The sequence below is a fragment of the Bubalus bubalis genome, chromosome 9 (assembly GCF_019923935.1).
Source record: "Bubalus bubalis isolate 160015118507 breed Murrah chromosome 9, NDDB_SH_1, whole genome shotgun sequence".
NCBI classification, from domain to species: Eukaryota; Metazoa; Chordata; class Mammalia; order Artiodactyla; family Bovidae; genus Bubalus; species Bubalus bubalis.
In genome coordinates this window covers 22,785,914-22,930,092 of record NC_059165.1, presented here as the reverse complement: position 1 = coordinate 22,930,092, position 144,179 = coordinate 22,785,914, and the positions used below count along the sequence as shown (strand labels likewise).

General features: G+C 38.4%; 1 protein-coding gene across 9 annotated transcripts; it reads right to left on the bottom strand.

Moving 5' to 3' along the window:
* Positions 1-46,170: 46,170 nt before the first annotated feature.
* On the bottom strand, positions 46,171-122,307 carry TMEM161B (transmembrane protein 161B). Of its 9 annotated transcripts, none has more exons than XM_006080229.4 (12): positions 122,179-122,304; positions 97,719-97,822; positions 83,451-83,534; positions 81,254-81,351; positions 77,649-77,805; positions 57,257-57,408; positions 56,776-56,836; positions 56,133-56,273; positions 53,363-53,476; positions 49,974-50,148; positions 48,637-48,733; positions 46,171-47,460 (listed from the first exon to the last, which is right to left on the bottom strand). In XM_006080229.4, exons 1-12 carry the CDS (start codon positions 122,179-122,181, stop codon positions 47,183-47,185), a joined length of 1,464 nt encoding a protein of 487 aa, XP_006080291.4. In that variant the 5' UTR covers positions 122,182-122,304; the 3' UTR covers positions 46,171-47,182. The 9 variants fall into 9 exon arrangements, with proteins under 9 accessions (XP_006080291.4, XP_006080292.4, XP_025148026.3 ...); XM_006080230.4 differs by lacking the exon at positions 122,179-122,304 and adding an exon at positions 111,930-112,076; XM_025292241.3 differs by lacking the exon at positions 53,363-53,476.
* Positions 122,308-144,179: the final 21,872 nt, after the last annotated feature.

Here is a 144,179-nt window from a genome sequence, read left to right as displayed (position 1 = left end):
TGGTAGCGATGAACTTACTTGCAGGGCAGCAATGGAGATGCAGACATAGCGAACAGATTTGTGGACATAGTGCCAGAAGGAGAGGGTGGGATGAATTGAGAGAGACATACATATTACCATATAGAAAACAGACAGCCAGTGGGAATTTGCTGTAAAATGAGTGCTCTGTGACAACCTAGAGGGCTGGGATGGGGTAAAGGGAAGGGACATATGTGTACCTACGGCTGATTCATGTTGAAGTATGGCAGAAAACAACACTATATTGTCAAGCAATTATCCTTCAGTTAAAAGTATTTGTTTAAGGAAAAAAAAAAGAGCAGCTCTCACTTATGGATAAGTTCTGGCATTTTTGTTTTTTAAACTGGGCGCCTCACTGAAGACTTAACTAACAGGAAGACCTGATGAAAATCTAAGTGGTGCTTTGCTGTCAGCCCTTTAGCAAGAAGATGCCGTGAGCTTCCCCTAATCTAAACAGACATTTGCATTTTTATGGTCTGGATCATTCTCTTAACAAGTAAGCTCTATTGTCAGAGAAAGGGGGGGAATTAATCTTTTGTCTGGAGTCAGGGAAAGGGAAGACAGCTGATCTCAGAAGTTGAATATAGGACAGTGGATTCTGAGATGGGGAATGCATTGGGGCAGTGGGATGGCGGGTAGTATACCTACAGGAAGTCCTTACATGATGCAGGAACTCCAAGGATGGGCACCAAGTTCAGATTCCTGGGGGAAAATCTCCTCATTCAAAGGCTTGGCATAGATATATATATATATATATATATATATATATATATATATATATATATCAACATATTAATATATTTTATAAATATATATGTTCAGTTCAGTTCAGTTCAGTCTCTCAGTCGTGTCCGACTCTTTGCGACCCCATGAACTGCAGCAAGCCAGGCCTCTCTGGCCATCACCAACTCCTGGAGTTTACCCAAAGTCATGTCCATCGAGTCGGTGATGCCATCCAGCCATATCATTCTCTGTCGTCCCCTTCTCCTCCTGCCCCCAATCCCTCCCAGCATCAGAGTCTTTTCCAATGAGTCACCTCTTCGCATGAGGTGGCCGAAGTACTAGAGTTTCAGCTTTAGCATCATTCCTTCCAAAGAACACCCAGCACTGATCTCCTTTAGGATGGACTGATTGGATCTCCTTGCAGTCCAAGGGACTCTCAAGAGTCTTCTCCAACACCATAGTTCAAAAGCATCAATTCTTTGGTGCTCAGCTTTCTTCACAGTCCAACTCTCGCATCCATACATGACCACTGGAAAAACCATAGTCTTGACTAGACGGACCTTTGTTGGCTAAGTTATGTCTCTGCTTTTGAATATGCTATCTAGGTTGGTCATAACTTTCCTTCCAAGGAGTAAGCGTCTTTTAATATATAAAATAAGGCTTCCCAGGTAGCACAGTTGGTAAAGAACCTGCCTGCCAATGCAGGAGATGCAAGAGACATGGGTTCAATCCCTGGGTCGGGAAGCTCCCCTAGAGAAGGAAATGGCAACCCACTCCAGGATTCTTGTCTGGATAAGCCCACGGACAAAGGAGCCTGGCAGTCCACAGTTCATGCGGTCACACAGAGTCGGCCACGACTGAAGCAACTGAGCACACACACATGTGTAAACTAGATAACCAATAAGGACCTACCACACAGCACAGGGAACTCCACTCAGCACTCGGTAATGACCTATATGGGAAAAGACTCTAAAAGAGTGGACACATGTATATGTGTAACAGCTTCACTTCGCTGTGCACCTGAAGCCAACAAACCATAATAAATCAACTATACCCCAATAATTTTTTTATTTTAAGAAACGGAGCATCCTCACTCAGAGCTCTGTGGAAGCCAGTGTGGTGACAGGAAGCAATGCTGCATTTGTCCCAGGGGTTCAGGGCCCAGAGTGGCCAGGGAACTTCCCTGGAGACTCTATAAACCCAAAGAACTCTTGAATAAACCAAAAGAGGGGAAAAGGTGCTCTAAGGATATAATATTGACTTTTTTTTGTTGTTCAGTTGATAAGTCATGTCCAAATCCTTGTGACCCCATGGACTGCAGCACACCAGGCTTCCCTGTCCTTCACCATCTCCTGGAGTTTGCCCAAACTTGTGTCCACTGAGTCAGTGATGCTATTATTGTCTTCATTACACTAAAGTATATATCAATAGAGTGATACATTAATTCTATCTGTAGGATCATGAAAGGCTTCATCAAGAAATACATTTGAATTTTATCCTTTAGGATGAGTATAATTCTACAGGTAAAAACAGAAGGGAACAAACAGCATTCCAGGTGGAGAGAACAAGTGGATAAAGTCACAAGAACGCTATGAGGTCCATCCAGGGTCAAAAGAGTGTTTAAAAATATAATCATAATACAAGGTCTTGGAGAGGAGGCAGAAATTATGATGAAAATGTAAAAGAAGGTTATAATGTACCAGGCCACATTAGCTGTAACTGAGGAAGAGAAGAACCAAATGCATATTTTAGGAAGACAATTGCGGTGCCATGCACAGACTGAACTGGAGGAGAAAACATCAGTAGGAGAGGCCATTTAAGATAGGAAATATCTGATGGAAATCAAATAAACATGCCAGAAAAAACTTTGGGAGTTGTTGGTGTGGGAGATAGGCTAAACAATCTCTAATATTTTCTCTTTTACATACATACATACATACCCACAGACACCTGCATTTATGGGTTGGTTACATAATCTCTGTGCCTCAGTCTTCTCATTCATTAAAAAAAAACTACAGATAATAATAGAATGTTCTGAGGATTAAATGGGATGACCCATGAAAAGTGTTCAGCATGTAGTTGCTGCTGCTGCTGCTAAGTCGCTTCAGCCGTGTCCGACTGTGTGCGACCCCATAGAACGGCAGCCCACCAGGCTCCTCTGTCCATGGGATTCTCCAGGCAAGAACACTGGAGTAGGTTGCCATTTCCTCCTCCAATGCATGCAAGTGAAAAGTGAAAGTGAAGTCGCTCAGTCGTGTCCGACTCTTAGCGACCCCATGGACTGCAGCCTACCAGGCTCCTCCGTCCATGGGATTTTCCAGGCAAGAATACTGGAGTGGGGTTAAGACTGTATAAACATTGCTATCTCATTTTTTTCCTATCATATCAATCCTTTTCCCCTGTTTTAATTACCGTCCCCTTCCCATTGTCAATTACTTTCAAGTCACCAAAATTCCACTTGCAAATTTGGGGCCTAAAATATTCAAGAAGCTCGATAACTTTGATTCAGTTCAATACATTTTAACTGACTCCCTCTTATCTTAGAAGAATTTCCAGACAAGGTGCCTGCATGCTCAGTTAGGTCCGATTCTTTGCAACCCCAGGGAGTGTATCCAGCCAGATTTCTCTGCCTGTGGAATTTTCTAGGCAGGAATACTGGAGTGGGTTGCTATTTCCTACTCCAGGGGACCTTCCATACCCAGAGACTGAACTTGTATCTCCTGCATTACAAGAGGATTATTTACCACTGAGCCACCTCCCAGACAAAGTAGGAAATAATAAAAGCAGTAATTTTCTTTTTCCTGCACAAGGAAGCTAACCTTCAAAGTCAGGAAAAATGAGAAATACATAAGCTAGTAAGTAAACTGCAATATGGAATAAAGTAAAGATAGTAAGAGAAGTTACAACCAAATGCAACATGGAAAAGCACTCTAATGGGAGTATGAAGACCCATGTAGGATCCAACAGTTAGTGGCCAAATTCCTGGGGCAAGTTGCTAAAGCTTGGCTAGGCAGAGAGGTATGATGGTTCAGCACTTTTGTCTAGACCTAGGTTAGGTGGATTCTTTTCTTTCAAGGGGCAGAAAAGAAAAGAACCCTTGGAAGAAAAGCTATGACCAACCTAGACAGCATATTAAAAAAGCAGAGACATTACTTTACCAACAAAGGTCCATCTAGTCAAAACTATGGTTTTTCCAGTAGTCATGTATGGATGTGAGAGTTGGACCATAAAGAAAGCTGAGCAAAGAAGAATTGATGCTTTTGGAGTGTGGTGTTGGAGAAGACTCTTGAGAGTCCCTTGGACTGCAAGGAGATCAAACCAGTCAATCCTAAAGGAGATGGGTCCTAGATATTCATTGGAAGGACTGAAGCTGAAGCTGAAACTCCAATACTTGGGCCACCTGCGAAGAACTGACTCATTGGAAAAGACCCTGATGCTGGGAAAGATTGAAGGCGGGAGGAGAAGGGGACAACAGAGGATGAGATGGTTGGATGGCCGCACCAACTCAATGGGCATGAATTTGAGCAAGCTCCGGGAGTTGGTGATGAACTGAGAAGCCTGGCATGCTACAGTCCATGGGGTCGCAAAGAATTGGACACAACTGAGCAACTGAACTGAACTGAACTGGTGGATTCTTGGGCTTCCCCGGTGGTTCAATATAAAGAATCCGCCCACAATGCAGGAGACGCAAGAGACATGGGTTCAATCTCTAGGTTAGGAAGATCCCCTGGAGGAGGAAATGGCAACACACTCCAGTATTTTTGCCGGGCACATGCACACACATGCAGGTGAATTCTCATCTGACTCCACTACTTGCTCACTGTGTGACCTTGGACAGGGTACTTGATCTCTCTGCACCTCTGTGGTTTTCCTGACAGTAATTTCCACGTCCTACAGTTGCTATGCAGATCAAATGAATTAAAATATGTGAAGTTCCTAGAAGATTGTCTCACACAAAGAAAGCACTCCATAAAAAGTGATCTGTTTTCAATATTTCTGAAATATCTCTTCCTATAAAATAAAGATAATTGTTATTGTCAACCGATCTTATTAAGTTGTGAAATAACTCAAATGAAATAAGATAATTTATAGGAAAATATTTTGTCAATTGTTGAGAATATAATATACAAATATATAATGTTACGTGTAATACAAAATGAATATTGTTAGCTAATTGTTACCTAATACTGTTAGGTAACAATTCCTTCTCAGAGGGTCCTTCAGTTACCTTGTAATAAGAACTCTATTTGGAGCCCTTCCTAAATGCATCAGGCCTGGAATGCAATCATTAGATCTACCTTGAATGCAATCGTTAGATCTACCTTGCTGAAATTCCAATCAATGAGAATTTGGGACAATATGGAAAAATGACAAAAAAGTGTTGTCGGATTTTTGTAAGAATCATTTGAATGGGTTGTCTTAACCAATGAACCTGTATGCATTGATGACCACATTTTTGAGATATTAGAGTAAATACAGGAAATTCAATCTTTTTTAAATGTTATCCACTTGGGATGTCTGTTGACATTTTGCAAAGCAAACCATAAATGTACTTAAACCGATGAGTAAAACATTAAAATTAAAAATCAGCCTATCTTTTCTCGGAGTTCCTTTTTCAAATGGCACAGAGAACTTTACACAAGCTCCAGGCACCTCTGCATTTAATTCCTAGGGGCAATGGTATTCATCAGTGCATTAAGCAGCCTGGTCAGGTACTGCTGAGTCAACCCCATTCTGGGACTTGCCTTCCTTGTGAAAGCAGCACAGGCCTTGAGATGTCATTATTCCCACGTTATGATAAGGCACTCACTTATGCTGCTTTACAGGAGAAAGAACCAAAGTTTAAAAAGCCAGAGCCACTGATTTATATTACACTACTGTAACACTCTTAAATAGAATCTCATTTTAAAAGACAGGACCTGGAAGAGAAAAAGCTTTACTGGCTTAATCCACGATCATGGAATTGATGGTCATTTAAAAATATTTCTTTTCTTTTCTCTTTTTACCATCAAGAGCTTCATTTTCATTAGAAATTGCAATCTTGGTACTGAGGCAGCACCAGTTTATTCCTGGCACAAAGCAGGAAGGTGATCTTTTCTTAATGGGAGAATGACTGGAAGTCGCTGGTATGATAATGTTCACAGGCCAGTACTTCGTAGCCCGACATGTTTACTAAACACAATTGCAGCAGTGATAACCAAAAGTATAAGTGCGTGCTTCTGAATTATCTTACTTGGATAAATGGCTGCAAATTAGCTTATTTGGGGGAAATGGACATTTTCTCAAAATCTTCAAAGTGCACTGGAAAACATGACTCTAAGGTATGTTTTAATTAACTTAAGCGGAAAATTGTAGTTTTGACAATTTGACATGACTAATGAAAGAAATCCGGAGAAGGCAATGGCACCCCACTCCAGTACTCTTGCCTGGAGAATCCCATGGATGGAGGAGCCTGGAAGGCTGCAGTCTTTGGGGTCGCTGAGGGTCGGACACAACTGAGCGACTTCACTTTCACTTTTCACTTTCATGCATTGGAGAAGGAAATGGCAACCCACTTCAGTGTTCTTGCCTGAAGAATCCCAGGGACGGGGGAGCCTGGTGGGCTGCCGTCTATGGGGTTACACACAGTCGGACACAACTGCGACTTAGCAGCAGCAGCAGCAGCAATGAAAGAAATATATAATAGCAAAGCTTAGGGCTTATAAAGGGCTTCTTGCTGGGGGAATCTTAAAATCATAAATAGTAACATGTTTACTTTTTTACTCTCTTATAAGAAAACTGGTACAAATAATGGAGACCTTTTCTCAAGGTCTCGGAGAGCTTTAACAAAGCTAAAATGTGCCATCCTCACTCCTTGATTTATAACCTCCATAACCTTTACTTAAGAATTTATCCAAAGTAAATTCTGAGTGTCTACTTTACTAAATATTTCTTTTGTTGACCAGGAAAATGGAACTTTTGTTTCTAGAGTCATTTGCCAGAGGTGATGCTGATTAATAGAACTGAAACTAAAGATGACATGCGAAGTCTCATGGGCAGCAACTGGATACAATTTTAAGTTAGAAAAACTGCTGGCTTTAGCAAGAGAATTAGGGTTAGAAACAGCACTCCTTCCATCGCAATGCTGTTATCACTTTTTACGACAAAGATCGTCCTCTCCTCTGCCCCAAACCACACCCAGAAAACACACCCAGGCAGTCTCTGAACATCTGTTCACCTCTCCCCTTCCTGTCTTGTTACTGGGATGGCCACCCTTGACAAGACAGCTTTCAAATAGCTGTGAGAGGCCAAGAAACTTTTTAAATACATAAATAAGCTTTCAGAAGTAATTCACAAATAATTGACATTTGACCGTGGAACTCTGAGGCATATATTAAGATATGCCCATATGTCCACGGGCTTCCCTGTTGGATCAGTGGTAAAGAGTCTGCCTACAGTGCAGGAGACACAGGAGACACGGGTTCGATCCCTGGGTCAGGGAGATCCCATGGAGAAGGAAATGGTAACCTGTTCCAGTATTCTTGCCTGGAGAGTCCCATGGACAGAGGAGCCTGGCAAGCTACAGTCCGTGAGGTCACAAAGAGTTGGACACAATGGAAGCAATTCAGCGCGCACACATATGCCCACAGGCTCAAACACTCTGTGCCTGAACTCAGCACCTACTCTGTAGAGTCCAGTTATCAGCTTTTCAGTATACACACAAGAGATGAACAAGAGGGAACCAAACAAGAGGAAATGAAACCCCTTGAGGGTTGACAGTATAGACCCGGATCTGGAATGACTGAATCTTCACAAGTGACACCCCTAGACCAGTGGTATCAAGTAGTCATTCTATATCCAGTACGTGGGAATTCAGCTCACCTGGACCTTGCATAGCTAAGGACAATCTTTCAAAAATGATGGAAGAAATATTTAGAAACAAGTCATGGTTCCATACTAGGAAGGACAGATGCTCCAATCGTCAGAAAGCTGGATAATCAACTGTACACATGTAAATTCACACATGCTAATTATCACCATCTCTAGTGAGTCTGGAGAATCCCAGGGACGGGGGAGCCTGGTGGGCTGCCGTCTATGGGGTCACACAGAGTCAGACACGACTGAAGTGACTTAGCAGTAGCAGCAGTAGCTAGTGAGTCTCTCCTATTGTATTCACTAAAACTAAATTAGTTGAAGGACAACTTCCAAAATGGGCTTCCCAGGTGGCACAGTGGTAAAGAATCCGCCTGCCAGTGCAGGAGACCAAGAGTTGTGAGTTCGATGCCTGGGTTGGGAAAATTCCCTGGAGTAGGAAATGGCAACTCACTCTAGTATTCTTTCCTGGAAAACTACGTGGACAGAGGAGTCTGGTAGGCTACAGTCCTACCAGAGCTACAAGAGGTTACAGGGTTACAAGAGCTACAGGGTTACAAGAGCCAGACACAACTGAGCACACACAAACGCAACTTCCAAATGACTGTGAAGGTGTGTTTTTCTATACATTTGGCTATGTAAATTTTACCTAGCTCAATGCCACAAAGTATTTAACATCAGGTTACACATTTAACCTCTGGAGGCAAATAACTGAACACAATTACCAGTATAATACAATAACCATTCACAAACAATCCACATTATGCAACACCCTGGGTAACCATGAATCCAGTCCCTGGAATCAAGAAACAATACACCAAAAATGATTCAAACAGCCTTCAGCTAGTAAAAGGACTGATAATGTGTAGAATGCTCACATGAATGTCATATGGCCAATGAGTGTAGTATGCCCAGTGAGATATTGCTTAGCAGTAAAAAGGAATAAACTACTGATACACCCAACAACATAACAAACATCAAGTTTACTATGCTAAGTGCAAAAAAAACCAGACACACACACACACACGAGCTACTTATGATTCCATTTATATGTCTGGAAAAAGCAAAACTGTAGGAATGAAAATAGACCAGTAGTTTCCGGAATTTAAGTTCATGAGGGAGTTGACTACAAAGGGCAAAGGGTGACTGCAAAAGATAGCACAAAAGAATTTGGGAAGCGGGATGATGAGAGTGCTCTGCTTCCTACTTGTAATGGTAAGTATAGGACTCCGTGCATTTGTAAGTCTCTTAGACATGTATAACCCCCCCAAAGTGATTTTATTGATTTTGGTCCCACTCCTTTTTTTGCTCGATGGGTCTGACTAATGGTTTATCAATTTTGTGTGTCTTTTCAAAGAACCGGGTTTAGTTTCATTGATCTTTTCTATTTTTTTTTTAGTCTATTTCATTTTTATTTTGCTCTAATCTTTATGATTTCTTTCTTTCTTCTAACTCTGGATTTTGTTTATTCTTTTTTCTCTGATTATTTAGGTGTAAGGTTATGGTGTTTATTTGATCTCTTTCTTATTTCCTGAGGTAAGCTTGTATCACTATAAACTTCCTTTTTAGAATTGCTTTTGCTGTGTCCCATCGATTCTGGATTGTCATGTTTTTATTGTCATATCTCTAGGTATTTTTAAATTTCATCTTGCTTTCTTCAGTGATCCATTGGTTGTTTGGTAGCATATTGTTTAGCCTTCACGTGTTTGTGTTTTTTGCAGTTTTTTTTCCTTGTAGCTGATTGAAAATTTCTAAGGAAACACAAAAGACCCTGCATAGCCAAAACAATCTTGACAAAGAAGAACAGAGATGAAGGAGTCATGCTCCCTGACTTCAGACTTACTACAGAGCCGCAGTAATCAAGTCAGCATGGTACTGCAACAAAAAGAGACACGCAGATCAATTGCTGTTGTTCAGTCACTCAGTCGTGTCTGACTCTTTGTGACCCCGGGGCCTGCCGCACACAAAGCTTCCCTGTCCTTCCCTATCTCCTGGGGTTTGCTCAAACTCATGTCCACTGAGTCAGTGATGTCATCCAACCATCTCATCCTCTGTCGCCCCCTTCTGCTCTGGGTCTCAATCTTCCCCAGCTTCAGGGTCTTTTCCAATGAGTTGGCTCTTCATATAAGGTGGCCAAAGCATTGGAGCTTCAGCTTCAGCATCAGCCCTTTCAATGAATATTCAGAACTGATTTCCTTTAGGATTGACTGGCTTGCTCTTCTTGCAGTCCAAAGGACTCTTAGGAGTCTTCTCCAGGACCACAATTCGAAGCATCAGTTCTTTGGGGCTCAGCCTTCTTTATGGCCCAACTCTCACATCTGTACATGACTATTGGAAAAATCATAACTTTAACTATACAGACCTTTGTCAGCAAAGTGATGTCTCTGCTTTCTAATATGCTGTCTAGGTTGGTCATAGCTTTCCTTCCAGGAAGCAAGTGTCCTTTAATTTTGTGGCTGCTGTCACCACCTGCAGTGATTTTGGAGCCCAAGAAAATAAAATCTGTTGCTGTTGCTACTTTTTCCCCATCTATTTGCAATGAAGTGATGGGATCAGATGTCATGATCCTAGTGTTCTGAATGTTGAATTTCAAGCCAGCTTTTTCACTCTCCTCTTTCACCCTCATCAAGAGGCTCTTTAGTTCCTTTTTGCTTTCTGCCATTAGAGTGGCATCACCTGAATATCAGAGGTTATTGATATTTCTCCCAGCAATCTGGATTCCAGCCTGTGATTCACCCAGCCAGAAATTTCAAATGATGTACTCTGGGAGTTGGTGATGGACAGGGAAGCCTGGCATGCTGCAGTCCATGGGGTCACAAAGAGTTGGACACGACTGAGCGACTGAACTAACTAAATCTGCATATAAGTTAAATAAGCTGGGTGACAATATATAGCCTTGATTGTACTCTTTCCCAATTTTTAACCAGTCCACTGTTTCTTGTCCAGTTCTAACCGTTGCTTCTTGACCTATTCTCAGGGTTTGATCCCTGGGTCAGGAAGATCCCCTGGAGAAGGGAATTGTTATCCACTCCAGTATTCTTGCCCAGAGAATTCCATGGACAGAGTAGCCTGGCTGACTACAGCCCATGGGGTCACAAACAGCCGGACATGACTGAGCGACTAACACTTTCACACAGATCAATGGAACAGGATATAAAGTCCAGAAGTAAACTCACACACTTATGGTCAATTAATCTATGACAAGGAAGGAAGAATGAACAATGGAGAAAGGACAGTCTGCTAAATAAGTGGTGCTGGGAAAACTGGACAGCTACATATAAAAGAATGAAATTAGAACATTCTCTAATATCATTTACAAAAATAAATTCAAAATGGATCAAAGACCTAAATATAAGAACAGATACTATAAAACTCCTGGAGGAACACATAGCAGAAATAAATCACAGCAATTTAAATTTAAACACAGAACAAAATAAATCACATATTTTTTTGGATTCATCTTCTAAAGTAAAGGAAATAAAAGAGAAAAATAAACAAACAGGACCTAATTAAACTTAAAAGTTTTTGGACAGCAAAGGAAACCATCAACAAGACAAAAAGACAACTTACTGAATGGGAGAAAACATCTGTAAATAATTTGGCCAATAAGGGATTAATATCCAACATATATAAACAGCTCATACGACTCAAGAAAACAAACAACTCCATTCAAAAAATGGGGAGAAGAAATGAATAGACATTTCTCCAAAGAGGAAATGCAGAAGTTCAACAGGCACATGAATAGATGCTCAACATCTGCTAATCATCAGGGAAATGTAAACCAAAACCACCATGAGATATCACCTCATGCCTGTCAAAATGCCTACCGTCAAAAAGAACACAAGTAACAAATGTTGGCAAGGATGTGGAGGAAAGGGAACCCTGTGCAATGTTGATGGGAATATAAATTCGTAGAGAAACTGTGGAAAATAGAAATGGAGGTTTCTCAAAAAACTTTAAATAGAATTACTATATGACCAAGCAATTCCATTTCTTGGTATAGGTCTGAAAAAAAAAAAAAAAACACCCCAATTTGAAAAGATACATGCACCCCAGTGTTAATGTTGGTGTTGTTCAGTTGCCCAGTCATGTCCGACTCTTTGTGAACCCTTGGACTGCAACACACCAGGCCTCCCTGTCCCTCACTCCCACCTCTGAAAAGCCATGAGCATCTCTAAGACGGAAACCTTCCAGAATTCCTATTCCTCTCCCTAACTTCTAGTATACTTGAGAATCATGGTGAACATAATGTGCTTTCCGTGTACGAGGATGCTATATACTTGGCGTGGAACAAGGACTCCATAAAAACGTGTTCTATAAATAGATGCTGACAGTTAGCGTTAGTTGTGTCTGACTCTTTGCGACCCCATGGACTGTAGCCCACCAGCCTCTTTTGTCCAGGCAAAAATACTGGAGTGGGTGCCATTTCCTTCTCCAGAGGATCTCCCTGAACCAGGGATCCAAGCTGGGTCTTCCACATTGCAGGCAGACTCCTTACCATCTGAGCCACCAGGGAAGCCCAAATGCTGACAAAACACTATTTCAAATCTTGTGCTCTCTACTTACCACCTCCAAAGTGTAAGATTTGAGGGGGAACTGAGTCAAGTTTCACTAGAAATTACTGTGTCAACGTAGACATCTATGAAACAAAGTCACATCACTATTTCCCTGCTTTCTCATTAGAGGATCTCAAAGCACTATACCAACCTCAATTTTCTTCAGTGACATTTTTCCCTTCAATGTACCTCACAGTACATTCCACATGTTCAGACCACATGCAAAGCCTGAATACCCTTTACTGGTGGCTGTAAAAGGCCGTTAAATCAGACTGGATATAAGTTCCAGTAACAACCTACTACTCCCGGGTCTTGTTTTTTCTTCGAGGATTTGGTTTTTCTTTCAGGATTTGGTTTTTCTTCTCCTGGGTCCTGTTCGTGCTCTCAGCGCTCTCCTGTGCCGCAGGAAGCCCTGACTTTAAATAGCACCCCTGAAATGCAGGAGACCCAGGTTCGACCCTGGGGTTCAGTAAGATCCCCTAGGGAAGGGAATGGCACACCATTCCAGTATTCTTGCCTAAAGAATCCCCATGGACAGAGAAACCTGGCGGGCTACAGTCCATAGGATCGCACACAATCGGACACGACTGAGCGACTAACACACACATACAGCAGGCAGTGCGCCCCCACACCCCCTCCTCCACGCCCCGTCTTCTCACCCCCCCACCCCCCGACCCCATGCTACTAAGTAGATCTAATGCTGTTTGATCTCATCTCCAATTCTTTGCGGTTTAGGGAGCTGTGCAGCCTTGATGTACAAGACAAATACACACTGTAGCTCTGGGCTTACAAAATCATCTATCATCACCCTGCCTTTGGACGTGACCAGTACATTGTGCGTTTCATAGAAATTAATCTGGTGTTTCGGAGGAGAAAGGCATTTCGGAATCGGTCTGCGTGCAGAACCCTTCCTGCAGACCCTGCAGACGCAGTTTCAACGCCTTTCGCCCCTGCTCAGCAAGTCTCAAACTTGACCTTCGAGAGGATTTCAAGGGTAATGCCTTCCTCCCTTTCCCCGGTAAGGCCTCCTTCTGGGAAGCAGCTGCCTGGTACCAGGGCTCTGAGAACTGCACATCCAGGCGCTCGGACAAGGCGGGGGAACCAGAGGAGGCGCGGGTGGGAGGTGAGGAGGGGACCGAATCATGGGGGGCGGGGGAGAAGGGGGAGAGCTGGAGAGGATGGAGGGAGGAGGAAGATTATCTGCATATGCATGAGGCGCCCGGCACTGCCCTCATCCCCCCGCAGCTGCCGGGGCGGGAGCGAAGGAGGGCGGGGGTGGAGAGCGGAAGAATGAGGCGGGGGCGGGGCGGCTAGAGTAGCGTCTGAGGCCGACGCCTGTTTGGAGAACGGAAGAGGCGATTTGCATGGCGCCCGGTGATTGGCTGAGGGCGGAGGCTGGGCCTGAGAGGCGACTCCTGAATGGCTCAACGGACAAATCGCAGGATTCGTTTGGCCGCGGAGAAGCCGTAGAGGACGAGGTCTGCGCAATATGAAGCCTGGCCGCGAGGGGGCGCGATGTCCCACCTTTGTTCTCGTGAAAGGCTCCTTTTCTCGCCGCCTCCCCCGCCCCCCGTCCGTGTCCCCACCCCCCACACACACAGACACGCAGAAAGTGCAGAGAAATCCTGTGATCCAGTCAACTGGCTCTGCCCCGTCTATTAAGAAAGATGAACACTCCTTTCTCTTCCATCTCCTTCATGGGAGACCACTTTTCATTTCAGATTATCACAGCAATAAATATTCTTCGAGGGATAAAAAAAGGCACTTTGCCAAAAGATAAGAGAATATATATGAAGTGGGTGGGTTATAGAGAAAGACAATGCATGTAGGCAGGGAAACAGGCACACGTATGTAAATATGCACATAATCAGCCTAAGAACACAAAACGTGAAGGGGGGTGCAGAGACATACAGGAGAGAATACACATCACTCACAAGATGCTCACAGGTTATACACACTCTCCCACACACCCACTAACCAACACACCACCACACACACGCACACACACACACACACGGACCTCAGAAAAGGCATCCCAGTGAATTCACATGCAGCGGAAAGACTGCCGATAAAATATGAGAAGAATTTAAATGGCTCATCCCCTCCCCCTCCTTAAAAAATACTCAAGCCGAATGGTTCTATTTGCATAATACTAATATACACAGGTCGCTGGCAGGGGCAAAAAAAAAAAAAAAGGCTCCATTTGAGGGACACAGTAGAGAATGCGTGTATACACGCGTGCGCGCGCACGCACACGCCCGCGCAACTGTGGGCGGGACACACCCACAGCCTGTGTCCTCCGCCCACGGGCATAAGAAGACAGATGCCATCAACAGCGCTCAGTACAGTTTTCCAGAAAACACTAAACGCGAGAAAAACGTAAAGAAACCACCCTGCTCAGCCACGGAAGCCCTATTAGTGAACCCACGTTTTCTAAATACGCATACACACACACACACACACGCTTGTCAGACAGAAGATTTGGGTTCAAAGAATAGGATGCACAATAGAGAACAGAGCTAGAGCACGTCATCAGGTTAAACAACACTTTGAAATTACTTCAGCCTGGGATGGCTGCCTGGGATGCTCCTGAAAAATCATATCCAAGAGAAACAAAACATTTTCATTTATTCTGCTTTTCCTTTTTTTCCCCTCCTGTCCTTGTTTTTAAGACAGTATAGAAGAATCTCCCTTCCCCAAAGGAGGATCGCCCTCCCCTCCAACCCCCACACCCCTCCCCCGACCCCCTGTCCCCCCGTTTTTGTTTTGCGAGCTTTTGAGCTGTCCTGTTGATTTGCCAGGGAGGAAGGTGCTAGGGAGCAGTCTCCCAGGCAGACAGCACCACAAAAGGCATTATTACACATTCCAAATAACAAGGGCTGTCTATATATTTACAAATCTGTTCAAATATTTAACCTCTTAACTTGCTAAATATCCCCCTCTTCTCCCTTTCTTTCTCTCTTGTGCTCTCCTCTCTCCCTTTTTCCTCCCTCTATCTGTTCCTTTTCCTTTCTCTTTCTAAATAGGTTAGAGGCAAGAAGTGCCCTTCTGGGGTCCAAAATGCAGCCAGGGGTGCTGGGCTTTACCTGACCCTCTTTGAATGCCAATTTCGTTTCCAGGAAATTGCTCCTTTGCCTGCCAAAAGACGGAGTTTGAACCACCAGATCTACCTTTTTTTCTAAAGGAGAAGCTTTCATGTTGCCTCTCAGGTTTTAAACTGCCTCCAAAAGCCATCTCCTAAACAGGAGGGATTTTCCTGACCCTTTAGGAGTGCCAGTGCCTCCAATCCGGAATGTTTTCTCTACGCTGTACCTCCAACTCATCCAGGAACTAGTTAGTAGAGGGAAAACTTGCATAACCGAGAACCTTCTAAAGACAGCCAGGGAGTTTGGACAGTATTTGATGACCCAACCAAGGCCAGGGTTTAGGCACATGCCTATTGCAGGAACCAAATCGGAATGCCACCGTTGAGAATGTCTTAGCGCCCTAATCTTTGCTCGCAGGACTAATAAACTCACTCTGAAGACCAATATAAAGTTGTATAGCAGTGGGCCTTTAAAGCATAATCCAGAACGGAAGGGTTCTCCTTTTGATGCATAAAGGGAAAAGGAAAGTTGTGCGTGAGCTCAGTGGGAAAGGAGGAGGCGACCCCCTGGGGCAGGGACTCTGCTCACGCCCACCCTCCAGGCAGGTGACCTGGGTAGACTTGCCTTTGAACGACCCACAAGCAACCTCACTCTAGAGTCTTCTGACTTCACCCAGAACCCTGCTGTGTGACGCAATTTAAGGTTCCCTAAGGAGGCTTCCCTGTGCCACTCTAGGGTTTCCTTTCCATCGAGAAGCAAAGAATTGCGAGGAAAATCGGATGCCTTTCAAGTTGACAGCGAAAGGGACACTTCCTCTAGGCACGTTTCCTCTGGCCTCAAATAACTTAATGCATTTTGTTTGTTTGGGGGGTAATGGCAAAAAGTGAAACTACAGTTTAGTGAGATAATGAGATATATGTCTCCATGTCAGATTTGCCCAGTTGACCACCTTCAGACGTCTATTCTCCTTTGGGCGCCCTACCCACCAGTATGGCCAGAGATCACCTTAGACAAAACAGCCTTCACCTCGGACCCAGGCCCTCTGCAGACTCAAGTTGGGGATATACGTCCGAGTGGTCCAAGAACTCCCCAAGTATCTCCTAGTCGCTGGCTCTCCCGAGAAGCTGAAACGCGCCCGCCCGCGCGGTAATGACCTTTGCTGGCTGCTGTCGGGGCTGGCACGAAGCGCCAGGAGCGCTCAGGGCCGCCCAAGCTTTGGGCAATGGGAAGGCGGAGGGAGGGAGAAACTCAGGTATACATATGTTTTTAAAGAGGTGCTAAAGAAGAGAAGGCTAAGTGAGTTGCTGTTTTTTTGTTTTTTTTTTTTCTTAAGTATGTTTACTCTTTGTGCCACGCCAAACCTAGAGGGAAACGTTGGCACTGGCTTCTTATGCTATGTATTCTGTAAGATGCCGTCTATTTGCATGATCATAAGATGGTCAGGACATTTCTACCCTATTGCACAAATCCCTTAAGAAAACTGTTTGAGTTTCCCACTTTTACGCTGATCTGAACTCATCCAGAGACATTATCTAAATCTGTGAAAGAATGAGGGCTGCTTGTCATGCGTCCTTCGTCTCCACTAACGTGTGCCACCCGATTAGAAGCAATTTAAGCAATCAAGGCCGTTATGAGAAGGGGATGTTAAAAATAGGTTTTCTATAGCCTCAGCACTCTAATTCTGAAGAAAATCTAAAATTACATATGTATCATTTCTTTATATGAAATATATAATCCCAGTGTCTCCTGTTCGCTCTTTTTTCCCTCCATGGTCCCTCCCCCATCTCTTGCCTTCCTTTAGGAAATTCGTAACAGAAGCGAAGTGTAAGGCTCCGATGGAGAGAAGGGACTAAGGTTCCTAAAAAGTCTTTCTGAGACCAAACGAGAGGGTTTGTGGGGTGCTTGGCCCAGCCTTTCCTGGGGCTCCTCGCTGTGGTGGCGCCAATAACTGTGGTTGCTCTCTGACTTTGAATCCGTGGTGGGAGAAAAAATCCCTCAACTGTCCTGCCCAGAGCGGAAGGACCCCACTCCTGGAATTGAGTTGTAGAACCCAAGGCTCTAGGGGTTCGAGGGCTGGCGGATCGAGGGGGTGGGCTCTGGTCACTCGAGGCAAATCTGGCTAACTGCTGACAAACGCGTCCACCTTGGGCGTCCGCAGTGCAGAGAAAGGGCAAAGAGGATGTGTTGAGGGAAAGAAAAACAGGTACATGCTTCCAAACGGAACGGGGAAAGTAGAAATTTTTTTTAAAAAAGTAAATGAAAACAAGAGATAGACCGCAAAGCAATGTCCTCTAGCGGAAGCAAGAATGCCTTCCCCCATTCCCCGGGTCCAACCGGGTCGGGGCGCGTGGATGGAGGCCCGGACCCGGGGCCGAGGGCGGTCGTGCCTGACGCCTGCGCCTCTTTCCCAGGCACCGGGTCGGGCCCTCCCAGCCCTGCGATCCGAGAGGCAACTTGACCCTCCCCTACTCTCCCCAGAGAGCTTTGGAGAGCGGCTCAGGACAGGGAGCGACGTGAAGCTGTCCCAACTTCCAGGAAGTGGAGGGCCGGTCCCCGCGCTTCCTGCGGGCGACGGTCCGGAGTCTTTGATCCCGTTGGTCGAGCTGGCCCGAGTTCTCCGCAGCGAGTTGTACTCAAAGCCAAACGCCTGGAGCCCCAACCCTGAGAGCCCTGGCAAGGGCGTGGAGGGCGGAGAGGGGTGGCACCCTGAGCCCAGCTCTGGGCCCACGGTGGCGGGGCGCGTGGGGCTGGGGGCGCCCAGGGCGTTGTCCCTGCACTTACAAGTGGACCCCAGCTTTCTGCAGGGCCTCCAGAGTGGGACTGCATCACCTGGCAGTAACACCCTCCCGCACCCAGACTTCTGGAAGAAACTTCAGGTCCAAACAACACCGCCTCTTCCCAACCGCTGAGGATAAACCATGAATGAAGTTAGGGACGACTCTTGTCAGAAGTGCCCCTGTTTTCCAAAACAATAGCAATTCTAGAGGAGGCAACGTTGTCCCCACGGGACAAGCTGAGAATCTACGTCTGGGTTTCTCGGAGTGTGAGCCCCAGACCAACAGCCGCACCCGCAGAGGCAGAGAGCCCCCTCCACCCACAGGCGACTCCGCACAGAAGGTTCTCACACACAGTTAGGAAATGTTGCAATATTAAAATATTTCCTAATAGCACCTAATTTATTTCCTATTTGTTCTGCTTGTTGGTGTCTGATTCATGGACTGGAAACCATTTGATTTTTAGCAAATTGATCGATTTAATAATTCAAAAATTATTTCTGTTTTCAAATAATCTTCCCTGGAAAGTGATGTCGAAATTGTTTCTTGAAGTTAAAGCTTCATGAAAATTGCTTTGAGAATTCCTTGAAAAAATAAATAGACTCTATTTTTACACTATTGAATTAGAAATTGATGACATTTAAAAATATATAGATATTAGGAATATTTATACTAATGAGGTTTTCTGATTTGACAAATATAGTTACAAGCATTTATTAATTTATTTCCTCATTTTACTACATAATGCCCTAATATGTTGGGGTAGAAATCAGAGTAGATGTTATTGACAGGGAATGGTGCCCTTTCAAGTTAAATTTGTCCTTTAAATCTACTCTTTCCATAAAGCAGTTTGAAAGCTCAGTACACACACACACATATGCATAAAATATAAAATTTTCTGCTGTAAATTAGCTGGATGAACTCAAGTCTTTCATTCTTACTGGGGTCTTGGTCTTGTTAATTTTGGAGATTGAACTAAATAATCTACAGTTAAAACATTGTAGAATTTATGAAATATTTTCAATGTAACTTGTGATTATATAATAGCAAAATATTAATATAAAATAAATATTTTACACAAATAGCCTATATTTAAACTGTCCACTCTATGCAATATTCTGTTTTAACAGTCTAAGAGAACTTTCTAACATGATCCATTACCCTTAACACTCTAAGGGACTATGAATGTACAGAAAGGATCATAAATAATTTTATATATTTATCAATATATCTGCTTCCCAGGTGGCACAGTGGTAGAGTCCACCTGCAATGTAGGAGACACAGGCTTGACCCCTGGGTCGGGAAGATCCCCTGGAATAGGAAATGGCAACCCACTCCAGCATTCTTGCTTGAAAAATTCTATGGACAGAGGAGCCTGGTGGGCTACAGTCCATGGGGTTGCAAAGAGTTGGACACAACTGAGGGTGTGCACACAAGCATATATCTATTCTTCTGTAAATGAGGCCGTATCTTCCCAAAGAGATTCATGATTGTAAAAAGTGTAAGAATAACCGATCTACCCTGGAAGAATTCATAAGCAAAAACACAGCTACCACCGTCATTGCATTTGAATTCCTTTGCATGTATGAAAGTGTTGCTTTTTATAGTCATTGAAGAGCACCAAATGTTATGTGAACTTCTAAAATAGCACTCCATCTCACTGTGGAAACCATCTTGGGAATGGTGTTATCTCTAAGACTTGTATGCCCCTAAAAAGAGCTTAAATCTTTCCTCCAGCTATTGAAGTTAGTGAATTAATACCTTTGATAACTTTACAGCAATATCTGGAAGACAGCTAGTTTATTACAGCAATTATGAGAATCACAAACTACACAGAAACTACAGTCTCTAGAAAGTTCTCAAAGTTGTCTTTTAATTTTTTCTCTTTTCTCTTCCTCCTCTTCCCCCATCTCTCCTCTATTCCCAACACCCAATCCACACTTGGGCCCATTCTTCCAGGCTGACATGAGCTCATTTAATCTGAGCCACATTTTCAGGACTCAGCAGCAGCAAATTACACCAAAGAAACTGTGAGTTTCTTTTTTTTTTTTTTTAATTTGACCCCAAGTCTATGAAATTAATTTCTATGCCAACCATTACAAGACTTCCTTTGGAAATATCAGTGACTTCACAAGCCATAGACAGATCAAGTGTAGGTGCTCCATATTCTGAATGGGGTTGGGTTATGTTTTCAATTGGAACAAGGTATTAAGTGATTAAACTGTGCCAGCAGACATAACACTTTTATCAAGCTCTTTTCTTTCCAAGCAGGCACAGAAATAGTCAATCTCTGGCCTTGAAAGTCTCTGAGGAAAACTTGGAATGCTTCAGGAAATCATGTTTGCAATTAAAGCACTGGCATTTTTGTCCTCATCACAGAATAAAGGCTGAATACCATTTTTGAAACTTTACCCCCTTTTTTTTATTTCAATAAGCTGCTTAAGATCCTCTTGCATTCATTGACAGGATTTTGGGCACCATTCTGCTACACTAGTTCACAACCATTTAATTGTTAAATGTTAACAGATTACAAGTGACTTAACAGAGGCACAGTCAGAAATTCCAGACACCATTATCTTAAATCCTACAAGACAGAAGATCAAATACCGACTTGGGCACCATGATTTGCCTGCCTTTTTGTTGACAGAGGTAGAACGCTGGTATGTCTTCACCTGATTCCCATCACCTTACCTGGCACATGGCTCAGAGAACAAGTGAAATTAGCAAATTTTAAGGAATAAATGTGCAGGCCAAGCTATCTAATGTCTATTTGACTACTTGGAACCATAGGAGAAGTGGCAGCTTTTTAGTGATTCCTATTATGGGTCCTTTATGGTAAGTGCTCTCAAATGAAAAATATAAAATGAACACAATAAAATACTAAATACATATCGTAAATCTGAAATAAAATTATCAAGCAGTTCATTACAAAATTCTTTCTAAAAGTCTTTCAACTGATGGAAATAGGGTAAGTAAAATCTAAACTTCCTTGGGAAGATCAGAAGGTGATAGTGTCTGGCATTGTTCTTAGCGCTTGTGTGGATTATCTCAATCTCCCGGGAAAACCCTCTGAGATATGGACTATTATGACCATTTTACAGGCGAGGAAATTGAAGCCGGTAAAGTCTAACTTACTGCTCAGCATCATATGATACAGATGATTGGTCTATGTTGGAGCTGAGATTCAAAATAGAGGCACTTTAATTCTAGAGACAGAGCTCTTAGCAATTAGACAATAGCTTGTTGAAAGAAATATACAAACATGAAAACTACAGAAATTCTCAAAAATAGCAGATACTTGCTTCCAAGAATCCAAGGATTACACTTATCCTACTAATGGCAAATAGGTAGGTAGGTTAAGTAGATAGATTGGCAGGAAGCATAACGTGGACCGGAGAGTCAGGGAGCTGAATCTACATCATTTTTTTTTTCTGCTCCACCATGCAGCCTGCAGAATCTTTGTTGCCGGATCAGGTTTTGAACTCTGGCCCTAGGCAGTGAAAATGCTGATTCTTAATCACTGGACTGCCAGGGAAATCCCATAATACTTTAAATTTTTAATCAAAGCATATACCTGTTTCTACAAAACAGTACAGAATGACTTAAAATGAAAAGCCACAAGTTTCCTGCCCTAACTTACTCTACTTCCATTATAGTCCCCCATCAAGAGTCTCTAAATGTTTTAAACTGTTCCCGGTTATTCTTTTTCTGATGATTACCACCATACTGTTAAACAATATGTTTATATATCTATCATGGGAAATGCAGATATGAGTTACCTATACCACTTCCCATACCTTTCCCCATTTGTTTCTACATTGCCTTTTAAATTCTAAATAATAAATTTTCACATATATTTCTTGATACAAGCACCTCAGATAATATCCTTTGTTTTCACACTTTAGCTCTCCTCCTGTCTTTTACTACCCCAAGAGAATTCTTTGTATTTTGCATTTCTCTTGCCAAAATGGATGACATTACCTTCTGCTTTTTTGTTGTTTACAAACCTTTTATAAGTTAAATATAAAATTCAAAATCAATAAAGTTTTTAAATCGTTGTGACAGTGTAAACATTAATTGTACAACCATAAGGATATTTCATCTTATTTTTATCTTGGAAGTTCTATTGTCTTTTTTTCTTCAATTATCTACTGCCTCCAAAAATTTTGCTGTATCTAAGATGGTATCATATCTTTAGAATCTACTCTGTCTAAAACCTCCCTCCCTAAGCCTCTCCATTTCTACTCCAATCTTGACAAAATTCTCTCCCAAGTTTTCTGCACAATTGCCAGGCTAAGGCTAAGCAATTCTTTCATTTGTGGGCTGTAGCCAATGTTTTCCACAAAGGATGTCAAGTCATTCTTTTTGTATCACTCCTTCTTTTTTCTCAAAGTAACCTCCTCATTTTACCCCTCATTTTGCTCAAGTAGCCTCCTAACCTCCTAAGAATGCAGAAGACAATTTTTCTGAGTCCTTTCCTGTCTGAAACTGTTTATTATTAATTAATGTATCAAATATGAGTTTGCATTTATTCATTGTTCTCAACATGGAGTAGATACTTTCATGGCCTTCTCATACTGTTCATGGGGTTCTCAAGGCAAGAATACTGAAGTAGTTTGTCATTCCCTTCTCCAGTGGACCACATTTTGTCAGAACTCTCCACCATGACCCATCCGTCTTGGGTGGCTCTACACAGCCTGGCTCACAGTTTCAGTGAGTTAGACAAGGCTGTGGTCCATGTAATTAGACTGAGGCATTGCTTTGCCAACAAAGGTCTAGTCAAGGCTATGGTTTTTCCAGTAGTTATGTGTGGATGTGAGAATTGGACTATGAAGAAAGCTGAGAGCCAAAGAACTGATGCTTTTGAACTGTGGTGTTGGAGAAGACTCTTTAGAGTCCCTTGGACTGCAAGGAGATCCAACCAGTCCATTCTAAAGGAAATCAGTCCTGAATATTCATTGGAAGGACTGATGTTGAAGCTGAGACTCCAATACTTTGGCCACCTGATGGGAAGAGCTGACTCAATGGAAAAGATCCTGATGCTGGGAAAGATTGAAGGTAGGTGGAGAAGGGGACAACAGAGGATGAGATGGCTGGATGGCATCATCGACTCAATGGACACGAGTTTGGGTAAACTGTGGGAGCTGGTGATGGACAGGGAGGCCTGGAGTGCTGCGGTTCATGGGGTTGCAAAGAGTCAGACACGACTGAGCGACTGAACTGAACTGACTCATGCCTTCAATTCTAGCTCCTGTCTTTTGTCTTTTTTCCTTTGTTTCTGAAATTCCTATTTTGGGGGGTTGGTTTTTGAGATTAATTCTTTCTTCCTTGCATTTCCATTGTATTTTCCTACTTGCTTTACTTTCCTTTAAATTCACTTAATCTTGGGACTTCCCTGGTGGTCCAATGGTTAAGACTGCAAGCTTTCACTGCAGAGATCATGGGTTTGATCCTGGTCAGGGAACTAAGATCCTATATACTGTGCAGCCAAAAAAAAAAAAAAAAATTCACTAATTATAATTCTCAACCAATTGATTTTTTTTAGTCTGAAAATCACATTTTTAAATAATGACAGCATTCAGTTGATGCATAATTTCTTTTTCATAGCATCCTATTCTTTCTTATAGCATCTTGTTCTTATTTTATGGATGTATTATGTTTTCTAATCTTTCTGTGGTATGAATTAGAATGTTTAAGTTTTTGTGGCTGTTCTTCCGAGTTACCTGTTTCCTTCATAACATTGCCATTTCCCTGCCCGTTTCCCTTTTTTTTAATGACTGGTTCTCTTGGCCTTTTTCACTCCTATTGCTGGCTTTTCTCAAGCAATTAGAGATACTTGTTTCTGTTTATAATTAGGAAACACTACAATGGCTCACTGGTAGCTCTCTGAACACTTGTAGGATCCTGTTCACTAGCAGTTCAATAAGTGAAATGTGATTGGAAAGCTGGCTACTCTGTGGAAACACTCACACCTGCCACAGTTGACAGGCCTTGTTCTGGGGTGTCACTGCCTTGGTCTGAGGTGTCACAAGCTTCCCTAGAGCCATACTGGCAATTGCTCTTGAGAATGTTCATCGTACGGCCTGAAAAGTGGGATAATTTCCTGTACTCTGTGCCCTGGGAATGGGGGCTTTGATTGTATCCTATGTAATCAGTCAGATGCCTGTTTTTAGTCATACATCTTACTCCCACCCTCCCTCATACCTGCAGGTTCTGAGTTCTGAGCCTGTTAGGGTTCCGCAGGGCAGACTGGCCCATCTTTGGCTGAGTCACTTCGGCATATATTCTAGGTAATGGAGGTTTCCTCCCTGGTGCATCAGGCCACTCCTGCATCTGTTTTTCAACTTCTAGAACATTTCAAAATCTCTCTTTTGCAGTTAAAACTCTTAGGTTCTTTACTTTATACCTTTAAAGATGGTTTTCTATAATCTACTAATGTTTTAGGAGGGTCAGATTGCCATATTGAGTTGGATGTTTATGTTTAAACATTTTGAAGCCTTTTCATATTGTTTATACTTATTTCGTACTACACCTGATTTATTGCTTTTTATTGGCAGAGTCCAATTTATCATGAACCTGAGTCTAATTTACAGTATAAATTGGAAAGAAAGTTCTAAGAAACAAGCTTTGATGATTTAAATGGCCAAACATAACTTTTTCAAATTTATGCTTTGTAATATAAAATGGATATGAATGTTTATTTCTAGGGGGTCCTATGTCAAGAGCCTAGAAAAGATAATGTTGGATTTATTGAAATCTATTTATACCACACATATTTTCAAAAGCTACTTAAAGAAACTAAAAATCCTACTTGTAGCAAAAGCATATACACCAACTGGCATACCATTACTAGACAGATGTAAATTTGCTTAGCAACACAAAATATTAAGATTCTTTCTCAAAAGTATCTAGTACCTTGACAATGATCACCGCATTTTACTTGATAATGCAAATGATACACATTCTTTGGCCCTCATTCATTTGTTCACTTTATAGACGAGCTCCGTAGAGGCTGTGGTCACATCTGGTTTTCACCACTGCTTCTCCAGTGCCTAGCACAGCTCTTGCACACTGTGGTCAGCTGATAAACATGCATCAAGTAAATGCTGAATGAACTATGTGTCCAGACTATGTGTCCAGAGGTTCTAAAACTGACAGGTTTGGGAAATTAGATGTATTAAGATGTATTAGGAATAAAAGTCTGCAGTGTGTGATAAATATCATAGGGGTCACCTGAGCAAATGCAATAATAGGCATTCAAAGGAAGGAAAGATTGCTCTAAGCCAGGATGATTGCAATATCAAGCAGAAAATGAGGGATGAGATTTTGATAGGTAGAAAGAAGAAAGGAAGAGCTTTACATGGAATAAAGGGTTTAAGTCAAAATAATAATCGAGCTTATAAAATGTTTGTACTCATTCAATATATTTAACTTAAAAAACAAAACCCTGACTTATAGAAATAGTTTCATAAAGAAGCACTGAATTCAGGCAGATCAGATTTTCTTCCTTAGATCAAAGTTACTGACTAGACACTTATACATAATCATTTTGGTATATTAAACCACATTCTTGAGGCAAGGGGAAAGAGCTTCACACCACATCTGCTTGGCTTTGGAGCTGAATTAAAATATACTGCTAATTCAATATTCAAATGTCCCTTACTTAGGCTTTTTTGTCTGCTTTTTGGAAATAAGAATATCTCTAAGTATTCATTATTTTACTAAGTTTTGGCAGTTTCAATTTACAACTCTTAAATTTTCTGAATAAAAACAGAATGCCAGGATGTTTTAATATTTGTTTACAAATATCTGGGTGCTTGCATTTTAATCAAATAAAACACAAACAGGGATCAGGCAGAGCTAAATGAAACTGGATGAAAATCCGCAGTAAACACTGCGAGCAACAAACTGGCATTCAGAGCAGGTGGGTACACACACCTGCCACAGTATGTATTATCTGCTGCCCCCACTGCAGTAGAGTTGAGAGTCATCATCAATTCAATTTTTCTGATAAGAGAAAGTCGCATGTCAAAAAGACAGGGATACACATGGCTGTTTGGGGGGAAAAAAACGTAAAGAAGGAAAGAAGAGGAGGAAATAAGAAAACAAATAATAGAATGCTAACAAGAGTCAAGCATTCTAAGTTCTTTACATGTATAAATTCATTTAAGGAAAGAAGGCAAGCAGAAAGAGGCAGAAAATAAACTTATTTTCCTAGAAAGCAAACTTATTTTCCTAGAAAGCAAACTTATTTTCCTAGAAAGCTCCGCTTTTCAAACTACATACAATCTTCCCACTCGTGTCCGTAAGACAGTATGAGGAACTGCGCCCTTCCTTACCTGTGTTGTCGTTCTGAAGTCTTGGAGCTTGTCAGAAATCAGTCCTGCTTCATATTTTACACGATAAAAGAGGCAGAGATATTCACTGGAAATTCCACCAAGATGGATGCGAAGAAATACTTAGTGTCTTTAAATTTGGGGGTCATGGGCCCTCAATTATATGAATAAATCCCAATGCAAATTCTATTTCTTACACATTAAAAACTAGAATAGCATGCTGCTTAAAAAAAATCTATTTATAAGCTATATTCTAACATGTTAAATCCTTTTCTGAAAGAGCTACCTCATGCTCTTAAATAGAATGAAGGATCAAGAGCATGATGGTAAAAAGCAGACTGGTGAGAGAAGAGTTGAAAATGTGGACTCTACCCTTAGCTTTGGTTAAGAATCACCTGTGTGAAGTTAGCACGTGGACAAAGGTTTTTTCAAACACTTAGTGTTGCCAAATATTTGCATACCAAAGAGCTATTTAAAGGCCACCCTCCCCCGACTCCACTGTTGAATTGGGTACGCTTTTAAATTGACTTCTCTGCATTTAGCTTCGTTCTGATGTAAGATTATGCTCTTAATGAAGTAGTTGAATTCTACAACTCTAGTTCTAAAGAAATTAAATGTTGTGCCATTTATAGCCATCACATGGAGAAAATGTACTAGGCAGGACATCTCAGCTGCCTAAACCCATGTTAAGGGGCAGAATTATCCGTGTGCTTTACTGGAACCCCACATTATAAGTCAATATCCAAACCACCTGGTCATTTTAAATTGCAAAGATGATGCCTTATCTTTCCTATGTTCACATAAACAGGGCTTACTGACACTCTAAACATGCAAATTAAAGTCCAGCAAAATAGTGCAAGTTAATGGCAAAGCAGAAAAATATGGTTCAAACCTGCTATTACAAAGTTACCGACTCTCTCAAAAGTACTAGCTGTTTAAACATGAGTCTCTATGTGTCTCAAAGGACTAAAAGGTTATCTTCTCATTTTTCAGTGTCTCAGCCACCTTGTCCACTCTTATCCCACTTGTTTTTCCACTCCTCATACACCTACACTCATTCAGACACCAGTACCCCGGTATTTTTTTACACCACCATTTTATAATTCTGGCAAAGCCAAACAACAGAAGCCTGGTTTGCAGCATTGCCAAAAGGACACCCATGTGTGAGCGCTTCTTTTGTGGTGTGCAAGTCTCCAGAACAGAAGCTGTTAGCAATACACTACCTCTGGGCAGAACACTCAGAGCCCCTGCGTGTAAAGGAGCTACACCTGGGAAGATTAAGAGCGCGTTTGGAGGCTGTGCGTAGGACTAAAAGCTCTGCCGCATCGTTCCACTGCAGCTGTAGTCAGTAACAAATTGAAGCCCTTTATAAAATTTGTCGCTCTTCAATAATTTTGAATCGCTTTAAAGTGCTCATGCTCCAAAACCATAAAGTCTTTCTTAACCATTGCAAACTTATAAAAGGCACATCATCAAAATGACAGTAATCAACTCCTTACATTTTAGGTGTGAAACTGTTCTGTGTTTTTTTCTCCTTGTTTTTGTTGTTCACCAAGTGGGGGGAAGAAAAAAGAGGTCATAAGGACACGATGTAAAAAAATTCTCCGTTTTTCAACAGCACCGAGTAATCAAAATTCTAAGATGTTCTCAGATTAAGAAAGACTTGATTTTTAGGTAAGATTCCCCTAAAGGGAGAGAGAGAGTGTGTGGGTGTGTGTGTTTCGTCTGTCCAGGAACCTAAATGAACAGAAAGAGGCCATTCACAGGTACAAAGAAGACCGTTGATGCAAGTTTTGGGGCATGATCCTGCAATAACATGCTCTGTGTTAGGGAAAGTAAGAGGTGAGATAGCTAAGGAAATGGGTTATGTACTTTACAGGGTATGAGTTTCTTTTTGAGTTAAAATTAATTCCCTATGGCTTAAACCACTAACTGAAGAGCATTAAAAGTGTCATGTCAACACAATTTTCTAGTTTACTTTTGTCTTTATATTCTGGAATGGATCCCATTCAGATTACATCCTTCAAGAATTATATCAGCCCCAGTTCAAAGTTGTTCACCTCCAAACCAGATAAATCTGCACATTACTTTCTAAGTGAGGACATTCACCAGACTAGTGTAATACTGTCTTCCATGTCCTGGGACGGCTGGAAATTATCTTAGTTCCCTGACCAGGGATTGAACTGGTACCCTCTGTGATCAGACCGTGGAATCTTAAGCACTGGACTGTCAGGGAAGTTCCCATCACTAATTTTCTAAATCACACCAAGTGTTCATATAGAACTAACTCTCGAGTCTAATATGATTTTTTTTCAAACATAACATGTGTTAAACCTTATTTTTCCTTCCTCTGCTTATGTAGTTGGTGGAACTAGAATTTTTTTCCCATCTAAACAAGAGCTCAAATTCATAAGGGCAAGACACAAGCAAGCTTTTACTCTTTTGAATCCCAATGTGCAATGGACTAAATATGTCCCCCAATTTATGCAGAAATCCTAACCACCAGTGATAGGAAGTGGGAACTTTGGGAGGTGGTAATTAGGTCCTGAGAGTGGAACCCTCATGAACGGGATTAATGCCCTTATAAAAAAGATCCCCATGAGCTCTCTCGTCCCTTTTCCCGCAAGCCAGTGATAGGACACAGCTCTAGATGGCTGTTTGAAATTCTGTGGAAGGGCCCTCATCAGAACCCGACCACATAGGTATCTGATCTCAAGCTACCAACCTCCAGAACCATAAGAAATAAATCAGTTGTTTATACATTGCCACCCACTCTGTGGCATTCTGTATAGCAGCCCAAACGAACTAAGACACAGCAGGAAAGATGGCTAGCTGAAGGGCCTAGCTTCTTTCTACTGCAGGTTGGCTACTGTTTACACCAGTGGTGAGGAAGGGGGATGAACTTGTTCCAGCCTGTGGAGCCTGAGAAAAACGTGACCCTTCCGTGTCTAGTCACAGATGGAGTACGGCCTTTAGCACCTCAGTAGGTATGACAGACTTGGGCCACCCAGGAAAGAACTTTCTCTACGGAAAAGTCTGTTAAGTGTAGCTCTGGCTCTTAACCAGAATTTGACTTGCCCAAACCCAAGTAATCTACCACTGCTCTGAAAACTATATAGCTAACAAGCCAATTGCTATTGCTAAGTCACTTCAGTCGTGTCCGACTCTGTGTGACCCCATAGACGGCAGCCCACCAGGCTCCCCCGTCCCTGGGATTCTCCAGGCAAGAACACTGGAGTGGGTTGTCATTTCCTTCTCCAATGCATGAAAGTAAAAAGTGAAAGTGAAGTCGCTCAGTCATGTTCCACCTTCAGCGACCCCATGGACTGCAGCCTTCCAGGCTCCTCCATCCATGGGATTTTCCAGGCAAGAGTACTGGAGTGGGGCGCCATTGCCTTCTCTGAACAAGCCAATAACACACATTTTATATATGGTGTTGTGCTGTGGGCTACTCAGGTGGTGCTAATGTTAGACATGAAAGTCACTCAGTCATATCCGACTCTTTGAGAACCCACCTCCAATGCAGGAGATATAAGAGACACAAGTTTGAAACCCGGGTTGGGAAGATCCCCTGGAGGACGGCATGGCCACCAACTCCATTATTCTTGCCTGGAGAATCCCATGGACAGAGGAGCCTGGCAGACTACAGTCCATGGGGTTGCAAAGAGTCGGACATGACTGACTTAGGAGCAGCTGTGCTATGCTCAGTCCTGTCTCATTCTCTGAGTCCATGGACTGTAGCCTAGCAGGCTCCTCTGTCCACGGGATTCTCCCGGCAAGAATACTGGAGTGGGTGGCCATGCCCTCCTCCAGGGGATCTTCCTGACTTGGGGACTGAACCCATGTCTCTTGCATCTCCTGCATTAGCAGGTGGATTCTTTACCACTGCAACACCTGGGAAGCCCCCTATATATGGTATTGCTGCCTTAATTTAAACATTGATAACCCAGGTGCTTCAGGCAGCTTTGTGTTTATGGCTTGGTATACTTCTTAAGAGACATTTCGATAACAGAAGAAAACCTCTTTTCAAAGCAGCATTTGGATTTGGGCCTCTGAAGCTCCCTCCAAAAATCAACAGAGGACATTTACCAACCCAAAAGCATGTAATTTTTCTTGATCAAAAAAGAACATTGATTTGGCAAGGCTAACACACTCAATGTAGAACCGATTGATGTAGTGGAACTGTTCCATGTGAGTTTCCATGTAAGTTAGTTGAGCTCTTTCAAATCCTGAAAAAGAAAGAATATAGCAGAAAACAGCTATTACACAAGTTGCAAAGAGCTCCAGGGGTTCTCAACTGTGGGAAGGGTGCCTTACTAGAAGGAAGCTGGAAATGTGTAGGAGTTCTTTGTTTTTGCTCTTTAATTATCCCAAGTTTTTTAGCAGGGGACCTTCAGTGGCAATAGTGAGTAGGGAGTCAGGGATACCAAATATCTTGCAGTGTGTGGGACAGTCCTACAGTAAAGCATTTCCTGCCAAAAATATTGAACTAAACACATGCAACAACTTAGGATAAAATAAATCAAGCAAGGACTCTTATTATATTCTTCTTCCAATGAAGCAGAACTCTCCCTATCACATATCCGGAGAAATGCACATTCGTCTAGAAAGAGATAAAACACATCAAGAGACTGGAGAAACTTGAGATAAAAGTTAATAACATCTTACGTTAGTTTTTAATTCAGACATTTAAAAAGTAATCTTTGATCCCTTCCTCTTCTCAAATGAAGGCACCAGGTGGGCAGAGCAAGGTAGGCATCCATGCTGGCAAGAGGGGGAGCCCTACCATCATCAGTATATATTGATATATATTGATGGATATGAAAATAAATGACTGCATATTGTGTATGTATGTATGTTTTCAAGTGTTAATGTCCTCATACTCCTATATTCATAGCTCTATCCCTTGTCCACTGAGAGCTTGGGAATGATGACAATCCAAAAGCTAATGGTTTCCAAATACCATTCTCCACTAAAAGAAACCAGGAAGATCCCATATGCCAGGGGACAACCAAGTCTATGAGCCCCAACTGTTGAGCATGTGCTCTAGAGGCTGGGGGCCACAATTACTGAAGCCCGCAAGCCTTCAAGCGGGGTCTCCGCAACAAGAGAAGCCGCTGCCATGAGAAGCCCATGTGGCAACAAACACCCAGCACAGGTGGGAAAAAAAAAACTAACAGTAATAATAATCTTTTTTTTAAAAAGGTTTGTTATAAACCAGGCTATTTGCTAAGTCCTAGGGAGATGGCAAATGCCACCCAACTCCAGTACTCTTGCCTGGAAAATCCCATGGATGGCGGAGCCTGGTAGGCTGCAGTCCATGGGGTCACGAAGAGTCGGACACAACTGAGCGACTTCACTTTCACTTCTCACTTTCATGTATTGGAGAAGGAAATGGCAACCCACTCCAGAGTTCTTGCCTGGAGAATCCTAGGGACAGGGGAGCCGAGTAGGCTGCCATCTACAGAGTTGGACATGACTGAAGTGACTTAGCAGCAGCAGCAGGGATGCAGTAGTAGGAAAAAAATCTGTTTCCTGCTATTTAATGTTTCTAGGCTGGCAGGGAAAATAAGAGTTGAACAAGTAATTATAAGTTCAAGAGAGGAAGCTGTTCAGCTGCAGAGGTTGAAGGAAGGTGACCCAAGAGGGTGATCTTTATGCTAAGGATGTAATGATGAGCAGGATTAGCCAGATGATGGGTGAATGAGTGTGTGTGTGTGCTGTGGGGCATGGAGATTTTTGGACTTTGGCAACAGGATATTGCTGATATGATAAAGCTGTGTAAAAACCACCAGACATGCAGCAAACCTGATTTTTTATGATATCTACCACTAATAGCACAGGACTTTAAAGTATAGATACCAATAATTTAAGCTTTTCAATAAACGATTAAAATGAATTTGAGATATTATTATTGTTTAACAATAATGTAAGTAAAGTGAAGAAATGAAGTGGCTCAGTCTTGTCTGACTCTGCGACCCCATGGACTGTAGCCCACCAGGCTCTTCTGTCCATGGGATTTTCCAGGCAAGAATACTGGAGTGGGTTGCCATTTCCTTCTCCAGGGAATCTTCCCAACCCAGGTATTGAACCAGGGTCTCCAACACTGCAGACAGTCTCCTTACCATCTGAGCCACCAGGGATTTAACGCATGTGTAAAGAGTAAATTAAATTTTAAAAGAAAAATGTTATGACATCTTGATCTTACGTAGCTCCTGCTGTCAAAGGAATTCAACATATTTTCACGAATTAGTCAAATTTTAAGCATTATTGTTAGGGAGCGGTTTATGTCTACTATTTTGCACTTGGGAACACTGAGGCAAATGACTTGCTCAATTTTCACATCATTTTTCAGTTGCAGGGCCAAGACTATGTCCTCAATTTTTAACCTCCCACTCCAATGCTTTTTAAAATTACTCATGTTGAAAATATATCAGCCATGTTATCACGGCAGGAAAAAGAGGAAATTATTTTCTACTCTTTTTGTCATAGAACTAAATATATTTACAAATTAAGAGCAGTATTAAATACTCAATACAAATATAGAATTACTTTAATCAATGTCCACTTGATTTTTCCCCTGCCACTGTAAGCCTCACTCTCTTCTGTCCCAGTTCTTTTTGATGACTATTCTAGAGAATTTCAGACTTTTCCCTTTGCAACTCATTCTCAAACAGAAATGAGCTCCTACTTCAAGGATTCTTAACCTATTTTTAGTCACAGATAGGAGAATTTGATAAAAAGTTACAAACTACTTTCTCCTCAAAATGTTCACACCCAGAAACATTGGCATGAAATTTTAAGGAGTTTGCTGAGCACTCTCCCTTCTCAAGGTCATTCATGTACCTCACACTATGAAGCCCTGATCTCCTAGGTGTCAATCACTGATTATTTCATCTTTATTTTCTTAACAACCCTGCATGGAAGGTATTGTTTTCTTCATAAAACAGATGAGGAAACTGGGCCATGTGAACTGGTACTGCTGGGACAGGAATCAATGTGTCTTTCTTTCCCTAGGTCCTTTCACCTACATATTCTTACCTCCAAAGAGGCTTCAAAGCTCACTCAACTAAATCTAAAGGCTTACATTCAGCCTTCATCCATCCAATCAGTGTCAACATGCCAAACCATTTAACCATTTTCTCACTCATCTGAGAAAAATCAAGTTGAGGAAAGCTGCCAGGCCTCGCGGGGGCTATAGAATTATTATTCTAAGTTATCCTCGTGCTCTGTGGTCTCCTGCGGCAGCTTCCTAAAAACTAGTCCAACTTCTAGGTTTCTGGGAAACTATTTTTGAAAGTTCCTCAGTGAGGAATGGTTCCTTTGTCCACAGTTCCCGTTCATAACTACCACACTGATGATACCTGGGGCAGTGGTCGGGCTTGGCTTTCTCAGCACTCAGCCTCCTCCTCCTGCCCTGTTAACCCCCTGGGTGACAAAGCACCCTCTTCTCTAGAACCATTCCTGCACCCTTCATCCTCTCTCAGTACCAAACGAAGAAGGAACTATATGGCAGTCAGGAAGAATTTTGGAGTAACTGGCTACACATAACTGAAAGTCAATCAGGTGAAAACATTACTTCAACCAGGCATTTCCTTTTTAAAGATTTGTATGTCTAAATGTGGAATAAAAATTTTTGCCTTGTATGTCTATGCTTTAGCAGGCAGATGGACAAATGATTGTTGTTTGATTGGTTGACTACTGGAGCAGAAGAGTGAATGGTTTGCAGTCCCATAGATAAATTTAACATGAGTAGATTCAAGTTTTGTGGATTCTGAAGCATAAACAATTTCGGGGACTCTCTTTAAGAAACACATAAAACTATGTATAGAATATTAGGTTAAAAAGTGAAGTAACTGAGAATGAAAAATCACATCAAATCACTATTACAACCTTGAAAATAATACAAATGCCCCCAAATCCAGAAAAATCATATTTCCATGAGGTGATATACCTCTGGCTGACATCTCATGCTGGATGAGTCAGCATAATAGGAATTAGGAATATTCTAGAAGCCAGACCTAGAGATGACCCGCAATAGCTGTGCATGGGAACAGACAGAAAGCCATGTAAACACCCCCCACTAAAGCTGAAGGGTGTGTATCTATAATTCAGCTTCCCCTTAACTGGATGTCCCAGCCACTCCAACACCATTCAACCTCAGGTACAGTACAACCAAGGGAAGTCTGAGTCTGAGCCAGCCATCTTAAACAACTGCACATTTTGCAGAGAATGTTAACATTAAGGAGATACAGGAAAACAAGCTGCTACAACTTTCTTTTGTCTATTAGCAAATAATTGTTTTTATCTCAGACTATCACATGATTTTTGCCTTGGCAATGAATGTAGAAAGAGGCTCTGCTGTTTGATTGCCCCTCTCTTCTGTTCAGGGCTCTGCCTAGAGCCCACCTCTAGGCTCCACTAGCTTTGTCTCTGGACAAATGTATGCCCTGTACATTTAGTGTTTTTTGCTCTGTTTCCTTAGCAACTACAAAGAGATTTATTGACTGTTTTTCATGGAAATAAAATTTGAAAATCTAAATTTATATGGGACCACAATAGACTCCTTTTCTTTCTTTTTGCCATGCCACATCACATGGGAATTTTAGTTCCCTGACCAAGGATGGAACTCTCATCCCCTGCAGTAGAAGCTGGGAGCCTTAGCCACTGCACTGCCAGTCCCCAAAAGACCCCTTTTCTGAGAAGAAAAAAAAAATTTATAAAATAAAGCTGGAGGTATCATAGTCATTGATTTCAAATTATATTACCAAGTTATAGTACTAAAAACTGGCTTCCCTGGTGGCTCAGCAGTAAAGAATCCATCTGCATGGCAGGAGACTTGGAGACACAGTTTCAATCCTGGATCAGGAAAATCCCAAGGAAATGGCAACCCACTCCAGTAATCTCGCCCAGAAAATCCCATGGACAGAGGAGCCTGGAAGGCTGTAGTCCACGGGGTTGCAAAGAGTTGGACACAACTGAGCAACTCAACAACAACAGTACTCAATACAGAATGGTACTGGCAGGAGGATGGACACACAGATGAACAGAACAGACTCAAGAGCCCAGACATAAACCCACACATACAGTCCATTAATCTAGGACAAAGGAACAAAGAAGATACAATGGAGAAAGGATATCTTCTTCATAAATGGTTAGGGGAAAACTGGACAGCTGCATGCAAAAGAATGAAACTACACCACTACTTACATCATACACAGAAATTAATGCAAAATAGTCTGAGACCTGAAAGCATAAAACTATCAGAAGAAAACACAGGTAGTACTCTCATTGACATTGGCCTCAGGCAAGGAAAACAAAAGCAAAAATAAATAGGACTCTATCAGATTAAAAAGGTTCTGCACAGCAAAGGAAACCATGAACAAAGTGAAAAACAACCTCCTGAATGAGAAGATACTTGTGAATCACATATCTAATAAGAGCTTATTATCCAAAATATATAAAGAACTGATGTAACTCAACAACAAAAAAGCCAAACAATCTGATTAAAAGATGGGCAGAGGATTTGAAGAGACATTTTTCCAGAGAAGATACACAGATGCCCAAAGACATACATGAAAAGATGTTCAATATCATCAGAGAAATGAAAATCAAAACCACAATGAGATACCACCTCATGCCTTTTAGAATGACTATTATCAAAAAGGCAAGAAATAACAAGTGTTGGAGAGGATGTGGAGAAAAGGAAACCAACACACACTGTTGGTGAGAAGGTAAACTGGTGTAGCCATTATGGAAAACAATATGGAGAGTCCTCAAAAAATTAAGAACAGAACCACCATATGATCCAGGTATTCCATTTCTGGCTTTTTACACAGAGATACAAAAACATTAATTTGAAAGATATATGCACGCTTATGTTCAACACAGCATTATTTACAACAGCCAAGATAGGGAACAGCATAAGTGCCCGCTGAAGGGTGAATAAAAGAGAGGTGGTATTTAAGTATGCAATGGGACACTACTTAGCAATTAGAAAAGATGAAAACTTGCTATTTGTGACTTGAAGGTATTATTTCATGCTACCTATAACAAGTCAGACAGATTAAGACAAACATTACGAATTCATTCATATATGGACTAACACCAACAAAATAAAAAAAAAAAACAAATAAAACACACACACAGATACAGAGAACAAAGTAGTGATTACCAGTGGGGAAAGGGTGTTGGGGGAGGGTGAAATGCTTAAAGGGGGTCCACTGTATGGTGCCAGATGGAAACGGGACTTTCAGGGGTGGGCATGCTGCACATGAAGCTGCACATAAGTACAGAAGTTGAAATCAAATGTCATCACACACGAAACTTACATAATAGTATAAACCAACTTTACCTCAATTGAAAAATAAAACAAAATAAACAAAACTGATAAATTATAAAAAAAAGTAAGTTTCAGGAGAGGGATTCTGAGATATATCATCTACTTTTCCCCCCTTCATCTTATAAGCACTCCTGCTCAAAGCAGGAATTCAGATTCCCAGACTTCTCTAAGAGTGGTTTAAATAGTATTGCATATTGCTATCCCTATCTCTGATTCTAGAATATATCTTTTCCTTTCAATATTATGCCAACTACTAAGTTCAGCCTTGATTGCTCTTAACATTAAAAGAATTGATAACTCTTAACATTTTGATTTGCTTAACATTCAGCAATTTAGCCACACAAACTCTTTCAAGGCAGATTTTTGTTCTTCATGAAGTTTTCCCTAAAAATCAAACTTACACCAATCCTTAAAAAAGCACTTACCATCCCGTATGGCAATCATGTCTTCCAACTAGATTAGGAGCCACTTCAAGGCAAAGACTAGACTGTATTGTTCATTTAAATGCACATCACACATTCCAGTGGAAAACAGTAACCACTAAATGTTTGCTGTGTAAACTAATACACAACTGAATGAAAGATACACATCACAAAAAACATGCACTCAGTTTATAGAGGCGTGACTATTAATGAGAACACCTGAAACCTTGCCTTGTTTAACTTGCTATTGACACATAAGGTTTAAATTATTTTCAGATAAACTCAAAAGATTAGTCAGTGGAACTTTCAATTCATGTAATCTAGGAGGAAAAAAAAAAACCCAGCTCATTCCACCCTAAAATCCAGACTAAAAACCCACGCTTAATGCTTCTGGGGTTTCATTATGGGGAGATTTCTACCCCTCACCTTCTGAATCCATTGCCTCCAGATGCTGTACTCTCCAGAGTCTTTCCTACCTCACTGAGAGGGAGTTGATAATGCTCTTTTCTTGGATTCTGAACTTTGGAAGATTCTGGTATTTCCTTTTACTGCTAGAGAAGAGCTGAGACTGTGGGAACTCGGCTTTTATTTGGTTCTTCTGCTTTTAAATATCTCCTTTGCTCAAGAATGCTAGAAAATGTCAGAAACCTATCTAGACTCTTACAAGTATGTAGAGATAGATTTAAGAGAAACACCATAAAATGAGAGTATTTTGGCTCTATCCAGGAGGAGGAGCAAACTTCTGGAACAGTTTTCAGGAAATTAATTGGTGAAGTTCATGACTCTCAGACTTGGGGACTAATAAACTTTGTATTGTGGTAGTATAGTGAGTAGGCCAAATCCACTATCGGCATCATTTCAAAGCAAAAGACATTTTAACATCACAAACTCAAGAAACAATCTTAAAATGAATAAAAAGTCTTTAAATTTTACCAATTCTGCTTCATGAAAAACATACTGCATCGTCAGTTACATTGTGAAACCCAACTGGGAGCTCTGATCTTACTCACTTGGCATTTCTGGAGTCTAATATTAATGTTATTTTTAAACAAACATTTAAATTTTAGAGCAATTTTAGATTACAGAAAAATTTCAAAGATGATACAGAGAGCTCTATATACACTAATGCAGTTGCTCCTATTATTACCATCTTACATTAGTATAGTACACAGAGAGCTCTGTATACACTAACCCCAGTTGCTCCTATTATTACCATCTTACATTAGTATGGGACATTTATCACAACTAATGAACCAATACTGTACACTGTGATTACCTAGTAAAGTCTAGACTTTGTTCAGATTCTATTAGTTTTTACCAACTGCCATTTTTCTTTTCCAGGATCCCAGCTAGGATACATTTCATTTGTTATGTCTCTTTAGTTTTTGCTTGGTTCTAAGTTTCTCTAGATTTCCCTGGTTTTGGTATTCTTGACAGTTCTGAGACATACTAGCTAGGTATTTTGTAGAACTCTCACTTGGGATTTCTATGATGTTCTTCTCATGATTAGACTAGTGTTCGACATTTTAGAGAGGAAGACCACAACGGTGAGGAAGCAGCTAGAAACTGTAGAAGAGTATCAGAGAGGAGAGCTGCAAAGAGAGTGAGCTCTAGAGACTGGCAGAGTTCTTTCTCATCTTCATCTGAGTTCTGATCAATAGATGTTTCTGAGGAAATCACGCAATGCTGGCAGCATAATCAGCAGAAAGGAACAGGCAGAAAAATCCTTAGGACTCAGAGAGAGGTAGGAGTAGTTCCTGTTTCCATCAGACCAAAGTGAAAAAGCTTTGTAACATGTGGGGCACTGGTAGAGTACTCAACAGAGTACTTCCTCAGTAACGGGTAAAAATTATCACTAACTTAAAGGGTGCTCTCATTTTAAAAGTAAGTCTCAAAAGAATCAAACTATCTCCTAGGTTTTTTTCCAAGATCTTGGCTACATTCCAGAACAAAGCTCAGAAATATTTAAAGGAATATAAAAATATCCAGCAACCAACAAGACAAAATTCAGTGTCTGGCTTCCAGTCCAAGATTTTCAGGATGCAAATAAGCAAGAATATATGAACCCCAATGACAAGAAAAACCAATCAATAGATACAAGTTCCAGAGTGACACAGAAGATAACATTAGTAGACATAGACACTAAATCAACTGTTATAAATATATTTTATATGTTCAAGAAAGTAAATATGAACATGTTAAAGAGAGACATGGAGAAAATAAAGATCCAAATTGAATCTCTAGAAATTAAAAAAAAAAAATCTGAACCTGAGATAAAAAATACACTGGGTGAGTTAAATACCAGATTAGACACCGCAGGGGGAAAAAAAAAAAAAGTGAACTTCAAGACATAGCAATAAAAACTATCCAAAATGGAACAGAGGGGAAAAAACAAAACTAGAAAAAAAATGAACAGGGTATCAATGAGCTGTGGGACAAATTCAATTTTTTAAAATAACAGATTAAAAAATTTTTGTTTTGCAAGCCAGTTGAGTAAGTACAAAAATGATACTTCCAAATTCTCAAATGAAGTGACAAGATCAGAGCCGTCTTCCATTAAAATGCTAAAACAGACATCTCCTACTTCTGCCAAGAACTTTAATATTCCCAAGCAGAAACAATACTTTAAAAGGCAAAGAAAACTATTATAAAACTTACTGCATATGTTTGACCATGTAACTGAAAAGCCTTTTGTGGCTGACCCAGGTAACTTGTAAAGATCTACCATACTTTTCTTTCAACACTTTTTTCTGCAGAGCTATCAAAAAAATTATTGTAAAATCCAACAATGCAATGCAACTGCATTCCTACTTCTTTCCTCAGGATGGGAAAATTAAGTCAGTTTTTAACTTGGCCTGAGATAAAAACCTAGTGATCTAAGAACCTAGTGATCTAAGAACCCAGTGCAATAAATGTGAGAAACTATAACAAGGGATGATATTAAAATTTCTACACATTAAGTACTTTTTCATGCGCTTTTTGTTTAAATGTGAAGTTATCTATATTTCTTGCCCATTCTTTTTTTTAGTAGTTCTTCATTTATCTTGAACATGAGTCCTTTGTCTAACGTTTTGCAAATATTTTACCAAACTATGACATGCCTATTTTCTTAACACATTTTTTAATGAGCAGAAACTTAATCTCTATGAAATTTTACCATTAAACTTTCTGGTTAAAACAGTGTCCTAAGAAACCTCTACTTCTAAAATGATCAAATATTCTATTTCCTTTAAAAACTTTATGGTTATATCTTTTACAGTGAAAACTACGGTCCCTCTTAATTTTTGTGTGTAGTATGAAATATGGATTCATTTTAAAAATGAATAAACTGTTTTATTCACTATTTTAATGTGGATACCCAGTTACTCTAGTGACAACAGTTAAAGTTGCATTGTTGCTCTTTGAAAGTTTTACTATTAAATTAAAAATTGTTATTAAATTTTTAAAATAAATTTTTTATTACTGGACTTCAGTTCTTTCTTTGATGGGATACTCAGTTTCAACAGACTATTAAGTTGACAGGTTATCAACTTTAGACATCAGTCACTTACCCAAAACAGGTACACAGACCATGGACTAGAATGACAGAAATTTAAATATGTGGGAAAAAATTACATTTCATGTTTTAAGTAATTGTTAAAAATAGAAAAGAAACAAGTATACACATATAAATGAACACAATTACAGTAATTCCTAATCTTACCATTGCCACTTATTTAAAGTAAGCCAACTAACATAGTTTCATTTGTTCTGTCTTTTGGAATTTCCATTAAGTATAAATTGTTTCACTGTAGAATTTCAGAAAGAGAATACATTTCAAATAAACCAAATAGATGTTAAAGCCAGGTTTTGTATAGAGTACTATTTTAAAAAATATATGTCCCTCATATTTAATTCTTCAGCAATGGGTATTTAATATATTCAAACTGCGCTCTATATTTAAAATGTTGATATTATTAATCCAAATTCATCATCAGCTATGTTACCTTTGTGTAACAGTTATCTGACACTATGAACTATGGGTAAAATCTGTCATACACACATCATATTGTCTACCAAATGGACACATCTTCAACTCTTTAGAAACCCTTTGAGTCTTTTAAAAAGTTCTACTGAAACAAAATGTTTAAATGTCCAAATTAAGTTAAAAAGTATTTGACAGAAAAAGTAGACTCAGATTATACGTATTGCATATTTTAGTTCATTAGCAAACAAGAGGCATTTGATTAAATGGTTATAATCCTTCCTGTACCATGCACCAACTGAAAAGGGGAATACACAATATTGTTCATTTCTTAAAATACTTGTTGAGTGACCTCACACTTAGAAAAATCCAAGTAATCAGGATGTTTTGTTGACCAATGAACCACAGCAATATAAGAAAAACACTATGATGGTGCTCATTTCCTTCAAAGCATTATTTAGAAATTTTCTTCTCAGTGAGGCTTTCCCTCAAGACTCTAAAATTTTAACCCCAACCCTCCAACTTCTTATTCTCCTTTCCCTGATGCCCGCCCGCCGCCCTCCACCGAACTCCTACTCGGTAGCTCAGTGAGCTATCACTCACTGTCAACCTATCCCACATGTGATTCATAGTCTTCTTTGTTTATAACCGCCTAGAGGGCAGAATTTTGATGTGCTGTTTACCGATGTATGTAGGGCAATTTCTGGATCACTGTGTGGATCACAATAAACTGTGGAAAATTCTGAAAGAGATGGGAATACCAGACCACTTGACCTGCCTCTTGAGAAATCTGTATGCAGGTCAGAAAGCAACAGTTAGAACTGGACATGGAACAACAGACTGGTTCCAAATAGGAAAAGGAGTACATCAAGGCTGTATATTGTCACCCTGCTTATTTAACTAATATGCAGAGTACATCATGAGAAACGCTGGGCTGGAGGAAGCACAAGCTGGAATCAAGATTGCCGGGAGAAATATCAATAACCTCAGATATGCAGATGACACCACCCTTATGGCACAAAGTGAAGAGGAACTAAAGAGCCTCTTGATGAAAGTGAAAGAGGAGAGTGAAAAAGTTGGCTTAAAGCTCAACATTCAGAAAACTAAGATCATGGCATCCAGTCCCATCACTTCATGCCAAATAGATGGGGAAACAGTGACTGACTTTATTTTTTGGGGCTTCAAAATCACTGCAGATGGTGACTGCAGCCATGAAATTAAAAGACGCTTACTCCTTGAAGGAAAGTTATGACCAACCTAGACAGCGTAAAAAGCAGAGACATTACTTTGTCAATGAAGGTCCGTCTAGTCAAGGCTATGGTTTTTCCTGTGGTCATGTATGGATGTGAGAGTTGGACTGTGAAGAAAGCTGAGCACCGAAGAATTGATGCTTTTGAACTGTGGTGTTGGAGAAGACTCTTGAGAGTCCCTTGGACTGCAAGGAGATCCTACTAGTCCATCCTAAAGGAAATCAGTCCTGGGTGTTCATTGGACGGACTAATGTTGAAGCTGAAACTCCAATATTTTGGCCACCTGATACAAAGAGCTGACTCACTGGAAAAGGCCCTGATATTGGGAAAGACTGAAGGTAGGAGGAGAAGGGGATGATAGAGGATGAGATGGGTTAGATGGTATCACCGACTCAATGGACATGAGTCTGGGTAGATAGACTCCAGGAGTTGGTGATGGACAAGGAGGCCTGATGTGCTGCGGTTCATGGGGTCACAAAGAGTTGGACACGACTGAGCGACTGAACTGAACTGAATTCATATTAATTGAACAAAGAATTAAATGAGTACAAACCAAAATACTCCTGGAGAAAATATTCTCTGTAAAGTCATTCTCAACTAACAATAAATGAATGTCTTCTAACTAATATGATTTGTAACCATTCCTGAAGCCAAAAGTAGTTATTCATTTTTCTCATGCTAACATAAACAGCAAGTTAATATCAGATTTGGAAATATACAGTATAGTTATATATTTAATGTAAACTATTTACTTTATTTAACATGATTAACCTGAGGTTCTCTCTGGTGGCTCAGACAATAAAGAATCTGTCTGCAATGCAGGAGACCCGAGTTTTATCCCCTGGAGGACATGGCAATCCACTCCAGAATTCTTGCCTGGAGGATTCCACGGACTGAGAAGCCTGGCAGGCTACAGTCCACAGGGTTGTAAAAAGTAGGACAAGACTGAGACAGACTCACACACACACACACACACACACCCCCCGCTCTGAGGTCAACAGTGATGACAATTCAGTTTTATTTAATTAGTATGGATTGAATGTCTAGTAAGTGTAAAAAAGAAAAAAAAAAAAAACTAATTGCAGGTAGAAATGGGGTGCAAAGAAATGCTTCCTGATTCTAAGATCAACATTCTTGCTACAAAATCACGCTACTTCATTTAATAAAATGGGTAGCTTTCTGCCAAATTGGAGGAAGGGGAGGAATAACTACATACAGGGAGTTTTAAAAGAAATAAAACACAGAACAACAGAACAGAAAAAATGCAAACTCTCTGAATCATTAAAGATTTAAAAAAAAAAAGAAGGGAAAGGTTGACATCAGCTCTTTGATCATCCTTAATGCTTAATGTCCATGTTGGAGTTTTCATGGCATATAATCAGCTCAGCTATAAACTCAGAGTACAGACATAATGAGACAAATGGGAATTAGATGATGAGAATGTAGGACTATTTGAGACACTGGGTTCAAGCTCTAGGACAGTGTGTTTAAATCTGATTCTTTAAGCCACCTAAAGCTCTGTGAAGACATAGGATGATCGACATTCAAAAATCACTTAGTTTTATTTTGCTGAATAGCCATATACGATGATAGACCATTTTCAATTATAAGATAACTCAGAAAGTGTGTATGAATTCAGAGAATGTTGAGACCCCAAGCTTTGCAATACTGAGAATTTACTCTTTCACTTGAAAGAATAAAATCTACCCAGTTAAGTTCCCATTACAGACTTTATAATGAATTCTACTTATTGCTTCCTGGACCTATCAATTCCACTAATAGATGAATATCTCTTCTGAATCATAACTTAAGAAGAAATGTTACTATTTTACCAATGATATTTATATCAGAAACAATAAGACAGTGAGTCCACACTGCAAGGATGCATTGGTCATTTATGCGTAACAATTGAAATTCTGGGGAAAAACCAAAGATTATAAAAATAAATACAATATTAAGATAGAACTATATGCTTTTCATGGAGAAGGCGATGACACCCCTCTCCAGTACTCTTGCCTGGAAAATCCCATGGACGGAGGAGCCTGGTCGGCTGCGGTCCATGGGGTCGCTAAGAGTCCGACACAACTGAGCGATTTCACTTTCCCTTTTCACTTTCATTCATTGGAGAAGGAAATGGCAACCCACTCCAGTGTTCTTGCTTGGAGAATCCCAGGGATGGGGGAGCCTGGTGGTTGCCATCTATGGGGTCGCAGAGAGTCAGACTCGATTGAAGTGACTTAGCAGCAGCAGCATATGCTTTTCATTTTGGACAAATCAATGGGAGTACAACAGAGCTCTAATTTTTACAGTGCAATGGCCAGGGGATGGGGGCAGGAACCAAGAAATTATCAAGTAATATTCTACAGACCATAGGAAGCAAGATTTTATGGGTTCCCAGTTAATCTGGCAAAAATATAAAATAAAAATAACTGATTTCTTAAGCATTTATACCGATTAGAGTCTAACGTAAACAATAGTTCTATTGACCTAATTTGAGATATTCAAAAATATTACTTGCAGTCACTTTGCAACATATACATATATCAAAAAACCATTGTTATACTACAACTTTATATGAATTATATCTCGACTTCAAAATATTACTTGGTTTACATAAAGTACAAGCCCTTTTGCATTTAATATAATCCTTGATACAAGGACATGTTTAAATTAACCAGTTGGTAGTTACAATCATCTTTCTCTCAAAATTTGCTTTAAAGGCTAAAAAAATTAAGTCCACCACTTCAATTAACCAGTGGCTTCTATAAATTCATAGTATACTTAGGGAGAATTCAAGTTTCAAAAGAGTGAAATCAATAGTATTTCAGAAATACATGCTAGTCCATCCAACAATGAATTCTATTCCTTTCCTCCATGTAACTCCACTATACAATCTTTGAAAATCAAAATAACTTTAATTGTAACTTTCATAATATAACTTTTAAAATTAGAATGGTTATAAACAACAGGAGAGATTTTTTCCAAGTCCAACATGTGAGAACTTTCATATACAAAATAAATGTCATACTTCACTGTAATCTTGTTATAAGATACTTATTTCAGTAATGCTGATATCTCAAGATATATTTGGTATGCTTCTTTTGGAAACACACATGAACTATCATTAGGCTATATTCACAATTCTTCAAAGACCTTTATCCAACTTAAGCACTTATTTTATTACTTAGTCTTATTCAAAATATCAGCTATTTTCAAAATATTTAATCTACACCAAAAGATAGGAATTTGCTATACTGAGATTATTCAAATGAATATGAACCACAAGGCTTGAAAATAATGCCAAAAGAAGGAAGAGCCTCAAAACTGCTTTCAATAGTGACAATAGCACTGAAACATAACACACAGCCTCACAAGACAGTTAAATGCAAGAATATTTACCAATAAATTCTACTCATTTGAGGGGGGCTGGAATCTGTTTATCTCTTATATTCATTCCCAATGTAAAAAAGCATTCCAAAAAATTTACTTTTTCCCCCCATTTTTTGAATTTCTCAAATTACTTCAATTTCTGTCCTAGAAAGGAAAAACACTGCAAATAAAATCTCTACAAAATTAAAACAAGTCCTATATAACAAAGGCTTAAATGATACCAGATTTGTCTAGAGTGGGAAAGGTTCTAATTTTTTTTTTAATGATAGAAAAAGAATTTTAGTTGGGGAGCAATCACCTAAGTATTTATAAAATCGGAAGTACTCTCACACGTGTGTGTGCTAAGTTGCTTCAGTTGTGTCTGACTCTTCGCGACCCTATGGACGTTCTACAGGCAAGACCATTTCCTTCTCTAGACTCTCACACATAGGCAACGCAAATAAACTGCTTACTCGGATGAATTTTCAAAATGTATTTTAATCTCATTCCAGGAAGAAAAAATTTCTAGATACAAACGCATCTCATTCAATCACATTTTAACATACATTCAGCAACTTAAAATATTATAAGAATCCAATATTTTCATCTTTTATAATCTCAATATATTATATATTTAATATATAATATATATATGTACAATACATACAGGTAGTCAGCAGGATTACAAAGTAATTTTTTAAAAGTCTGATCAACATTGATAAATACTTTTAGACTATTAAAAAGAACTATACTTAGGATCATAGAATAAAATAAAATATGGGAGGTCCAAACCTAATGGCAAGACTGCAAATGTTCATGTAGCCAATCATTTAAAAGATCTCTCAAGTTGGATAGAATGTATTTTAAAGCAATACTCTCGCTACTCTCAAGCAGCAGTACTTGTAAATATTAAGCATGTACATCTCCATTTAATTTAAAATTTCTATGCAGCTTTCTTTACTGTAATATACAGTAGCTATTTCTTCCTTTCTGTTGGATTTTGTCGTTGTTGCTGTTTGAAGAGTGGTATATTACCAACAGAAGTGACTTTAACTCCCTTCCCTCCCCTAAAGCATGGCTCAGTTTGAAGATTGTTCTATAGGCAGCTACGATGAATATCAACAGTACCTTAATACCATTAACAGAACCAATTAATAACTGGAGTCATATGAGAAGTTTCAAAGACTGATGGAGGTTTCTGTAAACCAAGGTCATTGGAAGTATTACACCTGCAGATAGCCCTCTCACATCCCTAATGCAAGGAGTTAAAATTTCAATACCATAGTATAGCAGTTAACAACCTATTCTATAATTTAAAATATTAATACCATTAATCCACCCTGAGAATACAGAGGAAGTATTTAAAACAAGATATTCTGATATGGTTTCTTTCCTTTGTATTTGCTTTCTTCTGGTTTTCACTGGCCCTTCAAGGGTACGATATTTGAATTCAAAGTGTGACTTTGATATCCGTTTTTGTTAACTGAGATTCATGCCACAGTGAGATACTGGTGATAGAAAAGCCCAAAAAGGCTTGTAGAAAAGAGACAAGCAGCAATCCACCAGGTCAGAAAAGACAGAAGTCCTCGAAAAAGCAGAGGAGTGAAAATGTTTTTTAAGCTGCTCAGCGCCACTGTTATTTGTGTAACAGTTACCTTCACCTTCCCATCAGCAGATGGCACTTCAGAGGAAACAGAATTGGAGGGTAGACTATTATCCACTGGCAAGGCAGACACAGATTCCGGATAAATCCCCCAGGAATGATTACCTAGAAAATTAAAGACGCAAATAAAATTTGAAGAGTAAGTAACTCCAAAGCTTCTTATTAAAAAAAAAAATTCCTAAACTTATATTTCAAATTAAGAATAAGAAGTGGCACAACAAATTATTTTATGTTGAAAATAAAGTATTGAAAATAAAGTAAAATAATAAGCTTTCTACATATTTAGGGAAAATTCACTTAACTTGACCAGACTATAATCTAACCTTCTCAATAGAACTACACATAAAAGCCAAAAACTAATTTACTTTTAATTAACTGCATTAAAATCTGGTAAAATAGCAAAAACATTCTCTTCCCTGTATAACCCATGAATCAACTACCTCTACTGGGTGACAGAACAGATTCTGTAACTTCTTAGAATCTTTTCTACCTCTAGAATATCAGAGTAATTTCTTTCTCAGAAACTATCTATGATCCCAATGTGAGAGACTATTAATAGCTCCAGAAGTGTTTTCATCATATACTTTCCTATGTTGATAGGATATGAGTCACATAATTCACCACTGAGCTCCTCTTTTATGTTCTATAGATTCCCGAAAGATTATTTACATCTATCATCAGCTCTATAGTATCTGTAAGTCCACCCAACAATGCTTTTAATTCTTTTGGGCTTCTAAAACCCCTACATTGGCAGATTGCCAGATCTAAGCAAAGAAATAATCAACTCGGTAATAGATAATTCTTGAGTAACACCACAGAGGGGCTTGATTGCTTAGTGAACAGACTTCATAGAAGAACTTTGTTCTGCCACCAAGAAATCTTTATTCTATCCACGTTAAATTATCTGAAGTAGAACCCACCAAAAGATCCTACAATTCATAAATTTAAAAGTACCGCATAATAATTTAAACGTTATGCACTAACACAATCTTAAAATACAAAATATTAAGATTAAAAAGTGCTCACTCAAGTTACTCAGAATTAACCTTTAGCAAACAATTCTTTTAACATTATAAAACCATATGGGTCTGAGTTTTCAACATGAGGAAGATAAATCAATGAATCAACTTCTAGAGCTTAAAGGCTCCCATGTTTCCTCGTAAAACTTCTAAAGAGAGAATCAATTTTAAGAGGCACATTTCTTTGTAGGTAACAGAAAACACTATTCATTACAGGTAGAAAGCAGAGCAGTGAGCGTCGCAGCTGCCAGGATATGCCTACCTAGAGTTTTCAGAAGCAGGGTTGTGTGAAGCAGCATGACCAGAGGAGCCACATACTGCAGCGCAATGACGCAAAGGCAGTAAAAGACTCGCGCGACCTGAAACGACACGCTTAGGCTTCTAACACAGCTGGCATGCTACGAGTGAGTTAGACTTTTGTATCAAACCGAATCGCTTAAAGGATAAATAATCCTTCCATGGGAAGAAAGCTAACTGGAAATAAATTTGTACTTCATTATAAATGCCCCCAGACTGACTTCAGAAAGGCTAAGTGTGAAGGTTCTTTAAAATGTGAAAAAAGCATTAAATCCCTTAAAAATAGTTAAGCGATTAATACAAATTGGAGAAACAAAATCACTGAAATTCAAATGGCATATATTTACTTATTCAAATATAAAACAAAATGCTAAAATTTCTAAAGACACCTAAAATATCAAAGTAAATAACAATAAGAGTCATATATGAACATAAACCCCTCATAAATAAAAATATTAATCCCTATTTACATTAGACTGAGGTAAAATTCAAAGTATGAAAATACATGAAAGGTAAAACATAAAGAGTTATTTGAATCTTGATAAGAGTCAAGATGGAATTCCAGAGTAAAAAACAAGAGGATCTGACACCATGTTTCTTTAAAAAGACTTGATCAGGTTGTGGGCCTAGTCCATTACAACAGTGGATGGATTCCTAGCACCTTCCTCTTCTGGGCTCTCCATTAAGTAAACTTATGTTTACTTATGTTCCATGTTCAAGTACTTGGATTAATGTTAAAAAGAATACATTTAGTCACTAAAACTAGTATTTCCTATTCTTTAAGTCACAAAAGCTATACAATATACTGTGATGTCTTTCAGATCAGTTAGGGGAGTCCCATTTAGCAAACGTAGATAAACCACAGCTTTGTAACCCAAACTGTATGATACTTAAAGTACTTAAGGCAGGAAGGGGCACTGAGACCCTTTCCTCACCTAACACCAAAATCAGATCAAGGTCTCTGACATCTGTCAGTTTAAGATTATTCTATCTGTTCATAATAAGAATATCATGGAATGAAAGTACTACTGAAGGAAATCAAGCACTTTTATTTTTGTGCATGTGGTGTTCGTTGCTTCAGTCGTGTCTGATCCTTTGCCACCCCATAACTGCAGCCTGCCAGGCTCCTCTGTCCATGGGATTCTCCAGGCAAGAACACTGGAGTGGGTTGCCATGCCCTCCTCCAGGGGATCTTCCCAACCCAGGTTCAAACCCGGGTCTCCTGCATTGGCAGGTGGGTTCTTTACTGCTAGAGCCATCAGTATTTGCTATTTTTCATTTTGATTACAGTGTAAAACTTACCATTTTCTGAAGCTCAACTGTGCTTATTCGGCCTGCTTCTTTCTTCATTTGATCCACACATTTCTGGGCTAAGTTTAAGTAAGCTTGCAGGTGACTACGCATCATGGCCAACCGCAAAGCACAGAGCACGATTATTAACCAGAGTCGCAGAGTATCGAACGTAGCTTCTGTCATTCTACAGATCAAAAAGTTGATATGGTGCTCTCAAAGACCAACAAATGCTAGCATGCTAGTTATATGTGTTAATGTTCATTGGATAAGATATTTAATACAAGTAAATCTAGACTTAGTTACAACTGGAGACATGAAAAGTGTCCCATTCTATCACAGACTTATAGGATACTTTCACTTGCATAACAAATAAATGCATCATGAAACAAAGAAGTACCAGATAAGTCTAAAAGAAAAAAGTAGAGCAATACTTGGGATTCCTTTCTCTATCCATCCTCCCAGCGTGGGGGTAGGGGAATGGCTCTAAGCAAAAAGGGAAGTTGGGAGTTCTTAAACTGGAGACTACAAGAAGGAAGGAAGGAAACCCCAGGAGCTTGCCCGTGAACTATCAAGTTAACAACCCATCTGTTTCTGGCTACAGTTTTGTTTGATCACATAAACACCTGAGTAAGATCTTTCACTCTGCTGAATTCCTGACTGGGATCAAGAATTCTGATATAATACAATAAAATCAGATGTTCTTTAAAGGACTTTAGAAAGAAGAGGTAAATTCTGATGTCCTTTAGGGGTTTAACATTTTAAAAAGACCATGGTTTCTGCTTTGATAAAAGATAACATTATAATTTGAAGATAATGCTTACACCGTGCCTGACTCTATTCAAATTTCTAGTACACATCAGGTAGTTAAACATATGACTGTTGAAATGTGTCTAGTGATCTGCCAGACAGGATGCGGAACTTACAAGGGTCTCCCCCAAATTCTTAAAGACTAAGAGGGTAGACTGGATGGCTATAAAGAAGAATGAGCGGGAAAAGATATAAAACCAACACTTTGTTCCAAAATAGGCTCTGTTATCATCCCTGTCTTCCATCCAGTGTAAGCACCTAGGAAAGGGACTAAAACTACAATACAGAAAAAGCTGCCTGTGGAAATAAAGTTGAAGAACAGTACAGGAAACAGAAAAGGCAGAGAAGATGGGAAAGGATACAGTCTTGGCTGAAGTACTTATGAAACAGAGGTGATAGAGGGATGGAACAAAGGCTTTATTATGCATGCTTTTTTTGGGTTTCCTTTTTACAAGGCCATGAGAAATGCACATTGGTTAGGAAGCATAAAGGCCAACTTTTATCAATACATTTACATTATAATGAACAGTAAGATTAAAGCATCAGTCATGTGAGAATAAGAGTACACAAAGATTTAGGACCGTCCACAGCCTTGAACCTTCCAGGGCCTACACACAATACTGTGCTCCCTGGTGTGGTGCAAGCAGGCCGCTTGGCTGGTAGACAGCTAGTATATACACTTTGAGGATGACAGGTAATACAAATGAAGGGAATGGTACGAGGCAGTGAATCAAAAAATATTTGCCCTGTTTACGAGGAGTTCAGGATTTAGGTAACAGTCCCACTAATAGTTATCTAATTAGTACCTCTAATTCAGATTGCTTACCTAACTTCATAAGGATTTGGTCAGGTGATATGATAGGGTATCTCAGTAAAGAGTCTGAGGTGGGGCAAAATATGCAGGTAAAGAAAAGGCAGAAGAAATTTCTCCAAATTCTTGAAGCCATTCTAGGTATCACTGTACATGTTCTCTTTTGGTTTTCTTAAGAGGTTACAAGCACACATGGACTCTGCCTGCATTTCATTTCTTGATGCCCAAGCAGAACACATGGATGGATGAATTTAAATACATTTCTGGGTTGAAACTACATTCTAACCATTTTTGCTTCTCACTACAAATAAAGGCCTTTGACCAACCATTTACTCCATGTGACAGACGAAGGACCTGGGTTAATGGGCAGCCATTCTTTCTCAATCTACCACATGGGCTTCGGATTTTAAACAAAAATTAAAAACCACTGCTGTCTCATCGCTTAATGTAATGATCTAACAAATAAAAAAGGAATAAAATGGAGCACAGATAAGACTATAATTTTGTTTCCTTCATTTACCAAGCAAGAATACTGGAGTGCGTTGCCATTTCTTGCCCCAAGGGATTTTCGCGACCCAGGGATCAAACCTGAGTCACCCACATTGCACTGCAGGCAGATTCTCTACCTTAGTCTAGAACCCTACAATCCTTAGGATTAACTTTTAAATACTCAGAGCAAACCTGTCAAGTTGAAATTACCATTAAAGCTTACTTATGTGGGGAAAAAATGTAATGACTTCAAAGTATACTTCTTAGTTCAATAAGGTTAAGTGTTAAAAAAAAACAAATCATGGTCATCACTGATTCTACACTTATTCCAACACAAATCTGTACCAGGATCTATAAGAAATACATAATGTAAAATGCATACTGTGGAATCAATGACTAGTCAAGTTTTTCTATTTTAATTTTGATAAGGCAAAGCAGTAGAAGGAACATTTATTAAGCACTTACTTCTAGCCAGTTGCATTACATGTGTTCTTTCATTTAATTCCAATGATAACCTTGCGAGGTAGATACTATTATCTTCATTTCCCAGATAGGGAAACAGAGGCTCAGTGAAGTTAAATAATCTCCCTCAAGTGACAGCTTTAGTGAGGATCAGAACTGGGGTTTGAACCAGCTCTGCCTGAATCTTTTTATTATTCTAATATAGTTCCATTAGGCTAATGAGCTAACATATCAAGTACAGTTACTAATGCCTTTTAACAAACTGTTTGTTTCCTTCTTCTTCTGTTAAAGTACAGTTGTTTAATTGGGGAATAGGACTTACTATTAGATAATAATGTTAAAGCTTTATTTTTAATTTTGATAGGTATGACAACACTGTCATGTAGAAAAATATCTTTATTTTTTAGAGAGGCATACTCAAGTTCTTAAGGGTAAAAATGTTATGTTTCTGATTTACTTGAAAAGATACTTTATCAAAAAATAAAACAAAAAACTGAATATGGAAAATATTAATAACTCTTAAGGGGCTGAATAGATGAACTTTCATTTATAAAATTTTTCCTCTATAATTTTCACAATTAAGAAAAAATAACAGAAACGTACAAAGTGTCTTAAAAACAAGTGCTATCAAAAAAAAAAAGAAAAATCTCAGATATCAACTGGACATCAAGTGAAAAAGCAGAAAAACTTACAACTGTATAAGATAATAATATTGTTTTAAAAACACAAACAATATTATAATTAAAAACATGAACACAGTAAAAAACATTTTAGAAAAGTTTTGATTACATAATTAAATAAAAATTAGCCCCCAAATACCCATACTTACAAAGGGACACTTTCTTTACCCAATGGTGGGTTCATAATGTAGTCTTTGGTGATGGGTTTTACCCAGAGCAGAACCATAAACAGAGGTGCCAAGAAGTTGATATGAAGTAATGTTCTGAAAGTATGTAAGAAATAAACATAAAAACCCAGAAGCAAAATACACTAATAAACTACAGAAACTTGGGACTTAAAAAATGAAGGTAGGAACTTTAAGTATTCTATATTAAGGTACTGTTGCCACCATTATTTTATATTAATCACTATCACTCAACACTAATTTGAGCCCTTATAAAAACACCTCATTATTTTAATGTTTCAGATGAGAACGTTTAGATTGAGGAAAGTTAAATGATTTGCACATGGTAATATTACAGGTGAGAAAGAGATTAAGCACTAAAATCTAAATCTGTTCACTCCCACTCTAGGGTTCTTTAACAATCTCCTACTGTATCCCTGATTTAATACACCGGAACTTGAACAATTCTCTAAACAATCAATGAATCCAATGGATTTTCAGGACAGGAGTCATCTTTTGATATTTTTCAGTCCAGCAGACACAAAGCGGCTTCTGATTAATAGGTCCAAAATACTATTACAAGGTCCAAAATACTAGACGGGACATGGCAGGTGGAAGCCACTCCATTTGTAATGATCATGTATAATGTTTTAATTAATTGTTAAAATCATAAATGATTCACATTTTTATTTCTTCTTGAAGAATTATGAACGTATCTGAAATGAATTTCCCTATCCTATACAAACCAGGAGAAATTCACATTACTCCTACAAGGCAATATACCTAATACAGCAAAAGGTTTCAGGTGTGAGATGTAATGTCACTGTTAACTCTTGCCCCAAGTCTGTACCCTACAGACAGATGACTGATAAAGACTGTCCTTGTTTCAGAAAGATGTTCTTCAGACTATTTTATTACCATGTACTGTTTTCATTACAAACCATGCGAGGAAGAGAGACTAAACTGGAGGGTTTAAAATACACACACACATACACACACTTTAAAATTCCATTGCAGTGTAAGTGATAGTGATTTCTGTGAGTAAACGGCTGGCTCAGGAAACCATGAAGACCTACCTGACCGGAGAGAGGTGGAACTCTGGTTCTAAGCTCTGGCCCTAAAGCAAGTACTATTGCCTGGCCACGGGGGTGAAGAGAATGCAGCTCTTTGCACCAGTCTGCTGCTCTCACTACAAAACTAGCTTGCCACACCCTGGATCCGGGCAGAGTGCTACAACACAATGTGTGTGTGTGTGTGAGGGGGCCGTTTGTAATACATGGAAAATAAAACTCCAGATTCCCAAAGGGAAAAATCATAAGAAGCTACATTTTTCTGAGAAGGAAAAGAAAATGTGGCCCCCCACCCCCCCAACCCTCAGTGTCTCCAATCCCAAACTACCACTAAATGCTTTAAATGTTTTTATAAAGTGATTCTTTCATCCCACAGCCTGGGTAAACCATCGGGCGCGGGGGAAGAAAGCAGCAGTATTAGGTATGCAGTGTTGCTAGGGAACACTCTAGTATCAAGGAGCAGCCCACAGCGGTTTCAGTAGCTGGTGAAGGGCTCCCCTCCACCCACCCTTTCAGCTTATTTAAATTATAACACTGGGGTTAGTGGACTGAAGTGTGTGTGTGTAGAGAGGAGGGGGAGAACCAGGTTTTGTTTTAAAAGAAGCCATTAGAGAGACGGATGGTGGGAGAAAAGCAGGATGTAGCCAAGAGCATGCTGAGTAAAAGGAGCAGAAAAGAGAGGAATGAAGGAGTGTGTACTAGGAGGTGAGAATAAGTAAACACACACAAAGCATATGCAGGAAGAAAGGGAGGAGAGGAAAAACACAAAAACATTTTCAAAATTAAAATAAAGGAAAATGACAGAGGTAGGAGACAGAAGAACATGAAAAGACAGAGAATCAGCATCATTAAATGTAGGTTTTTAAAGAGCAGAAATGTTAGGAAATATGACTATTCAGAGAAACTTAATGACTATAAATACACATATCAAAATGGAATATTCTCAACTTGGGCTTCTACTGCAAAACAAAAAGAGGACTTGGAAATTTGGATCTGGATATAAAATGATGAAGATAAAAATCTGTTCCTCTGCCAAGGTGTCTACACCAAGAAAAGAATCTCTGACAATCACAAAGAATATATTAAGTAGGCTCTGACTTATACATAGAGATTCAAATACAATTTCTCTATTTGAAAACTAAAATAGTAAACTATAATTTAACACTACAGTATTAGTAATCCCAAAGTAAAATAAGCTTACAAATAGGTCAGTAATATAAGGAAAACAAACATTTCTTATGTACACAGATTTAATTTCAAAACATTATAAAATAAAATGCTTTAAATACAAAATTAAGTTAAATCAAATCATTTATATGAAATTTAAATAAGTATTTTTAACTTGAAAATTCTAATTGAAAGAAATTCCCATAGATCCTCAGATCAGTGGTAGAGATTACGATATCATAAACATTGAACTCTGAGTTCAAAAGAACATAAATATTGATATTTCCATTTTAACAGGAAGAAAAGAAATTTAATAATTAGTGTTTTTTCTTACACAGGACATAAAGTTTAGAAAAGAATGGAAGAAACTTGCTTATAGTAGAAAGAGGAAGCAGTGCGACATCAAATGGTTATTAATTTTCAATACAATAATTTATGATTTCATTACAATAATATACCTTCATTAAGATGGAAAACATATATTTATCTGCATGTGCTTATGTACATTTTCCGCTTACTGTGTAATTTTTTCTGTTGCCAAATTCAGGGCATCCAGATGCATTTGAGCCAGCCGTAATCCAGGAAATGTCAAAAAAGCCCCAATGAGTGAACAGAAAATAGCCAGGAAAAATTTGAAAGTAAGTTTTGAAACAGGACCCCTAAAATTAAAATTTTTTAAAAAGCTGTTAAGTTTTTGAAGTGAACCTTCCAGAAGTTTCTTTTCTTCTAATTAATTACTTTATAAATCACAATAATACAAATAATACAAAGTAAACTCCTACAGAAAGACAGTTCTTATTCTACCACTATAAGGGATTTTAGTGAATTATGAACTTAATCAGACATCTCTTAAGCAACAGTTTTAACAATCTTACCTACATATTCAACAAAAAAATAACATGTGACTCATGAATTTCGTTTACTGTCTGATGGAAGAGGAATTAAGTTAAGTAAGAGCAAATTCAAATCCAAATTCTATAAAAGATACTAAGTTTATACAAATGTAAAAAATATGAGTAAGGATACTGCTAAAAGAGGCAGTCCTACTTAAAAAAGAACTCTTTTCACTGATTAAGAACAAAGAACTACTTACAGTAAGTGCTATTTTACTAAAAATGGAAAAATTTAACTTGAATAATACTTAATTAAAAAAAAACTTACTGAGATTCTAAACCTTGCTTTTCAAGAAACTGCATCGCACTGTCTGAAAAATTTGTAAACCCTGTAGGGGGAAGAAAATTTACTCTTATCACAGGAGTAAAATACAGAATCTTTCTTTGGAAATAAAATGCTAGAGTATCTTAAATTCTGAAGTGACAAGCTTAGCTCTTTCATGTGCTAATTAGTATGTCATAATGCAATAAAATTTAGTTATTAGGAGAAATAGCCTTTGAAAACACCCCTTTGATATATATATATACATTCCATATAATTTGCATTATAATCTGCATCTTTATCTATGTGAGTAAATATTAGCATTAGAAACACTTATTTAAGTTTGAGGAAAAAATGAGGAGGGGAGAGCATTTTTGGAAAAAGCGAGAAAAAACTTAGCTAAAAAAAAAAATCTTAAGAATAATAAAGGTTAATTATTTAGAACATTTCAGAATATAAACCTAATTTTAAGAACTTAAATTATTACCTGTTTCAAGTCCGAATTCCAGATAGTTTTCTGTTACAATCAAGACAGCCATTGCTTTCACAAAGAAAAAAAATCCAAAGGTAACACAGACTGATCTTTCACCACCATCTTCTACTTTAAAATAGTGTGTAGTTAATGAAAATAGAACTTTGCTGAAAAAGGAAAAGTTCAGGAAAAACAACAAATAACTTTGTGGAAGTTAAACACAACCATCTTTATAGGACCTGAACTCCAATAAAATTTGACTACAACATTCATTTTGATTCTACAATATTTCTCTACAAAGTGTCTTTTGGAAGGAAGTGAAAAACTAATGAAAATCTGAATAGTCTTTCAGAAAATAGGACATAAAAACAAAGCAAATCTAAGCGAAGTTTGTAACATTTTAAAATAAAACACGCACATATACATACTACACTGTAATTAGGAAAATAATGTATTTCCAGTTTCTCTAACTCAAATTCATTAGGAGGTTATTACAATAATTTTATGAAATAGGGTCTTGGTGACATGAAAAGCATCTTAGGGAACTTCTTTTTATTGGGTGTGATTGTCAAGTAGTTTGAATTTAGAATTAAACACACATCACAGGAATCATCTGTAAATCATCCACTAATTTAAACTTTGAGAATTACAAAAATTTAACAGTCATTGGTAAGCTTCGGTACAAAAACTGAGCATCTGGGATCACCATTTCACACTATGATGAAACAAAAAACAGGTTTCTGTTGAGTACTCAAAATCAACCAAAGATTCAACATGCTCACCTATTCTAAAATATTTAAATTTTATATGAAAATACTAAATACATTATTTTATCTGATCAGATCAGATCAGATCAGACGCTCAGTCGCGTCCGACTCTTTGCGACCCCATGAATCGCAGCACGCCAGGCCTCCCTGTCCATCACCAACTCCCAGAGTTCACTCAGACTCACGTCCATCGAGTCAGTGATGCCATCCAGCCGACCCCCTCTTAATAATTAATCAAATCAAGATCAATCAGTGGATGATCCATAGCTAGAATCCAGATTTCTGTTATATCAAATTATTCTCCTGGAAAGCATAAACCCACCCAACAAAATAAGTTGTTTGCCAAAAAATCTAGAAAAGCAACTTTTACGTAAATTATATGTCAAGCATGGAAAATAATAACAGCTGTCATTTAGTACTTGCCAAGTGCTAAGCATTAGCAATTATTTCATTTCATCCCTACATTAGCCAACTATTATCACTACTTTTCCAGATTTAAAAAAAATTGTGGCACAGGCAGGTTCAGACTTCTCAGGTGGTGCCAGTGGTAAAGAACCCACCTGCCAATACAGGAGACATGAGAGAAAAGGGTTTGATCCCTGGGTCGGGAAGATTCCTTGGAAGAGGGCGTGGGAATCCACACTAGCATTCTTTTATTTTTTTTATTTTTTAACATCAAAAACTGTTGGGGGCCGGCGTGAGGCACTCCGCCCATGGCAAAGGTCATGAGGAAGGAGGCTTGACATACGCAAAGGCGGGATCGAGCCTCAGGAGTCCCCCTGGAAATCCTCAAGCATCTACCCCCATAACCAGAGCCTGCCTACTTTACTACTTTGTGCTCTCACCTACACCTCTGACTTTACGGGGGGCTGTCCCCCACCACCTCTTTCGGAGAAGGAGTTAACTTAGAGCTCCAGTTAATAATAATTCCTGGGCGTGATAGGAGTGTTTTAACCTACAAACTCCTCTGAAGGTTCTCTAGTCTGCCTGACAGGCTTGTCCGGCCACATGTGATTGCTCACAGCCTCCCAACCGTGAGAGGCACGAGATGCTTTAAACCTTCTAAAAACAGGTTCTTTAGAGAAGTTAGAAAACCATTAGTATAAGTATAGTGGGCTGATTAGAAATTGTATTGGTGAAGGGTTTTTCATTTGTTGAGCCAATGTTTGTTGCTAAGTCTCCATATCCCCTGCCCTTACACACATTAATGAATATATAGAAGAAATAAGTATTAACCTTTGATATAAATCACGTTAGACCTTAGGCTAAGTAAATTCTTTCCTCAACTAAAACCCACTATACCCTCACCCTATCGGAATGTAACTTTATTTGGGTGGCGTCTGTTTTAAGAATAATCACCCTGGAGAAATAAGTGTCCTGGTTGACTGACCGCTGTCACAAGGAGAGGGTCGTAAACTGTCAGCAGGCCCCCTGGCCAGAAGATGATGTAACACCCCTAAGACCTCTGTATACATTTGTATGAAGCACCTGACTTTGATAAAAGTCAGGACTGCTGACCCCGCGTGACTTTTGCGTAACATCTCAGTGTATAAAAGTAGACCATGGAAAATAAAGAATTGGGATCAGTTTCTCGAAATACTGGTCTCCCCATGTCTCCCTCTCTCTCACTCTGGTTGAGTCTCCATCTGGAGCGCGGAACCCACCATGCTTACTAATTGTGCCTGGGCTTCTAAGATCCGACCGGGGAGGCCTCAGTGTCTCCTCTCCTTCGGGAGAACGGAAGGACGCCTGCGGCCTACGTAAGTGGTGCAAGCTTCTTGTCTTGAAGTTTTATTGGTCCCCCGTGTAAACCAAGCTACTCAGCCTCTTTTCTCCACTGAATTTTCCTACTGAGCTATCCTTATTCTATTACTCTTTATATCCTTAATTAACGTTTAATTAAGCAGTTGTTCCCTGACCCTCGCCTACGCCGTCTCTCCTTCGAATACCCTGGATCAGCTGGGGCTGGACCCCGGCAAAAAACATTTTGTATTGGGGTATAGCAGTTAACCCCAATTAATTATAGCATTATCACAAATAAACAATGTTGTGATAGTTTAGGGTGAACAGGGAAGGGATTCAGCCACACACATACATGTATCCATTCACCCTCCCATCCAGGCTGGCACGTAACATTGAGCAGAGTTCCATGAGCTATACAATAGGTTTTTGCTGGTTATCCATTTTAAATAGAGCAGTGTATGTGTGTTACCTTTCCAAAGTCCTTAACTATGTCCTACCCCCAGCAACCATGAGTTTGTTTTCTAAGTCCATGAGTCTCTTTCTGTTTTGTAAGTAAGTTCATTTATATAATTTCTTTTTAGATTCCACATATAAAGGATGTCATATGATATTTCTCCTTCTCCATCTTACATCACTCAGTATGACACTCTCTAGATCCATTCATGTTGCTGCAAATGGTCTTATTTCATTCTTTTTAAGGACTGAGTAATATTCCATTTTGTGTGTGTGTGTGTGTGTGTGTGTGTGTGTGTGTGTATGTGTACACACATCACATCTTCTTGAGAACTACAACAAAAAAATCTCAAAATCTGTATGGAGACAAAGAAGACCCTGAAGAGTCAAAGCAATCTTGAAAAGGAAAACAGAGCTGTAGCAATCAGACTCCCTGACTTCAGACTATACTACAAAGCTACAATCATCAAAACAGTATGGTACTGGCACAAAAATAGAAATACAGGGTCAATGGAACAGACAGAACACCCAGAAATAAGCCCACACACCAAAACCACCAACAAAGGAGGCAAGACTATACAAATGTGGAAAGACAGTCTCTTCAACAAATGGCACTGGGAAAACTGGACAGCAACATGTAAAAGAATGAAATAAAAACATTCCTTAACTGCATACACAAAAATAAGCTCAAAATGGATTAAAGACCTAAACGTTAGTTGGACACTATAAAACTACTAGAGGAAAACATGTACTAGGCAGAACACTCTCAGACATAAATCACAGCAAAATCTTTTAAAATCCATCTTCTAGAATAATGAAAATAAAAGCAAAAATAAATAGGACCTACTTAAAACTGAAAAGCTTTTGCACAGCAAAGGAAACAATAAACAAAACAAAAAGACAACACACAGATTGGGGGAAATATTTGCAAATGATGTGACTGATAAGGGATTAGCTGTGTGATCTTGGGCAAGTACGTGCATGCATGCATGCAAAGTCACATCAGTCAAGTCCAACTCTGTGATCCCATGGACTGTGCACGCATGCACACACTTGACCAAGATCATACAGCTAGATTAGAGGCAGCTGGGATTTAAATCTAAGTTGTCTGGATCCAGAGTACATTAAGCTAACAATTTTGTATACTGTGTCTACGGAAATGCTTAAAGCACCTAAGATACAGGATAGTTTAGCAAATAACACATGAAATCATTTTAAAAATAGAGCTGCCTTGGCAGCAGTAAATGGTTTGTTCAAACATTCTCATAGTCAGAAGAATTCTTATTCAGGAACAGATAAGCAGGGATAAGGACCCCTGTCCTTCCACTTTAAAAGGAAGCTGTCCTTTGATTCTATTCAAAATATGCTAATATAGTTACTATGCATTCTCTATTAGGATCCTACCTATGATACTGGATATAAATGTAAATAGAGTCCCAGCTGCTCTAGCTATGGGCATCTACCCTAAGTAAGCAACTTGAAGGTAATAAAGACAGGTGATTTTTTTGATCTTCCAAATGCAAGTTGAAATAAATCTCTGCTAGAATGTAAACTTCCTATCAATAATTCTTGTCTCTTGTTCACTGCTCAGATGGAGCACCAAAAAGTGACTGGCACAGAGTAGGTACTTCAGTTCAGTTCAGTTGCTCAGTCATGTCTGACTCTTTGTGAACCCATGGACTGCAACACGCCAGGCCTCCCTGTCCATCACCAACTCCCAGAGTTTATTCAAACTCATGTCCATTGAGTCAGTGATGCCATACAACCATCTCATCCCCTGTCATCCCATTCTCCTCCCACCTTCAATCTTTCGCAGCATCAGGGTCTTTTCAAATGAGTCAACTCTTCACATGAGGTGGCCAAACTACTGGAGTTTCAGCTTTAGCATCATTCCTTCCAAAGAAATCCCAGGGTTGATCTCCTTCAGAATGGACTGGTTGGATCTCTTTGCAGTCCAAGGGACTCTCAAGAGTCTTCTCCAACACCACAGTTCAAAGCATCAATTCTTTGGTGCTCAGCTTTCTTCACAGTCCAACTCTCACATCCATACATGACCACTGGAAAAACCATAGCCTTGATTAGATGCACCTCTGTTGGCAAAGTAATATCTCTGCTTTTTAATAGTCTGTCTAGGTTGGCTATAACTTTTCTTCCAAGAAGTAAGCGTCTTTTAATTTCATGGCTGCAGTCACCATCTGCAGTGATTTTGGAGCCCCCCAAAATAAAGTAGGTACCTAAACAATAACAAATTTTGCCATAGAAATAATGTTTTACATGGTAATCCAGGTAAGCTGAAACAGTATTAATTCTATGCTTTAATAGACCTTTAAATAGACCTTTGATAGACCTTTAAATTGGAGATATCCAGGGTTCAAACACTTGACCATTATACATATATATAACCTGAGTTATGGTGAACATAAGAATATGTATTAGCCCCTCTATAATAACTACCATTATTACAGCTCTTAGAGGCTTCCCTGATGGCTTACACAGTAAAGAATCCACCTGCAATGCAGGAGACCTGGGTTCGATCCCTGGGGTGGGAAGATCCCTTGGAGGAGGGGATGGTAACTCCAATATTCTTGCTTGGAGAATCCCCATGGATAGAGGCACCTGGCGGGCTACAGTCCACAAGGTCACAGAGTCAGACACGACTGAGCAGCTAAGCACACAGCACAGGGAACACTTATTTCATCCAAGGACGGACATGATAAAGGACAGAAAAGGTAAGGAACTAATGGAAGCAGAAGAGATATAGAAGAGGTGGCAATAATACAAAGAACTATACTAAAAAGGTCTTAATAACCCGGATAACCACCATGTGGCCACTCATCTAGGACATTCTGGAGTGTGAAGTCAAAGTGGGCCTTAGGAAGCACTACTATGAAAAAAGCTAGTGGAGGTGACAGAATTCCAACTGAGCTATTCAAAATCCTAAAAGATGATAATGTTAACGTGCTGCGCTCAGTATGTCAGCATATTTGGAAAACCCAGCAGTGGCCACAGGACTGGAAAAGGTCAGTTTTCATCCCAGTCCCAATGAAGGGCAATGTCAAAGAATCTTCAAACTACCACACAATTGTGCTCATTACACATGCTAGCAAGCCAGTCCGAACACTTAATGGCAAACAGATGGAGAAAAAGTGAAAACAGTGACAGATTTTATTTTCTTGGGCTCCAAAATTTCTGCAGATTGTGACTGCAGTCACGAAGCAGAGATATAACTTTGCCTACAAAGGTCAGTACAGTGAAACTTATGGTTCTTCTAACAGTCATATGCAGATGTGAGAGTTGGCTGAATGTGCAAGAACTGATGCTTGCGAATTGTGGTACTGTAGAAGACTTGAGAGTTCCTAGCACTGCAAAAAGATAAAAACCTGTCAATCCCAAAGGAAATCCACCCTGAATATTCACTGGAAGGACTGGTGCCGAAGCTGAAGCTCCACTACTCTGGCCACCTGATGCGAAGAGCCGACTCGCTGGAAAAGACCCTGTGCTGGGAAAGACTGAGGACAAGCGAAGGGGGTGACAGAAGATGAGACGGTTGGATGGCATCACTGACTCAATGGACATGAGTTTGAGCAAACACTGGGAGAAAGTGAAGGACAGAAGAGTCTGGTGTGCTATATAGTCCATGGGTTGCAAAGAGTCAGACACAACTTAGAGATTGAACAACAACACAATAAACAGCAACTACTCTCTGGGATAATATACTCAAAATGAAAATCAAGAAAGAAGACGTTTTACTCTAAGATCTGTTTTCATCCGTGGTAATAACAAAAATATAAATTATTTACCACTCGGGGTTATAAATTTAAAGGATATTCTAAATTAAAAGGCTTAGGCTTTGTATTCTTAAAGCTTATTTAGAAGACAGTTCCCCCTTTTAAATGTGAAAAAAAAAAAAAAAAATGAAGTACAAGAATAGCTCATTTTTCTATTCCTGGGGCAATCAGCCCTTCAGAAGTGTGTGATGGGAAGTATCACTAATAACCACCCTAGTCACTTTTCAGGCAGTATTATCCCCTTGCTCAACTTTCACTGTTCACACCTCGATTAATTCCACTCTAGCTAATCTTCCTTTCACATGAACCTCTCTTACTTTTTCTCAAATACCATTATTCAAGAAAAACACTTGCTCATATTTATTTTCCTAACTACTTATTAGCAAAAGCATTATTTTCTTTGAAAAATAACGTGGCCGTGTGTGCTAGTTACAGATCAAATGAACTTTCATGGGCTAATCTGGGAGGAAGTACATTTTAGCATTAGTTTGCTTAAAAGATTATATTATTTCCAAGCATTTCAGAATACAATCTACATGCAAGTTGGAGGTACCATCTAAAAACTGCTGTCTTGGCAATTTATCTGAATTCGTTTTTGGCCATACCACATGGCATGTGGAACTTTCTGGACCAGAGATTGAACTTGCACCCTCTGCAGTGGAAGTGCAGAGTCTAAGCCACTGGGCAACCAAGAAATCCTTATTTCAACTTTTTAATATATTTCCTTACAGACTATTATAAAGATATTAGTTATAGTGCTACATTCTATGAAATACTTGATTTCCTTTCAAGACAAGAGAAAACCAAGCATGAAAAGCTAGCTGACAACCTCTGCACTTTGTGATTAAAAAGATCTCAACTTTGTAATAACACATACATGTTTTAGGACATATATAACAGAAATACATATACTGTAGAGCTCCAGCATACACCTTCTGAAGACATTTACCAGGCACATTACTTTCATTCTAAATGTCTTATGTTCACCATAACTCAGGTTATATATATGTATAATGGTCAAGTATTTGAGCCAATTACTTCTTTAAAGTAAAAATTAAAACTACTAAGCAAGCAAATGCCATTGGTTTACATTAGTTCCCTAGCCAAATACTCAGCACCCTGACACAGTCTTGCTCAATTTAACTCTGCAGGACTCTTGGTTATAAACCAATACACAGATATCTCAAACTGTACTGAAGAGCTTAAACTTCATAATAACAGATGTCAGTTTTTCTATGATACTGAACATTAGGAGAAAAGGGAAGCCAAATTATTTTCTAATAAGGGAAATAAATTTACAAGTCTTATATATCTGCAAAACTAACAATCTTTGCAAATTACAGTAAGAATTTAAAGAGTGATATTTACACTCTAGTTCTTACTTTGTAATGTAGAATTCTGTAGTATTTCCATGTGCTATTCCTTCAAAATGCTTTCTTAAATCATCTAACATTATTCTATAAGTTTTCCCTAAACATAGTTGTCAATCCACTTCCTATTTTGGCTAACAGCTACTAAATCATTTATAAGCACTAAGAGTATACTGCATCACTGTAGAAGTTGGCATGATTTTGTTACATTAAGCCTAAGCAAGGTTGTCAAATTGATAGGATGTTAATTTCAACTAAAATGATTAATGGGTATTTAACAAAGCACATTTAGTTTCCATGTCATTTAAAGATGTAAGTGAACTTTTAAAACTTCTCTATAACTTAATCATTGCATACACATCCTATTACTATTTTTTCTCCTTTTCAATTAGAATATCATTCATTTCAGAGTTCTTGCAGTTATGCTCTTAAATGAAAGACATTGATAGTCTACAGTTGCTTAAACTGGAAAGACTCTAGAGGGGGAAAAAAAAATTAGGAAGATTAGGTATCCAGGAAGAAAATGACAGTAAACGCCAGTTCCAGCTAGAGGAGATAAAGGCAGGGCCTGCCTCACCCTCAGTGCAAACCCATCCCATTAACCTGGGTGAAGATATATTGTGTGTAATGAAAGGTGCTTCTGAGAGGAGTTAGCTGCGAGTGCAGAAAGAAAAAAAGGTTACAAGGCATAACTCTAAGCCCTCTTGCATAATCTAAGCTCTTGGAATAGTTTCCTATTCCAAATTTTCTAATTAACTAAAGTAATAAACACTGCAGTTTAAATTTACATTATGATTGATTTTTTTTGGTAATTCAATTAATAAAGAAAAACTACAAAGTTAAGACTTCCCTGGTTAATATTCTGAACTCCTTAGAGGAGAGAACAGCATTATAAGAGTCCATACACAATTATTTTGAAAATTATGTAATTTTAAAGCACAACTTAATTTTACTTATGATTAAGAAGTGATATAAATCACTTCAGTAAGAGCTGAAGCCAGGTTAAGTGTAAAAAATATGAACGCAAATAACAAAGGGAAAATATCTGATTTTTAAACAGAGGACTACTGGCTCTATTCCTCATGCAAACTGTAGCTTTTCTTATAACGAAGTAAAGTACCAAGTTTTCTAAGACAGCAAGATAAGAACAATTTCACAAGTCTTAAACTTCATCTAACTTTTAACGTGCAAGATGGAGTTTTATGAAACATGAAACACTGTTTAAAAGTGGTGACATGGGACTTCCCTGGTGGTCCAGGGGTTAAGAATCCACCTTGCAATGCCTGGTTGGGGAAGCAAGATCCCACATGCCAATAGCAGAGCCTGCCTGCCACAACTACTGAGCCTAAACATTCTGGAGCCCGCACTGCATGAAGGATCCTGCATCAAGAAACTAAGATCCTGTGTGCTGCAACTAAGACCTGACACAGTCAAATAACTAATTTTAAAAAAAGTGGTAAAGACATCCTAGAAAACAGGTGCTCAAACTTTTCTCTCCAGGATATTCTGAATCCCATGCTCCTTATCTATCTCTTTGCCACAACTTAAAAATAAAACAAGCAAAGCTAGTGGTTCATTTTATTAGTATCAAACACTATGGGTCCATCTCTTTACTGGCATTCTGAAGAAGGGCTTACATATTAGGAGATAATAAGGAAAAAGGAGCAATATTTAAAAACACAACATAAAAACTCCAAACACCACAAAAGAAATGCTTCTGAGACTTAGCTATGATTTAACTCATTGCCTGGGGGGCCCCAAGTCTAGGCTGGAAAAACATTGCTTCATTTTTACTGAAAATGGATACAAGAGTCTATAAAGAAGACAATTTCAAACTCCTTCACTTACACTAAAAAGCAAAATAACATCTTCAGCCAGAAATGATATCAAATGACCAAAAGGAAATTTCTCAAAGATTACACCTACTGCCAAATTTTGATACCATAGAATTATTAAATAACTTACAAGGTATATCAACACTAAAGGAAGAAAAAACAAAATTAGATGCAATCAAATTCAGGTGGGAAGTATAATCATATATCATTAATATGTTAATATAACACTATACCACAAAGACCTAAAATGTTATAATGCCTACACCCAGAATTCATACTAGAAAAATCTTCAAACCAATTACTTATTGAACGCCATACTGGAACAAAACCTTTCCATATCCCATAATGTAAACACTCAAACAAATATTCTGATGTAAAAATACCACGCTCTGGCTAGGGCCAAAGGTTCAAGCTTTCATTCAATAGTTCACAAGCCTCCACTTAAATCAGAACAGTATATTTACAATCTCTTAAGTGTAAAGCCTTTGACTGTGTGATCACAATAAATTGTGGAAAATTCTTAGAGATGGGAATATCAGTCCAAATTACCTGTTTCCTAAGAAACCTGTCAAAAAGCAACACTTAGAACTGGACATAGAACAGGAGACTGGTTCAAAATTGGGAAAGTAGTATGACAAGGCTGTGTATGGTCATTTTGCTTATTTAACTTATATGCAGAGTACCTCATGCAAAATACCAGGCTGGAAGAAGCACAACCTGGAAGGAAGATTGGCGAGAAATATCAATAATATCAGATATGCAGATGATACCACTCTAACGACAGAAAGTGAAGAGGAACTAAGCTGCTGCTGCTACTGCTGCTAAGTCACTTCAGTTGTGTCCGACTCTGTGAGACCCCATAGACAGCAGCCCACCAGGCTCCTCCGTCCCTGGGATTCTCCAGGCAAGAACACTGGAGTGGGTTGCCATTTTCTTCTCCAATGCGTGAAAGTGAAAAGTGAAAGTGAAGTCGCTCAGTGGTGTCCGACTCTTTGCGACCCCATGGACTGCAGCCTAACAGGCTCCTGCGCCCATGGTATTTTCCAGGCAAGAGTATTGGAGTGGGGTGCCATTGCCTTCTCTGGAAGAGGAACTAAAAAGCCTCTTAATTAACCCCTCAGTTCTACCTGCATAGAACACCTCCTTTAAATGCTAGCTTATTTTGCTTTATAAGATCTTCATTTCTGAAATAAACAGAATGTTCAGTTCAGTTCAGTCGCTCAGTCAGGTCCAGCTTTTTGCGACCCCATGAACCGCAGCATGCCAGGCCTTCCTGTCCATCACCAACTCCTGGAGTTCACCCAAACCCATATCCATCGAGTCGGTGATGCCATCCAACCATCTCATTCTCTGTCGTCCCCTTCTCCTACTGCCCTCAATCTTTCCCAGCATCAGGGTCTTTTCAAATGAGTCAGCTCTTCGCATGAGGTGGCCAAAGTACTGGAGTTTCAGCTTCAACATCAGTCCTTCCAATGAATATTCAGGACTGATTTCCCTTAGGATGGACTGGTTGGATCTCCTTGCAGTCCAAGGGACTCTCAAGAGTCTTCTCCAACACCACAATTCAAAAGCAGCAATTCTTCGGCGCTCAGCTTTCTTCACAGTCCAACTCTCACATCCATACATGACCACTGGAAAAACCATAGCCTTGACTAGATGGACCTTTGTTGACAAAGTAATGGCTCTGCTTTTGAATATGCTGTCTAGGTTGGTCATAACTTTCCTTCCAAGGAGTAAGTATCTTTTAATTTCATGGCTGCAGTCACCATCTGCAGTGATTTTGGAGCCCAGAAAAATAAAGTCAGCCACTGTTTCCACATCTATTTGTCATGAAGAAAAACATCTATTTCTGCTTTATTGACTATGCCAAAGCCTTTTACTGTGTAGATCACAATAAACTGTGGAAAATTCTGAAAGAGATGGGAATACCAGACCACCTGACCTGCCTCTTGAGAAACCTATATGCAGGTCAGGAAGCAACAGTTAGAACTGGACATAGAACAACAGACTGGTTCCAAATAGGAAAAGGAGAACGTCAAGGCTGTATATTGTCACCCTGATTTTTTAACTTACACGCAGAGCACATCATGAGAAATGCTGGGCTGGAAGAAGCACAAGTTGGAATCAAGATTGCCGGGAGAAATATCAATAACCGCAGATGACACCACCCTGATGGCAGAAAGTGTAAAGGAACTAAAAAGCCTCTTGATGAAAGTGAAAGAGGAGAGTGAAAAAGTTGGCTTAAAGCTCAACATTCAGAAAACGAAGATCATGGCATCCGGTCCCATTCAGCTCAGCTCAGTTCAGTCGCTCAGGCGTGTCCGACTCTTTGCAACCCCATGAATTGCAGCACGCCAGGCCTCCCTGTCCATCACCAACTCCCAGAGTTCACTCAAACTCATGTCCATCGAGTCGGTGATGCTATCCAGCCATCTCATCCTCTATCATCCCCTTCTTCTCCTGCCTCCAATCCCTCCCAGCATCAGAGTCTTTTTTAATGAGTCAACTCTTCGTATGAAGTGGTTAAAGTACTGGAGTTTCAGCTTTAGCATCATCCCTTCCAAAGAACACCCAGGGCTGATCTCCTTTAGAATGGACTGGTCGGATCTCCTTTCAGTCCAAGGGACTCTCAAGAGTCTTCTCCAACACCACAGTTCAAAAGCAGCAATTCTTCAGCACTCAGCTTTCTTCACAGTCCAACTCTCACATCCACACAGGACTACTGGAAAAATCATAGTCTTGACTAGATGGACCTTTGTTGGCAAAGTAATGTCTCTGCTTTTGAATATGCTCTCTAGGTTGGCCATAACTTTCCTTCCAAGGAGTAAGCGTCTTTTAATTTCATGGCTGCAGTCACCATCTGCAGTGATTTTGGAGCCCAGAAAAATAAAGTCTGATACTGTTTCCACTGTTTCCCCATCTATTTCCCATGAAGTGATGGGACCGGATGCCATGATCTTCGTTTTCTGAATGTTGAGCTTTAAGCCAACTTTTTCACTCTCCTCTTTCACTTTCATCAAGAGGCTTTTTAGTTCCTCTTCACTTTCTGCCATAAGGGTGGTGTCATCTGCATATCTGAAGTTATTGATATTTCTCCCAGCAATCTTGATTCCAGCTTGTGCTTCTTCCAGCCCAGCGTTTCTCATGATGTACTCTGCATAGAAGTTAAATAAGCAGAGTGACAGTATACAGCCTTGATGCACTCCTTTTCCTATTTGGAACCAGTCTGTTGTTCCATGTCCAGTTAGGGATGGAATACATTTTTGCTATCATGTGCTTGACATTTTTAAAGTTCTAATTTAATGTCAACACTTTTCATACTGTAATTAGGCCATAATTTATAGATGCCAATACAAAAATAAGAACAGAATAAGGACAGGTTGGCAGATTTACTTAGTAGGAAGTATTTTAAATAGACTTATCTTTGAGCTGGAGATAAGAGCTTTCAAATAGCGAACAGGCTTAATTTTTTGTGTTAAAAATGGCATATTTCTCTCATCTAGGATAACAGCTTTAATAACATAGATGTGTTAAAGTACTACCTACCATGTTTTAACTTAATTTACACCTTCAAGACCCAATTCTCGGATTAAGAAAATGTATTCTATACCCTAACCTCATATTGTTATTCAACAATATGTTTAGATGCTCTTTTGAGAAGGAAAGAAATACAAAGAAATCATATTCTGATACAAAATGTTGCTAGGTTTTTTTGCCAATACACAAATCTATTGCACAGTATCCTAAGGAATAAACAGAGAGGTTTTCACAAATGTTTCTCAAAAGTTTTTCACAAAATGTATGATTACCTTTTAAAAATAGATCACATTTCCACTGTAAACAATTTGCATGTAAACAGAAAGTTTTCCTAATCTATGAAAGATTATATTGTTGGGGAACACTAACAATAACCTAATGTTTTTTCCTATTCAAATGATTAAAGTTATCACATCTAGTTTTCCATAAGAAAAGGCAAACAAAATACTCAAAAATCACATCATACTTTGCATTCTTGCTGCAGAGATATCTAGAAACTCTACTAAGGTTCTGCTATAGAACAGATACTAAAAACTAAATTAAATAAAGTAATAATCCTTAAGAGCTAACCAATAAAATCCTCTTATAATAATCTGATTCTATCTTCAAATGTTTAAAAAAAACAACAAAATTCGATAAATTTTTAACTAAAACATTTTTCATATTTTCTTCGAGACAAAACTTCAATTACTTTATTTTAGTTAGAGAGAAAAGAAACGAACCTAAAATTCTCTCAGATAAATAAAAGCCAAAAACTATTATGCAACTTTAAACCCATTCTATAAAATAGTTTACAGCCAGCCTCAACTTAATCAGACTGTGGAAAAATGATGACCAGATTTTTGAAAGCATAAACATATTGGCTTTATTTAAAAAAAATAAAAGCAAACAACAAAAAACTATTAACCAATCTTCTGATTAAAATAAAACAAAACAATGAAAGTTAGCCTTATATTTTTAGATTCATAAGAAAAATTACCATTTCCTAGCCAAAAGAAAAAAAGTCATACTTGACTATAAATTAATAAACAAAAAAACAGTCCTACCTGTCACTTAAGTTCCCTATATAATGCCAGGTTTCTGACCTGAAAGGTGAATAATTTGACAGGATTAATGTCATAGAAGATCTCCAAAAGTTTGTTAAAGAATCAGGTTTTGACATACTATGTATTTTCCAAATTTTCAAGACAAAACAAGTACCTTGGCTCAGATTCAACAGCCCTGAGTCTGTTCCTTTTTCACTGGGAAACATGATATCTTACACAGTTCACTGCAGGGTTTAGTGTTTCATTTTCCTATTAATCTAAAGCAGAACGTTTTTGTAAAGAATAATTTAGAATCGTTTAAGGAATTTAGAAGTGGCGACTAAGTCATGCTACTTTGCTGTAGTTGTCTATTTCCTATAGCAAACAAGTACAGCATTTAATTTGTAGACCTTTACAAATCTACATACAGAACTGGATATTTAACACAGAAAACCTAAGAATTTACTTCAATTTAAACCATTCACAACTTTTTGATTTGTATAAAATCTGCATGTGTGGCAACCAAGGCAAATTAAATTTTAAAACACAGTCTTAAAAATATATATCATGGGGTTTTGTACCTTAAACCATCCACACTGTAAAATACAAGCACTGTGGAAATGTGACTAACGATCCAGTTCTTTAACCAAATATAATAGGACTACTGAGAAGCTTTACCATTCTTTGTAGAACAGCTTTCTTCTCACTTAAATTCACGTAATTGATTCAGTATTACTCTGCAATACAGCTTATTCATAAGAAAAGGTTAAAAAAAAAATCCATCAATTGTACAATATTTTAATTTTTAAAAGTTTTATTTCTACCAAAGGATCTCTGAATTCTGCAAGCACCATGTTTACCTTTATACTTTTATTCTTAAATGAAAATATATGCTTCATATTACGAAATCAGTGGACATTTCTCCAGCAACTAAAACTTAATGGGTCATCATATAAGAAAGACAATTACTACAACTGCTCCATCCTCAATATAAGGCTTTCTTTACCCCTTATCTTCTACATAACATAAACCTGGCATAAATGGAAGTAGAACATACAGACTTGGACAAATTGTGGTTAGAATTACAAACTGGCAAGAGAGTAGAGCTGAGAATTAATATGGGTTTTGGAGTAAGACTGGAAGTAGGTGTGATAGCTTAGATGCGTGTACATCTCAGCTGAAGAAGGAAGCAGAGCTGACGACAAGAGATGATCCAGTTTTAAGTTCCAGGGTTCAAGATTTGAGTGTCACATGTTTTAAAAAAATCATTCTTTTGTTTTTCAAAACTTTCAAGATTCTGTAAATACTGTAATTGTTGTTCAACACAAGAATGTCAAATAAAAACTGATGAGAAGGAAAAGGAACACAAAAGTAAGACAGTTTTCTTCCTCACTTTGAAGTGAACCAATTATTTAAGTTATACGTGTCTAATTTGCAGACCATTTTAACAAAGGCTATTTCATCAGTAACAACTGCAGAGAATTTCTGAATCGACTGATGTATGTGTGACTCTGGAACTAAGTGGAGCCATTGTCCTATGTAATCAATGGAGACATGTGTTTGACTAATAAGTAGGCACATACAATAAGAAAATAAAGAGAAGCCAGACAGAGGTCACTGCAGCTAGACTGTTCATAGGGTGTGAAAGGCATACCAGATATGTTATAACTAAGATAAAAGGCTATTAACAGACTCTTCTTTGGAGTTAATCTGGATATCAGGCATTTAATTCTGGTTTCCTGCATGCCATTAAAGGTAGCAGGTCATTTTCTCACATGCTACACGTTCGAAAGAAAATCATGTACCCAAGCATATACACAATTCTACTTTCCTTCTTCTTCCCTACCCGCTTTGAGGAGGGTCAAAGTTGGCAGAAAATAGCTTGGATTATAAAGCCCTTCACCACTTTCTGTCCTCTCTGGGATGGAGAGACGGCCAGCGACCAGATCCCCGCAGGGAGGCTATTGTTTGGTGCCTTCCGCAAGTGCACTACTTCACTGAGGAGGGCCAGTTCAGTGCTGAAGACTGCTTAGGACCTTTGCTCTCACATTATCGGGCATTACTGAGTGAAATGAAAGGTAAAAAATGTATTCACATAAACATTACTTTGAATAGCTATTAAGAATTACATTTTTCTAATTTCTCTGGTAAGTAGACATTAAAGGCTGTATCACATTAAATACAACTGGGTATCAAGATACGCATTTTAACATAAATTTGTCATAGCTACAAAACAAAGAGAATGAAACAAAACCAAGAATATATCATAATAAACAATATTTCAGAGAATATAAAAACTCACAGTATGAAAAAAGTAATGACATATTCAGCTAGTGCTAATTATCAAGTTATAATATTTTTAGTACGTTTAATATGACGATGTCTAAGGATGCTGTTCATTCTGACTAAATGATTTTTCACTTATTTAATACTATAGAGCTAAATATTTAACCTGTTCTTCAATAAGAATACCACTGAATATCTGGGGGTCTTATTCAACTAACACACATGATCAGTATTTATACCCAGTACAATATAAATCTTGTGAAGATGTCAACTTTTAAGGCTTTGTTCTGGCTATTCTACTCTAAATTATACCTAAATCAACCCGAAAGAGTCAACAGAAGGATAGCACGGTGGTGCTGAATATCAAATCGCATCATTTATTTCAAATGGTATCCCCTGACAAGTTTAAAAGACAGTTCAGTGGTCACTGGCTGAAATAAAAAATGGAAAACATCTATTAATTCTCTTACTCCCCAACTCTGACTAAATAAACCACACAAGGAAGAAAGCAGAACTCCCCAAAACAAAGACTAGGAAAAGAAATGACAGTAGAAAAAAATTACAACAAATTTTGGAAGGCATTAAGTAAATGGACAAGTAGTAACTAATTTAGGTTTCAATTTTCTCTATGTGAGATCTACAAGGCAAGGAACCCAGTGAGAAGAAAGCCAATTCATTTATAAACCATGGTACAAAAGTCAGGAACTAGAGACAGCAGGGACCTCTAAAGGTAGGCTTGCAAAACGTAGGAAAACAAGATGGTTGGTTGAATGACTGTATTAGTATAATTAGACTTTCTAGATCTGTTTTGCCGACTTACAGAGATTAAGGTGATGGCTTTCCCCCAGTTCTGGCAGAACCCAGAAGAATTAAATTTTAACGATATTAAACCAGAAAAGACTGGGCTTGGGGGTATTAGGTAAAACTTCAGGTGACAACGAAGAGCTGAGAACAGGGGCAGGGGGAGGACCCAGACATGTATTTAAATCAATGCCTGCACACTGAATGTTGAGTCTCTGAGCCTTCCCCAATCAGCTCTCATAACACTAGATGTCAGGCTTAGATCCCACATATGGGACATGGCCAGACCTTCACTCAATTAGCCACTAAAAAGCCTACCAATCAACAAGCTCCAGCCATCTGCAAGAAACTTCCAATTTTTAACCCCTCCTTCCAAATATAAATGGATACTCAAAGACCACAAGACATTCCAGAACAATCTTGAACATGACAGTGATTAAAACAAAAAGGGAGGAAGAGGGAGACTCAGAAAATAAATAATGCAAGGTGCAAATTTAAGCATAAAAGCTATTAATGTTCTTAAAAAGATATTACACAACCACGACACACAACTGCTATGAAAATGGAGCTTTCAAAGAAGGCTTAATTTTTTTTTAAAAGTTGACATAAAAATTTAACAAAAGGGTTAAAAGAGAAAAGTAAGAGAAAAATCAAGAAAACTATAAAATAAATGGAAAGGGAGAATAAAAGTTAAAGAATCATTCAAAGAAATCCAACATCTCACTAACTAGAGTTTCTTTTTTACACTGTAGGGAGTCCTGGTCAGGGAACTAAGACCCTGCATGCCATGCGGCATGGCCAAAAAAAAAAAAAAAAAAAACCACATAGAGAAAACAAACTAGTGGTTATGAAAGGGGAGAAGGGAGGGGGAGAAAATTAGAGGTATGGGATTAGGAGATACAAGCAAACTACTATGAATAAAATAGATGTGCAACAAGGATATAGCTGTTAACCAAACGCAGTTCAAGCCCACTCAGGGATGTGTTTCACCCTTTGGGTTTCTTTGGTGGCTCAGACAGTAAAGAATCTGCCTGCAATGCAAGAGACCTGAGTTCAATCCGTGGGTTGGGAAGATCCACTGGAGAGGGGAATGGCAATCTACTCCAGTATTCTTGCCTGGAGAATTCCATCAACAGAGGAGCCTCATGGGCTACAGTCCATGGAGTCGCCAACAGTCGGACACAACTGAGTGACTAACACTAATCTAACTAACCTAAGGATATATCACATGGCACAGGGAATCATAGCCATTACCTTATAACAACTTTTAATGGAGTATAATCTGTAAAAATACCAAATCACTATGCTATAAGTATTAAACTAGTATTGCATGTCAGCTATACTTCAGTTTAAAAAAAAGAAGAGATGTATCTGAACTACTAAGGTTTAGAATTCTACAGAGTTTAGCTTCTATACAATAAAAATAGAAAATTGTTTGAGGAGGGTAATAAGAGGTCCAATCACGCCAAATATTCTTAGACAGTAACTTCAACAATCCCAGAGTCAAGAAATGACCATATTTTTCCTCTATTTTGTTCATTTGACTTCTTAATTTCTTCTTCTATATGAATCTGCCAAGCACAAACAACAAATTTCCCAAGCACCACTATCAGAATGATAACTTCTCTGTGTGTGTGTGTGTGTGTGCGTGTGAGTGTGCACATAGGTTCATGCATTTAAAATAATTATTGGGCAAAATTTCAAAGTCCAAATAGAGTATATTTTATGATTTCTCAAAAAAAATTATCTCCATATTTAGAAAGAAAAGAAGGAAAGGGAGTAGGACAAACGTGCAATAATATCTAAAATCTAAAAAACACCATTATCATGTATTATTTAAACATGAGTAAGGAATGGCATCCGGTCCCATCACTTCATGGGAAATAGATGGGGAAACAGTGGAAACAGCGTCAGACTTTATTTTTGGGGGCTCCAAAATCACTGCAGATGGTGACTGCAGCCATGAAATTAAAAGACGCTTACTCCTTGGAAGGAAAGTTATGACCAACCTAGAGAGCATATTCAAAAGCAGAGACATTACTTTGCCAACAAAGGTCCGTCTAGTCAAGGCCATGGTTTTTCCAGTGGTCATGTATGGATGTGAGAGTTGGACTGTGAAGAAAGCTGAGTGCCGAAGAATTGATGCTTTTGAACTGTGGTGTTGGAGAAGACTCTTGAGAGTCCCTTGGACTGCAAGGAGATCCAACCAGTCCATTCTGAAGGAGATCAGCCCTGGGATTTCTTTGGAGGGAATGATGCTGAAGCTGAAACTCCAGTACTTTGGCCACCTCATGCAAAGAGTTGATTCACTGGAAAAGACTCTGATGCTGGGAGGGATTGGGGGCAGGAGGAGAAGGGGACGACGGAGGATGACATGGCTGGATGGCATCACCGACTCGATGGACATGACTTTGGGTAAACTCCGGGAGTTGGTGATGGCCAGGGAGGCCTGGCTTGCTGCAGTTCATGGGGTCGCGAAGAGTCGGACACGACTGAGCGTCTGAACTGAACTGAAGGAAAGCTGCAAAGAACTACCTAAAAGGGGTAAAAGGGGCTCCCTCTGTGACGTGAGTCAGACAGGAAAGGAAAGGGAGGGAACTGCTTTCTTTCCTTGTATTTCACCTTTTAAACTATCTACCTCCATTAAAAAATTTTTTTTCCAAGTATATAAAGAGGATTTCAACAAAGAAACATTCTCTAATGATCTAAAATCCTTTCTAAATCAGAGACAAGATCTAATAGTGTTAGCTGTAAAAGGAAAACAAATTCATAAATTAATATTAATGATGTTTTGAAGGATACATTGCAAAAGACAAAACAAGCAGGCACCAGACTAAGCTGATATTCATTTCTTGTGTGGGCTTCACACAACTGTAGTAGACTTCAGTTACTAGATAGACAACTGTAGCAGCCACTGTGAAATCCACCAGCCACTGGTATTCTGGAAAGTAATGCAATGCTGAAAAATAAAGGTTTAAGAAAGAAAGTTTTACTTAAACTGAAAAACAGCTTTAGGAAGATTTATCAATAATTAACTTCAAATGTGAGATTTTATTGTTTGATGATTTGCCATGTAAGGTGTGCAAATATGAGAATCTAAAAATGTGAGAAATAGATTGAGAATACTGGCATCCAAAACTAAACTTTAATACATTGTAAATTAAATAATAAAATTGAAATGATTACCAAAATTATTTAAATGGTTGTTAAAAATATGATTGCAAAATGAGTTGGTATTTTTTTAAATGATTAGCTTTCACAGAAATTATAAATTATTGCTTGAAAAAAAAGAATCTGAGCAATATTTTAGCTTTAGAATATAACTTGATAAGAGTACTATACAGATTTACTTATATTCATTTCTATGAAACAAGAGAGTTGGACTTCATGTCACATATTACTAACCTTACTAACGGAGGATTAGTAATTTTGTGAGTTACTGCAGGCTAAAATAATAAATTAAGTAAATACACTTTTTATTCTCTAGAAGAAAAGTTCAAGAAATGCCTGTCAACTCTCCATAAAACCACACTCCTTCAACAAACTATTTCAACCTTAAGGGTTGACATTAAAATTAACATTGTCTCAAAGTGTAATTCCATTCCCTTTTCTTGGATATTCTGGTTTATTTCTGCCAGAGAATAGTCTCAAAGATCAATATCATTTTGCAAAAGACCTTCTAGAAATGTGGAAATATATCATGTACCAGAACACCATTTCCTATGTTCTCACTGGCACATAATAAAATGATCTACATTACTCTGGGAAAATTTTAGTTGTAATATGTAACACCTGAGGATATTTTAAAATCCGAATTTACAAAAAAAAAAAAAAAAGAAAAAAAAAGGCTTTTAAAAATAAAGTACCACTCAAAATAAGAGTTATTTAAAATATGAAAATAAACTAACCAAACTTACATCTTCATGAGGTGACAGCAAAACTTCCAGTTCCTTTCATAATTAGGTATATTCTTTATTCATGTCAATTTAACACTTACTTTGCCTTCAAAGCTATTTTAACTGCTTTAGGTTTTTTGTTGTAATAGACCTAATAACTTCTGAACATCAGTCTGAAAGATCTACCCTAAAGTAGTTGAAGAAATCCTACTCTGTAGAACCCTCTCCTCCCCTGTAGTCATTCAGTTGAACTTCTTAAATAACTTTCTGGAAGGACGGCAGAGAAATGGAACAGATAGTCAAAGACCTGTTTATCTAAAGATAAAGTTATTTCAGTTTTTACTAACAAAAGTTAAAGTAAATGTTCTAATTCTCCATGCCTGCCCACATTCACACAGGCTTCCCCCAGGGAACTCATTCATAGCAAACAGAGAGGTGACATTCAAATGTTCTTATGTCCTTTAAGAGATTTGTCTAACAGATAGCTAACACAAACTCAAAGACTTTTAAGATAGTTATTGGGCTATCAATAGTACATACATTCAATAAAAGAACAAATTATATATATTCTTGGTTATGTATATAACTCAAGTATTACATTCTTCTTTCTGTATTCAATAATGTAATTATATACATGTATATACATATATTCTCTCAATAGAATATTGCACTAAAAACCGAGAGTTCATCAATTCTAGTGATTTGATTTAGCCTCCTGAGAGCACCTAAAGGGCAGGTAGAAAACCCTCTACTTTTACCTAAACAGAGACACAGAGCATGCATTCACAAATGATGATATAAACATAAACATAAATAGCATCTCTATTACTGATTAACTAGAATAATCTTGATGTTACATGATCAGTTATTTAACAAGTACGATTTGTAATTATTGCTCAAAATTGGAAAACCAAATACTGAATAAGCTGAAGCCACATTACCCCTAACTTCAATTTTTTAAGTTCATTAAGTAGCCTAATTCTCGCTAAATGTCTCTACCACATTCAGAGTTATTTAACTCCTCTATCTAACAAGTTGAAAAAAAAAGTCAGTAATAGTTACATACCTCATAGAACTGTGAGGGCAACATAATACAAATAAAGCACTTATAACAATGTCTGATAAGTAGTCAATTTAAACTATTATTAAGGTTGATTAGCTGATAGTTATCCATTACACATCAGTTATTAGTAAGAACAGCAAAATTCTGTTTTAGAAATCAGGAAACGTGTATAAGTATTCTTGTCCAAGTACCCACACCTATCAGATTAACAAAACAAATGGGATAACTAATCAAAAAGTTCAAGTGCTTTTACATGTTTTAAATATTGCATGAAAAACAGTTAAAAAGAAAAAAAGGGGGATGAGGTAACCAGTCTCAATAGTCTGAATAACACTAGACAACTAACGTATGTTGTTCATCACTGACACTTTGTAGGATACCCATTCCATATATATATATGCACACATACATACAATCTTGTAAATGAAGCATCAACTTTCAAATGTAATGAAGGCACCTTGTTTCACAAAGTAATTCTTTATGAGATGTGAAGTGACTCTATTAAGATTTTTCTGTGGTGGTGTGATTTAATCCAAGAAGGACCAAATTACATAATGATATACAGCATTACCAAAATTATTTTTAAATGTCATTTTAATTTCTTACTTATCATATAAAACTGTAGTTCTTAAACCTAGTCAAAAAATCAGAACCATGTGGAATACTTAAAACAACACAAATTCCCAGAGTCCCAGAAACCACTGTAGATTTACTGAATCATCAAGGGTAGGTATAAGAGAAACTTTATCTTTAATGAGCTGCTTAAGTGGTTCTGATATACAGCCAGGTCTGAAAACTAGTGTTCTAAACAATATCACCTTAGATGCTTTTCTCTTATAGGATTTGAATAATTTCATATAAATTTCACTTTAAATTTAAAATCATTATAGTTATTATATCATTTTAAACACTAATATACAGGGGGAAAATTGACTGACTTATTCAGAGATATCCAATAAAATCTTGAATAAGTGAAGTTTTCTATTTCTAATCCAATTCATCATCCTAAAACCATTTTCCTTTCTACTAAATATAACATAAGGTTGAATTGCTTTAAATATATGTGGTTTAATACAAACATACAGATGCCTTTCTACAAGCAACATTATAAAACATGAAAACTGATACAGATGGCAACTTAGAATTTGAGATAGTAAAAACGGTAACCTCAGCATATACAAAAACTGTGTAACAAACTTGCATAAGACAGCCTCTTCTGAAAAATGGGGAAAAATAAGGCTTACTGTAAGTTAGGTGGATAGAAAAACAAATTCAATTCAGATGAAGTCATTTTGAGCTTTTTAGCTCTGAGAAAGATTTCAGTCTGTATAATGGACTTAATGATTAGGAAAACAAAAGAATCTAACAACAAAAGATAAATTCAAGTACTTTCACTAGCATAATATAAAACTGAGATTTACAGAACACTTTACCCAGATTTCCCTTACCTAAAGTATCCACTTCTGTAACTGACTTTGTTTCTAGATGGAGATCAATATCCTTTGGAATGGTTAGTGGCTTACTTTCAATGTGACCATTATATTTCCTATAAAAATCAGACAAGTGACACAAAAAACAAGTTACCCTCACTGTTATTCAAGTGTTTGTATCAAACTAACTACAAATGAGGTTATATATTTCACAGCGAAAAAGAGGCAGAAGTTCTCATATTTTATCAAAAAGGAGGTAAGGGACTAAAAAGTAGATTTCAAAAGGGGAACTACAAAATATGGATGTAAATTATTAAGAGAACACACAGATTACCAGGAAAAGAGTTACCTATACTAGTGACAGAAACAAAACCTTGACTGCTAGCTTACCATTTCACCCATTTTTCCTGCTCTCTTCTGGGATTTAAAGACGGCCCTAACATCTCTTTCCTGAGGCACACAAGTAAAAGGAAATGAAGACAAAATGCATTTCACTTTGAAATTATACACGTACACACATACATACATATAAACAGACCTGTAGCTATAAACAAATCAGAACTGAAAATATATATGAAGATTTATGTGCATGAGAAATTCAGAAATGTGCAAGGGCAGTTCAGAGCTGCTTTTACAAAGAATCATGGGTGGAGGAAAACAAGAGAATTCTTCAGGTGCATGTGTATTATTTCCAAATTTAATTTTTAAATGCAATCAAACATAAATCAAAAGCAATAAACTAAGTTTCAGTAACAATAATTATAGCACCAAGAAATGACTTTGTATTTATCCTTTAATAAGTATAAACTGGGAAAACCTCAATAAAAATTTTAATTCATGTCAATAAATCAAATAATAATTACTGCTACTAAAACAGGATAGTGCTGTTAATGTATCTTTTTGTAAATGTAAAGCATTTTCAAAATACAAAAATTATGATAAAAATAACAAAATTATTGGATACAAGGCATATAATAAAAATTCAAATGTTTATAAAATAAATACTATACTACCTAAGCTCACAAATGTTGACCATGGTAGTTGTGAGAGGCAAATGCAGAGTAGTTAAAAGGAAATGTAGAAACTAAAAATTGACCTGGATTAAAATTCTGACTCTAATAGCTATGTGAACTCGAGCAATTCATTTAACACCTCTAAGCAACACCTTCCTTACTAGCAAAATATAAATTAATAATGAATATTTAGGGTTATTGCATGGATTAAATAAGACTGCATAAAAGTGCTTTGAAATTTTTAATATTTGACAGAAATATTTTATTAAAGAATATAACCACTGGAATACAAAGAAGGAGGATTTACACTTAATATTCCAATGACCTTCAAGGTGTATTTGTAACGATAAGTGAAAAAGAAAATCATGGCCAAATCAGAAAAGACTTTTCAAACTTCCAATTTCAAATAATCATTACTGTTCAAAAAAACTTTTCAGTCTCTATAAATCCATTCACCCACATTAATATAATTTTTATGATATACACGAGGAATTGGTGATAATGTCACCGACATTTTAAAATATATTAGAATCACAGATTCAGATCCTAAGACGTTCTCCGCAGCTAAGGAAACTAAGGCCCATTTAGAGAGGCTAACTGACATATACCTTCTATGAAGGTTCAATATAAATAAGGACATAAAATTTTAAAGCTGGAAGAATCTTTCAAAATTACTATGTTTGGTCCTTCTCCTTCACAGATGAGGCTGCTGGCGTCTATTCAGTGAGGTTTATTAATAGGCAATTTTCTTCATAAACTTTAAATATAATATTTAAAAGCCTGTACAGGACCTAAGAAGTTACAGTGTTCACCCCTTTTATTAAAAAAAAAAAAAAAAAATGAGAAAAGACGTAAAAAGCAACTGAATTTGCCCAATTTCTGGGTGGTAGCAAAATCTGGAAAAGAACCCAAACCCACTGGTATCTTTAAATGAGTTGCAACGACATGGGTTATGGGTCTCTCAACCCCCTACTAACAATTTTAAGTAAAATTATCATTTTTGTGTTTATATATTAGATTACTACATATTGGGTGCTCTTAAAGGGCAATTCAGTATTATTTTAGATCATGGATTTTGATTTCAGATTTTCCAATTGTTTATAGCATAATCAGTATATGTTACTTTAACCAAAGTACCAAAACACATTTCCATAAATTCTGTAAAATATTTAACACTTTACAAACTGAACAATATAACTTACCTGTCTTTTCTGCTTTTCCCTTTTTGCTGCTTTCCTGCAAGAATTCTTAATTCTTCTTCCGTAGGATGTTGATACCATCTCAAACTAAGAAAAAAATTTAATTCTTTTTAAATAAAGAATTAAAACCTCCAGAATTATTCACTTACTCTACAAACATTTACTGAGTTTCCTAATTGGGAAGACACTGCAGGGAAATATCAGGTGAAAAACTCTAACCTGAACAGATCCGACTGCTTAAGCCTTAAAAGGTTTAGATTCAAATTCAACAAACACCCACCAAGCACTTACTAGATGCCAGACTCTACAATGTTGTTTGTAGGTGTTTCTCTTACAACTGATACACTATGAATATATATTAAGATCCTACTGTCTTACTTTAACAATAAAGGGTGTGAACTTTGCAGGCAAGCTTGCAGGAACACATTCAAATTTTCTACCCATCCTTCATTTACACAGAAGGAATTGTTCAGTTCAGTTCAGTCGCTCAGTCGTGTCCGACTCTTTGCGACCCCATGAATCGCAGCACGCCAGGCCTCCCTGTCCATCACCAACTCCCGGAGTTCACTCAGACTCACGTCCATTGAGTCAGTGATGCCATCCATTCATCTCATCCTCTGTCGTCCCCTTTTCCTCCTGCCCCCTTACTCCTTGGTCTTTCCAAGGAGTAAGCATCTTTTAATTTCTTTTAATTTAATAAGGAATTGTTATTTGTCTTAAAAAGAGTCCTCTGAATGCCCCCAAAACTACAGGTAGTCTTTGCTTTTCTTTCCTTCCTTAATTTAGCTGGAGAATTTTCAAACTTGATGTAAGAATTAGAGTGAATTGCTGTGTTAACAAAACCCTTTACTCTTAACCACATCTAACCCTCTTTGGTTCAGTTCAGTTCAGTCGCTCAGTCATGTCCGACTCTTTGCGACCCCATGAATCACAGCACGCCAGGCCTTCCTGTCCATCACCATCTCCTGGAGTTCAATCAAACTCACATTCATTGAGTCGGTGATGCCATCCAGCCATCTCCCTCCTGCCCCCAATCCCTCCCAGCATGAGAGTCTTTTCCAATGAGTCAACTCTTCGCATGAGGTGGCCAAAGTATTGGAGTTTCAGCTTTAGCATCATTCCTTCCAAAGAAATCCCAGGGCTGATCTCCTTTAGAATGGACTGGTTGGATCTCCTTGCAGTCCAAGGGACTCTCAAGAGTCTTCTCCAACACCACAGTTCAAAAGCATCAATTCTTCGGCGCTCAGCTTTCTTCACAGTCCAACTCTCGCATCCATACATGACTTTTTAGTTAGGGCTCCAAAAACATGTGATTGTATTCACCTCCACTACCCAGTCAAAATATCTAGACAAGTCATTTATTCCTTCCCAAGCACCCACCTTCTCATTCACAATTTCCTGTCTCACCTGAACTTCCTATCTGTCATCCACGTAAGTTTGATATTTGGGTTTTACCTTCAACATGCCCTTTCCATATATTAGCATTAATTCTGTTCTTTAACTCTTAAAAGTTCCAAACTTGCCTACTTACTGAAAGGACCTCAGTTCAGCGTATCTTCCTTTCAGCTGACTATGGCAAAACTTCTCTTCTTTTCCCCTAGACTCTTCTAAACGCATTCTAATCCCACATTTATTTTTTTCCATAATGCAAATCCTATCAAGGCATATATGCCTGCATAAATCCTTTCCAAGACTCCTCACAGAGTAAACAAGTGAGTAAGGCAGCTAAGCAAAGATACCAACCAATATCCTATTGTGAAAACGAAACAAGACACCTCATATTCAAAGATCTTCCAATTTTTCAACCACAAAAATCTAGATTTTTAAAGTGAAATACCTCAATTTTTAAAAAATGCTACTGCTGATTTTCTGTTTTAAAAATATTGCTGAACTGGTAATGTGAGTAATGACCAAATGTTTAGTGATATAAAGAAATTGTTAAAATTTTTTAGCTGTGATAATGGGATTACAGTAACTTTTTTAAAGTTCATATATTTTAGAGATATACACTGAAATATCTATGAATGAAACAATAATAATATTTGCTACAAAATAATGTTGGGGGAAGAGAGGAAGGGAGTACAGATGAAACTGGCCACCAGCTATTGTAATGACTACACGGGAGCTCATTATATTTGTTATATATTCATGGTATCATTCTGTCTGTTCTTTGTATATGTTTAAACATTTGCATTAAAGCTAAAATACACATTACAATGCCATATATAGACTTTGTGACCACTTATTTTAATAGCCTTTCACAATCTACTGTCTACTTCATCAGACTCAAGAATTCCCTTTTGGGGGATGGGAGGATCCAGAGGGAGGGGACATAAGTACACCTATGGCTGATTAATGTTGATGTAGGCAGAAACTAACATGATATTGTAGAACAATTATCCTCCAATTACAAAAAGAACCACCCTTTTGAACATGACCTTCTACCTAGACTAAGTGACATTTATTCCACAAATTCTTTCATCCCTTGGCATTTTTGCATACATCCTTCCCTCTGCTTGAAATACCTGTGCCGCTATTGGCAAACTTCTAATTTACTTTGATGCTTTATAAGGCGATCTCTCTGTGGTATAATAAAGAATACATCTGGTTACTGCCCCACTTATAGCTTCAGGATGGAGGTGGGTCACCAGAAACACCACCCAATTAGAACTGGAACTTTCAGCCAGCTAACCTCCAGGAATGGGAAGAGTGTTGAAGATTAAGTTTCAATCATGCGGCCAATGATTAAAATCATGCCTATGTAATGAAACTCCATAAAATCTCTAGACACCGAAGCTCCGAGGAGTTTCCTAGCTGTTAAACATACTGAAGTACCTGGAGGGTGACATGTCCTGATTCCGCAGGGAGAGGACATGGAAACGCTGTGCTCCTTCCCAAACCTCATCCAATGTGTAATCTTTATATTAACTGTAATCACTGCACTTTCTTTGGTTCTAATTGTTATACAGAATTACTGAACCTGACAGGGTCATGGAAATGCTGGTTGTCAAAAGTATGGCTCAGGGACCCCAAGAACTTGCAGCTGGCATCCAAAGCCTGTGCATTCTTATGGAGGATTTTGCCTTTAACCAATGGAATCTGAGCTAACTCCAGGTAGCTAGTGTCAAAATTGAACTGCAGTTGGTACCAGACTGATTGGGGTAAAATGGAATATTCCTCTAGCTGACAGATCTTTGGAGTCAAGACTTTGTGACTTACTTGTTCCTGTATACTTCAAAACTAGTACAGTTACTGGCATATAGTAAGTGCTCAAAAAGGATCAATGAATGAATGCAGTTCTCCTCTTAAGGGTTTTAAAATAAAATATATATATCCCAACCCAAAATGCCCTAAACTATACTTAACATGGATAAGGAGGCACTTCCTGAAATTTCAGTCAAAGTCCAGAATTTTAACTTACAGTCAATTCTCATTATTCGCAGTAGTTATGCTCTATAAAGTTGCCGCGAACACTGAACCATTGCTCCTAGGGGAAATACACAGGTTCCCACGAGCCTCCAAGTCACAACATCTTCAATCAATCAATATTTTATGTGTGTTTCTGTTTAAAGATACCTTAATATATACTGTTGATTCACTAATATTAAATTCATGGTCAACAGTAATAAAACTCAGGTGTGAACAAAACTTATCTAATAACTATAATCTAAAGTATAGTATTTTCTTGGTATCTGTGAATACTAGTGAATTTTCTCCATAGGGCACACCATAACCTTCTTGAGCTTAGGAACACTAGATATCAAGCACTGCAGCACTATACTTGGGGGCCATTTTGAATAGCAAAGTCACCAAAAAAGCAAAAATGTATAAAGATGGACTAGTTAGACCACAAAAAGGACACCTGATTACATTATGAGACGTACAACAAGAAGGCTTCAGCTGGGAACCTAGGCCTCATCTGGGAACCTAGGCCTCAGCTGGGAACAAGCTACTCAAATTTTTTACCACTCTGCATATATATCTATAAATGACTTCAAAAGCACCACAAGTACGACTTTGGGGATTACAAATAAATTTCAGCAATTAGGCAAATCACAAGTACAGAATCTACAAATAATGAGGACCGAGTATATAACATTTAGGAGAACACATAAGCAATAACTCATTTATAAAGCCTAAAACTAGTTGTTTATTTCTTTGAGGAAATAATTCTCAGTGAAAGAATCTTAGTACTACAGAAAACTTAAGTTACATTTACAGTCCTACAATAATGAAATATTTTAAGACCCCTACATTTTCTAGGATCTATTTTCTTCTAAAATATTCTCAGATTTAATTGTGTGAATCCATTTTTCTAAATACCTCTAATTTTGGTATTTAAATCCATAGGCATTAATAAGATCACCTAACAGTAAAATAAAACATAGTAGAAGGCTAAACAGTTAATAAGGAAGTGGGAAAACTGAGTTTATGAGAACAAGTATGTAACAAATTCAGCACTGAAGGAAAAACAGGGAAATAAGCCAAACCTAAGGAATGGATATGGGAGGGGCTTTGCCATTTAAAAAGGAAGGGAGGCAGAGTTGTGACTCTTTTATTTGTTGTTTTTATTTTTAATGGGAAACATTTTAAAAATGTGTGTGTGCATTAATAGGAATAATCCTACAGATATAAAGCAATTAATGGCACAGAGATGGGAAATGGCCAAATTTATTTGTTGTTTTGTTTATTTGTTGTTATTATTTTTAATGGGAAACATTTTAAAAATGTGTGTGTGCATTAATAGGAATAGTCCTACAGATATAAAGCAATTAATGGCACAGAGATGGGAAATGGCCAAAGAAGCAAAGTCTGAGTGAAGGTTAGAGGGGATGGGGTACAGCCCACAAATGAAGCTATGGGGTCTTGGCAGCAAGAGATATCCTCCATAGGCCAAAATTAAAATATGTGAACAGTAAAAAACAAAAAACATAAGTGGCATCAAGATGAGAGGGAGAACAAAAATAAAAAACAAAGAGAGGCTGCACATGCACCTAGGGCTAGGGGTTTGATGGCATGAAGATGAGAGAGAGAGAGGTTCCTGCTTTATGAGTTTAGAGTGAGGCTGAGGCAGGAATGTGTAAATGAAGAGAGGTCTGGGGCTGAAAAAGCTGGCTGAGAAGTACAACACACAAAGACTTCCAGGCTGCATGGAGGAGCTATCTAAGGATGTGAAAACAAAGGAAAACCTTATTAATAAAGGTATAGTTACACACTTTTCTTCAATAGTCACTGCTTCGTAGAATATTTCATATGATTCCTATCTAGCATACTTTAAGTTTTGTCCTAAATTTTTGGTCTTTTCCTTTGCAAAATGACTTAGAACCTGCTTCCCGTGATACATTTTGTCGTCGTTCGTCAGTCGTGAAGTCGTGTCAGACTCTTTGTGACCCCGTGAACTGCAGCATGCCAGGCTTCCCTGTTCCTCATCATCTCCCTGAGTTGGCTCAATATCATGTCCACTGAGTCAGTGATGCCATCCAACCATCTCGTCCTGTTGCTCCCTTCTCCTCTCGCCCTCAATCTTTTCTAGCATTAGGGTCTTTTCCTCTTCGCATCAGGTGGCCAAAGTAGTGGAGCTTCAGCTTCAACACCAGTCCTTCCAATGAATATTCAGGGTTGATTTCCTTTAGGATTGACTGGTTTGATCTCTTGGCAATCCAAGGGACTCGCAGGAGTCTTCTCCAACACCAAGGTTCAAAAGCATCAATTCTTTGGTGCTCAGTTTTCTTTATGGTACAATTCACATTCACACTGGATGTGATTACTGGAAAAACCATAGTTTTGGCTATATGGACCTTTGTTGGCAAAGTAATGTTTTTCCTTTTTAATATACTATCTAGTTTTGTCATAGTTTTTCTTCCAAGGAGCAAGTATCTTTTAATTTCATGGCTGCAGTCACTACTGTCTGCAGTGATTTTGAAACCCAAGAAAATAAAATGTCACTGCTTCCACTATTTCCCCTTTTATGTGGCATGAAGTGATGAGACCAGATGCCATGATCTTAGTTTTTCAAATGTTGACTTTTAAGCCAGCTTTTTCACTCTCCTCTTTCACTTTCATCAAGAGGCTCTTTAGTTCCTCTTCACTTTCTGCCATTAGAGAGGTATCATCTGCATATCTGAAGTTATTGGTATTTCTCTCAGGAATCTTGATTCCAGCTTGTGAGTCATACACCCCAGCATTTCATGTATCACCGACTCAACAGACATGAGTTTGAGTAAACTCCAGGAGTTGGTGACGGACAGGGTGGCCTGGCGTGCCGCAGTCCATGGGATCACAAAGAGTCAACACAACTGAGCAACTGAACTGAACTGAATTCTGCATATAACTTAAATAAGCAGGGTGACAATATACAGCCTTGATGTACTCCTTTCCCAATTTTGAACCAGTCCGTTGTTCCATGTCCAGTTTTTCGTTACTTCTTGTCCTGCATACATATTTCTCAGGAGTCAGGTAAGGTGGCCTGGCATCCCCATCTCATTAAGAATATTCCATAGTTTGTTGTCATCCACACAGTCAAAGGAGGAGAAGCAGATGCTTTTTTGGAATTCCCTTGCTTTTTCTACGATACGGCATATATTGGTGCTTTGATCTCTGGTTCCTTTGCCTTTTCTAAATCCAGGTTGTACATCTGGAAGTTCTCAGTTCATGTACTGCTGAAGCCTAGCTTGAAGGATTTTGAGTATAATCTTGCTAGTATGTGAAATGAGTGCAACTGTATGGTAATTTGAACATTCTTTGGCATTGCCTTTCTTTGGGATTGGAATGAAAACAGACCTTTTCCAGTTCTGTGGCCACTGCTGAGTTTTCCAAATTTGCTAGCATATTAAGTACAGTGTTTAACAACATCATCTTTTAAGATTTGGAATAGCTCAGCTGGAATTCCATCACCTCTGCTAGCTTTGTTCATAGTAACACTTCCTAAGGCCCACTTGACTTCACACTCCAGGATGTCTGGCTCTAGGTGAGCGATCACACCATCGTGGTTATCTGGGTCACTAAGATCTTTTTTGCATAGTTCTTCTGTGTATTCTTGCCACCTCTCAATCTCTTCTGCTTCTGTTAGGTCCTTGCCGGTTTTTGTCCTTTACTGTGCCTATCTTTGCATGAAATGTCTTCCCTGGGTATCTCCAATTTTCTTCAAGAGATCTCTAGAGTCTTCCCCATTCTATTGTTTACCTCTATTTATCTGCATTATTCACTTAAGATGGCTTTCTGATCTCTTCTTGCTATCCTCTAAAACTCGCACTGAGATGAGTGTATCTTTCCTTTTCTCCTTTGCCTTTCGCTTCTCTTTTCTTAGTTATTTGTAAGCCCTCCAGAGACAACCACTTTGCCTTCTTGCATTTCTTTTTCTTTGGGATGGTTTTGGCCACCACCTCCTGTACAATGTTATGAACCTCCATCCATAGTTCTGCAGGTACTCTGTCTACCAGATGTAATCCCTTGAATCTATTCCTCACCTCCACTGTATAATCATAGTGTTAGTCACTCAGTCGCATTCAACTTTTTGCGATCCCATGGACTGCAGCCCACCAGGCCCCTCTGTCCATGGGATTCTCCAGGCAAGAATCCTGGAATGGGTGGCCACTTCCTTCTCCAGGGGATCTTCCTGACCCAGGGATCAAACCCATGTCTCATGCACTGCAGTCAGATTCTTTACTGTCTGTGCCACCAGGGAAGCCCAGGTATAATGTAAGTGCTATGTAAATAATTGAAGAAGAATGGAAAATTCAAGTTTGTTTTCTGGAACTTCACAGAATTTTTTTTTTTCAAATATTTTCCATCCTTTGGTTGAATTCATGGATATGCAGATACAAAGGGCTGACTGTACTTTCTTCTCTCCAAATATCAATTCCTAGTAAATATATAACACCATATATAGTTCCAAAGTAAATTCACAGGTTTTCTTGTTTGTTTGTTTTATTTTGCTTTAACCTGTCATGTAACATACTGCCATGAGTCTTTGGATGTGGCATCCAACTAAAAAAAGCTGCATATAGTCACTCTCTGTATGAGAGGTTAAATGTTATAAGGCAACAACATTTTTGTGGACTATTTTTAAAACATGATAAATGGCATTATCAACATTATTCAAGATTTAAATATCACATATACATCACAGATCATCTCCATATTAACAATTTGTAAGGGGAACACTAGAAAATAAAAATATAATCATAAGGGATTTGATTTAGGTCATACCTGAATGACCTAGTGGTTTTCCCTACTTTCTTCAATCTGAGCCTGAATTTTGCAATAATTGGCCTGATACACTAGGCCTTTCAAATATGGGCTTAGAAAACAGATATAAAAGTTTATTAGTCTTATACGTGATATTAAGAATAATGGTTACAAAAATACAATTAAAGACAAATGCTTCATGTTAATTAAAAGAAGCATGATGTAAAATTACACATAAAATAATCACATCCATGAGGGGGAAATATGAAAAGATTAGAAGGAAATACAACAAAATTTACACTGAGACTGTCTTTAGCTGAAAGGAATACAGTTTGTTATCTCTTATTTTTTCCTTATTATTGTCTTTTTCTACATCACAAGCATGTATTATGCTAATAATAATAATTTTTTTTAAAAAGTAAGTATTAATAGAGTTTACAACAAAACTGAACCTTCTGCATTTAAGTTAAACTGTATCTTCTGACATTTACTTTGGCTACTTTCACTTAAATTCAGTCAACAGTGTCTCAGATAACAAAGCCAACTGTGTTATACTCCACTAAATCACTGAAATAATTTTTCAGTAATTTTCTTGCATAAACCTCTTTTATAAAATAATATCAGGCTACAAACAAATCAGGCAGTTTCAAGACCACTAAAAAAAAAATACTAGAAAATACAGAATGCATTGACCTAGATTCATTAAAAAAAAAAAAAATTAAACAGTAATGTTATTTAAAGTGAACTACTTAAAAAAATTTTAGAAGTAAAAATTTCAGAAATTTAAAATGAAAATCATAACATGAACAAATATGGAAAAGCTGGGTACTGAGAGAAAGCTAAAAACAGCTTTAATACATAAATAATCATACAAAACTCTTTCACAAGATAGGTCATAACACAGTTTTGGTCTCTATTCTAAATCTCAAAGTAATAATTTAGACGTGAAAAAAAACTTGAGAGAAAACAAACACCACCTAAAACCTAGAAAATCTTTCAGTACAAGTAACAAAATATTGTTTATTACATATATATTAATACATTCTCTTGTTACTTATTGGAAACTTTACTAGAATATCATGACATTCTGGAACGGATTAAGACAGCTAAGGCAGGAGAGCAAGGACTCAGGCATTCCGTAAGGTTTGAACCTTTCCCTTAGGTCATAGGTCCCACCTACTGTGCATTTGAATAGTAGGTTTCTCTCACCAAAGGGAATTTGCAAATTCTTGGATCAGGCAACATGCGAAAGAGAACAGGCAAAAAGAATTAAAAGCAAATGAACAGGGTGTTGTCACATCCTCTTTACCCAATACAGGATGAGACAAAATCAGAATAAATCCAACCATAATATATTTTGAGTCAGGGACATATGAAGGGAAGTATCAGACCAAAGTGAGAGCCTAGGGGGATGAAGGGGTAGAGAAAAATGCATAAGGTTTAAGCTGAACAATCTCGGAAAGCAGGTTCAGCAAGGAAGCTATAAAGGACAAAAAGCCAAATCTTGCTCCTCATGCAAAACCCACTATTCAAATGTACAAAGAATGTAACCTACCACTTACCTCTCCATGAAAAGAGGGGCCAGGCAAACTTCAAAACAAAAAGGAACTTTAATTACAATAGAAAGTAGAGAATACTCTGGCTATGAAGCAGTGGTATGCTGGACACAATAAAGAACTAACATCTGTAGGTGATCTGAGCAATGGTCAGAACAAATGATCAGAGTAAAGGTACAGAGAAACCAACTTCCCACAATCCTTCTTTCCTTTGGAGAGGAAGAGATGGGAAGAGCAACCTGAGCACTAGACTCCACATCTGAGTTCTTCAAGGTTAGTAATTTGCTCACAGGTAACAGCAAGATCTTGTTTCATAAATTCTTATTAAAGCAGGAATGCCTCAACAGTCGAATAAAAAGGCATGTAATAAAAAGGAGAAGAACATTTTCTAGGAGAAAAACATTTTTCTATTATAAAAAAGTAGAAGGATGGAATACAAAATAATTGTGACTTAGTAATGTGGAACACATTTAATCTCAAATGGTGAGAGAGGTATAATTTTAACAGATGATATTTCTTAAACTCTACTTCACACTTAGCATGCTTTTGGTAATTAGAAAAATGCTGATGTGCCTTTAAATTTAGAATAAAAGATGACTATAGTCCTAGAGAACCCAGAAGAGTAAGTAAAGAGAAACCATATACTTCCTATAACCTGAGGATATCTTCTAGAAGGCTAAGCACACTAGGAAAAAAGGTAGAAAAAAGAAAACCTGAAATAAATTACTCTGTAAACCGCCAGCAGAAGTCACAGTGATTGTAGAAAAGTTTACCTCCACCAAATTAAAAATTCGGTTTAAGTACATTCCAGGACAAGGGTCTGGAGTCTGATGAATAACCATACATCAAATAATTACTAGACTATGAGTCAGATTTCCAGGGTAAGAGGCTGGATCTGTTTCACTTTTCAGTACGTGAACATGAGTAAAGCTACAATTTCTCATCTAAAAATGGAGACAATATTACCTACAACATAAGGACTAGGCACTCACCAATCCTGCTTTTACTTCCCAAGCACAAGGAAAAGTATATTTCCCAGCCTGCCATGCACTTTTGGTCTGAACCAGTCACAGGGCTCCAGACTATACAATGTGGGCAGAAATGATGTATCTACTTCTAAGCCTGGACCCTAGAATCTCCTGAAAAAACCACAGCCCATTCTCTCTTTACTTGCCAACTGGCACAGTTCAGTTCAGTTCAGTCGCTCAGTCATGTCCGACTCTTTGTGACCCCATGGACTGCAGCACACCAGGCCTCCCTGTCCATCACCAACTCCTGGAGTTTACTCAAACTCATGTCCATTGAGTTGGTGACGCCATCCAGCCATCTCATGCTCTGTCGTCCCCTTCTCCTCTCGCCTTCAATCTTTCCCATCAGGGTCTTTTCAACTGGCACAGCATCTAACAAAAAGGACTCCAAAGTAGCAGAAGGAACAGAGGAGCCACAAACAGAAGCAGGAGCCTAGAATCCCTAAGTAACACCTGAATCATCATTTTGTGAAGGAGCTACACGGAGAGTTGCCCTACCCCTCTCAGGTACCCTAATTTGACCTTGATTCCTGTCCTGTCTGTGACTGACAAACTTTTATTAAGTTCAGACACTGAGATTTTGGAGGTCATAAAATACCCCAATACATGTCTTCTTCCAAGTTCAGAGTGTAGAGATGCAAATGGGGTAACAGAAATAAAAATTTTATCAATACAAAGTTTCTTTAACGTTGTAAAGGTAATATTAACGGAAATAAACCAGGCTAAAGATTATGCACTTAATAAAAAAACACCTAGATATCTACAATATTAATTACAAAATAAAAATGTTATTTAACCAAGAGCCAGAAAACTAGTCAATTTTTTAATATAAAAAATCAACAGGCTAATATATAAGCAAAAACTGCGAATTTCTTCAAGGTGCTGACTTCAGGAAATTAGCAGGCTTACTTGTTAAGTTAACATAATAGAAACAGGTGCCACTTCACACCTTCCATTCTAAAAGAGACAGAAGTTGATAAAAGATATGGACAGAAGCTAATTAACGGGATAAAAAGAGAAGCCATAACTTTTAAGAAAAACATGAATACTTACAATCTGAATATATGATAAAAAATTAAGTCAACAGATACCAAAACTAAAGTTTCTTCTGTCATACTTGTGATTAAACTATCGTGGTATCTACACCATCTATTCACTTAAATCTCTTCACTACAGCCACTCCCAAACCATTCTATACTATCTGTAATTTTGAAAGTTCTCTCATAAGCTTCTCCCTTTAAATTTCTTCAAGCATTTTACAAACGACAAAGAACGCCCTCAGATCTTCTTCCCTTTCTCTTCCTTCAACTCAGCAACAACACATGGTTTAAAATATAAACTGTCATTTCTCATCAATATTTTTACATGAGCAATTTAGAAAAGATTTTAGATTTTCTTAATATTAAAAAAGTGTCACTTCATGTCACAAAAGGTTTGTAAAACAGTAATTATTTCAAAATTATAAAATCAACATTCTTATTCAACAGAATTAGGCAACAACCGTCAGAATATAGCTTCATGACTTAAAAATTTCAGATTTAATATTAAAGAAAAATATCAATAGATGATCTTAAGAATAAAGAGCAAAACAAACAAAGAGGAAATGAAAGTAGCAGAAAAGAATCACTAGAAAATCCTGATTGGTATTCCTTGGAACCTGATTTGGAATTAGAGACAGCATTAACACTAAAGTTAATCTATTTACAAAAGCAAATCAAGATCACAAAATTTATCAACTTCATGTTTATTTTTGAAGGTTGAGCTCCTCTTCAAATTAGCAATATGTATACTTACATGACAGATAAATTGTCAAAAGAGCAGCAATTTTAAATATAATATATTGTTTCAAAATTAACAAAGAGAATCAGTTTTCAATCTCTGGAAGTTTTAGTTTTATAGAAACAAATGGGCTGCAGATTACCTGTTAGAAAATAGAAACTCCCTAAAAAGGGATAAGACTGCCAAGATCTTTAAAGCCAAAAAGGATAGGAAGGCTCCCTGGAGACTTACTGGAAACAAAACCAGAAATGTGCAATTCTCAATAGAAAATAAGCTACCTTAATATGTATTTTATCTAGTTTATTAATTCAGATTCTATTTATTTAGAATTAATGGTATTTGCCCAGCAGATATTTACCCTTTCATGATCTACAGAAAAGGGTTTTTGCTAAGCAAAACAAGTAAGCAAGACTACACAGGGTATAAACCTACATAGTTAAAAACTAGTCACTGATGATTTACTTTTTTCACTTATAAATATCTTTGATGAAGTTTTAACTTTACTAAAACTTCAGTCATTATTTACTTTGCTAATAAAATATATATTTTTAAACCACTGTTCTCTCACACTTTCCATACACATGTGTGTGTGCACGTATCAGTGTTCAAAAAACCTTTTTGGACAATCTAAATAGTATTTTCCTATATTTAAACACTGATATGGAACAAGCATAAAGCACAAAGAATATACTTAAAACTGAAAAATAAATTAAGCTTTGTGGATAGAATGGCTTATTATTGGTCTTGCAGTATATGAAATCATTAGGCAGATAATAGCTGTCCATTGCTTTCTAACTTAAAGTGAAGGGAAAGTCGCTCAGTCGTGTCCAGCTCTTTGCGACCCCATGGACTATACAGTCCATGGAGTTCTCCAGGCCAGAATACTGGAGTGGGTAGTCTTTCCCTTCTCCAGGGTTCTAACTTAAAAGGTCTAAACAATAGAAAACTGATATACAAATCAATAATAGAATCTATTTATTTATTAGAGACAAATAACTGTAGTTAAAAAAACTATAATCATGGTACCAAACCTGTAATCTGCCTTTCATAATTACACAAGATTGTGGCATGTATTTCTGTATGCAGGGTTTTACTGCTTTTGCCTCCTGATATCTGTATTTAACTTCTGGACTGTTTATTTTATTCTTTAACTTTCAGCAAGGTAACTTAGCTCTTCTCCATGAGGGGACAGCAGTAGTAGTAAGTCTATAGTGCACTAAACAAAATTAAAAGCCTACAAAACAACTTCACCCCCTCTTTGCTAAATTAAAGTTTAAAATTATTTATTAACAGTAAAACAAAGGACTCCTAACTCTCATAATACTCTCATCTAAGTCACCAGTAATAGGGCAGGTGCTTTGAGTCATTTTTTCCAACAATGGTGAAAATTTAAGCACTTCGATTTATAGCCACTTCCTCTTATTGACCAACTTTTTTTAAAAAAGGTAACTAGAAAAGTCATGTGATAATTCCAGTGGCCATGTTCAAAAAGAGATAGAGAAAGAGGAGACTAAATTCTTGACAATGATCATCCTATTATCTTTGTACTCAACAAACTACTACTATCTCAAGTAAAAGAAATAAGGAAGCTGGATTTTTCTTGTAATTTTCCTTTTTCATGTTTTTCGAAAACTGGAATCAGCACTCAACTTCTAGGAGGTTAATCAGCCTGGTAAACAGAGAAGAAAGTACTAGTCAGAATCAGCCTGTCCTTGCCTTACCTGCCATTACAGAGTAGCCACCGAGCAAGAGAATAGTGAGGTAGAATCTTCTGCATGGCACTAGCCATCACCATGGTAACAACCAGCTGTATACCTATCACACCCTGTGTAAAGAAACAAACAGATGAGTTTAACAATGAATGAATTTAGATTTGAGGACACCGCTGAAAAGCTTTCTATACGTTTTGAAAATTATACTTTGTAAGAAAAATGGGTTTACTATCAAAACACCTATTATTCTGCCATATGGGATCTCACCTCATAATCCTCTACAAGTTATCCAAGGGTCACATCCATATTAACAAAAGTTAAATCAGGGAACATACACTTTCAAAATCTATTTCCAAGAAATCTTCTCCATTACCTGAGTGTACCAAAATGAAGCGGAAAATAGTGATTTTTTTTCCCCATCCTTTTCCAGATTTACTCTATTCAACACACTTAGAACACCAGCTTGGCTAGCTCTAAAAGCAGTATGCCTGTTTTTTAATTCTAGGGTGGCAATGAACGACTCAAGAGCATTAACTATACTAAATGTGATGGTGGAAAGTCACTAGAAAAAAAAATTTAATTCATCCTATCATCACAAACTTTCAATGGATGGGCTTTTAACAAGATCCAAACATGCCCAGTTTGTTCTTATCAATCCCTCTCTTGTTCTCTGCAATACCTAATTCAAACCTTCTCCCATCTCCCCACACCTCCAACCTCCCTCAAACTTCTTCCTTCTTAAAAAAAAAAAAAATTCAATCCTAGCAAAGTGATTCAGTTTCACACACATACATATACATGTACTTTCCACACATATTCTTTTCCATTACAGGTTATTACAAGATATTGAATATAGTTCCCTCTGCTATACTGTAGGACCTTGTTTTTACCTGTTTTACATATAGCAATTTGCATCTGCTAATCCCAAGCTCCTAATTTATCCACTCCCTCCGAACTTCTCTCGACTCAGTAGAGGACAGGTTCCAGTCCACAGAGAACAAAACAATAGCATCAAATGAGAACTCTCATTTGACACCAACAAGCTCACAACCACTGGTATCTGCACCTGTCTTCTTACACACCCTCTAGAAATAGAGTATCTTCGGTGTAAAGCAAATCCCTCGGTGCTTCAGAGCCCATCCTCTCACGGATTTTCAGGAACCTCAACCACTAAACAGCTACTGTTGCTGTTCGGTTGCTAAATCATGTTCAACTCTTTGCGACCCCACGGACTGCAGCACACAAGGCTCCTCTCTCCTTCACTATCTCCCGGAGTTTGTTCAGACTCATGTCCATAGAGTCAGTGATGCTATCTAACCATCTCATTCTCTGCCGCCCCCTTCTCCTTTTGTCTTCAATCTTTCCCAGCATCAGGGTCCTTTCCAATGAGTTGGCTCTTCGCATCAGATCTCTTCTCTATTTAAATCCTTCCTATTAGTATTTTAATACCTTTCACCTTCCTAAAAAAATAACAATAATTTCCCCTTATTCTTTATTTTCTCTTCTATAAAATGAAGCTAATAATTCAACCGACCTACTAATCAAGCTGTGGTTAATAATTGTGCCTGTTTCAGAGAACGCAGCCAATACTTGTTATTGTCCTAATTATCATTCCTATTAAGGGATAGTTTTGTGTTTTTTTTTAATTTCAAGAAGAGAAGGCTTTTCAAAAAATAACTGTTACTTCTATAAGAAATAAATTTAGAAAACAAAATAAATGGAATCATACCAAAAAAAATAACATTAATCTCCTAAGTGATAAAAGAACACTAAAAATTTTGAAAAAATCAGATTTCACTGATTTTAACAAACTGTTCAATCAACCGTCCATCACTGTAACAATGGACTATCATGATGCAGGATGCTGAAAGTGTGGGAGGTCATGCACGTGCCAGGACAGGAGATATGGAACTCTCTACTCTGATCCATCTTGCTGCAAACCTAAAAGTGCTTTAAAAACATCAAATCAAATTTATTCATAGAGAAACAGTGTAAGTAATGTCAAAATAACTGGAAAAGACATTTGTAACTCATATCATAAAGGGATAATTTATTGTTGCTTAGACTCTTTCACAACTCCCTGGACTGTAGCGCACCAGGCTCCTCTGTCCATGGGATTTGCCAGACCAGAATACCAGAGTGGGTTGCCATTTCCTCCCCAGGGGATTTTCCCGACCCAGGGATCAAACCAGTGTGTCCTGCAGTGGCAAGTGGATTCTTACCACTGAGCTACTTGGGAAGCCCAAAGGTATTATTTACTTGTTAGGTATTATATCGAGTTCTTACAAGTCAATTACTAAAAGAACAAATGCCTTCTTTTTGTACAGAGAGTTCTTTTTAAAAAAGGGAGCAAAATGGCTCTTAAACAGGACTGTTTTTAAAATGCCTTTGAAACCTGCCTCAATTCTGGTTTCAATGTGGATATTTTAATGCCTTAAATTCTACCAATTGGGTTAAGGTTCAGACCATTTTTATATTCTCCTAACATCAAAGGTTACATTTTTGTCTTTTTTTCTTTCACATTTCCTATCACTTGCTTTTACTATCTTATTTTCTATATAGTTTGTGATAGAAGTTCTGCAATCTCCATACAGTGAATGCCATTACAAAGAACGCTTTCAGAACAAGGCCAAGAAATATATTAGCAAGTATGTCAGAAGGTTAGTCTATTTGAGATTACAGACGTAAAAGCAAAAGATAATTTTTTTAGTCAGAATCAGGGAAAGTTTTGTGGACAAAGTGAACCTCCATCTAGCCTTGAAAGAAATCTGATGGTATCAGAGAATCTTCAAGGTCATCTAGTACAATCTCTCACAAACATATATAACAATTTATTAGAGTGTAAGCTCCTTAATGGAGAAGGCAATGGCAACCCACTCCAGTACTCTTGCCTGGAGAATCCCAGGGACAGCGGAGCCTGGTGGGCTGCCATCTGTGGGGTCGCACAGAGTCAGACACGATTGAAGCAACTTGGCAGCAGCAGCAGCAAGCTCCTTAATAGCAGAAACCGTATCTTAGTCATATCTAATAAATGTTACAGGTATTAAATGGCATTTCAGAAAGACTGATCTGCAAGATATATGTGTGTGTGTGTATATATATATGATGGACTGTGATGAACTGGGGAAAAAAGGCATCTTATCAAATTCTCTCCTCTTATTCCAAATCACTGAGCATAATAAGATACTGCTGATAAAACCAGGACTAAAGAATGTAAACCATGTGAAGGCCAAAACAAATAAAAATCAGCAAACCGGATTGACTCGCATAACAGCAACTAGGCTTCTGCAATGATCCACACCAAAAAAGGTAACGATTTAAATTACAATGGTATCTCTGGTTGTAAGATGAAAAATGTATGCTAAAGATATTGTTGAAGAATTCATAGGATGATGGTATACTGAAGCAAATGAGGAACTAAAGAGATCAACCTCGTGAAAGGCAAACATCATTATCAATGTTGTAGCTAATGTTTGACTAAAAAACATTCAAAAATGTAACTTTACTCTATTCACTTATCTTACTATGCCATTTCCATCTTTTTAAAATAAAGTTGAAAGTACTTTCTCAAAACCTCATCTGTTTACTGTTAAATATATGTTTTCTTCCAACTTTCTAACAGAAGTCAATAAACCCTTCCAAGAATAAATCAGCTGTTGCTGCTGCTACTGCTGCTAAGTCGCTTCAGTCGTGTCTGACTCTGTGCAACCCCAGAGACGGCAGCCCACAGGCTCCCCCGTCCCTGGGATTCTCCAGGCAAGAACACTGGAGTGGGTTGCCATTTCCTTCTCCAATGCATGAAAGTGAAAAGTGAAAGTGAAGTTGCTCAGTCGTAGCTGACTCTTAGCGACCCCATGGACTGCAGCCCACCAGGCTCCTCCACCCATGGGATCCTCCAGGCAAGAGTACTGGAGTGGGGTGCCATTGGGTAACTATATATGTGGACTAAAAGAAAATGTTGTTTTTTCCCAATAGAAGAATCCACCTAATTTTTTTGAGAAATAATTTTTAAATTATGTGGGGAATATGTCCCCAAAGTTAATCCTTTTCATATTTATTTGGAAAAGAGTCCTTGGAATACATTTTCAAAATGACAACCATTTTACAGAATTATATATTATCAACTTAATATGTTGTTAGTACTAAACTTAGATCAACTTCTGAGACATTGCTATACAACTGACAATCACAGTGTACATGTCAGGGATTAACATATTAAAATACATTCAACTCATTAATTTAGACACAATTATGTGAAATTGAAAAACAAATTTTAATAACCTGCCTTCACTGACCAGCTTAAGTGCCCATGTATATCTAAATTTGTACAAAACAGAATTTTTGAAATGTTTAGTGTAAAAACCAAATTCCCTGAATATCTTTCATTATTTTTAGTTAAAAGCTAATGCTTACGTAAATTTAACCATAAACAAACATAAACTTCACACAAAAAAACTATTAAACTGAGTAGATACGCACCGATACAATAAAGTCCATCATGGCTGAAGTTTCAAGCACACGACCTTATGGGTCATTGGCCAAGTGGCCTTAATGGTTTTATTAGGGCCTCAAAACAATAACTTGACCAAAGAGATGGCTTCTGTCCAGATTGGTTGCCCTAGGCTCCAATTCTCTTGATAACTGGAACTGGGAAAAGTCATTTATGAAATAGCTCGTAAGCTCCCAAGAAGGGTGAAACATTGGGGCAACTTAGGTTTCAACCTTTCCACATCTATTAACCTGAGGCCATGAAGAGCAAGAAAAAGTTATCTGCCTTTAGTTTATAGAAGAATGATCATTTCAATTTTTGTTAGTAATCATTTCTGGGTAGGTTAAAAAAATTCTTACCAAGGAAAATTAGCCAATTCTCCGAGAAATAAAATATATCAAATACCAGTATTTTATCTTGCTTGACAATACTGACAATAAAACCCCCAACCTAAAGAAAAACATGTTGTAATTTTAAAATTCAAACTTAGAACAATATTATGTCAACCTCAGTGGAGTTGACATTTTGTTTCATTTCACTGAACTAGCTCTCCTGTTGACAAACAGACTGAAAGCAAAATATACACTGTTCACAATCAGAAGGCGCATCAGCAGCATACCTGAACTCAAACCACCACAACTGGTTTTAATTATCACTCACCCTCCAATAAATGAGAAGGGAAAAAAAAAGAGGCTATTACCCAATGACCTTCCCATTTTTGGTTTTTTAACTTTTTACATATTTTAGTGATAGCTAGACATATTGAGACAGACTTCTTAGAGACACTCAAATAATTTATACTACAAAAGAAGGTGTGAACTTCATTATTTCAATCTAGATTTACATAAAACTTAGAATTCACACATTGTGCATTTAAGCAAACCATCTCCCAACAATTTACAAATGAGGTTATCAGGGTCCAAACAGCAAACACCATAGAACTAACCAGTCACAAACTTATCTAGAACCCAGATTCCTAATCCAACCTAATGTTTTTCCTCTGTTTCAGGGCATTCAATAAACATTTACTGGGCAACAAACTACATGCACTGAACCACTTGCACACAACAGGGAGAAACAGCACAGTCCCTGTCATCAGGGAGAAGCCAGGCCAGCAGGAGAGTAAATGGTTGCTGGTCAGTTGCTCAGTCATGTCTGACTCTGCAGTTCCGTGGACTGCAGCACACCAAGCTTCCCTATCCTTCACTATCTCCCGGAGTTTGCTCAAACTCTTAATACAAAGTGATGAGAGCACAGGCAGAGGATTGTACCAGAATGCAGCGTGCATACTAAAGGACAAGAGCAGTGAAAGGGTGTCATGGAAAGTAAAGGCTAAGTTAAAACTCCGTGGACTCAGCTTGGTGAACCACCAGTGATATCTGCTTCACACAGGATGACAAGTAGGCCAAAACCAGATACTGAAGGGCAAAACCTACAGACTTAAGTTCAACCTGAAAACAATAAAGAAACCCATGAAAAGTCATACGACCACATCAGAACCTAAGAAAAGTCACTCTGGATTCCTTGTAAACGCTAGATGAGGGCTAGGCCAGCAGCACTAAGACAGCTGCTCAGGTATGAAAGAAGGGCCTGCACTAAAGGCAGCAACTACTATTCATCATGTAACAAGTGAGTTAGGGTCTCGATCCAACAATGTTAAAAATCTATAAATTCAAACTACATCACTACAGAAATTATTTATATCTATAAACAGGAAAAGCAAACAAAACTTTAATTAACAAATACAGGCTGTCTGCCTAATCCAATATCTTGCCGGCTAGTATTAGAAACTTGCCAGAGGATTTTTCTGTCCCTCTGACAGAAAAGTATCTCAAATACTCAGAGCAATGACATTTAGAGTAATTCTAAGGAACATAGCATGGCTGAATGAATGAATGACACTACTACAAAACAAACCGTCTTGACAGAACTTAAAACCCAAGATTATCATATTCAGTTCAGTTCAGTTCAGTTCAGTCGCTCAGTTGTGTCCGACTCTGTGACCCCATGAACCACAGCACACCAGGCCTCCCTGTCCATCACCAACTCCCGGAGTCCACCCAAACTCACGTCCATCGAGTCAGTGATGCCATCCAGCCATCTCATCCTCTGTCGTCCCCTTCTCCTCCTGACCCCAATCCCTCCCAGCATCAGAGTCTTTTCCAATGAGTCAACCCTTTGCCTGAGGTGGCCCAAGTACTGGAGTTTCAGCTTTAGCATCATTCCTTCCAAAGAAATCCCAGGGCTGATCTCCTTCAGAATGGACTGGTTGGATCTCCTTGCAGTCCAAGGGACTCTCAAGAGTCTCCTCCAACACCATAGTTCAAAAGCATCAATTCTTCGGCGCTCAGCTTTCTTCACAGTCCAACTCTCACATCCATACATGACCACAGCAAAAACCACAGCCTTGACTAGATGGACCTTTGTTGGCAAAGTAATGTCTCTGCTTTTGAATATGCTATCTAGGTTGGTCGTAACTTTCCTTCCAAGGAGTAAGCATCTTTTAATTTCATGGCTGCAATCACATCTGCAGCAATTTTGGGAGCCCAAAAAAATAAAGTCTGACACTGTTTCCACTGTTTCCCCATCTATTTCCCATGAAGTGATGGGACTGGATGCCATGATCTTCGTTTTCTGAATGTTGAGCTTTAAGCCAACTTTTTCACTCTCCTCTTTCACTTTCATCAAGAGGCTAATTTAGTTCCTCTTCACTTTCTGCCATTAAGGGTAGTGTAACAACAAATATATTAAAGACAATTTTGGAACATAAAATTGCATAGTACTATGAACAAGGGTTCAGGGTTATATAAATTCAAAAAATTGAACAGAAAAGTTTCAGAGTAGATGATTAAAATGAAACCAAGGAAGAGAATTCCAGGTTAAATGACAAATGGGAAGAGAGTAACCATGGGACCGCTAAGAACTTAGTTCAACCAAAGCAGATATCAATGTTACAAAGAACTGTGAGAAATCAGATGAAGACAGAATTTTAGATTGTTAAAAATGTTTAAAATCAAGAGGATGCATTGATCTGAGGTATTTGCAAATATTGCACTGGAAGGCTTTTAAACAATCAAGGGTAGGAGAATAAAATAATTCAAGTAACATAGAAGGAAAATTAGACATAACAATATATTGAGCAACCAAAGAGAAAATCTAAGACTAATAAGGTAGAAACAGTTGAAACTAGGAAGGAAAGAACAAAATTAAAAAGTATGTCAGTAGGAAACCAATCAACTTTGAGTATGACCGAACATGAAAAAGAAAAACAACTACAGAATAAAACAGGAATGTCTCAAAGGTTATTTAAAAAAATATTTTAGTTTTGGTGACTGGTAGAACCCTGGAGTCACTGACAGGAAAGTTGCAGACTGAAGGAAACTCAAGGAAGTGGATTGACAAGCTTCCCATAGGCCTCCCACTGAGGCTGTGCCCTCAGCCATTCAGAACACACACAGAACATGTTTCTCTGGCACAATCGATCTACATCAGACAGACTGGCAATAATCAGGTTTGTAAGAGTTCTAACAATTAATATACAATGAAACATATGTTACCAAGTGGATCAGATGTTCAAGTTCACTAACTGCGCCATTCCATTACTGTCTTAATGATACACTGAAAGTCAAATAACAAGCAGGCTGCTTGGGAAGGAGTGATTGAGAGCAAAAGGCAGCACTGAGGGACATTTCACTCAGGCAGTGATAAAGTCTGACGAATACACAGAACAGTCGTCTAGAGCATAAAATACTCTCAACCCTAAATAGTTTTGGATAAGTTATGTTCAATTCTGATTCTTAAAACGTGTTTTTCTAGACTTTCAACTGACAAAACTACTTTCCAATCCTACTTCTTTAGACAAAACCCTATCTAAAAATTTGTCTTTATCTTTTGACATGTGAATATGATTGATCTGGCCACAATCTAGTCTAGCTTAAGTCTTGCAAACAATCCATATTTAAGTTCAAGGTGAGAGGACAACTTCTTCCATCACATGTTGATCTTATCAAACTCTTAAAATGTTAACCACCCTTCATTGCCACCTACAAATAATATGTGATAAGTGATATGGTAGAGGTCAGTGCCCAGTATTATATGGATGCATTCCAACGAAGGGGGTGAATAAATCTACATGGGAGGTAGGAAAGACTTGTTCACAGAGGTGACATCTAAACTAATGTTACAAGGTTATAGTAGTATCCACTGTCAGAAAGAAAAGAAATACAAGTTCAGATACATCTATCTGTACCAAAGCTAGTGGAGGTGATGGAATTCCAGCTGAGCTATTTCAAATCCTAAAACATGATGCTGTTAAAGTGTTGCACTCAATATGCCAGCAAATTTGAAAAAATTAGCAGTGGCCACAAGCCTGGAAAAGGTCAGTTTTCATTCCAATCTCAAAGAAGGGCAATGCCAAAGAATGTTCAAACTACCACACAATTGTACTCATTTCCCACGCAAGCAAAGTAATACTCAAAATCCTCTAAGCTAGGCTTGAACAGTACGGGAACGGAAAACTTCCAGATGTTCAAGCTGGATTTAGAAAAGGCAGAGAAACCAGAGATCAAATTGCCAACATCTGTTAGATCATAGAAAAAGCAAAGAGAATCCCAGAAGAACATCTACTTCTGCTTCATTGACTACGTTAAAGCCTATGATTGTGTGGATCACAACAAACTGTGGAAAATTCTTCCAGAGATGGAATACAAGACTACCTTACCTGCCTCCTGAGAAGCCTGTATGCAGGTCAAGAAACAACAGTTAAAACTGGATATGGAACAACGGACAGGTTCCAAACTGGGAAAGAAGTATGTCAAGGTTGTATATTGTCACCCTGCTTATTTAACTTATATGCAGAGTACATGATGCAAAATGCCAGGCTGGATGAAGCACAAGCTGGAATCAAGATTGCCGGGAGAAAGATCAATAACCTCAGATATGCAGGTGATACCCTTATGGCAGAAAGAGAAAAGGAACTAAAGAGCCTCTTGATGAAAGTGGAAGAGGAGAGTGAAAAAGTTGGCTTAACATGCAACATTCAAAAAACGAAGATCATGGCATCCGGTCCCATCACTCCATGGTAAACAGGTAGGGAAACAATGGAAACAGTGACAGACTTTATTTTTGAGGCTCCAAAATCACTGCAGATGGTGACTGCAGCCATGAAATTAAAAGATGCTTGCTCTTGGAAGAAAAGCAATGACAAACCTAGACAGTGTATTAAAAAGTAGAGACATTACTTGCTGACAAAGGTCCGTCTAGTCAAAGCTATGGTTTTTCCAGTAGTCATGTATGGATATAAGACTTGGATCATAAAGAAGGCTGAGCGCCAACGAACTGATACTGTTGAACTGTGGTGCTGGAGGAGACTTTTGAGAGTCCCTTGGACTGCAAGGAGACCAAACCAGTCAATCCTATAGGAAATCAATCCTGAATATTCATTGGAAGGACTGATGCTGAAGCTGAAGTTCCAATACTCTGGCACCTAATGTGAAGAGCCAACTCATTGGAAAAGACCCTGATGCTAAGAAAGATTGAAGGCAGGAGGATAAGGGGACAACCAAGGACGAGATATTTGGACGGCATCACAGACTCGATGGACATGAATTTGAGCAAGCTCTGAGAGATGATGAAGGACAGGGGAAGCCTGGTGTGCTGCAGTCTATGGGGTCTCAAAGAGTTGGACATGACTGAGCGACTAAACAACAACAACAAATTTGTACCAAGAATGTACATGGCATGAGCTGAGCTACACATGGCTAGATTGTGGTATGGGCTGCACACAATGGATTCTTCTGTAGGTACTTAGAAGTCCTGGATCCTGAGCCTGGAAGCAAGTAAATCTAATATATTTTAGAAGAATAACTCTGCTACTACCGTGGAAAAGTAAAGAAGAGGTGAGTAAAAGTAACTGGAGGCAAAGAGCTAAATTACAAATCCACTGAAATAGTCCAACAAACATCATGAAAGCCTAAACTAAAACAACTTCAAAAACAAGAGCAAAATTAACATTTTTAGAGGGGAAAAAAAAGGAAATAGGCATGAGATTAATAATCATCTCTGCAAGTAGGTAAAGATTACACTTAAGTGGTTACATAAGGATAAAATGCCAATAATGGGCATAATTATTCTTTGGAGAAATTAAGCAATAAGAGGAGAATCTGACAGTTACTAGAATGGCTCACATATAAATATATATATATATATATATATGTATGTATGTATGTAGTGGGGGAAATATACATGCATAAGGCAAGAGGGAAGGAACCAATATAAGGGGACTGCTAAATATTCTAATCAAGAGTTAACTGTGAATACTGTTTAAGAATCAGAAATAGATGAGACCAAAGGCCTAAGCTGAAAGTAAAACTTCATGAGACCTTGTTTTACCTAATAGAAGCACACAAAAAAGTAAAGAGATGTATTAAATTTAAAAACCAAGGTCTTCAGAGTTTACATAACTTGGGGGAGGGGGTGGAAACCAGGTCAAGAATTCTTGATGCCCTGCTTTCCACTGGATATAGTCATTTTGGAAAACTCACTATATATCATTTCAAAGTCCTTAGATCATTCCCTAAAAACCATGATGGGATGGGGAGCTGATCTATAAAACAAAAGAAGGGAGGGAATTTTGTGAGAAATTCAAAAGTCGTGAGAATTTTGACAGAAATGTAACGGAAGAATTGAATGAATAATTGCCAAGCAACTTCGTCTAAAAGATGAAGATTTAGGTACAATATCAGAGAAATAAAAGATCTGGAGTTAAAGGTTAAATCTGCAGGATAATTAAGTAGCTGGTCAAAAGAGCCAAAGAAAATCACCAAAGTGGACAAAGTTTGAGACAACTTGAAAAATGATCACACCAAGGTCAGGATCTTGGCAATGTGATTGCGGGGAAGGTTCAGAGACTTTAAAAAGTGGCTGAAGAATCTGAATAAAGTCACCTATTGATATTTAATACAGATTTATTGATTTAATCATATGAAATCAGATACTTAACTGTTTTGACCTACAAAACAGCAATTTCATATAGTTCAAACTGTTACTACAAACAGAATTATATATACATAATATATAGGTAAAGGTAAAATGACAGAAAGGGAGTTGAAAAACACAGTTATCAACAACTGTGATTTGGACTCAAACAACACGGGTTTTCAAATTTAAACATTTACAGAATAAGTTCAGTTTGCAAAACATCAATGTTTTGTGCCACAAAATATTTTTTAAATTTCCTCAAAGTAAAAAAGTACAAGCAGAAATTTTTGTCTCCCAATTCAGAATAAAATGTCTAATGTACTTTAAAACTAATGTCAAAACCACAAACCAATAAAATGCCTAGGTAAATATCACCCTAAATATCTTAGTGAGAACCACATAGTAGAATGCATGAATTTCACATAACTATATTCAACAACAGCAGCTCCAGACTTTCTGCTAAAGGTGATGATATAAAGCCATTTTTCAGAATTTGATTAAACTTAGAAAAAAACTTCAGATATTTTCCCAAGATATAAACTGATAAGGCAAAGTGGAAGATCAACAATAGAGGGAAAGGATAAAAATACTTTTTCACAAGAACAGAGGACACTCTAATTAAACATAATTTATAAAACATCTTAATGTATTAGAGTTGAAATTAATAGTTGTTTATCTTAAAAGATCATTTTCCAGTTACAGTAGGTTGAATAAATTATGCAATATTTCATATAAAGCAATACCATACAGTCATTAAAATGCTGATGAAAAATGAAGTATTTTTAAAGATGTTAACAACTTTATCTCTAGCCAAAGCAGGCATAAATGTTTTATTATAATACTGATAAGTAACAAACAAAAGGTTCAATAGAAGACATCCCTAAATTCTGCTACTCTTCCATAACCGTAAGAATATTTTCTGACAATATAAACAATATCCCTATAATCTATATTCAAAAAAGCTGTTAGTCAAAACTAATAAATTTACATTTGACATTTACAAATCATCTTGCTTATTCAAACTAATTATTTCTCATTCCTCACATTCATTTCCTCCATAAAACCTTCCTTGCTACAAAAAAAATACGTGTAAATCCAAAACAGCCTTTATCATGCTCAGCTATCCCCTTCTAACAATCTCTCCCCTTCTAGAACTACATTCATCTCATTTTCACTTCTTCAGCCCCAAACTCCAATCCTAGGAAAGAAAGTAGAATATTTACTTTTTAGATGAAATAAGAGGATAAAGCATGGTTTGCCCACAGTTCTTCACTACATTCATGTTCCTATACGTGCCAAATACTGAACTTTATTTTCAATAAAGAAGAAAATTATTTAAGATTGAAAGATATCATGTTTTCTGCATACCTCAGAGTAAGATTTGTAGCAAGTTTTACAAGATAATCCTCTCAATTTAATGCAATATGTGTGGCAAATACTTCCTTTCAAATTTTTGTAAATACACTGATAAAGCTTTATTAAACAAATTTAAAATAAAAATTTCAGCTTATCTCTAAGTTTTAAGCAGAAAAAACAGTCAAGAAAACTTAATGTACATCCTTAATGTTAACTGTTAGAAAATGGTTTCATTGTGAATATTTTAATATGTTGAGTAATTAAACATCACAATCAAGATAGTTCTGTCACTAACTGGTGATAGCACAGCAACAAGACCAACCTTCTCTGGGACTCATTCCTTATCTACAAAAAGGCAAGAGTTGGCAAATGATCTCCAAAATCTTGAAAGAGCTTACTGATGATGACTGCAATTACTTTAATTAAACAAACAACAGATTGTTTGTGGTTACATATTTACCATTGCTAAGTCACCATCAAATCCTGTGATAGGCAGTCATTCCCAATGGGAAAGAATAACTATTCTTTCCTCATTAAGAATTAAATGAGCTACTATTTGTAGGAGAGCTGACAGGAAATCAGAGCTCCATCCAAGATAATGTAAACAAGTACACCTAGCCCATCGCCCAACATTCTTATCTCAACAAGTGGTTTGCAGTATTTCTCTTACGAGACTTGTGAATGTCAAAAGTTCAGTCTCTCTCTCTCTCTTTTTTTTAATTTATCTCAGCTATGTGGTCAATTCTCTTTTATTAAATGTTTTATTTTCTTTATGACCTGAAAACATTTTTAGGAACTATGATGATCTTAACAACTTCTGATGGGAATGACTGAGAAACTATCAAAATCAAAAATAAATGTTAGTTCAAATCAAATAAAAAAATAGTTTTAAAGAACAAATATCGCAGTTAAACTTACTACATATACTACAACAAATTTTAACCAAAGCTTTCTTTTCTGTCCCTCCTGACTGGAAAATTTATTTCTTTGACATTTAATTCTAATTGCAGCTATTCTAGATTCCTTTCAACTTCCTTTCTGTCTTAAAAATTGAATTACAGAAAGATTAGTATATTCAACATGAAACAACTGACCTATCCAAACAACGAAACTGTCTAGGAATAAATGATACAGTGAGGCTTCACTGTCTTAATGTTAATTAAGAAAATAGGGAACAGAGCAGGAAGGCAGCAGGCACGAACTTAAATGGAAGTAAAATTCTACTAATGAATTAGCTATTAATAAAAGCAAAACTTCTGAGGAAAAAAAAGCATGGCTTCTCTTTTAAACAAGCCCGTAACCAGAAGCAAATGATTGTAATCATGGAACACTTAAATACGTATGCCCATAAAGCATAAAGAACTAGAACTATTTTCTAGTCAGTCATTTATACTCACCATAAAAATAGCCAAAGTCTTCCAAAATGAGAAAAATACTTAACAAACACTCAAGTTAATGAAGTTCTGGTTGAGCAGAATCCTCCACTATGACTTTTCCTTTTAGGAAAAGAAAGCAGGAAACTACAGCACTGCTTTTTCTAAGCAGATCACTGCATGAAGGCAAACAGTGGCAATCAACAGGTCAAAGGTAACAAAATCAGCGAACCACTGTGTAAAGGGCAGACATTAAAAACTATACATAAAAATAAGCAATTCAAGACTGCTATTTCAAAGGGCTGTATTACTTATCAAAAAGATTAAAAGTATTAAGGTTATTTAAAAAGGAAAAACAGCCATAGCCTTTGAAATGCTTTATCTGTGACATTAACTGATGGCAGTCTATAATCATATATTTATACTATGGAGCTTATTGAACTTTCTTCTTCATAAGTAATTTCTATTGTTGGAGAAAAGTCTCCCAAGGCCCCTAAGTATTTCCATGTCATCCCTTCACAATCCAAACCTCCTTACTCCCAAGAACTTATTGCAAAGATTGATCACTATCATCAAGGACTTCCATTTTTTTCCCCTAAAGAATCTTTGTAATAAATAGCTAGCTAGCTAACTAGTTTATGGTTAGTCCGAAGTTACATGGGGAGGTGACTTCTGCAAATTCTACTAGCAATAAAAACGTTTACTAGAGTGTGCTGAACGTCTGGGAAGGAAGGCAAGATACTCTACAAGACTACGTTCTTCTCTGCAACTCCGGGGGAAACCCAGTTCTAGGTGTAAGCAGCAGGTAATCCAAGTGAAAAGGAGCAAGCCAGTCCTGAGAGCCCTCAGGAAAAGTGGGCTGTGACACACAAGACACACCTGGAAGAAACTTAATACACTGCAGGCTTACACTGAAGAAATCCCAATTCACCAAAGGTCCTTACCCCCAGTTCTCTAATTGTTCCTCACTTTATCAGTGTTACTGGAAGTTCATCCCCAGGCCTAAGGGAAATCCATGCTCTGGTGTGAAGGACTGCCAGTTAAGATAAAAGGAATATGAAGGAATTCTCACTGTGACTTACTACAGCAGAGTCAGATGTATTTAGCATCTGAGTTAGAAATGCCAATCATACAGCTTTCATGACAGTAATAATTAATTTCTCTAATACCATGAGATGTGATACTGGATAGTAAATAGGTTAGAAGGATTTTCTAGAAATATAATTACTAATTATAGTATTAATTCCATAGGAGAATGTTTTTGAAATTCAATCCTTTCATTAAGCTAAAATTTATCAAAGGTAAACAGTAAGATTGGCACAACAGTACAGTGGTCACATAGCCTGATTTAGAAGTCAAATTTCACCACCACTGGATATACAATTTTGGGTGAGTTACTCTAATCTCACTGTGCCTCCATTTCTGTATCTGTAAAACAGAGGTTAAAAAAAAAAGTAGGTAAAATATAGAGATTAAAAAAATAGTAGGAGCCCAAGAGTGATTACTTCATAAGTGTTTAGTTAAGTAGAGCAGATAAATATTAACTCTAAATAAACGTAGCTACTACTGCTATTAAGGAAAAGTACTTAAAATTCACTTTCTTATCCACCCAACGTATTTCTGCTGCTGCTAAGTCGCTTCAGTCGTGTCCGACTCTGTGCGACCCCAATAGACAGAAGCCCACCAGGCTCCCCCGTCCCTGGGATTCTCCAGGCAAGAACACTAGAGTGGGTTGCCATTTCCTTCTCCAATGCACTAAAGTGAAAAGTGAAAGTGAAGCCGCTCAGTCGTGTCCTACTCTTAGCGACCCCATGGACTGTGGCCCACCAGGGTCCTCCATCCATGGGATTTTCCAGGCAAGAATACTGGAGTGGGTTGCCATTGCCTTCTCCAAACATACTTCTGCTTACACTTAAAGACCTAGACTAATCAATCCTTTGTTAAATCCTTCTTAAACTCCATACAAATGGAATATTCCCTCCTTGATCCCCTCAATGTACATTCAACTAAAAGTACATCAATAATATTCACAAATCCACATATTGAGAGTCACAGACCTTGAAACAAACTATAGAGGTCATTTAGTTCTGGTTCAAGTAGACTTTCAATGCCATATACTTATTGTACTCTTCCCAAAGTCACTTTTAAAGATATGAATGTTTGAGCAGTTGGTTTTAACACAACTTTTAAAAAATAAATAGAACACTATAATCAGCTATCAAGATTCTGAACTTCAATACTGAAGTATCAAAAGCTGAAATTATTTCAGGTTTTTCTAAATCTTTTGTTTATGGTCAAAACACAAAATATATTTAATCTAACAACAGAATTACTAAGTCTATTTAATGTAAGTAAAAGATACTCTGTAAGCTCAGAATACTTATGAGTGAACAAGTTGTATTCTCTCAAGATCTGTAATAACGTAAAAGACTAAAAATATGTGGCATAAAAAACGCAATCTATTAAGTAAAATGTAGTATCACCTACTAACATAAGATTTTTAAAAACACATTTCTATCATTTTTCTGTTCACTATATGGAAAGGTAATCATACATGACTTTACTGAAAGATTCACACTGTAGTTAAAGACACTATGAACTTTGTACCTGATACTACAACACTTCTTTGGGTGCGATCATAAACAGATTTTCAAAGACAGCAGGTATATTGAACTCAAATGTGTCCCACTGCCACCTTCTCACTGTGCTTTCCCTGAAGGCCCTATCTAAAATCACCACCCCGATCATTCCCTTAACTCTGTTCTATCTTTTCTTATTGTATTTACCACGACTAACGAACATTATATCTCAACTGATTATCATCAGACTCTCAATATAACCTAAGATCCGTAAAGACAAGAAAGTCTCTGTTTTATAAAGTTATGTCTCTGTTGCCAGGAACAGCATGTGACATACAGATACTGCTTAACAGACAAGGAAGGAATGATTAAACAAATACTTTTGAGGTAAGAGCATGAATTTTAAGTGTTTGGTGAAACAAAAGGGACAATCATTTCAGTTAAAACCAAGACAATGTTCATTTTACCGGGACTTTAGAAATTTTCTTTTCCTGTAACTCAAGAGTAGGTAGTATACAAAGAGTAGCAGCGCAATTTACAAATCAGGTTTATTTCTTCAAAGTTCCTCTAGCTATAGTTTTTCCAGTAGTCATGCATGGATGTGAGAGTTGGACCACAAAGAAGGCTGAGCACTGAAGAATTGATGCTTTTGAACTGTAGTGCTGGAGAAGACTTTTGAGAGTTCCTTGGACTGCAAGGAGATCAAACCAGTCAATCTTAAAGGAAATCAGTCCTGAATAATCATTGGAAGGACTGATGCTGAAACTGAAACTCCAATACTTTGGCCACCCGAGGTGAAGACCCAACTCATTAGAAGAGACCCTGATGCTGGGAAAGATTGAAGGCAGGAGGAGAAGGGGACGACAGTGGACGAGATGGCTGAATGGCATCACCGACTTGAAGGATATGAGTTTGAGCAAGCTTGGGAGATGAAAGACAGGAAAGCCTGGTGTGCTGCAGTCCATGGAGTTGCAAAGAGTCAGACATGACTGAGCGAGTAAATAACAACAGGGCAAGTTGGTGTTCAAAAATCATAACAGGAAAATAATAAATTCTCTCTTAAAAAACGAACACTTTAGAATATGTTCTGAGTTTCTAGAATCAACTATATTTGCTTTAAGTTTTTATCCCAGAGCAAACAAATTATCTAAAAAGTGGACAGAGACCAAAGCATAAATCAGTCTCAAGAATCAACCTTCAACCAACTAAATGCTAATCAAGAGAACAGTATCTACTATTATTTGAACTAAGCCTCTTTTGGAAAGGAATGAAGTGGAGGAAAAGTCAGAGAATTGAGAAGAGACCCCAATCTCTGCCACCATGTGGCAAACTAATGAAACCTGACCAGAAACCACCCTTCAAATTGCACATTCTGAGCCATAAAACATTTAAGAAATGTAAAAGGATAGAAATCATACAATGTCTGCCCCAATAAGAGAAAATAACTAGAAAATCTCAAAACACACAGAGCCCCAACAACACATTTCTAGGTAACACATGAATCAAAGAAGAAATCAAGAGAAAATATATGAACTAAATGAAAATGAAAACACAACTTATCAAATTTTATGGGATGCAGCAAAAGCTGTGCTTAAAGGGAAATTTATAGCACTGAATACATGTATTAGAAGGGATTTTAAATCACCTAAGGCATCACCTTATGAAGCAAGAAAAAGGGCAAATTAAATCCAAAGTAAGCAAAAGAAAAGAAATAGTATGAATTATCTTCAATGGAACTGAAAAGAAGAAATCAACAGAGAAAATCAATGAAACCAAAAGTTGGTTCTTTGAAAAGATCTAAAAAATCAGTAAATTTCTAGCCCTATCAAGTAAGGAAAAAACAGAGGACATAAATTATTAATATCAGAAATGACAGGGGGGATATCACTATAGATCCATGGACATTTAAAAGGATAATAAAGAAGCACTATGAACAAGTTTATGCTCACAAATTTTATAACCTAGATGAAATGAACCAATTTCTGAAAGATACAATTTGTCCAAACTTATACAAGAAATAGACAATGTGAACAGGTCTATATCTACTAAGAAAGTGAATCAATAATAACCTTCCTAAACAAAAAGCATCAGGCCCAGTAGGGTACACTGCTGCTTCTATCAAACATTTAAGGAAGAAATTATACCAAGTCTCTATGATCTCTTTCATCAGAGGATAGAAGCAGAGAGAACACTTCCTAACTCATTCTAAGAGCAGTACCCCAATACCAAAATCAAGCAAAGGATTACAAGGAAAAACAAAAAGCTACAGACCAATATCTCTCATGAACATAGATGCAAAAACCCTAAACAAAATACCAAGAAATCAAAATCAACAATGTATGGGAAGAATTATACACTGCAACAAAGTGGAATTTATTCCAAGTATTTGAGGCTAGTTCAACAATCCAAAATCCATTAAAGTAATCTAACACATCAACAAACCACACGTATGATTATCACTCAGCACAAAAACCTCAATATCCCTATCAAAGTTTCTAATGGCTGCATTAGAGTTTCTTCAAAGTGCTTTCAGGACCACAAGTTTGAGACTTAATTGTAAAACTCATTAAAAATTAAATTATGAGACTCCACTCCCTCAATAAGGCAGCCCAGATAAGCATTTTTATCAAGCATCACAGGTGAATCCTATGTGAACTTAAATTGAGAATTAGTGTCCTAATTATTAAGAATTAGTGTCCTTACTCCTTGGAAGGAAAGTTATGACCAACCTAGACAGCATATTAAAAAGCAGAGACATTACTTTGCCAACAAAGGTCTGTCTAGTCAAGGCTATGGTTTTTCCGGTAGTCATGTATGGATGTGAGAGTTGGACTATAAAGAAAGCTGAGCACAAAAGAATTGATGCTTTTGAACTGTGGTGTTGGAGAAGACTCTTGAGAGTCCCTTGGACAGCAAGGAGATTCAACCAGTCCATCCTAAAGGAGAATAGTCCTGGCTGTTCATTGGAAGGACTGATGTTGAAGCTGAAACTCCAATACTTTGGTCACCTGATGTGAAGAGCTGACTCACTGGAAAAGACCCTAATGCTGGGAAAGATTGAGGGCAGGAGGAGAAGGAGACGACAGAGGATGAGATGGTTGGATGGCATCACTGACTCAATGGACATGAGTTTGGGTAAACTCTGGGAGTTGGTGACAGATAGGGAGAAGGCCGGAGAAGGTAATGGCACCCCACTCCAGTGTTCTTGCCTGGAGAATCCCATGGACGGAGGAGCCTGGTGGGCTGCAATCCATGGGGTCACTACAAGTCAGACATGAATGAGCGACTTCACTTTCACTTCTCACTTTCATGCATTGGAGAAGGAAATGGCAACTCACTCCAGTGTTCTTGCCTGGAGAATCCCAGGGATGGGGGAACCTAGTGGGCTGCCGTCTATGGGGTCGCACAGAGTCGAACACGACTGAAGCGACTTAGCAGCAGCAGCAGGGAGAAGGCAATGGCATCCCACTCCAGTACTCTTGCCTGGAAAATCCCAGGGACGGCGGAGCCTGGAAGGCTGCAATCTATGGGTCACTGAGGGTCGGACACGACTGAGCTACTTCACTTTCACTTTTCACTTTCATGCACTGGAGAAGGAAATGGCAACCCACTCCAGTGTTCTTGCCTGGAGAATCCCAGGGACAGGGGAGCCTGGTGGGCTGCCATCTATGGCGTCGCAAAGAGTCAGACACGACTGAAATGACTTAGCAGCAGCAGCAGCAGCAGCAGCAGCAGCAAGGAGGCCTGGAGTGCTGTGGTTCATGGAGTCACAAAGAGTCAGACATGACTGAGTAACTGAACTGAACTGAACTGAGTGCCCTAATTTAACTTTTCAAAACTCAGTTGAAGCCACCTATTATGTGTGTCCATCCCCCCATCAGAATTTCTTTCCCCTGTGTTAGTCATGTATTTTTAACTTTTAAAACATTATCTCTTCCCAACAGCCTTCTCCATTTCCCAAAAAGAAAACTCTCATTAACTCCAATTAAGGCAGAGATTCACAACTTTTTAACAACCAACATACTGAGCAGAATCCCAGCAGTAAAGTTACAAGAGGATGCTACATAGATAAAATAAGCCATGAGATTCCTACAATTCTAGGAGTTTGATCTACTTTTCCCCCACAATCAACCTAAATGGTGTAAAAATCTATTTAATTAAAGTTGGTCTGTAATATTCAAAAAGTATAGTAAAAACATAGCTTCATTCCTTTAGTAAATTTTCTATGGACTCTTCACCATTATGCGAACCAAGAACTTCCAGATACCCAAGCTAGGTTAGAAAAGGAAGAGGAACCAGAGATCAAATTCCACCATTCACTGGATCACAGAGAAAGCTAAAGAATTTCAGAAAAACATCTACCTCTGTTTTATCGACCACGCCAAAGCCACTGACTGTGTGGATCATAAAGAACTGTGGAAAGCTCTTAAAGAGATGGGAATACCAGACCATCTTACCTGTCTCCTGAGAAACCTGTATGCGGGTCAAGAAGCAAGTCAGAACGCTATATAGAACAACTGACTGGTTCAAGATTGATAAAGGAGTACGATGGGGCTGTCTGCTGTCAGCTGCTTGGTTAATCTATACGCTGATGGCACCCCACTCCAGTATTCTTGCCTGGAGAATCCCAGGGACGGGGGAGCCTGGTGGGCTGCCGTCTATGGAGTCACACAGAGTCGGACACGACTGAAGCGACTTAGCAGCAGCAGCAGAACACATCATGATTAGTGAGTTACAAGCTGGAATTAAGATAGGCGGGAGAAACATCAACAACCTCAGATACATGGATGATACCACCCTAATGGCAGAAAGTGAACAGTAACTACAGAGCCTCTTGATGAGGGTGAAGGAGAGTGAAAGAGCCAGCTTAAAACTAAACATTAAAAAAACTAAGATCATGGCATCTGGCCCCATTACTTCATGGCAAACAGAAGGGGAAAAGGTGGAAGCAGTGACAGATTACAGGACTTCTCTGTAGCTCAGACAGTAAAGAATCTGCCCGGAATGCAGCAGACCGGGGTTCGATCCCTGGGTCGGAAAGATCCTCTGGAGAAGGGAATGGCAACCCACTTTAGTACTCTTGCCTGGAGAATCTCTTAGACAGAGGACCCTGGCAGGCCAGTCTATGGGGTTGCAAAGAGTTGGACGTGGCTGAGTGACTAACACTACTTACTACTACACTACACACTACTCCTAGTGACAGATTTACTCTTCTTGGGCTCTAAAATCACTGCGGATGCTAAGTGCAGCCATGCAGTCAGAAGATATTTGCTTCCTGGCAAGAAAGCTGTAACAGGCCTACTCGCCTAGACAGTGTGTGGAAAAGCAGAGGCATTACTCTGCCAACAAAGGTCCATACAGCCAAGGCCATGGTCTCCTAACGGTCACGTTTGGTTGTGAGAGCTGGACTGTAAAGAAAGTGGAACACTGAAGAACTGATGCCTTCAAACTATGGTGTTGGAAAAAGACTCCTGAGAGTCCCTTGGACAGAAAGGAGATCAAATCAGTCAATCTTAAGAGAGATCAACCCTGAATACTCATTGGAAGGACTGATGCTGAAATTGAAACTCCAGTATTTTGGTCATTTGATGTGAATAGCTGACTGGAAAAGGCCCTGATGCTGAGGGCAAGAGAAGAGGCTATCAGAGGATGAGACGGCTGGATGGCATCACCAATGCAATCAACATGAACTTGGGCAAACTTTGAGAGATGGTGAAGGACAAAGAGACCTAGTATGCCGCAGTCCATGGGGGTCACAAAGAGTTGGACATGATGAGGCGACTGAACAACAACAATTCATTTTCACAACATAAAAAAAAAATTACGAGTCAACACTCAGTATTTTTGATCTGGATCATGAGTTTATATTGATTAAAACAAAAAAATCAAGATGTAAAATAAAAAAGGCTCTGCTTTCCATTCTGTGGTTTCGCCAAACATATTGACATAGATTCTAAGCATTACCTACTTGATATGTTAAAAAATGAAAAAGTGCCAAACTACTGCTACTTTAGGTAAATCACTGCCTCTTTCTAAACCTCAGATTTTTTCCCTCTGTAAAACTGGGGGTTGGGGAGAGAGGAAGGTGGTTAGGCTAGTCATTATCTTTGGGTCGTTCTAGTCCTTCTGTTCCTTATCTTCGTCTAATTTCATTGTACAAAGGGAAGAAAAAAGAAAAAACTCTTAATAATTACAAACTGTACTATTCACTGAGGTTTAAAGAATACACACCCACTACTGCCTCAAGAGTCAAGAGGTTAGCTGATATAATTAGGAACCACATTATTTTGAAGTTCCTTTGTTTCACAATCCGTTACATTTCTGTAAGTCATTCAAAAGTGAATCATCATACACAACTGAACAGTGTCAACATTTGACCCTGAAAAAAATACGGCAAACTCCAAATTCCAAGGCAGAACGTCCTCCAGACGAGGATTTGAAGTAACTTGACAATTTTGAACCAGACCCCTGTGATACTGAAAAACAGCAAACGTTAAGAAAGCCTTCCACCGCCACCTTTCTGGTAACAGCTTACTGCAAAGAACCAACAGTCTCCATAAGACTTAGGGAAGCAAGATGCAGGAACTGGCTGCCTGTGTGCTCCGTGGCATTCGAGTCTTTGCGGTTCCACGGACTAGAGCCCACAGGGCTCCTCTATCCATGTGATTTTTCCAGGCAATACTGGAGTGGGTTGCCATTTCCTCCTCCAGGGGATCTTCCTGACCTAGGGATCCAACCTGTATTCCCTGCACTGCCAACAAGATTCTTTTACCACTGAGCCACCTGGGAAGCCCTGTAACAAGGCCAGACATAGTGCCTGCAAATTACCATTCTTTGCTTTAAAAATGACTAGCTGAACTGCTTGTCCCCATACAGCAACTGGAGCAAGATATTACCCAAACTCTGAAACAGGATACACCTCCAACAGTTTTTCCTCAGAAGTCTGGTCTAGGGGGTAAAACTTTCTCTGATTTATAGTCCAATCATACTACCCTTTCATCTCACTTCCCCACACTCAGTTCTTTCTAGCCTTGTTTCCTCCTCCTCATAAAAGAAAACCCCTTTTGCCTAATATTTGAGGCTCTTACAGATCTTATGGTCAGGGTACTCTCCCTACTCCAACAGTTCCCTCGCCCACGCCCCTGCAACATTCCTTTCTAATCAAGACCCTCCTTATTCAGTCCAGACCTTTTTTTATCTTTGAGACCTTTTCCAACTTCCCAAGGGCCAAGTTCGAAAGATAAACTGACTCGGCCGTTTCTTTAAGTGACACGTGTTGATCCTTTATAAGAAGGGGAGGTATTGGGTCCACCCGGAAAGGCCAGGAGGATTTCTGAGATCTGAAGTTCTTGACCACTGCCCTACAGCTGAGAGGAGGGAGGAGGTGATCAACAGGGCAAGGTCAACTCTGGGACCACCTGACCCCACGGCCGTCCACAGTGAACGGGGCCATGAATATTCTGACCACCTATTTCGAACTCCTGGACAGATCCAGCGGCTGGGCTGGGCAGACGTCGCTTCCTCGGGGGCCCCAGCGCCCCGGGGAAGGTGGTAAGGTCCTGCCCTACCGCTCATCTCATTGCTCCCGCCCGCTCCATCCTCAGCTGGCCACCCGGCCGGCTTCCCTGCACAAGACTGACCTCCTGGCCCCGTCTTCCCCCCACTGCTCTCACTCCAGCCCTCACAGGACTCACCATGGCGCCAAGGAAAGATCGTGGACCCGACGCCCAGGAGTACGCTGGGGTCGTCCTGGACCTCCCCTCCCAACCCTGCAGCCGGGAGCCACTCGACACCGCGAGGGAGAGAATCTTCCGGCTCGGCCGGAAGTTCTGCTCGGCGGGACAGGAAGTCCCTCCCCTCTGCCGAACGCCGGCGACCCCACGCCACGCAGAGGTGAGGCGACGCAGGACGTCCTCTATTGCCACTTCCGTGGGTGCTAGGTTAGAGGCCGGGGGCGGTGCTGACCTTGAGAGTACGGGGTTGGGGGAGGCGCAGGCGCAGCGCAGGTAGGTGGGTGGGCGGTGCGCTTGTGGGGCGCCTGCGAGGATCCGGAGGTAGATTGGGTGGTGTGGGCCCTACTAGGTGATGGAGATACAGGTTCGTGAACACGGGGAGAGTCGACTCCAGACGCAGCGGATTTCGCTCGGAAGAAAACCCCGGTTAAGCCGCGCTCTTGCTGAGACAACGTGGAAAGTGCCTTAGCTCAGCCACGCCCTTTCTTTCTCTTTCTACCTTCTCATTTTTCTGGCCGTCCCTTCTGGGAGACTCCGAATCCTTACAGACCCGTCTCTGCGTCGACTCTGCTCTCTGCTTTGTGGGTCCTCCATCTCTATCCTTCCTCAGGGCAGTGGAATTTGATCGTGAGACGTTTCTGCACTGTTCAGATACCAGCCGAAGTCAGAACTACATCTACCAAGAGCAGAGAAACTGGCAAGAGAATTCTGCCTATTTAATATATTCCAATATGGACGATTTCCTTTTAGATTAAAAAATATCCATCACCAAACTTTCGGATTCCATGTAATATTGTGTTCCCCCCTCCCCCAAAGACAACTTCCATATACCTTCAAAATGTTGTGTTGTTAAGTGTACCTGTCAACTCTCTCCTTTTGTTTGGTTAGTGACAGACTTACAGAGGAGTACTATTAACCCAGAAATTCATCTCACCACTTAGGGGTCCTTGCTTAAGTCCTGACTGTATCTGCAGTTTCATCTGTGGGATGTCTTTTTGCCCTAGGGTCTAGTTTTGTTGGAAAAGCTGGAATTGGAACACGAATCTAGGAGGCTTCAGAAGAACTTAAAGTTGGGTTGGCAAGGGTAGTTAGAGATGTTAAGTTTCACCTTCTTACCAAAGTCCCTGAAGAACATGATACCCAACCTAAACATGGTCGAAAGATCCTGGGAATCTTGAGAGTTCTGAGCCATCTGAAAGAAACATGCACAGGGCAGTTGCTTTATATTAGTTTTCACTTTAAATTTTGTTTATTGGGGAATGTATAGTGTGACAAGATACAGAAATCCTAAGTACTAACATTGGAAACAGGTGGAGGTGGCTGGGAAATATTGTGTGAAACAGGTCCTATTGAGGACGAATCCAGAACTTCTCGGAGGGTTCCTCTTCTGCTGTTTAGGACAAGGTTGTAAACAGACAAGCCCCTGGGGATCTGCAGATGGTAACTGTGGGAGAGAGGAATTGGAGTCTGTCGACTGGGGTGTCTGTGGAAAGCAGCTGCTATCCTTAGGGAGGGAAAGGTGGAGAAGGGAAATGGCTATAAGTCTGTCACTGACAACACATCCCATGAAGTCTTACTCTCATTTCTGACGCCGTGAGTTTTACTGTGCTAGACCTGGCAGCCTCGTTGAGGTTCACAAAGCATCACCTCCTATGTGGCAATAAGACTGAAATTATTAGGGTGGAATTTATTGCTGCCAGAATAAAACCACGAAAGAAAATCAGTCATTATTCATTATCTGCTAATCATTTTTAATAGATCATGTGACTCTATGTTCCTTATTTGGTGTAGGGCAAGTTGATAAATAACTCTTAGTTAATATCCTTGAATGTTCCTAATTCTCTTAGTGTGAAAAATCTGTTACAAGCAGTGTTTTTTTTTTAATAAGATTAAAAGGCATGCATGTTTTAAGGTTGCAACAGTTATAGTGTTGTGTAAGGTTGCAAGCCTTGGAGAAGAGGAATTTACCTATTTCCGTTACTTAAAATAGATGAGTCTTGGACAGAGGAACAAAAAAGGGAAGAATGAAAGAGGAACAAAGGTGTGGATGATGGAGATTAAGAAGAAATTTGGTCGTTTCTGGCAAGGAAGTTAGGAGTCCAATCTTTGATAAAAAATCAAAGTTGCTCACTATTCAGGCTTTGTGATGAGTTGTCCTGAGTAAGAACTGTTCTCCGATATTTAAGAACACCAACAAATAGTTATCTCCTCCTTCAACACCTCCACCTGTCTGGAACATTTCCAAACATTAAGACCTATCCTTTTTTCAAAGTCCAGCTCCATACTCTGCAAAATGTTTTCCAGATTAGCTCCTATAAGAAACTTCCACTGCTTTTTCTTTAATAAATATAATGACTTAGGCTTATGCAGTCAGTGCCTTTTGTAATCTCCACACCTCCCCACAATGTATACTGTTTTCCTAATTAGAGATAAATGCCTGGGACCCTTTTGTGTTGCCCACCCTCTTCCCCTTGAGAAATACCATTTAAATGAATGTTGTAAACCAAAATCACTTCAGTTAAACTGCTCTTAAAATGATTTATGGACAAAAATGTTAGTTGTAGGAATACTAATCATGATTTTTAAAAAGTAGGAACAATCTTTAACAATTAGAGATTGGTCAATTCTGTCATATACACTTAGTGGTATATTATCTAGCTATTTTTTAAAAGCCATTAAGCAAGTCTTTTTAATGGAAAATGTGACTGGTGTGATTGCTTTGATGTGAAAAACTGATTATAAAACAAAGAGTAAAAAAGGAAGTAACCAAAATATATAAATCATCATTACTGGAATTACCACTCTAAAACAACTGTAAGAAGGTAATTTTTTTTTAATTCAGTTTTTTTACTTAGGAGTGGATGAAAGGGGCCTCTCCCCCTCCCCCCATAAAAAACTTATGTTGTATAACGTTCACCTATATTACTCTCACCTTTCTAATGTGGGAAAAACATACAAACAAACATGTTCTTCAGAAGTGTATTGCAACTTCTTAGTAGTTCAGTAGCCTTCATTTGAAGCTTTTATTTACTTGTTATTATATCTAAGACTATACTACATGTCTGACTTACTGGTGGAAAAACTCCTACAAATTTTACACATTACATAGTACATAGATACTTTCAGGGGTCACTACCATACATAAATGGCATCTTGATATCATTTGATACATTTTGGGATCAGCAAAGTCTTTAAACAGCCAGGGGCTTCCCTGGTGGCTCAGATGGTGAAGAATCCGCCTGCAGTGCAGGAGACTGAGGTTCGATTCCTGGGTCAGGAAGATTCCCTGGAGAAGTAAATGGCAGCCCACTCCAGTACTCTTGCCTGGAGAATTCCATGGACAGAGGAGCCTGACAGGCTATGGTTCATGGGGTCGCAGAGAGTCGGACACGACTGAGTGACTAACACTTTCACTCTTTGAACAGCCACCACCAAGAGCAATAAAACTGTAAGAAAGGTTTAAAACCTAAACTCATTTTATTCGTTCTTTAAATATTTATTGAGTATATACTGTGTCCCAGTCACTGTTCTAGACTTGGGGAAACTGTGGTAAATAGAGCAGACATGTTCCCTACTACATTTTAGTGATAATAGACCATAAATAAACTATAAGATTGTGCTGCTGCTGCTAAGTCACTTCAGTCGTGTCCGACTCTGTGTGACCCCATAGAGGGCAGCCCACCAGGCTCCCCCGTCCCTGGGATTCTCCAGGCAAGAACACTGGAGTGGGTTGCCATTTCCTTCTCCAATGCACAAAAGTGAAAGTGAAGTCGCTCAGTCGTGTCTGACTCTTAGCGACCCCATGGACTGCAGCCTACTAGGCTCCTCCATCCATGGGATTTTCCCGGCAAGAGTACTGGAGTGGGGTGCCATTGCCTTCTCCAATAAGATCGTGCTAGGTAGGGAGTTAAAATGGGTGAATAATTTAGAATAGGTGACTAAAGAAAACCTCTAAAAGAGTGTTATTTAAACTTCTATTTGACAGGAGAATCCAGCTTTGCAGAAATTGGGGAAACAAATGCTTGCAGAGGGGACAAAAATGCAAAACCCAGAGGCATGAACTATCTTGGAATATCTTAGGGATCAAAAAAAGGCCTGCCTGGTTGAAGCATAGTGACTACAAGAGGAGTAAGTTTGCAAGTAGGAAAGAGCAAAGTTAAAAGCAACTGGAAGCAACCATAATTTAGATTTTATTCTAAGTGTTTTTACATTTTTACTTGCATTATATGCACAAATTTATTTTTTAAATCTAATTTGATAATATTTTTGTAATTAAAGGGTTTAGTTGACTTATATGCAACACTATTAATATACATGGAATTAAATGTATCATTATTTGCTATTTGTCCCATCTCTCTTTTATTGAGTTTCTCCTTTTTTTGCCTTCTTTTAGATTATCTTTTGTTATTCCATTTCTTCCACACCATAAGCTTATGTATTATTTAGTAATTTATATGAAACATCTTCCTAGACAATGTAAGGACTCAAGAACACATCATTTACTGCCTCACTGCATGTTATATGCATTGTGTCTACTTAATATATATTTCCTTAAGGCATTATATCATTAATATGTGTTTATATTTACTCAAATATTTACTTTGTTGTACTTTATGACTCCTTGAGTTTCTAAGCTTCTATCTGGCATCTTATTTCTTCTTCCTGAAGAATAAGTTTTAGTATCTCCTTTGTACATGGGTGCTGGAGACAAATTCCGTTTTTGTATCCTGAAACTTATTTATTTCACCTCATTTTCAAATAACATTTTTGCTGAATTAGCAGCTATTGTATTTTATCATTTCAAAGATATATTCCATTGCTTTTGGCTTCCAAAAAATTTTTTTTGAGAAATAATGTTGGTTTTATTTTTGCCCCTTTAATCTGTTTTTTCCTTTGGCTGTTTATAAGATGTCCGTCTTAAAATTGAAGCAGTTTTATTACAATGTAACTAAACATTTTTGTCGGAGAAGGCGATGGCACCCCACTCCAGTACTCTTGCCTGGAAAATCCCATGGATGGAGGAGCCTGGTGGGCTGCATTCCATGGTGTCGTGAAGAGTCGGACATGACTGAGCGACTTCACTTTCACTTTTCACTTTAATGCAGGAGAAGGAAATGGCAACCCACTCCAGTGTTCTTGCCTGGAGAATCCCAAGGACAGGGGAGCCTGATGAGCTGCTGTCTATGGGGTCGCACAGTCAGACACAACTGAAGTGACTTAGCAGCAAACGTTTTTGTATTTTTTTTAAATAGAATTTGTTTTCTTTTTGAGTTTGTAGTGCTTCTTGAAACTGGGGTCTCATGTCTTTCCTGCTTTGGAAAGTTCTCAGCTCTCATCAGTTATTGTTTCTGCCCTACTCCCTTGCCCTCTCCCCTCCTGGTACTCCACTTAAATGTATAATATATTCGATCATTTCAATTTATCCCTTATGTTCCATTTATTTGTCGCTGTGGTTCATTCTAGATAATTCTTACCTGTCATTTCATTCTTCTCTAATAGTCTCTAAACTCCTATTAAACTTAATTTGTTGAAACATTGACTTCAGTTATTATGTTTTTGGTTGTTATCAGTTCAAGCATTTCTCTTTGGTTCTGTTTTATAGTTTTCCTATTAGCTATCCAGTAATCTATCTCATTCTAATCTTTTATTTTCTCAAACATATTAAGCATAACTACTTTAAAACTCACGTTGAGTGACGTTGGGATCTGCTGTTACTGGAAACTTCTTGTTTCTTCATTGTGTGTGTTATCATATTATCTTATTTACTTTTATGTATTTTTGTTTATTTTATATCTTTTTGTTTATAAAGTTTTGTTAATTTATGTTATGTTATGTTATTTTTGTTTAAATGCCAGAACTAGTGAAGGAAACAATACTTTGAGGTTTAGGATGTTGATAGGAAGGATTTATGTCTCCTGGCAGAGGCTCTGGCCGCTAGTAATCCAGAATCACCCTAGTGTGGTTAGACGATTGGAAGGTCCGCTTCTAGTTCAAACTTTTGCCTCAGTATAGACGTTTGAGATCGCAACTTGAAGCCTGTAGAGTTAACCAGGGCAGTCTCTGAAATCCAGTCTTTGTCTAACTCACTGAGTTAATCAGAAGCTCTGTTCAGCTTCTCAACCATCTTCTCAAGAATCAGCAGGTACCCCCAGATAAGCTATTATAAATGCTGGATTCAACAACTCTGGGATTTTCTTCCTCTGGATTTTCTACTACCTCATTAGCTCTCTCTGATGCCTTCAGATATGCGTTTTATATTTTGTCCAGCTTTTCGAGTTCTCAGAAGAAGGACCACAGGTATACCTTGAAGATATCGTGGGTTCGGTTCCAGATCGCAATAAAGCAAATACCACAATAAAATGAGTCACGTTATTTGTTTCTCAGGGGCTTAAAATTTATGTTTACACTGTACTGTATTAAGTGTGAAATAGCATTATGTCTTAAAAAGTAAAAAATAATCTACAGTCCTTAGATTATTGTTTATATTTAGTCATAATATTAATAAGCATTATTAATATTTAAAGGAATATTACTATCCCTTTAAAAATACTCTACTGCTAAAAAATGCTAATCTTCATCTGAGTCTTCAGTGAGTTGTAATTATTTAGCTGGTGGAGGGTTTGAAGTATTTTGAGAATTCTCAAATTTGACACACAGACATGAAGTGAGCAAATGCTTTTGGAATAATGGTACCAAGAGACTTGCTCAAGGCAACATTGACACAAACCTTCCATTTGTAAAAAAAAAGAAAAAGACAAAGAAAAAAATATAGTATCTGTAAAGCACAACAAAGAATCAGTGGAAAAGAATCTGCCTGCCAATGCAAGAGACATAGAAAGTATGGCTTCAGTCTATGGGTCAGGAAGATCCCTTGGAGGAGGAAATGGCAACCCGCTCCCTTATTCTTGCCTGGATAATCCCATGGACAGAGGAGCCTGACAGGCTACAGTCCATGGGGTCCCAAAGTGTCAGACATGACTGAGCACATGCACACACACTTAACACTATACAGAAAAAATTGGTTCCAGGTGAGATAAAAGATTTAAATGTGAAAAGAAAACCTATTAAACCTTTAGAAGACAAGATGGTGAGATATCTGTATGCCCTTATAGTGTGTGTGTATGTGCTCAGTCGCTAAGTCGTGTCTGACTCCATGGACTGCAGCCTGCCACGCTCCTCTGTCCATGGAATTTCCCAGGCAACAATTTTGGATGGCTTGCCATTTTCTTCTTCAAGGGATCTTCCCAACCCAGAGATCAAACCATCTCCTGCATTGGCACATGGGTTCTTTACCACTGAGCCACCAGGGAAGCACCATGCCCTTCAGTCGCTGAGTCGTGTCCAACTCTTTGTGACCCCATGGACTGCAGCACACCAGGCTTCCCTGTCCATCGCTAACTCCCATAGTTTACTCAAACTCATGTCCTTTGAGTATGTGATGGCATCCAATCATCTCATCCTCTGTCATCTGCTTCTCCTCACACCTTCAATCTTTCCCAGCATCAGTGTCTTTTCCAATGAGTCAGTTCTTCTCATCAGGTGGCCAAAGTATTGGAGTTTCAGCTTCAGCATCAGTCCTTCCAATGAATATTCAGGACTGATTTTCTTTAGGATTGACTGGTTTGATATTGCAGTCCAAGGGACTCTCAAGAGTCTTCTCTAACACCACAGTTCAAAAGCCGTGCCTTTATACTAGGTAAATGCAAAATCTATTTTTAAAAATTACATTCAGATACATTACTTTGCCAACAAAGGTCCGTCTAGTCAAGGCTATGGTTTTTCCAGTGGTCATGTATGGATGTGAGAGTTGGACTGTGAAGAAAGCTGAGCGCCAAAGAATTGATGCTTTTGAACTGTGGTGTTGGAGAAGACTCTTGAGAGTCCCTTGGACTGCAAGGAGATCCAACCAGCCCATTCTAAAGGAGATCAGTCCTGGGTGTTCTTTGGAAGGACTGATGCTAAAGCTGAAACTCCAGTACTTTGGCTACCTCATGCGAAGAGTTAACTCATTGGAAAAGACACTGATGCTGGGAGGGATTGGGGGCAGGAGGAAAAGGGGATGACAGAGGATGAGATGGCTGGATGACATCACCGACTCGATGGATGTGAGTTTGACTGAACTCCGGGAGATGATGATGGACAGGGAGGCCTGGCGTGCTGCGATTCATGGGGTCGCAAAGAGTTGGACACAACTGAGTGACTGAACTGAACTGAACATTTTTAAAACTCTGTTCAGAAGACCTCATAAGCCCTTAGAGTAGTAGTTAATTTCAGTTAGGTATAGGAAATGTACACAATGAGCTTGAAACATTTTGGTGTTCTATTTAGGAAGGAAACTGTCATAGTCTACCAGGATCACATCAAATGATTCAGGAGCCAACTGAAAAGCATTCCTCTAGCCAGAGATGGAATGAATGAGTATCAATAAGGACACACAGGTTTATAGAAATCCTGAAAACCCCTCGAGTGCACAATGGAACATACCAAATGCCGTGGATTGGAATATCTGTAATTATCTAATGTCCTCAAATTCATGAGTTCTTAATAATAAAACCAACAAAAAGCATCTAATTGGTCAACATTGAAGGATGTTATAGAATCATTCATTATTTTGAAAACAAATTTTTAAAAAGTCAATTATTTGTCCTGTCTTTCCTATTTGAACTGTACCACAGGTAAGCAAATAGTAAATGAGGGGAAGTTTTTCTACATAAATATATTAATAAGTGAAGAATGAATGATAAAATTAGAACATTTTAAGATTCCTAATGAATAAACAGGTTTATTCATTGTATCAATATATCAACAGCTACTAATGTGACAAATAAAGAAACTATATGCCTCTTAATGGAAAAACACACCATCACCTATTAAGAATTTTTGCCAAAAAAAATCAGACCTGATCATTAGGAAATACAGAGAATGTTAAACACAGAGAATGTGCAATCAGAAAAATTTCATCTATAGAAGTCATGGGACAAACTAACTTCAACAAATATGTTGCCAGAGGGAGAGAAGATGGAAAAAAATGTAGATTAAAAGAGACACACCTAAAAGACATATGAAGCAATCTGTGAACTTGTGTTAGTTAACTATTGCTGTGTACCAAGTTACCCCAAGATTTAACAGCTTAAAACTAAAAAGATGTATCACAGAATCTGAGGGTCAGGAATCCAGGAGTGGTTTAGCTAGGTCTCATGACCCAGGGTCTCATGAGTTTGCAGTCAAGCTGTTAACTGGGCTGCAGTCTTCTGAAGACTTGACTGTTCATAGAGGATTCACCTCCAAGATGGTTCATTCACAAGGCTACCTGAGTGTTCTTATAATATGGCACCTGGCCATCCCCAAAGCAAGTAATCCAAGAGAGAGTGATCCAAGACAAGCTAAAAATCACTCAGAATGGTGTACCATTCTTGTCAGATGATCCCTGAAACAGTGTGAGAGGAAATTATGCAACAGCATGCCTACCTAGAAGCTGTCTACCAAATTTGACCTCCAAAGAGTCACATTCTTCCAATATGCCAAATACATTCAACCTCCACCAGAGCACCCCCAAACTTTCATCCTATTACAGCATTAACTCAAAGTCTAGAAAGGTAAATTCTAGGTGTGGATGAGGATTTTCAGGTGTACTTCATTAAACACTGATCTTTAGAGTTCCTCTTGATCTGAAAGTGAAAATGTTAGTTCCTTAGTCATATCCAACTCTTTGCAACCCCATGGACTAGCCCGCCAAGGCTTCTCTGTCCATGGGATTCTCCAGGCAAGAATACTGGAGTGGACTGCCTTCTCCAGGGGATCTTCCTGACCCAGGGATCGAACCCAAGTCTCCTGCATTACAGGCAGATTCTTTACCATCTGAGCCATCAGGGAATAAGAAACATAGTATCTGCCTCCACAACTTAACATAAAATAGGGTAACCACTACAGATGTGTGTTTAAAAGGAGGGAAGTTAGGTGCAGAAGTTAGGTCCACAGATTCACAGAAGTTCTGAAATCCACCGGGGAACAGGTTGGCAGTTTCCTGATTAAGATTCAAAATGTCAGAGGAAATCTTCAGGGCTCTTAACTACTTTCTGGTCCTCAGATCCACCCAGTGAATTATCCTCGGTTTTCCATATTTACAGCTATATACTTGTGTGCCTGTAGAAGCTTGTATGTCCAAAAGTCTCTTAATTTGGTGCTCTATCCTTTCCAGTTCAGGCTGGCAAATAGCCGACTAATATAGTTCTCTTTTAAAAGTCTCTTTTAAAACATTATATTCTGCTGATATAATCCCTTTATAAACACTGTGGATCTCCTGTGAATTTTATTTGAATTCTCGCCGTTAGACAAAACAATGCCTGTAAATATCTTCCATATAAACCCTTCTCTACTTTGGGCTTTTGATGCACCACACCCTTCAAATTCTTAGAAGCCCTGTAATTTGAGAGATTTTGTCAGGCACACTCTTTACGTTGAATAAAACACTGAAGCCCCACACTAGATCTTTCTGAGCTCTTAAAGGGCTTTAAAACTACATCCCCAACTTCATATTTTCCTGTTAGTGCTTTGCATTTGTTCTTGTTCTGAGCCATTTACTAATTTTAACATTATTTGTCACCTACAGAGACTGGGAATCTTCAAATCCCCAAAGTTCTGGCTCCTTTTTGTTTAACGGTCTTCCTTTAACTTATCTCTCCCCTCTCACATTTTACTAAAAGCAACAATGAAAAACCAAGTGACATCTTAAACACTACTCTGGCTGGAAATTGCCTTAACCAAGTCACCCTGTTCATTAGGCATATTTTCTATTTTGCACATAACCACAGATGACAAATCTGCTAAACCTTCTGCCACTTTGCTCTAATTTCCAATAAGATTTTTTTAATTTGTTAAGACCTCATCTGTAGCCTCCTCAAAGTTACTATGCACTTATAAATAATTTCTTCAAACCTCTTCAAACTTTCACTAATGCTTTCCAAGTCCCTTCACCTTTTGCCCACTGTACTTTAAAGCCACTCCCTTTTTTTTTTCATCTCCACCAATGGCATGCAGGATCATATTTCTCCAACCAGGGATCGAACCTATGTCCCTTGCAGTGGAAGCACAGAGTCTTAACCACTGAACCATAGAAGTCCCAGTCACTATTATATCTTAGGTTTTTGTTATGTCAGAACTTCACTTTCAGGTACCCAAATCTTTGTTAGTTTTGTATCACTTTATAGCCAAACTATCCACAAAACATAACTTTTAAAGCAACAAACATTTCTCTCTCATACAGTGTCTGAGGGTCAGAAATCCAGGAGTGGCTTAGCCGAGTGGTTCTGGCTCACTGTCTCTTATGATGTAACAGTCCAGCTGTCAGCTGGGGCAACAATCATTTAATGGCTTAAATAATGCTAGATGTCCACAATGGCTTATTCTTATTGGTAGGATGCTTCAGTTCTTTATTAGTTATTTGGCAGAATGCCTCAGTTTCTCACCATATACCTCTCCACAGAACAGCCTGGCTCCCCATTAAGCAAGAAATCCGTAAGAAAGAGACAGAAGCCACCATGCTTTCTACATTGAAGGAATCACTGGGTACCATTTTCGAAGCCTGCTACCACAGGACTTTATCTGGATCATGATTCAAACAAAGTTTAAAACACACACACACACACACACACACACACACACTTAAGATAATTGGAAATTTGGAGGCTTAGTGAATACTAGATGATACTAGGAAAGTATTGTAAATTTTTTGTGTTATAGTAATTTTTAAAGATCCCTATTTTTTAGAGATGTATATGGAAATATTTAGAGATGTAATGATATAATATCTGGGATATACTTTAAAATATTAGAGAGAAAATGAGTAGTAGTATAAATGAAGCTGAATTGGTTATCAGTTGATAACTATTGATGCAGGGTGGTAGATAAATCAGAGATCATTATTCTACATACTTTTATACTATTATATATGCTTAAAGTTTTCCACAATAAAAAAATTTTTTAAGACATCCTAAGTAGAGTAGAAGACAAGACATAGGCTTTGTTATCTTTACAACCCATATTACTAGGAAAGGAATTAATACTCAAATTGTGTAAAGAATTATTACAATTTAAATTTTTTAAAAATAGATAATGCTCTTAACTACCACACTATAAACATAACTCATAAAGGAGGAAACCTGAAGACATGCTCAGCCACATGTTCATTATTATTTCACACCCACCACATAAAAATCTTAAAGTCTGACAATATTACCAGAACACTTATACATTACTGGTTGGAGAACAAATTGGTATACCCATTTGGAAAACAATTTGGCATTATCCAGTAAACATTAAAAAAACAAGTGTTTTTTATGACTTGGGAGAAATGTGTATCAGGGTATATGAGCAAGAAAATTCCTAACAGTATTATAACAGTAAAAAATGGAAACAACCCAACTGTCTATCAGTAGTAGAGTGGTTAAATATATTATATATACAGTAGACTACAACAGTGAGGAAAATGTATCACAAATCCATGGACATGGATGACTGTCTAACAGTGTTGAATAAAAAAGCAACTCACAAAAGAATAGTACAGTAGGCTTTCACTTCTATAAATCAAAGAATCAAAAAAAGTAAAAAATATTTTGAGTACTAGCATAAGAAGTAAATCTATAAAGCAACAGAATGATAACCACAAAATCAAGGTAGTGATCGTCTCTTGCTACAGAAAGAAAGGAATGGACTAAGGCAGGGGAATGCAAGGAACATAAAAGTAGTGTGATTATACATGCTGATTTACTCATAACAGACCTGTTTGCCTATTTTCCTGGTGTAATAACTAATAGCACTCTTTGACTCTCAAAAGTGTCCTAGTTTGGAAAATAAAATATATGTTCATCATTTTTAAAATATCTTTTTTCCCTTTAAGCTAGATGGAGGGTATTGTATAATTCTTCCTTATAATATAAGTTCAGTTCAGTTCAGTTCAGCCACTCAGTCGTGTCCGACTCTTTGTGACCCCATGAACCGCAGCACTCCAGGCCTCTCTGTCCATCACCAACTCCCGGAGTCCACCCAAAACCATGTCCACTGAGTTGGTGATGCCATCCAGCCATCTCATCCTCTGTTGTCCCCTTCTCCTCCTTCCCTCAATCTTTCCCAGCATCATGGTCTTTTCCAATGAGTCAGCTCTTGGCATGAGGTGGCCCAAGTACTGGAGTTTCAGCTTCAACATCAGTCCTTCCAATGAACACCCAGGACTGATCTGCTTTAGGATGGACTGGATGGATCTCCTTGCAGTCCAAGGGATTCTCAAGAGTCTTCTCCAACACCACAGTTCAAAAGCATCAATTCTTTTGTATTCAGCTTTCTTTATAGTCCAACTCTCACATCCATACATGACTACCGGAAAAACCATAGCCTTGACTAGATGGACCTTTGTTGACAAAGTAATGTCTCTGCTTTTTAATATGCTATCTAGGTTGGTCATAACTTTCCTTCCAAGGAGTAAGCGTCTTTTAATTTCATGGCTGCAATCACCATGTGCAGTGATTTTGGAGCCCCCAAAAATAAAGTCTGACACTGTTTCCACTGTTTCCCCATCTATTTCCCATGAAGTGATGGGACTGCATGCCATGATCTTAGTTTTCTGAATGTTGAGCTTTAAGCCAACTTTTTCACTCTCCTCTTTCACTTTCATCAAGAGGCTTTTTAGTTCTTCATCACTTTCTGCCATAAAGGTGGTGTCATCTGCATATCTGAGGTTATTGATATTTCTCCTGGCAATCTTGATTCCAGCTTGTGCTTCTTCCAGTCCTGCATTTCTCATGATATACTCTGCATATAAGTTAAATAAGCAGCGTGGCAATATACAGCCTTGACGTACCCCTTTTCCTATTTGGAACCAGTCTGTTGTTCCATGTCCAGTTCTAACTGTTGCTTCCTGACCTGCATATAGGTTTCTCAAGAGGCAGGTCAGGTGGTCTGGTATTTCCATCTCTTTCAGAATTTTCCACAGTTTACTGTGATCCATACAGTCAAAGGCTTTGGCATAGTCAATAGAGCAGAAATAGATGTTTTTCTGGAACTCTCTTGCTTTTTCCATGATCCAATGGATGTTGGCAATTTGATCTCTGGTTCCTCTGCCTTTTGTAAAACCAGCTTGAACATCTGGAAGTTCACGGTTCACATATTGCTAAAGGCTGGCTTGGAGAATTTTGAGCATTACTTTACTAGCATTTGAGATGAGTGCAATTGTGCAGTAGTTTGAGCAATCTTTGGCATTGCCTTTCTTTGGGATTGGAATGAAAACTGACCTTTTCCATTTCTGTGGCCACTGCTGAGTTTTCCAAATTTGCTGGCATATTGAGTGCAGCTCTTCCACAGCATCATCTTCTAGGATTTGAAATAGCTCAACTGGAATTCCATCACCTCTGCTAGCTTTGTTCGTAGTGATGCTTTCTAAGGCCCACTTGACTTCACATTCCAGGATGTCTGGCTCTAGGAGAGTGATCATACCATTGTGATTATCTGGGTCATGAAGATCTTTTTTGTACAGTTCTTCTGTGTATTCTTGCCACCTCTTCTTAACATCTTCTGCTTCTGTTAGGTCCATACCATTTCTGTCCTTTATTGAGCTCATCTTTGCATGAAATGTTCCCTTGGTATCTCTAATTATCTTGAAGATCTCTGTAGTCTTTCCCACTCTATTGTTTTCCTCTATTTCTTTGCATTGATCCTAAGGAAGTCTTTCTTATCTCTCCGTGCTATTCTTTGGAACTCTGCATTCAAATGGGTATATCTTTCCTTTTCTCCTTTGCTTTTTGCTTCTCTTCTTTTCACAGCTATTTTTAAGTCCTCCTCAGACAGCTATTTTGCTTTTTTTGATTTCTTTTTCTTAGGGATGGTCTTGATTCCTGTCTCCTATACAATGTCATGAATCTCCATCCATAGTTCATCAGGCACTCTGTCTGTCAGATCTAGTCCCTTAAATCTTTCTCACTTCCACTGTATAGTCATAAGGGATTTGATTTAGGTCATACCTGAATGCTGTAGTGGTTTTCTCCACTTTCTTCAATTTCAGTCTGAATTTGGCAATAAGGAGTTCATGATCTGAGCCACAGTCAGCTCCCAGTTTGTTTTTGCTGACTGTATAGAGCTTCTCTGCCGCAGCTGCTGTGCTTCTGCACAATCATATAAAATATAGTAATCAAGTTATTCAACAAAAATGTCCTGTACATGTGCTTCTTTATTAACACATTGAAAAACAAAATCTAGCAGCGGGTCAAATAATACCCAGTTTTAAAGTACTGAACGTTAATTACTTCTTGAGATGTCTACAGCTATAGTAATGCAATGGGGAAATATTTGTGATTTTTATTGGTAAAAAAAAATCATTGTTACTTCTGATAACACTGGTTTGTTGCCTATGTTCACAATTGAAAGAAATGCTAAATTTCACTTAGAGGTATGCAAAAATTAAGTTATAATATTTTTGTCATCAAAATTCACAGAACTGTGTTTAAGACCTCAATTCATAGACTTCCTGACCTCTGTTTTACTTCAAAGAGGTCATATTCCTTAGCCTCTCACTTTCCGGTTTGGGATTACACTCAAAATGAGATACAAAAACTAGTTTACTAGAAATAAAATAATATTTCTCTTTGTGATAAACTTGAATGGGGAATATGTTAGAATGACTAGGTATACACACAGACAATGGGAAGCTCAGAACTGCTTTAGAGTGTTTTATTTAAGAGGTTCAAAACTGATTCCAAATGTGTGCTGCCACGTGCAGTTATTCATAAAGAATTCATTATTGATACCACCATACCCTACAGTATACTATTTATCAATACCTGCAGCAATGCAACAATCCAAAAGAAAATTCAAATAGCTGGATACCTGAAAGTTTCATTGCCTAAAAGCAAAACATCTGACAACTTTTTGATTTGCGTTTCGCATGATTTGATGTCCCAGCAGAACAACTGGGGAACCTAATTCTGACCAACAAGGAAGAATTGCTTGGCTAATTGGAAGTGACAGAAACCTTGGGAGTGAACAACCACATACCAAGGATAATTATAAGAAGGTAACATGGGCCTTAAAGTATAGTGTCAATAAACCTGAAGCTCCCAAATGAAGTGAGACTTGCCAAAAAAAAAAAAAAAAAAAATTGCTAAGAGAAGGCAAAGAAGGGGCTTTTTAAAATTCTATTCAAAGGCAGAAGATCAAGAAAGGGAAAGCCCACTTACAGCTTCTGTTGTAAGGTTAGAGCTGAGAGAGAAAGCAGACTCCCTAAATATTGTTTTCTTCATTCTCTACAAAGGAAACTTGAGAAGCAGGTTGACATAGTAGAAAAAACTCTGTGTATTTGTGAGGTCAGGCAAACTTGGATATAATTTTCTGTTTCAATACTCAGTTATATTAACCTGGGTCTCCTTGTCCCCATCTGTAAAATGGAGATAAGTATTTCTTTCTCATAGGATTGTTCTGAGTAATGGAAGTAATGCATTCAAAACACTGAGCCAGGCTCATAGTAGTGACTCAAGTAAATAGGAACTTACTAATATTACTCAAAAGAGTAGTATAAATAGTGACAGGAAACAGTACTCTTCCCAAATAGAAGGAATTGTAAGAAAGTACCTAACAGCGCCAATTTAGAATCCATCATCTAATATGAAGTGCTTGTATTGCAGATTTGGGGGATGGAAGGGCGAGGGGTACAAATGAGACCTGAGAATTTTTCCCATCTTTGAGGAATTATGGAAAACAGAATATTGCTAGAATGACATGGGCAAATGTCTGCTTTAAGGGTGACACGTGGAAATCTAAAACCTGGAATTTGGGGGGCTGTTTCTTCTTGTTAGTGTAATATTCATTTGCCCAGGGAAGGGGGAATTTAAAAAAAAAGCTGAAACAAAGGAGTAGATTGAATTTTCCAAAGAAGTGCACAATGTGAAGGCACAGTCTTCAAAGCTAAGGTGATGAAGAAAGAACAGATTTCTTGAATTTCCTCAAAACTTTTCCAGAGGTAAAACCTAAGAAGAAAAAAATTGTATCCTTAAGCAAGATGTAGTGGGTTGAATGCTGCTGCTGCTGCTAAGTCACTTTAATCGTGTCCAACTCTGCAATCCCATAGACGGCAGCCCACCAGGCTCTCCCGTCCCTGGGATTCTCCAGGCAAGAACACTGGAGTCGGTTGCCGTTTCCTTCCCCAATGCATGAAAGTGAAAGTGAAGTCCCTCAGTCGTGTCCGACTCTTCGCTACCCTGTGGACTGCAGCCTACCAGGCTCCTCCGTCCATGGGATTTCCCAGGCAAGAGTACTGGAGTGGGGTGCCATTGCCTTCTCCAGTGGGTTGAAGAGTAGCACCCAAAAAGATAATGCCCATGTCTCAAGCCCTGGAACGGTGTGAATGTTACCTTATTTGCAGATGTAATTAAGTTAAGGATCTGGAGATGAAGAGATCAATCACCTGATCAGCTGTAACTTCAATGACAAGCATCTTTATGTGACAGACTGAAGAGGAGACACAGGGAAGAGGCGGCCGTGTGACAGTGAGGCTGAGATGGGAGTAACACAGCCACAAGTGAAAAAGTGCTGGCACCTCCCAGGCACTGGGAGGGGCAAAAAGCAGATTCTCTTCTAAGTCCTCCAAAAGTGCATCCCTGCTGACACTTTAGTTTCAGATTTCTGGCCTTAGAACAGTAAGAGAATATGTTTCTATGGTTTTAAGCCATCAGTGTGTGGTAATCTGGTACAGCAACCCTATGAAGTTAATACAAAGAGTTTAAAGGGAATCTCAATATTAGTCTTCCCTGGATTGGAGGGAATAGGGGGTTGTGAAACGGATGCTGGAGGGTGAAGGTCTAACGGACTCCTTGGAGGAAATACATGAGGCAGGATGGAGTTAGCAAATCACAGATCCCACAGTCTGCTTTGACAGTGTGTGTCAGAGTTTGGAAGAGACCTGACAGGGTTACCATGCTTGAATAGAACCAGAAAACTATGTGGCAGAATATTCTAATATTCAAAGAGTATTTCATGTCCTCAGACAGTTTGTTGGATTGACAAATGCTTCCCACTCTCGATCTGTAGCAGGAATTACAGCTGTCTGTCTGCCAATACTTTTCATTATCGTGTACAAACTATTCATAGGAAAAGGTACTTTTCAATAGTCGCTGGCAGTGTCAAACCCTCAGAAATAGAGAAAAGATCATGGACAACTAAAGGAGTTCCAGGGATATAGAATGGAAATCCACATCATTTGAAAATCCTGCCTTCAATCTTGACCTGATTGGGACTTTATTCATTCAGTTGAGAGTCCCTAACACCTCTAACCCTCTACCAGGAGTACTCTGATCTTAGGCAAGAATCTAAAAGGAATTAACAGGATGCTCCGGGAGCATCTATAAGAGAAAAAAGTGAAAGTGAAAGTCCCTCAGTCAGACTTGTCCAGCTCTTTGCGAGCCCATGGACTATACAGTCCATGGACTTCCCCAGGCCAGAATACTGAAGTGGATAGCCTTTCCCTTCTCCAGGGGATCTTCCCAGCCCAGGAATTGAACCCAGGTCTCCCTCATTGCAGGTGGATTCTTTACTAGCTGAACCAAAGGGGAAGTCCAAGAATAGAATACTGGAGTGGGTAGCCTTCCCCTTCTCCAGTGGATCTTCCCGACCCAGGAATCAAACCGGGGTCTCCTACATCGTAGGCGGATTCTTTACCAACTGAGCTATCAGGGAAGCCCATAAGAGAAAGCCGCAATCAAATACAGTATGGGTTTATCAACCAGACTTTCTCTAATTTTATTTTCTTCCTGACAGGGTTTCTAGACCCGTGCACCAATAAAATGCAGTACACAATATTTATCTGTACCCAACAAGCATTATTGACATTTTTCATCATAAACTCACAAGTAAATTGGGGAGGAAGCAGGGCTACAAGATAGCACCTTCAGGTAGTGGCTTAATACCCAAAGGGTACCGACTCCTGGAGGCACTCAGCCTCTCAGAGGTTTTTAGTGCAGAACTACTGTCCCTATATGGCTCAACACTGTATTTCACTGACTTGAGAAAACCCATACTTATCAAATTTTTATCTGATTCAAAGTTGGGAAGGGTAAGTTTAACAAACTTTAGAACAGCTTGATGTTGACTCTGGGCTAAATTCTAGATAGTCATAATTAGAATTTTAAAAATTGGGGGAATCTGTAACCATACAGACCCAGCAAACTAATAGAAAATTTTTAAGTTAATTTACTCATTTAGATATCATAAAATTAGGGAACATCTGGGACTTCTAGTGTGTGAAGTGGCTAAGACTCAGTGGCTAAGTTGTCCAGTTGCTAAGACTCAGTGCTCCCATACAGGGGGCCCAGGTTCGATCCTTGGCCAAGGAACCAGATCCCACATGCCATAACTGAGAGTTCATATGCTACAAGTGAAAGATCCCACATGGCTGCAACTAAAGATCCTGTGTGCCACAACTAAAATCCAGTGCAGCCAAGTAAATACATTTAGGGAACGTCTATTCTCTGTATATGTCTCCATCAGGCTTTAGAAAGCTGATTGAGGTATTGCCCTCAGATTACACTAGTTTGAAATCTGGTAGGCGAAACAGACTTGTAAAGAGATAAGATATATTACAATATAAATGTGCATTGTAAGGCCTGATATTTAGGAAAAAATGTTTTTAAGTTAACTACATTTAATTGTTTGGGATGGACTGGCTTTAGCACCTGTAAAACACATCTAATAGTTTAATAAGATGAAGGAAACAATATTTGTTAAGTATCAATGGGCTGATACTCATTCTAGCTCATACAAGTTTATCTTCTAAAAATTAGCGATGACTTAAATACCCTAAGGAGGAAATACAAATAGCCAATAGAAATGTGTGCATGCATGCTAAGTCGCTTCCGTCATGTGTGTCTTTTTGTATGATTGTATGACATATGACTGTAGCCCACCAGGCTTCTCTGTCCATGGGATTCTCCAGGCAAGAATACTGGAGTGGGTTGCCATTTCCTACTCCTAGGGATTTTCCCAACCCAATTATCAAACCTGCATCTCTTATGTTTCCTGCATTGGCAGGCAGGTTCTTTATCACTAGGAAGTGTTTACCACTAGGAAGTCAATAGAGATATAAAAACATTAAAAAATTCATCCTCAATTAAAAGCAAATCAGGACAACAAATTTGAAAAAATCAATAAATGATAGCATTCCATGCTTGTAAAGGTGTGGTGAAATGGACACATAAACTGCTGGTGTACATTTATAAACATTTTAAGTATATAAAATGGCAACTCTGTGGAAAGTTATAGTAAGACAAGTCATACTATGTAATGCAGCTATTTTCTTCTAGGAGTCTACTTTAAGAAATAATCTGAAATATATACATAAAATATACATAAGGAAGCCCACAATAATATTAATAAAAAATTAAGATAAAAAATTTTAATGTATAGTCATAAAATGGAATGTCATAATTAGAATCATGTGTCTTATGAGAATGTAATATTGATATTATGTTGCTTTACATAATATCAATATTACATTATATTCAACTAGGAGGGTAGGGATCATGACTTTTCATTGCAAACCTTCTTGTGTGCTAAGTCGCTTCAGTCGTGTTCAACTCTTTGTGACCCTATGGACTGTAGCCCACCAGGCTCCTCTGTCCATGGGATTTTCCAGGCAAGAACGCTGGAGTACATTGTCGTGCCCTCCTCCAGGGGATCTTCCAAACCCAGGGATTGAATCTGCATCTTTTATGTCTCCTGCATTTGCAAATGAGTTCTTTACCACTAGCACCACCTGAGAAGCCCATAAACCTTCTTAAATTTTTGAATTTTGTGCCATATGAATGTAACACATCCAAAAAAGAAACAATTTAAAAATAAAAGTATTTAGCCTAAAATTTTAAAACTACACTTACAAATATTTCTAATGATGGAAGGAAATACACTAAGTGAAAAGCAAGAAAAATTTATTAAGTCCTGTAGTGAATTCATATCATTGGAAAATGCCTATATAATTCTGGCTGTGTGACTAGAAACATTTTGTTCAGTATTTTTCACCCTAAGAAATCTAGGAGCAGTTTACACACAAGCAAGGCTGGTAAACAAGCTCATCTAAGAATGACTGGAGGAAAATGTGAATGTTTGGTCTGGAGTTTATGTGTGAGAGCATGATGGCTGTCTTCAAGTATCTGAAGTACTGTCATAAGGAAAAGGGTCCATACTTCCTTAGGAATGTCTCAGAGGAAGAAACTAGACCCACTGACAAGAGCTATAGTAAGCCATTTCAGGTCAATGTCAAAACAGGAACAAACTTGTTTATTTGTTTATAGGCCATTTCAGCTCAATGTCAGGAAACACTTACTAACGGAATGGGGCAAAAAATGAGTGAATTTCCAGTCACTTGCAGGATTCAAGCATAAATTGTCACCTACTTGACTGGACATTATGGAAGAGATTCAAGTATCAGAAGTGTGGCTTTTGGTAAAATTCCAACTGTGTGAGAAGTCATTTAACCTTTCTGGGACACTTCTCTGTAAAATGGAGAAGTTTGACTAAATTATCTCCATGTTCCTTTTGAGTTTTAAATTGTTTTGATTCTGCATTGGGGTAATTACATTTGACTGATTTTTCCAGATTTACTTTATATCAGCCTCTTATCACTTGAAATACATCACACTTTCCTATGAGAATTATTTAGATGTTTAAAAAAATTTTATAAAAATGCAAAACTTTCTATAAGACATTATTGTAGTTCAACATCATTGGCCAGTAGGAAAATGCATATTAACACCACAATGAAATAATGCTACATACCTATTAGAATGGCTAAAAGAAAAAATCCTGATTATACCAAGTGCTGATAAGACATGGACTAACTATGTCTCTCATACTTTGCTGAGGGAAATGTAAAATGGGACAGCCACTCTAGAAACAGTTGGTAGTTTTTTTACAAAGTTAAATATATACTTATC

Bases quoted from the DNA above. Each gene is read 5' to 3' on its own strand.
- TMEM161B (XM_006080229.4), bottom strand. The intron at 56,837-57,256 runs GTAATAATTTAA...TTCCCCCTACAG, and splicing joins GGAATTCGGACTTGAAACAG to GGTTTACAAATTTTTCAGAC. The intron at 48,734-49,973 runs GTAAGTTTTACA...GTGTCGTTTCAG, and splicing joins CAGTTGAGCTTCAGAAAATG to GTCGCGCGAGTCTTTTACTG.